At 40.8% G+C, this 144179-nt stretch overlaps 1 protein-coding gene and 1 pseudogene across 13 annotated transcripts; both read left to right on the top strand.

The window, feature by feature from the left end:
- Nucleotides 1–34273: 34273 nt before the first annotated feature.
- LOC126065979 (zinc finger protein 596-like) lies at nt 34274–97638 on the top strand. Of its 13 annotated transcripts, XR_007514973.1 has the most exons (8): nt 34317–34342; nt 75830–75915; nt 76720–76846; nt 77553–77648; nt 81396–81466; nt 81929–85682; nt 92032–92240; nt 95459–97638. XR_007514973.1 is itself a non-coding variant. In XM_049866703.1 (6 exons), exons 2-6 carry the CDS (start codon nt 75904–75906, stop codon nt 83072–83074), a joined length of 1446 nt encoding a protein of 481 aa, XP_049722660.1. In that variant the 5' UTR covers nt 34317–34342; nt 75830–75903; the 3' UTR covers nt 83075–89807. The 13 variants fall into 13 exon arrangements, 12 of the variants coding, with proteins under 12 accessions (XP_049722663.1, XP_049722660.1, XP_049722659.1 ...); XM_049866703.1 differs by lacking the exons at nt 92032–92240; nt 95459–97638 and having other exon boundaries at nt 81396–81460; nt 81929–89807; XM_049866702.1 differs by lacking the exons at nt 92032–92240; nt 95459–97638 and having other exon boundaries at nt 81932–89807.
- Nucleotides 97639–121574: 23936 nt separating this feature from the next.
- On the top strand, nt 121575–122401 carry LOC126065456 (protein BTG1-like; annotated as a pseudogene).
- Nucleotides 122402–144179: the final 21778 nt, after the last annotated feature.

Here is a 144179-nt window from a genome sequence, read left to right as displayed (position 1 = left end):
TATGAGAGGGGGGAGGGAGGCAGGGTGGGAGAGGGTTATTTACTGATTAATTAGTAGATAAGAACTACTTTAGGTGAAGGGAAGGACAATACTCAATACATAGAAGGTCATCTCAACTGGACTGGACCAAAAACAAAGAAGTTTCTGGGATAAACTGAATGCTTCAAAGGTCAGCGGAGCAAGGGCGGGGGTTTGGGGACGATGGCTTAAGGGGACTTCTAAGTCAATTGGCAAAATAATTCTATTATGAAAACATTCTGCATCCCACTTTGAAATGTGGCATCTGGGGTCTTAAGTGCTAACGAGCGGCCATCTAAGATGCATCAATTGGTCTCAACCCACCTGGATCAAAGGAGAATGAAGAACACCAAGGTCACACAATAACTAAGAGCCCAAGAGACAGAAAGGGCCACATGAACCAGAGACTTACATCATCCTGAGACCAGAAGAACTATATGGTGCCTGGCCACAACCGATGACTGCCCTGACAGGGAGCACAACAGAGAACCTCTAAGGGAGCAGGAGACCAAATTCTCATAAAAAGACCAGACTTAATGGTCTGACTGAGACTAGAAGAATCCTGGCGGTCGTGGTCCCCAAACCTTCTGTTGACCCAGGACAGGAACCATTCCCGAAGACAACTCATCAGACATGGAAGGGACTGGACAATGGGTTGGAGAGAGATGCTAATGAAGAGTGAGCTACTCGTATCAGGTGGACACTTGAGACTGTGTTGGCATCTCCTGTCTGGAGGGGAGATAGGACGGTAGAGAGGGTTAGAAACTGGCAAAATTGTCATGAAAGGAGAGACTGGAAGGAGGGAGCGGGCTAACTCATTAGGGGGAGAGTAAGTGGGAGTATGGAGTAAGGTGTATATAAGCTTGTATGTGACAGACTGACTTGATTTGTAAACCTTCACTTAAAGCTCAATAAAAATTACTAAAAAAAAAAGCTCTACATTCTTGTCTCTTCCCAAATGGATATTCATGTGCAAAGCCTCCAGTACAGGGGCTTGCAGGGATTTAGGGAGAACAAAGTTCCTGTTTGGTCCCATCCATATTCCAGAGGTGGGACATTGGGATCCACCACTTTTCTTCCATTTTTCACCCTCATTATGTGAAGCTTATTTTTTATATTCAAATAAATCCTTTAAGGCAATTCCTCTGGGCCTGGAAAGATTCTCTACAACCATGTTAAAAGGTTATTCATCATCTAAAACTGTTCCCCAATGTATGGGGCTATATGTAACTGTTAAAAGGTTGTAAGGAGCATTGACAGGATTGAAACAAGGGTGGGTTTGATCTTTAAAACTATGAAAAAAAACGTAGTCTACAGAGACAGAAAAATCTCCCTACCAATGGAATTCTAAAGCCCTGATTAGTTCATCTGTCATTATTCCTATATTATCATGCCAGTAATTTCTAACCATTTTAGCAAGTAATTTCTAACCATTCTAGCAAGATGAGTTTTTTTTTATTAGGCCCAATCCATTATCCAGTGGTTGGATCTTGATGACAGCCAGTCTATTCCCATTCTATAATCTCCTCTGTGGGGGCTAATTGTTAGTGTTTAAAAAGTGATTCTGAAATTTCTCTCAGGTCAAATTTTGATGGGCAGCATTTTATAGGTGCCATATTTACAGAAGTCCTAATTATTTTTGTTTTTATCATCCCCTCCTTTTCATCATGATCATGAGTGGAATCATCGTGGTCCTCGATGAAGGTGGTGTCTTTAAAAGGTGATAGGAAAGTGGCATATTTAGCTCCTCTGTCAACTAAGTCATTTCCTTTAATTTCCTATTTTGTGAAGCTCCTTTGGGTTGGTGGCCCTGGATTTTAATTACAGCAATCTCAGAGGGGAGCAAAAGGGCTTCTAAGAGGGTTGTTACTAAGGACCCATTTTTAATTTAGGTCCTAGAAGAAGTTAGGAACCCCCTTTGTTTCCATAACATGCCAAAACCATTAATAACTCCAAAAACATACGAAGATTCTGTAAATATATTCACTGACCACCCAGTAGTCAGTTTGCAAGCCTTGATGAGTGCAATTAGTTCAGCTTGCTGAGGTGAAGTGGCTTCAGGAAGGGTGCTACTTTTGAGGACCTCATTTTAGGTAGTCATAGCATATACTCTCCAGTAATGAGAGCTACTAGGTTCAAGCTTTAAATATGACCCATCAATAAATAGAACTAAATCAGGATTTGGTAACAGGGTTTCTTACAAATCTGGTCCAGGAGACAAAAGCTGTTCAGTAAGATTTAAGCAATCATGGGGTAGATGGTCATCATTATTAGGTAAAGGTAACAATGTAACTGGATTCAGAGAAGTTATAGTATGCAGCCAAATATTAGAAGCCGGCAAAAGGAGAACCTCATAAGAAGTCGGCCTGTAGGCCGACAAGTTTTAATTATTTAATTTAAAATGGCTGACACTGCATTAGGGACATAAACATCAAGAACATTTCCTAGAACAATATTTACTGTAGTCTTGGCTAGTCTAGCAATTGCAGCAACTGCTCTAAGGCAAGGGGGGTAAGCCCTTGTGACAGGGTCCAGCTGGATGCTATAGTAACCAATGGATCTCAGTTGTCCTCCATGTTTTGGGGTGAGTACTCCTAAAGCATTCCCAGAAACCTCATGGACAGAGTGAAAATTCTAAATTATAATTAGGAAACCCTAGAGCAAGAGAGTTCATTAATTCTTTTAATTGAGTGATGGCCCATTGGCCACACTTGGATACCTAGAAGGAGTCAGGTTTTGAACTCTTTAGGTAATGGTAAAGAGGTTGAGCTAGCAAAGAAAAAATATGTATCCTAGGTCTGTAAAAGCCACAGAGTCCCAGGAATCCTCTTATCTCTTTCTTGGTAGTAGGGACAGGATCATCTAAGTTGGTCTCTTTTCCTTTGGGCTCTATAGTGACCCCTTTTCCTGAAATAATATGTCCCAAGTACTTAACAAAGTGTTGGGCTAAGTTTAATTTTTCTCTGGAGGCTTTGTAACAACAGGATACTATCAGTAAGCCATGTCTTTTGAGAGTTAGAGAAGACCAGTAAATCATCCACATATTATAATAATATAGACCCCCTGAGCGAACTGTAAAGTCTGTAAATCTGCATGTAAAATCAGGAAAATAGGTGGGGGACTCAATAAAACCTTGGGGCATGACAGTCCTGGTAAAATGGTTTGGAATGCTAAAATGCTGCAAAGATCAACTAATATAACGTTAGTCCTTTCAAGGGGGGCATTAGAGAGGAGCAGATGAGGGTTAGGAACTAAAGAGAATCTTGGAATTACTATATGATTAATAGCACACAAGTCTTGTACAAATCTCCAGCCCTGATTGTTGGATTTCATAACAGGGGAAACTGGAGTGTTGCAAGGACTGGTGTAAGGAATAATTAAGCCTTTAGCCAAAAAGCCTTGAATTATAGAAACAAATGCTTCCTTAGCTTCTCATTTTAAAGGGAATTGAGAAATTTTAAATAAGGGTTTGGTTTTAGTTTATTTTAATTTTAATTGGTTCAGCTGGTAGGACCCAACCAACATTGGTAGAAGTAGGGGCCCATAAACTTTCAGGTACAGAAGAAAGAAATTCCATAGAATTAGATACAGTAAGAGAATGTTTAGTGGTAAGCTAAGTGCTTGTAAATAGCAATAGGCTTCTTCACCTAAAGTGTTTTCTATTGCAGAGTCTATCTGTTGATTGGCTTCAGGTAAATCTAATAGCATTTGTCTTGTTTCTGAAAATTTTACTTGGCTATTCCATTTGGATAACCGATCTCTTCCTAATAAACTTATTGGAGCATCTAAGTGGAGTAAAAATGGGTGCATGTTCTCTATAGGACCTAAAGAGATGGAAACAGGCTGGGAATGGGTTAAAATCCGTTCTTGATTAGTAACTCCCGTGACTCTTAATTTTTATTACTTTAGGGCAAAGACTTTTGTAAATTTGTGGCCCAGTTTATTTTTTAGTTTTGAACACTTCGCTTTTAAAATGTCTAGGTTTCCTATGTAGTAACAAACAAGGGGCAAGTTACTGGGCCCAGTCTTAGCCATATTTTTGGTAGACTTGTTTTGTGTGTGGAAATTATTCTCAGGCTGGGTATAAAAATGGTGTGGTGGCACTGCCTGACCTCCTGTAACTTCACAAGGGGAAGGAGAACCAAGACTAATGGCCTAAGGCTGAGTCCCATGAAGCAGGGGTCAGGCTGCCTCTTCTCTCTGCCATCTTTACCAATTTTGACACCAACCATCCCTCCTACAGCACTCTACTTTTTTGCTGGGTTTGATATTTCATTGCAATGGCCACACAGAACTCGTGAAGAACATTAATGATTATGGGATTTATTAGAAAAGTAATAGATTACATTCAGGCTCAGAAACTCTCAAGGATACAGTTCTTCCATCAGAACAGCCTCTTCCCACCCATGCTTGCAGGCATGCCTGTCTCTGGCCTTATGCCTCTGCCCAAAGACACTCAGCTTTCTGTCTTCGTGGACCAGGAAGACTAGCTGCTGGGTCTCTGCTGTCGGGTCTCTCCTGCTACTGCTTCTTACCATCTTCAAGGTTACAGCTCACTCCCTCTCTCAGTTTCCCGCTTCCCAGAAGTAAACTCCTCAGTTTAATTTCTGAATGGAGTACTTAATTTTAGTTCTCAAATCTCCCCAATTAGACCTACCAGCACCTCAATATGAGTTCCTCACACAGACAAATGGAGAAGAAGGGAGTTGAGATGGGGGGCAGAAAAAGGGAGATGGACTGAATAAATTAGTTAAAGTGAAACCCCAGGAGAACATAAGATAAAATGGAGTGGCAATCAACAATTACCATGTGTGAGGACTGGAGAGGGTCAAGGGACAAAGGTGGGGCGGTGAACCTGCCATAACCTCATTTTACATCAAATGTAAATGATGTTCAATATCTAGAGGATCACACAGCAAATAATGAGACGAAATGAGGTGAAGTTCTAGGTCTGTTGTTCTAGGTTTCTTGGCTTAAGAAGCTCAAGTTTCTTATGAGATTACTGCTGGTTCTTGTGGGGATCAAATGAATGGAAGCATGTAGAGCACCTCTCTTATGACAGTAGTTGTTCAGTTCCTCTCATTACACTCTCATCTCTCCCAATGCTTTCTGTTAACCCCCTACCAAGTCTTTCATGTAAATTTGAAATTCAGACTCCCTGAGTTGGAAGAGAACAGAAAAGACATTAATTGTAGCAGCAAAAATCTAAGATGGCCTCCATGATTTCTGCCCTCTGGGGTTGCTGCCAGTCCGTTCTGACTCAGAGTAGTACTTCTCCATAGGGTTTCCAAGGCTGTAATCTTTACAGAAGTAGACTGCCACATCTTTCTCCTGCTGAGCAGCTAGTGGGCCCAAACTGCTGACCTTTTTGGTTAGCAGCCAAACATTTAACCCCTGTGCCACCAGGTCTCCACTCTGTGGGTACAGCCCTATATTATCCCCTCCTCTTGTGTGTGGCCTGGACCTCTAAACATGTTGGTTCATTATTTCTGTATTTAGGTAATTTTATATGGCAAACATAGAGTTTGCAGGTGCAAATAAGGTCCCTAATCAGTTCACTGTAAAAAAAGAAAAAAATAAATCAAAAGGAACAGTTCCCTGAATGGGTTTAACTGAATCAAGCTGATCCTTTTAAGAAGAAACAGTCTTCTGCTGATCTTGACAAAGGGAATTCCCATGTTCTGGAGAGGGCCACCTGCATGGAGTGGCAGGCCAACTACAGAAGCTGCAGACCTTAATCCTACAACCTCAAGGAACTGAGTTCTCCTGACCTTCGAAGAGGAGAGGGAGTCACAGATTAGACTGCACCCCTGGCTGAGACATTAATTTCAGCCTGGTGATACCCAGAGGAGAGGATCAGTTATTCCATTCCTGTACTCCTTACCCATGTATACTGTTTATGTTTATGTCATTTTAAGCCACTAAGTTTGTGGAAATGTGTTTCATAGCAACAGAAAACTGTTATACCATACCATAGACCTGAGTCCAACCAATTCCTAAATCATTATCAAAAGAACATCTAGCAAATGAAAAACCCCAGTGAGGGGAACTTGCTGAACCTCAAGGTAGATAAACACAGTTTTGGATAGCTCAGGATAATAATAGTGTTTTCCTGATAGGTGTAGAGCACTAAATAGATGCCAGTTCAGTGTGTTTTACATTCGTGACCTCACCAAAATTTTACAACGGCACCAGGAGAAGTAAAGAGGAGTGCAGTTAGGACAGAATCTACCAATTTAAGCCTTAGAAATTCCAGGTCAAGACAGGTTAAGGTTAAGATTACGGAGTCCCAACATTTTGCTGTTTCCAAGTGTTAACACAATCCAGAAAACCTTGGTAGTGCTCCTATTTTCTTTTCTTGTTCTTTTTTTAGTAACATTTTATTGTGTTTTCAGTGAAGGCTTACCTAACAGTTTCGGCTCCCATTCAATGATTTCTACACAAAGCATTCAATGACATTGGTTATGTTCTTCACAATTCACAAACATTCTCAATATTTCTGTCCTGGTTGTTCAGTTTCCATTAATCTAGTTTCTCTGCCCCTTTACATTCTTATCTTCATTTTAGAGTAATTATTGACCATTTGGTCTCATACGAGGGATTTTTTAAAGGAGCACAGTACTCAAGAGTGATATTTTGTGAGCCAATCTGTTATTTAGCTAAGAGGTGACCTCAGGGACTAGTTTCAGTTCAAGTTTTAAAGAATATTTCAGAGCAATAGTCTTGGGGAGTCTTCCAGTCTCAACTGATCCAGTAAGTCTTTTCTTTTTTTTTTAAAGGAATCTAAGGTTCTGTTGCACATTTTTCTCTCATTCTATCAAGGTCCATCTATTATGGCCATGGTCAGAACAGTCAGTAGTGGTGGCCAGTCACCATCTTGTCTCAGGGTAGATGAGGCTGTGGTTTGTGTAGACTATTAGTCCTGTAGACTAGTTTCTTCTTTGAGTCTTTGGTGTTCCTTTTCTTTTGCTACAGATGAGTAGAGACCAATACTTGTATCTTAGATGGCTACTCACAAGCTTTTAAGACTCCAAACACTACTCACCAAGCTAGAATGTAGAACATAAACTTCATGAACTATGTCATGCCAATTGACCAAAATGTCCCATAAGACTATGGTCCTAATTCTTCAAACCCAGGAAACCAATCCCACTAGGTGTTTGGTTATGTCTAAGAAGTATCTGTAACTGTACCACATATATGCTTTATTATATATATGAATATATGTGTATATAGTCACATAAAAAAATGTACATATGCATACTTGTATATATAACACTATGTACTCACATATACTTACATATATACATACATGTCTACATACATACATATATACCCACGCATTTATTTTTTTGGTTGTTGCTGTTGTTTCAAAATTATATATAACATAGCAATCAGATTCTTTTTTCTTGCGTACATTATAGTGACATCCTTTACCTTTGTGAAGCTGTGCACATGTCATTCTCATTCTGTGTCGCCTTTCCCATCAACAAAAACAATAATTGCCTACTATCTGGAGAGTGAATCCCCTTCCCCATACATCCCCCATGTATGAGGAACTTTTACATTTTGAGGTTCCACCAGGCGCTCCTTGGAAACTCTATGGGGCAGTTCTACTCTGTCCTACAGGGTCGCTGGATGGTAGGTCTATTGGGGGAATTTCAGAACTAAAATTAAGCACTCCATTCTGAAATTAAATAGAGGGTTTTACTTCTACGCTCCTAATAACCATTTGGCTTCTGCTGAAGTTTGCCCTCTGAAAAAAAAAGCGTAGCTGTGCTTTGTTATGTTGAGTGTTCCTGCCTCAGAAAAAGCTTCTTTGAGTTGTTAAATTAGAGCCTATAGATAAATGTGTTGTTCTAACTACCTTAAAAGAAGTTTCTCAGCAAGCTCCTAGGCATTGTCTACTTTTCTCTCAGCTAAATAAGCACAGTTTATTTACACTTTCCTAACTTTGGGTAACTAATGGTCAGTTCTGTATCCAAAGATTAAAAGTTGGCCCAGCTACAAATATGCCACCAACTTTTCTGTCACTAAACTTTCATGTCAAAATTGTTTATACTTTTCATTTTAGAAATATTGCCTTAGTTAAATTGTATCAAGCGTGAAAGATTTGTGTTAGACTGGAAACTGATGTAAAGAAAGTTTCACAGTTAATTACCATCCTTGCAAATCTCACCTCTTTTCCTGCCATTGCTTTGATGTGAAACGGTTATCTATACTCACTCTAACCCACTGACCCACTGCCGTCCAGTTGATTCCGACTCATAGTGACCCTATAGGACAGAGTAGAACTGCCCCACAAAGCTTCCAAGGAGTGCCTGGTGGATTCGAACTGCTGACCTTTTGGGTAGCAGCCGCGGTACTTAACCACTATGCTACCAGGTTTTCCGTACTCACTCTACTTGTTCATTATCTCTGTTTTGCCTGAAAGGTAGAGCATACCTGATAGAGCCAATCTGAATACATGCTGTCCCGAGGTTCATTCCTCCAAAACATTTTATTTGTTTTTAATATCAGATTGGAGTGTTGGTCCGGTGACTTCACTTAGATATTTATTAGAGATGCCATGGAGGGACACAAAGGATTTTAGCTCTGCAGCATCTGGGGCAGCCGGGACAGCGAGAAGATCAGAGCTTCTGGTGCCAGCAAGGCCTCTTGGGCCTATCCACTTTTCACTGGATCCTGGGAGTTGCAGCAGGTAAACACCTCTTGGGTCCGAGCCCCACTTACTTTGTGTAAAGACTCCCCACTTTTATTGAAAGGTTTGTCTTTCTCTTCTGTCTTGTTTCAGGTACCTCAGGGTCATTGCTTAAGGCCCTTAGAACCCTGAGAAGCTGCAAACCTGTGGCACTCTTTTATTAAAGAAATTAGCCGGTTCTGAGAAGCTGAGAGCTCTTACATTTAGTTTGAAAAACTTTTGAAGCTAATTTACACTGCCTCTGAAAATATGGAGAATGCCAATTTGAAGAGCAAAACCGAGTTTACTTTGAAAACTCCTGCTAATTATATGAATAAACATGGTTCTTTCTCTTGCTTATTTTTTGTCTACTTGGCATGGTTTTACTAAAGGCAGTTTGGTTGAATGGCCAAATTATGGAACTTTTGAATTTGCTAGATTGAATCATCTGTGCAATGAATTAGAACAGAGTAAGTCCTGGATAAAAAAAATTGCAATGGGACATTTTTTTCCAACTGGCAATCTAAAGCCATGAAAAATCACCAACATAGTGTCTTCTTTGCAGAATTCTATATCTAAATTGACTGAACAGAAAAAAGAATTGCAGAATTCAGTTTCTGAATTAACTAAAAAATAAATAAAGAATTAGACAGGCAGAGCTCTTACTCTACTTACTACCCCTTGCTGCAGGTCTCTCTGCCCCCGCCCCCGGCCATCAACCTCTTCTCCATAAACTCCTCTGCCTCCACGTCCTTTTAAAAGTTCTCTACCTGAACTTCCTTTCTTTCTGGAGGATCTACTAAGAATTCAAAGACAGAGGACCCTATTCTTGACGTGAGGGTCCTCATAGATTTACTAAAGAATTCAGAGTCCTTATTAATGCTCACCTGCCTGGATTGGCTGATTTACATCAATTAATCCATATGTTAGTTGGCCCTAAACCTGAAACCAAACCAAACCCGTTGCCATCAAGTTGATTCCAACTCATAGCGACCCTATAGGACAGAGTAGAGCTGCCCCACAGAATTTCTAAGAAGTGCCTGGTGGATTCAAACTGCAGAGCTTTCGGTTAGCAGATGTAGCTCTTAACCGCTATGCCACCAGGGTTTCCTAGTTGGCCCTAAGGAAGCAAAATTGTGGTTAGAATGTGCTGAATGCAAAGATCCCCAAAATCATTTAGCTTTAGATACTGGCAAAATGGCCACTGCCCTTCTCAAAGAAGCTAAAGAGAAAGCCAACAAGCTGCATGCCACAGTCCTTAAGGCCTTTCCAAAAGTAGACTGGACAAAAGTCCACTCTTGTATGCAATTCAGAGATGAGAGTTTTGTGATTATCAATCCAGATTATTTCAGAAATTCTAAGAACATTCTGAGTTGAACCCATCAGATGAGGGAATAAAAGGTGCTTTTAATGCCGTATTTATTTCTGGCCTCAAGCCTGAAATTTCAGCATTAGTCAAGAATCATCTGTTATGGGTTGAAATTGTATCCCCCCAAAATGTGTGTCAACTTGGCTAGGTTATGATTCCCGGTATTGCATGATTGTCCACCATTTTGTCATCTGATGTGATTTTCCTACGTATTGTAAATCCTGCCTCTACGATGTTAATGAGGCAGGATTAGAGGCAGTTATGTTAATGAGGCAGGACTCATTCTACAAGATTAGATTGTATCTTGAGTCAATCTCTTTTAAGATATAAAAGAGAGAAGCAAGTGGAGAGACAGGAGGACTTTCTACTACCAAAAATGAAGAACCAGGAAGGGAGTGTGTCCTTTGGATCTGGGGTCCCTGCATTGAGAATCTCCTAGACCAGGGGAAGATTGATGACAAGGACCTTTCTGCCCAGAGTTAACAGAAAAGTTTCCCCTGGAGCTGGCACCCCAAATTCAGATTTCTAATTTTTTTTTTTTTAAACTGTGAGAGAATAAATTTCTGTTTGTTAAAGCCATCTATTTCTGTTGTATCAGCACTAGATAGCTAAGACAGCATCATTTAGATTGGAAAGCTGATTCCAAGAGCTTATGTAGACTTAGAAACAAAGCTAACTGCTCATACTAACAAATGAGCTAATGGCCCTCTAGTTACAACAGCAACATGAGCCTACTCAGAAAAATGGGTTTAAACACTCCAATAGACCTAAAAATACTAACTTCTGCAACTGTTGTAAAAACCCTGGCCATTGGAAAAGCAAATGCTTTAAGTTAAAGAAAAAACAGAAGGTTTCCACCTGAGTCGCTCATCCTTCCCTGACTCAGAATGAAGGGGCTCTGGGGACAAAACAGACTTTCCTAGAGTAGCTCTGAACTAAAACATAAACAACTATGTATATTAATAGAAAACTTTGTAAATTTTTAATTGATTCAGAGACTACCTTCTCTGAGATAAATCCCACTTGCTTAAAAAAGCCTCTGTCCCGGATTAAAAAGACTTCACTTACAGTGGAATTTACAAATAAAGAATAAACACTATTTCATTCTCAACCTGTAATCAGTCTCCGTTGGCTCTATGGAAGATTTCAATCCCTTCCTGCTGAGCCCTCAAACACCCCTTAATTTATTAAGAAGAGATATTTTATCTAAATGGAATTGCCATCTACAATTTAATGAAAAAGGGGAAATATTATTAATCTTGCCTGATAATCAAAACTCAGGAATTAATAACACTCAAAAAGAAGAGGTTATTTGCTATGCAAGCCCTTATAATGCGTCTTCAAGATTCTGTTTTAATAGATTCTCTTCCCCCTAAAGTCCCAGAAACTTTGTGGGCCATAAATCATACACCCGTTGTCGATGAATCGATTCCAACACATAGCAACCCATAGGATAGAGTAGAACTGCCCATACGGTTTCCAAGGAGCGGCTGGTGGATTTGAACTGCAGACCTTTTAATTAGCAGTCAAGTTCTTAACCACTGTGCCACCAAAAAAAAAAAAAATCATATAAATGTTATTAAAGTTTTGTCTGCTGAACCTATTAAATTCCAAGTGGACCCATGCAAGACTTTGCCTAAGATCCCACAGTACCCGATTAAATGGAAAACAAAAGAAGGGATAACTCCTATTATTCAAGAATTTCTTGCTAAAGGATTATTTGTCCCCTTGCACTAGCCCTTAGAAACCTCAAACTGCAGTTGAACCTTATCCAGCGTCCACACCTTTGAGTGGTTACAAATACGTCTTAGTTATGATTTGTAGATTTTCACAATGGATAAAAGCTTTTATTTGCCAACGGGCTGCTGCCTCTTTTGTGGCAAAGAAGCTTCTTGAAAACATAATACCCACTTGGGGAGCACCCAAGATTCTTTGCAGTGATCACCGAACACATTTTTTTTTAATTTTTATTGTGCTTTAATGAAAGTTTACAAATCAAGTCAGACTCTAATATAAAAATTTAGAAACACCTAGCTATATACTCCTAATTGCTCTCCCCCTAATGAGACAGCACACGACTTCCCTCCACTCTCTTTTTGTGTCCATTTGTCCATCTTCTGACCCTGTCTACCCTCTCATCTCCCCTTCATAAAGGAGATACCAACATAGTCTCATGTGTCTACTTGATCCAAGAGGCTCATTCTTCACCAGTATCATTCTCTATCCCATAGACCAGTCCAATCCCTGTCTGAGGGGTTAGTTTTAGGAATGGTTCCTGTCTTGGACTAACAGAAGGCCTGGGGACCATGACCACCTGGGTCATTCTAGTCTCAGCCAGACCAGTAAGTCTGGTCTTTTTACAAGAATTTGGCGTCTGCATTTAAAAAAAAAAAATTTTTTTTTTTTTATCCCACTGCTCTTTTGCTCCCTCAGGGGTTCTTTGTTGTGTTCCCTGTCAGGGCAGTCATTGGTTGTAGCCGGGCACCATCTAGTTCTTCTGGTCTGAGGCTGATGTACAGTCTGGTTTACGTGGCCCTTTCTGTCTCTTGGGCCCATAATTGCCTTGTGTCCTTGGTGTTCTTCATTTTCCTTTGGTCCAGGTGGGTTGAGACCAATTGATGCATCTTAGATGACTGCTTGCTAGAATTTAAGACCCCAGACGCCACTATCTAAAGTGGGATGCAGAATGTTTTCTTAATAGATTTTATTATTCCAATTAACCTAGACGTCCCCTGAAACTATGTTCCCAAACCCCCACCCGTTTTATGCTAGCCTTTGAAGAGTTCGGTTTATTCAGGAAACTTCTCTGCTTTTGGTTTAGTCCAGTTGTGCTGACCTCTCCTGTATTGTGTGTTGTCTTTTCCTTCACCTAAAATAGTTCTTGTATACTCACTCCCTCCCCCCTCTCATAACCATCAAAGAATATTTTCTTCTCTGTTCCAAGTTTAAACTATTTCTCCAGTTCTTACAATAGTGGTCTCATACATTTGTCCTTCTGCAGCTGACTAATTTCACTCAGCATAATGACTTCCAGATTCCCCCATGTTATGAAATGTTTCACAGATTCATCATTGTTCTTTATCGATGCGTAATATTCCATTGTGTGAATATACCACAATTTATTTATCCATACATCTTTTGATGTGCACCTTGGTTGATTCCATCTTTTTGCTATTGTAAACTGCTGCGATGAACATGGGTGTGCATATTTCTGTTCTTGTAAAGGCTCTTATTCCTCTAGGTTATATTCCAAGGAGTGGGATTGCTGGATCATATGGTATTTCTATTTCTAACTTTTTAAGGAAGTGCCATATCAATATCCAAAGCAGTTGTACCATTTTACATTCCCACTGGCAGTGTATGAGTGTTCCAGTCTCTCCACAATCTCTCCAACATTTATTATTTTATGACCTAATATGTGGTCTATTCTAGAGAATGTTCCATGTGCTCTGGAAAAGAAAGTATACTTGGCTGCTGTTGGGTGGACTGTTCTGTATCTGTCTATAATGTCGAATTGGTTGATTGTGGCATTTAGATCTTCTGTGTCTTTATTGAGCTTCTTTCTGGATGTCCTGTCCTTCACAGAAAGTGGTTGTGGAGCTGTCTATCTCACTTTTCAATGCTGTTAGAGTTTTTTTTCATCTACCTTGCAGCCCTGTCATGTTGTTCTTGTTGTTAGGTGCCGTTGAGTTGGTTCCAACTCATAGCGACCCTATGCACAACAGAGAGAAACACTGCCCGGTCCTGCGCCATCCTTAAATTGTTGTTATGCTTGAGCTCATTGTTGCAGCCACTGTGTCAATCCACCTCGTTGAGGGTCTTCCTCTTTTCCGCTGGCCCTGTACTCTGCCAAGCATGATGTCTTTCTCTAGGAACTGATCCCGCCTGACAGCATGTCCAAAGTATGTAAGACACTGTCTCGCCATCCTTGCTTCTAAGGAGCATTCTGGCTGCACTTCTTCCAAGACAGATTTGTTCGTTCTTTTGGCAGTCCATGGAATATTCAATATTCTTCGCCAACACCACAATTCAAAGGCGTCAACTCTTCTTCGGTCTTCCTTATTCATTGTCCAGCTTTCACATGCATATGATGCGATTGAAAATACCATGGCTTGGGTCAGGTGAACCTTAGTCTTCAGGGTGACATCTTTGCTCTTCAACACTTTGAAGAGGTCCTTTGGAGCAGATTTGCTCAATGCAATGCGTCTTTTGATTTCTTGACTGCTGCTTCCGTGGCTGTTGATTGTGGATCCAGGTAAAATGAAATCCTTGACAATTTCAATCTTTTCTCCATTTATCACGATGTTGCTTATTGGATCTCTTCCAGTCAGTTGGCCAGGAAGCTGTCTTCCATATTTCTTGGCATAGACAAGTGAGCACCTCCAGCGCTGCATCTGTTTGTTGAAACATCTCAATTGATATTCCATCAATTCCTAGAGCCTTGTTTTTCACCAGTGCCTTCAGAGCAGCTTGGACTTCTTCCTTCAGTACCATTGGTTCCTGATCGTACGCCACCTCTTCAAATGGTTGAATAGCGACTAATTCTTTTCGGTATAATGTCTCTGTGTATTCCTTCTATCTTCTTTTGATGCTTCTTGCGTCAGTTAATATTTTCCCCATGGAATCCTTCACTATTGCAACCCGAGGCTTGAATTTTTTCTTCAGTTCTTTCAGCTTGAGAAACGCCGAGTGTGTTCTTCCCTTTTGGTTTACCATCTCCAGCTCTTTGCACATGTCGCCCTGTCATTGGGTGCATAAATATTTAATATGGTTATATCCTCCTGGTATATTGTCCCTTTAATCAATATGTAGTGTCTTTCCTTATCCTTTGTGGTGGATTTAACTTTGAAGTCTATTTTGTCAGAAATTAATATGGCCACTCCTGCTCTTCTTTGACTGTTGTTTGCTTGATATATTTTTTTCCATTCTTTGAGTTTTAGTTCGTTTCTTTCTCTGAGTCTAAGGTGTGTCTCTTGCAGGCAGCATACAGACGGATCATGTCTTTTTATCCATTCTGCCACTCTCTCTCTTTATTTTGCATTTAGTCCATTAACATTCCGCTTAATTATGGATAGGTGTGAGCTTAGTGCTGTCATCGTGATGTCTTTTTTTTATGCGTTGTTGACAGTTTCTTTTTCCCACTTAATTTTTTGTGCTGACTAGTTTATCTTTACATATTGTCTTTTCTTCTTATTCATTATTGTTGATTTTGTTTCTGCTGAGTCTCTATTTTTTTTTTTTCTGGTATTTTATTTTGAAGAGTAGGATAGTCAGTCTCCTTTGTGGTTACCTTAATATTTACCCTTATTTTTTTAAGTTTAAACCTAGCTTTTATTTCTTTATATCACCTTGTCTTCCTCTGCGTATGAAAGATCTATGACTACATTTTTCAGTCCTTCTTTATTATTTTAACATGGTCTTCTTTTACAAAATGACATCTCTGTTTCCCTGTTTTCAGCATTTTTTTTTTTTTTTTCGTCTAGATTTATGTTTGTGACTTCCTTGTCTGGGTTAACATCTGATTGTTTTGTCCAGTGTTCTAGTCTTGGGTTGATACCAGATATTATTGATTTTCTATCCAAAGAACTCCATTTAGTATTTTTCATAGTTTTGGTTTGGTTTTTACAAAATCCCTAAACTTCTGTTTATCTGGAAATGTCCTAATTTCACCTTCATATCTGAGAGACAGTTTTGCTGGATATGTGATTTTTGCTGGGATTTTTTTCTTCCTTCAGTGCTTTATATAAGTCATCCCATTGCCTTCTTGCCTACATGGTTTCTTCCGAGTAGTCCAAGCTTATTCTTATTGACTCTCCTTTGTCGGTGACTTTTCGCTTATCCCTAGCTGCTCTTAAAATTTTCTCTTTATCTTTGGTTTTGGCAAGTTTGATTATAATATGTCTTGGTCACTTTCTTTTTTTTTTTTTAAATAATTTTTATATTGCTTTAAGTGAAAGTTTACAAATCAAGTTAGTCTCTCACACAAAAACCCTTATATACCTTGCTCTACCACCACCACCAACAAAAAACCACTGCTACACACTCCCAATTACTCTCCCCCTAATGAGACAACTTGCTCTCTCCCTCCACTCTCTCTTTTCGTGTCCTTTTCACCAGCTTCTAACCCCCTACACCCTCTCATCTCCCCTCCAGACAGGAGATGAAAACATAGTCTCAAGTGTCCACCTGATCCAAGAAGCTCACTCCTCACCAGCATCCCTCTCCAACCCATTGTCCAGTCCAATCCACGTCTGATGAGGTGGCTTTGGGAATGGTTCCTGTCCTGGGCCAACAGAAGGTCTGGGGACCATGACCACCAGGGGCCTTCTAGTCTCAGTCAGACCATTAAGTCTGGTCTTTTTATGAGAATTTGGGATCTGGATCCCACTGCTCTCCTGCTCCCTCAGGGGTTCTCTGTTGTGTTCCCTGTCAGGGCAGTCATCGGTTGTAGCTAGGCATCATCTAGTTCTTCTGGTCTCAGGATGATGTAGTCGCTGGTTCATGCGGCCCTTTCTGTCTCTTGGGCTCGTAATCACCTTGTGTCCTTGGTGTTGTCCATTCTCCTTTGATCCAGGTGGGTTGAGGCCAATTGATGCATCTTAGATGGCTGCTTGCTGACGTTTAAGACCCCAGACACCACTCTTCAAAGTGGGATGCAGAATGTTTTCTTAATAGATTTTATTATGCCAATTGACTTAGATGTCCCCTGAAACCATGGTCCCCAGACCCCTGCTCCTGCTACGCTGGCCTTTGAAGCATTCAGTTTATTCACGAAACTTCTTTGCTTTTAGTTTAGTCCAATTGTGCTGACCTCCCCTGTATTGTGTGCTGTCTTTCCCTTCACCTAAAGTAGTTCTTATCTACTATATAATTAGTGAATACCCCTCTCCCACCCTCCCTCCCTCCCCCCTCTCGTAACCACAAAAGAATGTTTTCTTCTCAGTTTAAACTATTTCTCAAGTTCTTATAATAGTGGTCTTATACAATATTTGTCCTTTTGCAACTGACTAATTTCACTCAGCATAATGCCTTCCAGGTTCCTCCATGTTATGAAATGTTTCACCGATTCATCACTGTTCTTTATCGATGCGTAGCATTCCATTGTGTGAATATACCATAATTTATTTATCCATACATCCGTCGTTGGGCACCTTGGTTGCTTCCATGTTTTTGCTATTGTAAACAGTGCTGCAATAAACATGAGTGTGCATATATCTGCTTGTGTAAAGGCTCTTATTTCTCTAGGATATGTTCCAAGGAGTGGGGTTGCTGGATCGTATGGTAGTTCTATTTCTAACTTTTTAAGGAAGCGCCAAATCAATTTCTAAAGTGGTTGTACCATTTGACATTCCCACCAGCAGTGTAGAAGTGTTCCAATCTCTCCAACATTTATTATTTTGTGTTTTTTGGATTAATGCCAGCCTTGTTGGAGTGAGATGGAATCTCATTGTAGTTTTGATCTGCATTTCTCTAGTGGCTAATGATCGTGAACATTTCCTCATATATCTGTTAGCTACCTGAATGTCTTCCTTAGTGAAGTGTCTAGTCATATCTTTTGCCCATTTTTTAATTGGGTTCTTTGTCTTTTTGCAGTTGAGTTTTTGCAGTATCATGTAGATTTTAGAGATCAGGCGCTGATCAGAAATGTCATAGCTAAAAACTTTTTCCCGGTCTGTAGGTAGTCTTTTTACCCCTTTGGTGAAGTGTTTGGATGAGCACAGGTGTTTGATTTTTAGGAGCTCCCAGTTTTCTGGTTTTTCTTCTACGTTCTTTATAATGTTTTCTATACTGTTTATGCCTTTTATGCCATGTATTAGGGCTCCTAACGTTGTCCATATTTTTTCTTCCATGATCTTTATCGTTTTAGATTTTATATTTAGGTCTTTGATCCATTTTGAGTTCATTTTTGTGCATGGATTGAAGTATGGGTCTTGTTTCATTTTTTTGCAGCTGGATATCCAGTTATGCCAGCACCATTTGTTAAAAAGACTGTCTTTTCCTCATTTAACTGTTTTGGGGCCTTTGTCAAATATCAACTGCTCATATGTGGATGGATTTATGTCTGGATTCTCAATTCTGTTCCATTGGTCCATGTATCTGTTGTTGTACCAGTACTAGGCTGTTTTGACTACTGTGGCAGTATAATAGGTTCTAAAATCAGGTAAAGTAAGTCCTCCCACTTTGTTCTTCTTTTTCAGTAATGCCTTATTTATCTGGGGCCTCCTTCCCTTCCATATGAAATTCTTATTAAAGAATGTCCTTGAGATTTGGATCGGAATTGGCATTAAATGCATAGATCACTTTTAGTAGAATAGACATTTTTATAATGTTAAGTCTTCCTATCCATGAGCAAGGTATGTTCTTCCACTTATGTAAGCCTCTTTTGCTTTCTTGCAGAAGTGTACTGTAGTTTTCTTTGTATAAGTCTTTTACGTCTCTGGTAAGATTTATTCCTAAGTATTTTATCTTCTTGGGGGCTACTGTAAATGGCATTGATTTGGTGATTTCCTCTTCGATGTTCTTTTTGTTGGTGTAGAGGAATCCAACTGATTTTTGTATGTTTATCTTGTATCCCAATACTCTGCTGAACTGTTAGTTTCAGTAGTTTTCTTGAGGATTCCTTAGGGTTTTCTGTGTGTAAGATCATGTCATCTGCAAATAGAGATACTTTTACTTCTTCCTTGCCAATCTGGATGTCCTTTATTTCTTTATGTAGCCTAATTGTTCTGGCTAGGGCTTCCAGCACAATGTTGAATAAGAGTGGTGATAAAGGGCATCTTTCTCTGATTCCTGATCTCATTGGGAATGTTTTCAGGCTCTCTCCACTTAGGGTGATGTTGGCCGTTGGCTTTGTATAAATGCCTGTTATTATGTTGAGAAATTTTCCTTCTACTCCTATTTTGCTGAGAGTTTTTATCATGAATGGGTGTTGAACTTTGTCAAATGCCTTTTCTGCATCAATTGATAAAATCAAGCAATTCTTGTCTTTTGTTTTATTTATGTGGTGGATTACATTAATGGTTTTTCTAATGTTGAACCATCCCTGCATACCTGGTATGAATCCCACTTGGTCATGGTGAATTATTTTTTTGATATGTTGTTGAATTCTATTGGCTAGAATTTTGTTGAGGATTTTTGCATCTATGTTCATGAGGGATATAGGTCTATAATTTTCTTTTCTTGTGGTGTCTTTACCTGGTTTTGGTATCAGGGATATGGTGGCTTCATAGAATGAGTTTGGTAGTATTCCGTCATTTTCTATGCTTTGAAATACCTTTAGTAGTAGTGGTGTTAACTCTTCTCTGAAAGTTTGGTAGAACTCTGCAGTGTAGCCGTCCAGACCAGGGCTTTTTTTTGTTGCGAGTTTTTTGATTACCTTTTCAATCTCTTCTTTTGTTATGAGTCTATTTAGCTGTTGTACCTCTGTTTGTGTTAGTTTAGGTAGATAGTGTGTTTCTAGGAATTCATCCATTTCTTTTAGGTTTTCAAATTGTTTGAGTATAGTTTTTCATAGTAATCTGATATGATTCATTTAATTTCAGTTGGGTCTGTTGTAATATCACCCATCTCATTTCTTATTTGGGTTATTTGCTTCCTCTCCTGTTTTTCTTTTGTTGGTTTGGCCAATGGTTTATCAAGTTTGTTGAGTTTTTCAAAAAACTTGCCTTTGGTTGTGTTAATTCTTTCAATTGTTTTTCTGTTTCATTTAGTTCAGCTCTAATTTTTATTATTTGTTTTCTTCTGGTGCCTGTGGGTTTCTTTTGTTGCTATCTTTCTATTCAAGTTGTTGGGAAAGTTCTTTGTTTTGGCCCTTTCTTCTTTTTGGACGTGTGCATTTATTGATATAAATTGGCCTCTGAGCACTGCTATTGCTGTGTCCCAAAGGTTCTGATAGGAAGTGTTTTCATTCTCATTGGATTCTATGAATTTCTTTATTCCATCCTTAATGTCTTCTATAATCCAGTCTTTTTTGAGCAAGGTATTGTTCAGTTTCCAAGGGTTTGATTTCTTTCCCGTTATTGATTTCCACTTCTATGGCTTTATGGTCAGAGAAGACGCTTTGTAATATTTCAATGTTTTGGATTCTGCTAAGGCTTGCTTTATGACCTAATATGTAGCCTATTCTAGAGAATGTTCCATGTGCACTAGAAAAGAAAGTGTAATTGGTTGCTGTTGGGTGGAGTGTTCTGTATATGTCTACAAGGTCACGTTGGTTGACTGTGGCATTTAGATCTTCCGTGTCTTTATTGAGCTTCTTTCTGGATGTCCTGTCCTTCACCGAAAGTGGTGTGTTGAAGTCTCCTACTATTATCGTGGAGCTATCTTACTTTTCAATGCTGGTAGAGTTTGTTTTATGTATCTTGCAGCCCTGTCATTGGGTGCATAAATATTTAATATGGTTATACCTTCTTGCTGTATTGTCCCTTTAATCATTATATAGTGTCCTTCCTTATCCTTTCTGATGGATTTATCTTTAACGTCTGTTTTGTCAGAAATTAATATTGCCACTCCCGTTCTTTTTTGATTGTTGTTTGCTTAATATATTTTTTCCCATCCTTTGAGTTTTAGTTTGTTTGTGTCTCTAAGTCTAAGGTGTGTCTCTTGAAGGCAGCATATAGACGGATCTTGTTTTTTAATCCATTCTGCCACTCTCTGTCTCTTTATTGGTGCATTTAGTCCATTTACATTCAGGGTAATTATGGATAGGTATGAGTTTACTGCTGTCATTTTGATGTCTTTTTTGTGTGTTGACAGCTTCTTTTTCCCACTTGATTTTATGTGCTGAGTAGATTTTCTTTATATATCGTCCTTTCCTCATATTTGTTGTTGTTGATTTTGTTTCTGCTGAGTCTCTATTTTTCCCTTGTATTTTATTTTGATGAGTAGGATAGCTTGTCTCCTTTGTGGTTACCTTATTATTTACCCCTATTTTTCTTAATTTAAAACTAACTTTTATTTCTTTGTATCACCGTATCTTCCTCTCCATATGGAAGGTGTGTGATTACATTTCTTAGTCCCTCTTTATTATTTTAATGTTGTCTTCTTTTATATAGTAACATCGCTGTTACCCTTTGTTGGGCTTTTTTTTTTTTTTAATCTTGCTTTTTTTTTGTTTGTTTGTTTTGGATTTCCCTGTCTGGGTTGACTTCTGGTTGCTCTGCCCAGTGTTCTAGTCTTGAATCGATACCTGATATTATTGATTTTCTAACCAAAGAATTCCATTTAGTATTTCTTATAGTTTTGGTTTGGTTTTTATGAATTCCCTCAACTTGTGTTTATCTGGAAATTTCTTAATTTCACCTTCATATTTAAGAGACAGTTTTGATGGATATATGATTCTTGGCAGGCAATTTTTTTCCTTTAATTTTTTAAATATGTCATCCCATTGCCTTCTTGCCCGCATGGTTTCTGCTGAGTAGTCCCAGCTTATTCTTATTGGCTCTCCCTTGTAGGTGACTTTTCTTTTATCCCTCACTGCTCTTATAATTGTCTCTTTATTTTTGGTTTTGGCAAGCTGGATTATAATATGTCTTGGTGACTTTCTTTTAAGATCTACCTTATATGGATTTCGATGAGCATCTTGGATAGATATCTTCTCATCTTTCACGATATCAGGGAAGTTTTCCGCCAACAAATCCTCAACAATTTTCTCTGTATTTTCTGTTATCCCTCCCTGTTCTGGTACTCTAGTCACTCGTAGGTTATTTCTCTTCATAGAGTCCCACATGATTCTTAATATTTCTTCATTTTTTTAAAGTCTTTTATCTGATTTTTCTTCAAATATATTAGTGCCAAGCGATTTATCTTCACGTTCAGAAATTCTAGCTTCTACTTGCTCAATTCTGCTCCTCTGACTTTCTATTGAGTTATCTAATTCTGTAATTTTATTGTTAATCTTCTGAATTTCTGATTGTTGTCTGTCTATGGATTTTTTCAGCTTATTAAACTTTTAATTATGTTCCTGAATAATCTTTCTGATTTCTTCAGTTGCTTTATCTGTGTGTTCCTTGGCTTGTTCTGCATATTGCCTCATTGCCTTCCTGATGTCTTGAAGGGTTCTGTATATTAAACTTTTGTGTTCTGCATCTGGTAATTCCAGGAATGCACTTTCATCTAAAAGATCCCTGGATTCTTTGTTTTGAGAGCCTGTTGAGGTGATCATGGTCTGTTTTTTTATGTGACTTGATATTGACTGTTGTCTCCGAGCCATCTATAAGTTATTGTATTAATTTATGCTTGTTTACTGTGTCGTAGCTGCTTGCTTTGTTTTGTTTTGTTATACCCCTATGGGTTGCTTCAGTGAGCTAGCTTGATTATTTTCACCTTTGGAGCTCTGGTGTCCTGTCCCCAACTGGCTAGAGCTGTTATCAGGTATATCTGTCTAGGAGTCCATTCAGTTTTCTTGTATGAATTCAGTTCAGGTCTCCTGGTAGCTGATATCAAGTGTATGGTACAGGCTCTGTCCTACAGTCTTAGAGGGGCAGGGGTGATTGGTGTATATACCAGTATCTGATTGCAGCAGGGGGTCATGCTCTGAACAAGGCAGGGGGCTGAGAACCGGGCCCCAAATGTCTCTGAGGAAAATGCGTCTCTCTTCCCTAGAGTGTGCTGGTGGGTGGGCTCTGCAGAGGGACCATGGGCACCCAAAGTTTTTGTTGTAAGGACTGGGAGGTACCAGTTATCCCTGGACCCCTGTCACAGATGGCTGGGTCACCCAAGTGGAGCCACCAGTCCTTAGGTCCCTGTTGTGGGTAGGTGAGGACCTTGTTTAATAGGCAAAGCAATGTCAAACGTCAAACACTCACCTCTCTGCCGCACCACTGAAATGGTTGGAGTTTGCCAACAAGGTCCTATTCTCCCAAAACAGGCCCACACAGGTCCATGTAGAAGGGAAAGGTGCTCAGGGTCCATGGATGGTTTATGCCTGGACAGGAGCCACTTCTGTCCTGAGCTCCCCCAGTTAATGGAGCTAGCAAATTATCTTTTCCTCCCAGTTGCAAATTTTTTCCTTCCCTAAGGCTGGGAGGAAGGCTCCAGGTACTCACCAGGGTCTATCTCAGGCCTAGGGATTCAGCCGCTGAAGCTGGCTTGGGGGTGGGGGGGTGGGCGTTAAAATATACACAAGTACTTAGCTTTTGCCGAGAGCACCCTTCTCCTCAGGTTCCGGAGGTGTGACTGGGCTGTGTGGCTGGCTGCTTCTCCCTGAGGAAACTGCAGCGGAAAGCTAGAACTAGCCCACCGCCTCTGCCACCACCGCTCCAGGATGGTGCCTGAGGGCTCCCAGCGATTCAGGTCCGGTAACTCCTCTCTGCTTTTGAACAGTCTCTTCCTTCCCCTGCACCTCAGTTCATTGTCTAAGCTTGCCTTTGATGCTCAGGGCTCCCAGCTTGTCACAAATATACTCGTTTCACTTGTTTTTTCGGGTCTTTATTGTAAAGAGGGCTTGCCGGAAGCGTCTGTCTATTCCGCCATCTTGGCTCCGCCTTCGGTGACTTTCTTTTAAAACCTACCTTATGTGGAATTCGATGAGCATCTTGGATTGATATATTCTCATCTTTCATGATATCAGGGAAGCTTTCTGCCAACAAATCTTCAACAATTCTTTATGTATTTCCTGTTATCCCTCCCTGTTTTGGTATTTCAATCACTCATAGGTTATCTCTCTTGATAGAGTCCCACATGATTCTTAAGGTTTCTTCATTTTTTAAAAATTCTTTTATCTGATTTTTCTCCAAATATATTGGTGCCAAGTGCTTTATCTTCAAGGTCACCAATTCTGCCTTCCGATTATTTGTTTCTGCTCCTCTGACTTTCTATTGAGTTGTCTAATTCTGTGATTTTATTGTTAATCTTCTGAATTTCTGAGTGCTGTCTCTCTATTGATTCTTGCAGCTTATCAAATTTTTCATTATGTTCTTGAAGAACCTTTTTAATTTCAACTGTTTTACCTGTGTGTTCCTTGACTTGTTCTGCGTATTACCTGACATCCTTCCTTATGTCTTGAAGAGTTCTATATATTAATCTTTTGAATTCTGCTTCTGGTAATTCCAGGAAGGCACCTTCATCCAGAAGATCCTTTGATTCTTTGTTTTGAGAGCTTCTTAAAGTGATCATGGCCCATTTCTTTATGTGGTTTGATACTGACTGTTTTCTCTGAGTCATCTATAAGTTATTGTATGAGTTTATTTTATGTTTGCTTACTGTGTCCTAGTTTCTTGCTTTGTTTTGTTTTGATATGCCCACATGGGTTGCTTGAGTGAGATAGTTTGATTATCATCACCTTTGGAGCTCTGACGTCCTGTTACCAGATGGCTAAAGCTGTTATCAGGTATTTGAGCTTATAAGTCCATTCACTTTTCTTGTGTGGATTCAGCTCAGGTGTCCAGGTAGCTGGTCATCAAGTGTGTGCTACGGGCTCTGTCCTACAGTCTTTGAGTGGCAGGGATGTTTGGAATAGGTACCAATATCTGGTTGCAGCAGGGTGTCACGCTCTGAACACAGCAGGGGGCTCAGAACCATCCCCCGAGTGTCTCTGAGGAAAGCGTAACCCTGTTCCCTTGAGCATACAGGTGGGTGGGTTCTGTAGGTGGACCATGGGCAGCCAATGCTTTTGGTTGTAAGGCCTGGGAGGTATCAGTTATCCTTGGACCCCTGTCGCAGGTGGCTGGGTGACCTGCAAGGAGCCACCAGTCCTTAGGCCCCTGATGTGGGTAGGTGAGGACCCTGTTTAATAGGCAAAGCCATATCACATATCAAACACCCGCCTGTCCACCACACAGCTTAAACAGTCTCAGTCTGTCAGCAGCAAGGGCCTATTCTCCTGGAATAGGCCTGCATAGGTCCATGCAGAAGGGATAGGTTTTCAAAGTCCACAGACTATGCATGGACAGGAGCTGCTTCTGTCCTGAGCTCCCCAGGTTACTGGAGGTGGCAAATTATCTTTTCCTGCTGTTGTGAATTTATTCCTTCTCCAAGTCCTGGAGCATGGCTCAGGGCTCTCAAACCAGCCTATCTCAGGCCCAGAGAAATCAATAGCCACTGAAGTCAGCTTGAGGGTGGGGGGTGTGGTAAAATATACGCAAGTACTCATCTTTTGCCGAGAGCACCATTCTTCTCTGCTTCCAGAGTTGTGAATAGGCTGTGCAGCTGGCCCCTTCTCCCTGAGGAAACTCAGCCAAATTCTACCACCAGCCTGCTGCAGCCGCTTCTGGGAATGGTGCCTGAGGGATTCCAGTGATTCAGGTCCGGCAACTCCCCTCCGCTTCTGAACAGTCTCTCTCCCCCTGCCACTCAGTTCATTTTCTAACTTTGCCTTTGATGATCAGGGCTCCTAGCTTGTCATAAATATAATTGCTTCACTTGATTTTTGGGGTCTTTGTTGTAAGAGGTATCACCTTAAGCATCCGACTATTCCACCTTCTTGGCCCTGCCTACAGTGAACTCATTTTATGGACAAATTATTCAAGAATTGTGCCAAGTTTTCCCCATATATCAGAGATAACATTGCCTTTACCATCCTTATAATAATATGATAAAAACTCAACCTGCTAAACTTTCTGATCCTTAGGCTTGCTCTAGACTAAAATTCTCCCTTTAGTCCTTCTAAGTTTAAGGAGCATTCCTTTTGAATCTCATAAACTTAAACCAAAAACCAAACCCTGTGCCATTGAGTCGATTCTGACTCATAGCAACCCTGTAGGACAGAGTAGAACTGCCCCATAGAGTTTCCAAGGAGCACCTGATGGATTCAAACGGCAGACCCTTTGGTTAGCAGCCCTAGCTCTTAACCACTATGCCACCAGGTTTTCCCTCATAAACTTACTCCTTACAAAATAATTAGTAGAAGGCCTATGATCTTTCCCTACATTGCCTCTGTTGTGGTTGCTATTAGGTACCATCAGTTGTGTCCAACTCATAGTGACCCTTGTACAACAGAACAAAACATTGGCCAGTCCTGTGCCATCCTCACTCTTATTTCTATGCTTGAAGCCATTGTTGCAGCCACTGTGTCATTCCACCTCATTGAGGGCCTTCCTCTTTCTCGCTGACCCTGTACTTTACCAAGCACGATGTCCTTCTCCAGGGACTGATCCCTCCTTATAACATTTCCAAAGTATGTGAGACGTAGTCTTGCCACCCTTACTCCTAAGGAGCACTCTGATTGCACTTCTTCTAACACATATTTGTTCATTCTTTTAGCAGTCCATGGTATATTCAGTATTCTTTGCCAATGGCACACTTCAAAGGTGTCAATTCTTCTTCGGTCTTCCTTATTCATTGTCTAGTTTTCACATGCATAGGAAGCAATTGAAAACACTGTGGCTTGGGTCAGGCACACATTAGTCCTCAAAGGTGATATCCTTTCCTTTTAATACTTTAAAGAGATCTCTTGCAGCTGATTTGCCCAATGCAATGCATCGTTTGATTTCTTGACTGATGCTTCCTTGGGTGTTGATTGTGGATCCAAGTAAAATGAAATACTTGACAACCTCAATCTTTTCTCCATTTATCATGGTGTTACTTATTGATCCAGTTGTGAGGATTTTTGTTTTCTTTATGTTTAGGTGTAATCTATACAGATGGCTGTGGTCTGAGATCTTCATCAGTAAGTGCTTCGAATCCTCTTCATTTTCAGCAAGCAAGGTTGTGCCATCTACATAAGGCAGGCTGTTAATTAGTCTTCCTCCAGCTCTGATGCCCTGTTCTTCTTCATATAGTCCAGTTTCTCAGACCGTTTGCTCAGCATAGAGATTGAATAGGATGGTGAAAGGATACAACCCTGACGCACACCTTTTCTGACTTTAAACCATGCAGTATTACCTTATTCTGTTTGAACAACTGTCTCTTGATCCATGTACAGATTCCTCATGAGCACAATTAAGTGTTCTGGAATTCTCATTCTCTGCAATGCTATCCATAATTTGTTATGATCTACACAGTTGAATGCCTTAGCATAGTCAATAAAACTCATGTAAATATGTTTCTGGTGTTCTCTGCTTTCAGCCAGGATCCATCTGACATCAGCAATGATATCCCTGGTTCCATGCCCTCTTCTAAATCTGGCTTGAATTTCTGTCAGTTCTGTCAATATACTGCGGCAACCTCTTTTGAATGGTCTTCTGCAAAATTTTGCTTGCATATGATTTTAATGATATTAACTGATAATTTCCGCATTCAGTCGGGTCACCTTTCTTGGGACTAGGCATAAATATGGATCTTTTCCAGTTGGTTGACCAGATAGCTGTCTTCCAGATTTCTTGGCATAGACTAGTGAGCCCTTCCAGCACTGCGTCCATTTGTTGAAACGTCTCAATTGGTATTCTGTCAATTCCCTGAGTCTTGTTTTTCGCCAATGCCTTCAGTGCAGCTTGGACTTCTTCTTTCAGTACCGTAAGTTCCTGATCACATGTTACTTCCTGAAATGATTGAACTAGACCAATTCTTTTTGGTATAGTGACTCTGTGCATTCCTTCCATCTTCTTTTGATGCTTCCCGTGTCATTTAATATTTTCCCCATAGAAACCTTCGGTATTGCAACTCGAGGCTTAAATTTTTTTTTTTTTTTTCAGTTCTTTCAGCTTGACAAATGCTTAGTGTGTTCTTCCCTTTTGGTTTTCTATCTCCACATGTCATCATAATACTTTACTTTGTCTTTTTGAGCTGCCCTTTGAAATATTCTGTTCAGCTCTTTTACTTCATCATTTTTTTCTTTTGCTTTAGCTACTTGACATTCAAGAGCAACTTTCAGAGTCTCTTCTGACATCCATTTAGGTCTTTTCTTTCTCTCCTGCCTTTTTAATGACTTCTTGCTTTCTTCATGTATGATGTCCTTGGTGTCATTCCACAACTTGTCTGATCTTTGGTCATTAGTGTTCAACACATCAAATCCACTCTTGAGATGGTCTCTAAATTCAGGTTGGATATACTCAAGGTCATACTTTGGCTCTCGCAGACTTATTCTGATTTTCTCCTGTTTCAAGTTGAATTGGCATATGAGTAATTGATGGTTCGATCCACAGTCAGCCCCTGGCCTTGTTCTGACTGATGATTTTGAGCTTTCCCATTGTCTCTTTCCACAGATGTAGTCGATTTGATTCCTGTGTATTCCATCTGGTGAGGTCCACGTGTATAGTCACCATTTATGTTGGTGAAAAAATGCATTTGCAATGAAGAAGTCATTGGTCTTGCAAAATTCTATCATGCAATCTCTGACATCGTTTCTATCACCAAGGCCATCTTTTCCAACTACCTAACCTTCTTTGTTTCCAACTTTCGCATTCCAATCACCAGTAATTATCAGTGCATCCTGATTGCATGTTTGATCAATTCCAGACTGCAGAAGTTGGTAAAAATATTCAATTTCTTCATCTTTGGTATTAGTGGTTGGTGTATAAATTTGAGTAATAGTTGTATAAACTGGTCTTCCTTGTAGACGTATGCATATTACCCTATCACTGAAAGCATTGTACTTCAGAATAGATGTTGAAATGTTCTTTTTGACAATGAATGCAGTGTCATTCCTCTTCAAGTTGTCATTACCTGCATAGTAGACCATACGACTGTCTGGTTCAAAATGACCAATACCAGTCCATTTTAGCCACTAATGCTTAGGATATTGACCTTTATGCTTTCCATTTCATTTTTGACAATCTCCAATTTTCCTAGATTCATACATCATACATTCCAGGTTCCAATTATGGATGTTTTCAGCTGTTTCTTTTCATTTTGAGTCATGCCACATCAGTAAATGAAGGTCCCGAAAGCTTGACTCCATCTGTGTCATTAAGGTCAACTCTACTTTGAGGAAGCAGCTATTCCCCAGTCATATTTTGAATGCCTTCCAACCTGAAGGGCTCATCTTCTGGCACTATGTCAGACAACGTTCCTCTGCTATTCATGAGGTTGTCACTGAGTACTTCTTTTCAGAAGTAGACTGCCAAGTGCTTCTTCCTAGCTTTCTTAGTCTGGACGCTCAGCTGAAATCTGTCCACCTAGGTGACCCTGCTGATATTTGAATACTGGTGGCATAGCTTTCAGCATCACAGCAACACACAAGCCCCCACAGTATGACAAACTGACAGACACATTGCCTCTACTGATTCTAACTTAGTACCACAAGTATTATTAAAATATTGTCAATCTTTAATGTGGTACTCTAAGAAATAATCTCTCACAGGTTAAAGAGGCATAGAGGCAGATATCTGACCCTTCTCTGTTAATTAATATTAACTCAGGAGATTATGTTTATTGGAAAAGACATCAGCTAAAAGACTCATTAGAACTTTGTTGGAGGAAACCCTATCTTGTCCTTTTAACTAATCCTCGTGGAGCTAAACAAGAAGGAATTATCCTTTGGATTTATTTATCACAGTTAAAGAAATAGAACCCATGTGGACTTGCCAGGCAGCTGGAGTTTTGAAACTTAGACTGAAACGGCATTTCAGGGATTCAAAACAATCTGCTTCAAAGCCAGCCACTGACACCAAATCCACAAGATCACATGTGAACTGCTTAAAATCTATGAACTCTGGTTCTTAACTGTCTTAGTTACCTAGTGCTGCTATAACAGAAATACCACAAGTGGATGAATTTGGCAAAGAGAAATTTATTTTCTCATAGTCTAGTAGGCTAGAAGCCCAAATTCAGGGCATTAGCAACAGGTGAAGGCTTTCTTTCTCTGTTGGACTTCTCATCAATCTTCCCCAGGACTAGGAGCTTCTCCACACAGGGTTCCCGGGTCCAAGGCATGGGCTCTGCTCCTGGCATTGCTTTCTTGCTCATATGAGGTCCCCAACTCTCTGCTTGCTTCCCTTCCCTTTTATCTCTTCTAAGATAAAAGGTGGTGTGGGCCACACCCTAGGAAGACTCCTTTTACATTGGATCAGGGATGAGAACTTAGTGAGGGTGTTACAATCCCACCCTAACCCTTTTTAACATAAATTACAATCACAAAATGTAGGACAACCACACAATACTGAGAATCATGGCCCAGCCAAATTGATACACACATTTTTTGGGGGGACATAATTCAGTCCATGACATTAACTGTTGGCATTGTAATAGGCTTGACTATTTTTGTTCACTTGTAGAATTTATTTACTTTTTGCTTTATTAATCACTGAATATCTTTAAGTCTAGATGTTTAACCTTTTTATTTCTTATACTAGTTATTGAAATAGTTAAATACTTATAACCTTTTTGAAATAGTTTTTTTTACCCACTTTTATTCATTTCTTAGTGAATTATTTGATAAGAAAAAGTGTTTTATACTCATTAAGTTTCTTCTTGTTTACTACATTTTTTAATTAAACTTTTTTATTATGGAGTTTATAGTAAGCTTCTCTTTTCATTTGTTATAACCACCACAGATGTTTGGAAAGAAAATGCTTTTATCAGGTTAGCTCAGTCAGTCAACAGCGGCAGCACTTTAACAGAATGTTGGGTATGTTACTCTGCCCTGCGATCCACACAGGACCACACTGATCCTCTCTGTATGCCAGTTTTAGATTATAAACTCATACTTAATTTTTTTTATTGATTATAAGAAACCATTTAAATGAGCCAACCTTGTCAAACTATGGTACCCCCAGAATTACCTACTTATACATCAACTCTCTGTTTCAATCTTTCTCATGTGTGGATAGAGTGTTCTTCTCTGGTCCCAAGACGGTTTTGGTTAATAGTACTCGATATTATCCCTTAATAATATATGACTGTATTGAATTTAATCCAAATCTCCCTATTTGTGCTCACCTCTGGAAACCCCTAAATTTTGGAGACTTGCCCATCTGTGATGACTCATTAACTACAACCTGGCTTAAGGAGCCAATCAGTCCATTCCATTTTCTGATAACCAAATCAGAAAAGGCATGGTATGTGCCCCATCTGGATATGTCTTTTTATGTAGATCAACTTATGCAGCAAAAATGTCCAATAATCCATCTTATACTTGGGCTTTGCCACGTTTGGATGGCTGAAGTATGACAGGCCAATGTACTTTAGGAATATTAGGAGTTCCCATGAATATCCATTCACACAGTGACAGCTTAATATGAAACAGTGATTCAGAATTAATATCCAGACAGAAGACAGACCTTGTCCTTATAAGCAATCCCATAGCTGTTTACTCAGAATAAGGACAGTCTTTCTTACATGCTACTATACAGTGATGTAGAGTTGTGTAATTAAAAATGTCCATTTGTAATCTGTCTGCCACCAATGGCCCAAATTGCTGATAGTGTTGCTAATAGAATGACTGCACAACAAGAATCATTACAGTCCTTAGCAACATTGGCATCGCATAACTGAATTGTATTGGACTTTATTTTAGCTCAGCAAGGAGGAATTTGTGTTGTCTCCAACACCTCTCAGTATTTGTGTATAAATACATCTGGAAAAGTAGAACAAGACATCTCTAAAATATAACAAAAGTAGATATCCATTTGCTTGTACTGGGAAAATCAACAATATTCCTGAAAGGTCACAGCCTTGAAAACCCTATGGAGCAGTTCTACTCTGCATACATATGGTCACCATGATTTAGAATTGATTCAATGGCAACTAACAACAACATATATATATATATAACCCGCTCCACTGCTGTTGAGTCGATTCCAACTCATAGCGACCCTAAAGGACAGAGTAGAATTGCCCCATAGGGTTTCCAAGGAGTGCCTGATGGATTCGAACTGCCGACCTTTTGGTTAGCAGCCATAGCTCTCAACCACTACGCCACCAGGGCTTCCCTATACACACACACACACACATATTTATCTAATATATATACACATATATTTATCTAATATATATTTTACATATAAAACCCATTGCCATTGAGTTGATTCTGACTCACAGCAACCCCATGTGCTTCAGAATAGAACTGCCTTCTGTATTGTTTTCTTGGCTGTAATCTTATGGAAGCAGATTGTTAGGCCTTTCTTCTGCAGTGCCACTGGGTGGATTCAAATCGTCAACCTTTTAGTTAGTAGTTGAGTGCTTAACTGTTTGGGTTACCCAAAAACACCCAAACCTGTTGCCTTTAGGTAGACTCCGAATAATGGTGGCCCCATGTGTTACAGGGTACAACTGCTCCATGTGGTTTTCTTGGCTGTAATCTTTATAGAAGCAGATCACCAGACCTTTCTTCTGCAGCACTGCTGGGTGGGTGGAATCACTATCTTTTAGGTTACCAGCCTATCACAAACTTCTTGTGCCACCCAGGGAACTATTTAATATATTTTAATGTAATTGTGTGGAGCCGTGGTGGTGCAGTGGTTAAGAGCTCAGCTGCTAACCAAAAGGTCAGCAGTTTGAGTCCACCAGCCACTCCTTGGAAACCCTATGGGGAAGTTCTATTCTGTCCTATAGGGTTGCTATGAGTTGGAGTTGACCACACGGCAATGGGTTTTGTTTGGGTTTAATGTAATAGTGTAATATATAATTAATACATATCAATATAACCCTTTGTTATCAAGTCGATGCTGACTCATAGTGACCCTATAGGACACAGTAGAACTCCCTATACAGTTTCCAAGGCTGTAATCTTTACAGAAGAAAACTGCTATATTTCTTCTCTCACTGAGCGGCTGGTGGGTTCCAACTGCAGACCTTTTGGTTAGCAGCCAAGTGCTTAACCACTGCACCACCAGGGCTCCTTTTATATATATATCAATATAACCCAGTGCCGTCGAGTCGATTCTGTATATGTATATTTAATACATATGTCCTTCACAAGCCTCATTATGCATATTTGACACAAAACTTTCAAAAAGAGAAAACAAAAAACAGATTAAAATATCTCAATTTTCAAATTAAAAATACTCTTCTAAATGACTCTTAAAATAAAGGCAAAGAAAAATCTGGAATTATGAAATATTTACTAATTAACGACATAAGCAAATAACAAGATGCAATACAAGTTTATCTCAAAGGTATTTGAATTTATCATTTATCTCAACAACGTTGAATAGAATGACAAATTAAATATAAAGGAGAAAGAAATTTATATCTATAGAAACAGAAATCTTTGTTCTTTTACTTCTGGTGACCAAAATTATCAGCTGCCTAAGACCTACACCTCCATAAACCAGGTCCTGGCATTAGGGAAGTTTCAGAACTGAGCTAAAATTTGTGTCTGTACCTCTGGGTGAACGGGTGTCATGGATTGAATTGTGTCCCACAAAAATATCTGTCAACTTGGCTGGGTCATGATTCCCTTGTATGATGGTATGATTGTCCACTATTTTATCATCTGATGTGATTTCAGTATGTGTTGTAAATCCTATCATGTAAATAAGATGGGTTATCAGCAGTTATATCGACAAGACCTACAAGGTTAGATAGTGTCTTAAGCCAGTCCCTTTTGAGCTATAAAAGAGAGAAGTGAGCAGAGAGACATGGGAACCTCATACCACCAAGAAAGCAGTGCCGGAGGCAGAGCGTGTCCTTTGGACCTGAGGTTACTGCGTGAGATGCTCCCAGATCAAGGGAAGTTTGATGACAAGGATCTTCCTACAGAGTAAAAAAGTAGAAAGGGAGAAAAAGCCTTCCCCTGGAGCTGATGCCCTCCTACTAAAAAAACTGGACAGAGAATAAATTTGTCTTTGTTAAAGCCATCCACTTGCGGTATTTCTGTTATAGCAGACAACAGGGACAGAAATGGAAATTAAGTTCTGTGGAAGTCAGCATGAAATTGAGTGTTCTGCACAGGGCAGAGTTTTGCATTTTGCATTCTAGCTTCCACCAATACAGACAACTCCAGCCCTTGCTCAATGAAATAACTCATCTAATTACAGGAGTTTCAGATGTTCCTGGACCCAATCACAGCACCACATCGTCCCCCCCACTGAAGTTCCAGCTCAAAGGCCTGAGTCAGGAACCGTTCACTAACTGCGCGTTTGATTTTTACCAGTTTTCCACGTAGAAGAAGGAAAACATCTCAGTTTCCAATACATGTGACCTACACAGCTCTCCTCTTTTACTTAAATCGTTTGAAACGTGAATTTAAAATAGGTAGGAAGCAGCTGTGGTCCTCAGGACCCCAAAGACAGTGAATCACATCAAAAGCGGAGAATCAAGTTCAGTTGGGAAGACTTACGGACAGATATGCGAATCCTAAATCCTGAAGTAGGGGAGCTCAGGCCCCGCCCCCTCAACGCCCAGCTCGCCTATGTCCACGCCCCGCCTCTGGTCGGTGATGCCCCGCCCCATCCCGACACAGTCCTGCCGACCCGGAAGAGGATTTCTCGGAGCGACGGTCCCGTGAGGGATGTTAGGTGAGTGTAGTGTTTTAAGCTCGAGCCCGCATCTTCCGTCCCCTCCAGCCCCGTGTCCTCCTTGCTTGGGGTCCGGGCATTTATGCGATAGTTAAACTCCCGGTACCTGCCCAGCTGTCGTCCCGGATACCCGTCTGTTTCCGGTTAAAACCACGCTGAGGCCGGTCCGCGTGGCCTTCCTGCTTTCGGGACTGTGGAATCCCGCTTGTCGTTTTGCTACCTGACCCTGAGCCGCCCTCACTCCACCTCGCGCCGGTAAAGGCCCCGCGGGAGAACCTCGCCCGCACCCCCAGCCTTGTCCCTTCGGCCTTCAGGGCGGCCCCCGCCGCGCGCCAAGGGCCCAGGACCGAGTTGGAAAGTTTATTTATTTCGTCACTTTCAGATAGTCCGTCTCTTTCTTTCGTCCTTGAAGCTTATCATTTCTCTCAAGTTTTATTGATATTTACTTAATTTTTAATATGTAATTCCTTTTTCCCTCTCTTGGTTTACAAATTTGAACAGTCGTTTTATTAATTTTCAAACCCTTTTTTTTTTAGTAATTATGTTGTTAAATATAAATTTCTTTAAGATCACTGCTTTGACCACATTCCCTTTTATTCTTCACAATGACTCTAAATTGGTCATTTAAAAATTATGACATAGGTTGTAGAAAGTTTTTCCTTTAATCAAATTCTAAGTACATATACTATCCTTTGCTTTTTGATTTGTTTAGCTTGTTTTCACTATCTGATTTTCGTTTGTTTTTATTTCGCTGTGGAAAAACCTGTGGTCTGTTTGGTATCTCCTTAATATTTTTTAGATTTTATGACAACTTTATTTCTAACTGAAGACAACACAATATCCAGTAATAGGAGAGTTGTTAAATATGGTAAGATAGCTCCTTGTTTGAAATTAGCTGACATTTTCTTTATGACTCACTACATGGTCATATTTGATGAATGTTCAGTTGGTGTATCCAAGTGTCTTGGATAAAAGTTCAGTTTGTATTCACTAATTTAGATAAACTGAATCTTCAATATGCTTACATTTTATTGCATTATAGACATGATTTCGAAGGAAATTGTTTTTAATTTTTCTGTTCACATTTAATAATTTATCAATTTCTCTTTGAGTTTTTATGTTTCTATTTAGTTATGTTTCCAACATATATTTTAGGTTCATACATACTCATGAATATCCTATTTTCAAATTTAATCTTCCCTTAGGAATATAAAGAAAAAGTCACTTGCCTTTTTAGTTGACTCTGACTCATGGTGACCCAGTGTGTGTCACAGTAGTTTTCAGTGGCTGATTTTGTGAAAGTAGGTTGCCAGGCCCTTTCTTCCAAGTAGTCTCTGGTTTGACTCAAACTTCCAACCTTTTGATTAGCAGCTGAGCATGTTAATAGTTTATGCCACCCAGGGACTCAGGAGTTAAAAAAAAAAAATCTTTAAAAATATAAAAAAGGATCATATGGTATATACTTTAACCTTACTAGAGTTGTTATAATATCTATAGAATGAAACTAATAACGTGGACTTAATAGGAGTCTTATTTAAAAACAAAGCCAAACCCTTTGTTCGAGTTAATTCTAACTCATAGCGACCCTAGAGAACAGAGTAAAACTGCACCATAGGGTTTCCAAGGAGCAGCTGGTGGATTCAAATTGCCCACCTTTTGGTTAGAAGCTGAATGCTTAACCGCTGTGCCACCAGGGCTCTGTTTAAAAGAGATGCTATACAAAAGATCCAACAGTCATCCTACTCAGATCTTTAAATTTATTTTTAATGAGATACAGAGAATTTATTAAACAATATTAAAATTTTCTTTAGAAGCATTTATTAGAAACAGATGCATTTAGAGCATGAGGAATTTACTTTCAGTGAGCCCCTTGTTTCTGTCACACTGGTTGCATAATGTGTGGAAACTCTCAAATTTAATGAAGAAATCTGTGAGGATTTTTATTTGTGATATGGTTCAAATATGAAGGCACTATTTGTTTACTATGCATTTAAAAAAAAAAAATACTTACTGCAAAAGGGATTTTGATTTCCTTTGTAATCCACACTCATGTTCCAGGAACAATCTTCATTATTGTTCTTTTAAGAAAATTGTAATTAAGTACTACCAAAGTTAGCCCAACTTGAGGTTAAGGGTACTGTCTTCCAGATTGCGAAATTTGTTCCAGACTTCTAACACCAACTGAAAGTTAGGGGGTTTACCAGAACCACCCTAAGGTCCATAATAGAAAGTCTCACAGAACTCACTGGAAGCTATTATACAAACGATCACATTTATTACAGTGAAAGGGTACAAACTAGAAGCAGCCGGATAAGAGACACATAGGGAAGAGTCTGTGAGGGTTCCACATGCAAAGCTTACACATCCTTAGGAGACGATCAACAGCTTTGATGTGAGACAGTAACCATGGTGTATTTCTGATTCTAAATGCTCACATTTTCACGTCCAGAGTTTTTATTGAGGCTTCACTACAGTAACATGATCGATTGAATTATTGCTCAAGTGGTTGAACTCAGGTCTCTAGCCCTGTCTTCCCTCTCCCTCCACGAAGTCAGATTGATATCAAGGAGCCCAAAGCCACAACTCTCTAATGACATGGTTGGTCTTTCTGGCATGACCAGCTTCCACCTCTTTATATAAACTATTAGGTGTGGACCGAAGGGCCTACCATGAATAGCAAAGGTACTCATATCACTCTGGAGATTCCAAGGGTTTAGAGGTTACCTACCTCCCAGGAGTCAGGACATAGGCCAGACCTCTCTTTAGGTGAAATCAAATTCTTTACTGCAGAAGCAGGATTTAAATATCCCCATTGTACCAAAATGCTGAAAAACATGAGCAGGAAATGTAATGAAAATCCAGCTAGCGACAGCTGCTCTCATTTAGGTTAATTTTACTGTGGGGTGCATGCACTGTACCAAAAACCAAACCCATTGCCGGCGAGTTGATTCCAACTCTTAGCAACGCAAGAGGACAGAACAGAATTTCCAAGGAGTGGCTGGTGGATTTGAACTGCTGGCCTGGTTAGCAGCTGAGCTCTTAACCACTGTGCCACCAGGGCTCTTGCAGGCACCATAAGTTTCTATAAAAGACACTATCATATTCTAAGTAAATTTTACATTTTTTTAGTTATGAAAAGTACGTCTTAAAGTTTTCCCGTGGCCTTACCTTTTTTGACACTTGTCATGTTAATGGTAAAAGTAGTAACTTATTATGTATATGCACGTGTGTGTATATATGAAGACCTTTAACCATTTCATTGTCGTTGGCTTTTAACTAGTTTTTAAGTTTTCATAGTTAGGAAACCCTCTGCCAATGTCCTTTTAATGGTTTATATTTTACTTGACTGTGTAATCTTTTGGGTGTAATTCTAAAACCCTACCACCTGGGTTCTGCCATTTATTAAGTTGTTTGACGAAGACAAGTTACTTAGAGTCAGTGACACATTTTTGTCCTCTCTAAAGTAAGAACCCAGACCCAACCCAGTGCTCTTGAGTTGATTCCTACTCATAGTGACCCTATAGGACCCATAGAGTTTCCAAGGAGCACCTGGCGGATTCGAAAGTAAGAACAGATCATCTAATTGGGTATTATGTAATTAAAGAAGTTAACACATAATACACGTTAGGGTAATGTTTAGCATATGAGGAATGCTTAAAAATTCTAGCCTTTTCTGTTATGATCACAAGGTTAGATCCTAAACTCTCTTTGAAGCCTCTTACTGCCTCTTTGTTATCCCTAATGGGCTGACTTGTGACTATCTCATCTGAGAAATTATACCTCATCTGGTGGCTAGAACCAAATATTTACACTTGGTTAAAGACAGCTGCTTGTTTGAATTATTTTTTAATTTGTGTTTTTCATTTATCACCCACAAAAATATAAACTGTACGTTGAATCTCGTATCCTGTGATGGAAAAGTGTCATAGATTAAAATTAGGGCTATAAAAAATGAGTTCTCAAAATTTCCTTAAATGGACCCATCCAAACACTCATGTCAATCAAAACTGATTCTTAACACCTCTTTTCTTCTTGTCACAGCATGTGAAAACTGGGAATTGCCTCCCACAATCAGCACCGTGTAGACCACAGGTGAAATGAGTTTTTAATGGTCAGGTACCATTGATTACACTGACTTGTCCATAGAGTTCTTCCAGGTGTGGGAATGCTTAGATCCTGATCAGAGGGCTTTGTGAAGGAGCATAATGTTGGAGAACTACAGGAACCTCATCTAAGTAGGGTGAAGTAGAGGTCAGGATCAGCCCTTGGATGTGTTTGCATTTTCTGTTGTGAGCCTTTTGAGAGCCCGTCCCTTGCTTGACTGAGTTTCAGTTCCTCTGTAAGGGAATAATTGAAGCTTTGTTGATTCAAAACTGATTCAAAACCACTGCACCACCAGGTTAGCAGTGGAGCTCTTAACCACTGCCCTGGTGGCACAGTGGTTAAAAGCTCAGCTGCTAACCAAAATGAAGGCAGTTCAGATCTACCAGCTGCTCTTTGGAAACCCTGTGGGGCAGCTCTGCTCTGTCCTGTATAGTTGCTATGATTCAGAATTAGCTCGGTGGCAAGGGGTTTATATTTAATATTAGTGAGATTATATTTGTCCTATTGTGTCTATGTGATTTCACTTAGGATGTTTTCAAGGAACAGAACTTTTGTCTTTATAAATGGATAATATTCCATTGTTTGCCACTATGAGTCGGAATTGACTTGATGGCAGTGGGTTTGGTTTTTTTTTTTTAATCTACATACAGGAGCCCTGGTGGCACTGTGGTTAGGCACTTGGCTGCTAACCAAAAAGTTGCCAGTTCAAACCCACTAGCTGCTCTATGTCAGCCTGCTTCCATGAAATGTACAAAGTGGTAAATGAGCATTGGCTTCAACTTAAAATCACCAGCTGCATTAGCCCCTAACAAGAGAGTCAGCCTGTCCTTTGAAGCTTTGAGGTCAGGCCTTGATTTCTCTCTAGCTACGAAAATCCTAGATGGTGTCTTCTTCCAATATAAGGCAGTTGCATCTACAATGAAAATTTGCTGTTTAGTGTAGCCACCTTCATTAGTTATCTCAGCTAGATCTTCTGGATAACTTGCTGCTTCACCTTGCCATTTTATGTTATGGAGATGGCTTCTTTTCTTAAACCTCATGAACCATCCTCTTCTAGCTTCAAACTTTGCTTCTGCGGCTTCTTCACCTCTCTTAGCCTTCATAGAATTAGATTTAGGGCCTTGGTCTGGATTAGGCTTTGGCGTAAGGAAATATTGTGGCTGGTTTGATCTTCTTTCCAGACGACTAAAACTTTCTCCATGATGGCAATAAAGCTGTTTTGCTTTCTTATCATTTGTGTGTTCACTGGAGTAGCACTTTTAATTTTCTTCAAGAACTGTTCCTTTGCATTCACAATTTGACTGTTTGGCACAAGAGACTTGAAAAAATTGATCAATGAGTCAATTATAGTTAGTCGAAGTTAGAAACTGTTCATGAACAGGGAAAATATCCAGTAGAAAGTGGCAGGGTGCTAACATAAGCAGAGGAAATATAGGTGCTCACATAATGAGCATCAGGAATACAGGGATTCTAAAGGTAAGTAGGGAACTTCCAGTAGGGTAGTTATAATGATTGTATCTTAGCATGTGTTTAATCAAAGGGAGTGTCTCACAGAGCAAAGGTCTTTCTGTCATTGGTTTTGTAAGTACACTCCTCTTTTGGGAATTGGTGGAGTCTGGTATGGTGAGTCTGAAACATTTTTAACTGTCAAGTTCTTTTCAGAAAGTTTTTACAGTTAGAACACTAAAAATTCTGTCAAGGTTTATACCTGGCACAAATGGCCATCTTGATTTATTTGTCCTCAGAAAGGCTTTTGCACCTGGAACAAATGGCCATTGATTTTTAGTTTACTTTTAACAGTTTCCCCTTTTGTTTATTCTTCCAACTCAGCTGGAAGTTTGAATAACTAGGAACCGCTGTCACCATTTTAGGTAGTCATTGTCCTTGATCAGTTGTTGAATTGTTGTTGAATTGATGTGAAGTCCACTGGTTCAGCGAAATCTTATCTGGAAGTCTTTTGGTGGCTGTGCAGTTACAATTAATACTTGGGTCCTGTTCTTCAAATTACGAGGACTGTATCCTTTCTCAAAAGGAGGTCTGTGGGACTGATTGTCAGAATGGGAGTCATTTTTTCTTCGCTGAGAACAAGGAGTCAAATGGGTACCTGTAGTTCGGGCTCACCATACCAGAGACAAGTCATCTGCAGTTTCTCATTGTTTCTGTTCTTAAAATCGAAGATTAAGCATTTGTTGAGCTATTAGGGAAGGGAATAAACACCATCTGCATAGTATTTTTTTTGCATAGTATAGAAATAAGATAAGTAGAAGTGTAGATAAAACATATATCATGACAATAATCAAACAAAACATAATTGTTCTAATAATTTTTCCTTGAAGTCTGTAAACCATGATTTCAAGTCTAGAATGAGATCTTTCTTTTGAAAAGTTTGGACTTGTCCAATGTGATGAAATACTTGCTGTTGTTCTTTAAGTGTATTTAAATTGTTGGTTACTTGTCTAGATTGGTTTACATAAAAACAACATTGTTCATAAATTATAGCACATGCTCTGCCTTGTTGAGCTGTGAAGGCATCTATGATTCTACAAGACCATCTATGTCATTTTGAAGAATTTTAATACTTTTAGAGTTAAAACTTTGTGTCATAACTTTAGATGTGTTTATAACAGCTCTTTGTAAAAAATAGATTTATAATTGGAGGAAAATAATTCTCATGACTGAATGAAATTTGGCAGTACAGTAGAGCAAAGGGTTTTCTACTACGTCACTTTTTTCTTGGGATAATGTGATGTACAAAAGAATTAAGGGTAGTTGCTTGGCTAGCATTGAGTGCAGAACATATGGTCAAGGAAGGCATCAAGTAGCCAAGACCATATCATCTTGATCACTTGAGAGGCAACTCTTTATAAATTTTATCATCACATTGGAAAAATAATCCAGTTTTGGCTTAGAAAATAGTTAGGTTTTTGTCAGGTCCACTGTCAGCAGATGAATAAACAGAATGACTAAAATTAGGGCAAAAGGGGACAATGGGAAGTGTGAAAAGGCTAATAAAGGTGATTTTTAGAGGTAATAAATCATCAAAATTGTTCATGAAGAAGCAAGGAACGAGGTAAGGAAATCTAGGAGAGCCTTGTTCTGGAGTCTTGAGCAGAAGCTGTCTACTTTTGTGATGTCAGCTACCTCTGGGATACAGTGATCTCAAGTAAATTTGAGCTTTAAGCCAGGTAGTTCATGGGACTGTCCTTGGCAGGGGGCCCTCTTTAATTGGGAGATGTGTACCCAGGGGTCTGTCTCTTTTAATTTGGCTGTAGTGTGTATGATAAGTTGAACCTGGAATGATCCTGTCCAGCTTGTTTCGAGGGCTGATTTCCTTTGATGTCTTCTAGAGCACCACGTCTCCTGGTTCTAAATTATGTGTCCTTTCTCAAAAGGTGGCCCTTGAAAGGCTGCTTTTACTTGTCAAGAATAAGCTTGGGAATAATCCACTAGACTTGTGCAGTATTGGGTCTATATAAGGTATAGATCTTAAATGCCCAGAGCATCCCGTTATCAATTTTATAAGGTGATAGCTGATGATTGCTTAATGGTGTTGATCAAATAACCATGAGTGCTAAAGGGAGAACTTTGACCATGGCAAGTTTAGTGACTCTGAAAGTTTTGCTAGTTTTTTTTATTTTTAAAATTTTTTATTGTGCGTTAAGTGAAAGTTTGCAGATCAACTCAGTCTCTCACACAAAAACTTACATACACCTTGCTACATACTCCCAATTGCACTCCCCCTAATGAGACAGCCCGCTCCCTCCCTCCACTCTTTCTTTTCATGTCCATTTCGCCAGCTTCTAACCCCCTCCACCCTCTCATCTCCCCTCCAGACAGGAGATGCCAACATAGTTTCAAGTTTCCACCTGATCCAAGAAGCTCACTCCTCACCAGCATCCCTCTCCAACCCATTGTCCAGTCCAATCCATGTCTGAAGAGTTGGCTTCGGGAATGACTCCTGTTCTGGGCCAACAGAAGGTCTGGGAGCCGTGACCACCGGGGTCCTTCTAGTCTCAGTCAGACCATTAAGTCTGGTCTTTTTATGAGAATTTGGGTCTGCATCCCACTGCTCTCCTGCTCCCTCAGGGGTTCTCTGTTGTGTTCCCTGTCAGGGCAGTCATCTGTTGTAGCCGGGCACCATCTAGTTCTTCTGGTCTCAGGTTGATGTAGTCTCTGGTTTATGTGGCCCTTTCTGTCTTTTGGGCTTGTAATTACCTTGTGTCCTTGATGTTCTTCCTTCTCCTTTGGTCCGGGTGGGTTGAGACCAATTGATGTATCTTAGATGGCTGCTTGCTAGTGTTTAAGACCCCAGATGGCACTGTCCAAAGTGGAATGCAAAATGTTTTCTTAATAGATTTTATTATGCCAGTTGACTTAGACATCCCCTGAAAGCATGGTCTCCAAACCCCTGCCCCTGCTACACTGGCCTTCGAAGCATTCAGTTTATTCAGGAAACTTCTTTGCTTTTGGTTTAGTCCAGTTGTGTTGACCTCATCTGTATTGCGTGTTGTCTTTCTTACCACCTAAAGTAGTTCTTATGTACTATCTAATTAGTAAATACCCCTCTCCCCCCTCTCGTAACCATCAAAGAATATTTTCTTCTCTATTTAAACTATTTCTCGAGTTCTTATAATAGTGGTCTTATACAATATTTGTCCTTTTGCAACTGACTGATTTCAGTCAGCATAATGCCTTCCAGATTCTCCCACGTTATGAAATGTTTCACACATTCATCACTGTTCTTTACTGATGGGTAGTATTCCATTGTGTGAATATACCGTAATTTATCCATTCATCCATTGATGGGCACCTTGGTTGCTTCTATCTTTTTGCTATTGTAAACAGTGCTGCAGTGAACATGGGTGTGTATATATCTGTTCATGTAAAGGCTCTTAGTTCTCTAGGATATATTCCAAGGAGTGGGATTGCTGGATTGTATGGTAGTTCTATTTCTAGCTTTTTAAGGAAGTGCCAAATTGATTTCCAAAGTGGTTGTACCATTTTACATTCCCACCAGCAGTGTATAAGTGTTCCAACCACTCCACAGCCTTTCCAACATTTATTATTTTGTGTTTTTTGGATTAATGCCAGCCTTGTTGGAGTGAGGTGGAATCTCATTGTAGTTTTGATTTGCATTTCTCTAATGGCTAATGATCATGAGCAGTTCCTCATGTATCTCTTAGCCAACTGAATGTCTTCTTTAGTGGAGTGTCTGTTCATATCTTTTGCCCATTTTTTAAATGGGTTGTCTTTTTGTAGTTGAGTATTTGCAGTATCATGTAGATTTTAGAGATCAGGCGCTGGTCAGAAATGTCATAGCTAAAAACTTTTTCCCAGTCTGTAGATAATTTTTTACTCTTTTGGTGAAGTGTTTGGATGAGCATAGGTGTTTGATTTTTAGGAGCTCCTAGTTACCTAGTTTCTCTTCTGCATTGTTGGTAACATTTTATATACTGTTTATGCCATGCATTAGGGCTCCTAACATTGCCCCTGTTTTTTCTTCCGTGATCTTTATTGTTTTAGATTTTGTATGTAGGTCTTCGATCCATTTTGAGTTAGTTTTTGTGCATGGTGTGAGGTATGGGTCTTGTTTCATTTTTTTGCAGTTGGCAATCCAGTTATGCCAGCACCATTTTTTAAATAGGCTGTCTTTTCCCCATTTTAACTGACTTTGGGCCTTTGTCAAAAATCAGCAGCTCAAATGTGGATGGATTTATATCTGGATTCTCAACTCTGTTCCATTAGTCTATGTATATGTTCTGCTGGTACCAGCCTGTTTTGACTACTGTGCTGGTATAATAGGTTCTAAAATCAGGTAGAGTAAGGCCTCCCACTTTGTTTTTCTTTTTCAGTAATGCTTTACTTATCTGGGGCCTTTTTCTCTTCCATATGAAGTTGGTGATTTGTTTCTGTATCTCATTAAAAAATGTTGTTGGAATTTGGATCGGAATTGTATTAATTCTATAGATTGCTTCTGGTAGAATAGGTATTTTTATAATGTTAATCTTCCTATTCATGAGCAACGTATGTTTTTCCACTTTATATAGGTCTCTTTTGGTTTCTTGCAGAAGTGTTTTCTAGTTTTCTTTGTATAAGTCTTTTACATCTCTGGTAAGATTTATTCCTAAGTATTTTGTCTTCTTGTGGGCTACTGTGAATGGTATTGATTTGGTGGTTTCCTCTTAGATGTTCTTTTTGTTAGTATAGAGGAATCCAACTGATTTTTGTATGTTTATCTTGTATCCTGATACTCTGCTGAACTCTTCTATTACTTTCATTAGTTTTCTTCAGAATTCTTTAGGGTTTTCTGTATATAACATCATGTCATCATGTCATCTGCAAATAGAGGTACTTTTATTTCTCCCTTACCAATGTGGATGCCCTTTATTTCTTTATGTAGCCTGATTGCTCTGGCTGGGACAACCAGCAGAGTGTTAAATAAGAGTGGTGATAAAGGGCATCTTTGTCTGGTTCCCAGTCTCAAGGGGAATGCTTTCAGACTCTCCATTAGGATGATGTTGGCTGTTGGCTTTGTATAAATGCCCTTTATAATGTTGAGTAATTTTCCTTCTGTTCCTATTTTGCCGAGAGCTTTTATCGTGAATGGGTGTCGAACTTTGTCAAATGCTTTTTCTGCATCAATTGATAAGATCATATGGTTCTTGTCTTTTGTTTTATTTACATGATGGATTACATTAATTGTTTTTCTATTGTTGAACCATCCCTGCATACCTGATATGAATCCCACTTGGTCATGGTGAACTGTTTTTTTGTTATGTTCTTGAATTCTAGTGGCTAGAATTTTGTTGAGGATTTTTGCATCTAAGTTCATGAGGGATATAGGTCTGTAATTTTCTTTTTTTGTGGTGTCTTTATCTGGTTTTGGTATCAGGGATATGCTGGCTTCATAGAACAAGTTTGGAAGTATTCCATCCTTTCCTCTGCTCTGAAATACCTTAGCAGTAGTGGTAACTCCTCTCTGAAAGTTTGGTAGAACTCTGTAGTGAAGCCATCCAGGCCAGGGCTTTTTTTTGTTGGGAGCTTTTTGATTACCTTTTCAATCTGTTCTTTTGTTATGGGTCTATTTAGTTGTACCTCTGTTTGTGTTAGTTTAGGTAGGTAGTGTGCTTCTAGAAATTCATCCATTTCTTTTAGGTTTTCAAAATTTTTAGACTACAGTTTTTCATTGTAATCTGATGTGATTCTTTTAATTTCAGTTTGGTCTGTTGTAATATCGTCCATCTCATTTCTCATTGGGTTATGTGCTCCCTCTCCTGTTTCTCTTTTGTCAATTTGGCCAATGGTTTATCAATTTTGTTAATTTTTTCTAAGAACCAACTTTTGGTCATTAACTTTTTCAATTGTTTTTCTGTTTTCTATTTCATTTAATTCTGCTCTAGTTTTTATTATTTGCTTTCTTCTCGTACCCGAGGGTTTCTTTTGTTGATCTCTCTATTTGTTCAAGTTGTAGGGATAATTCTTTGATTTTGGCCCTTTCTTCTTTTTGTATGTATGCATTTATTGATATAAATTGGCCTCTGAACACTGCTTTCTCTGGGTCCCAGAGTTTCTGAGAGGAAGTGTTTTCATTCTCATTGGATTCTGTGAATTTCTTGATTCCATCTTTAACGTCTTCTATAACCCAGTATTTTTTGAGCAGAGTATTGTTCAGCTTCCAAGAGTTCGATTTCTTTTCCCTACTTTTTCTGTTATTGATTTTTACTTTTATGACCTTTTGGTCAGAGAAGATGCTTTCTGATATTTCAATATTTTGGATTCTGCTTAGGCTTGCTTTATGTCCTAATATGTGGTCTATTCAGAGAATGTTCCATGTGCACTAGAAAAGAAAGTATACTTGGCTGCTGTTGGGTGCAGGTCTCTGTATATGTCTATAAGGTCGAATTGGTTGATTGTGGCATTTAGATCTTCCGTGTCTTTATTGAGCTTCTTTCTGGATGTCCTGTCCTTCACTGAAAGTGGTGTGTTGAAGTCTTCTACTGTAATTGTGGAGCTGTCTGTCTAACTTTTCAGTGCTGTTAGAGTTCATTTTGCGTATCTTGCAGCCCTGTCATTGGGTGCATAAATATTTAATATGGGTATATCCTCCTGGTATATTGTACCTTTAATCATTCTATAATGTCCTTCCTTATCCTTTGTGGTGGATTTAACTTTAAAGTCTGTTTTGTCCAAAATTAATATTGTTTTTGATTGTTGTTTGCTTGATATATGTTTTTTCCATCCTTTGTGTTTTAGTTTGTCTGTGTCTCTAAGTCTAAGGTGTGTTTCTTGTAGGCAGCATATAGATGGATCATGTTTTTTTTTTTTATCCATTCTGCCCCTCTCTGTCTTTTTCTTGGTGCACTTAATCCATTTACATTCAGCATAATTATGGATAAGTATGAATTTAGTGCTGTCATTTTGATGTCTTTTTTTGTGTGTGTTGTTGACAGTTTCTTTTTCCCACTTAATCTTTTGTGCTGAGTAGTTTATATATTGTCTTTTCCCCGTACTCGTTGTTGTTGATTTTTTTTCTCCTGAGTCTCTGTTTTGTTCTTGTACTTTATTTTGATGAGTAGAATAGTTAGTCTCCTTTATGGTTACCTTAATATTTACCCCTATTTTCCTAAGTTTAAACCTAACTTTTATTTCTGTATAACGTCTTATCTTTTTCTCCATATGGGAGATCTATCGTTACATTTCTTAGTCCCCGTTTATTGTTTTAATATTGTCTCCTTTTACGTAATAACATCATTGTTTCCTCGTTTTGAGCGTTTTTTTATCTTGATATTGTTTTGTGATTTTCCTGCCTGGGTTTACCTCTGGTTGCTCTTATCTGGAAATGTCCTAATTTCACCTTCATATTTGAGAGACAGTTTTGCTGGCTATATGACTCTTGGCTGGGATTTTTTTTCCTTCAGTGCATTATAAAAGTCATCCCATTGCCTTCTTGCCTGTATAGTTTTTGCTGAGTAGTCCAAGCTTATTGACTCTTCTTTGTAGGTGACTTTTCGTTTATCTCTAAAAAAAAAAAAAAAAATTTTTTTTTTTTTTTTTCTCTAGCTTCCCTTAAAATTCTCTCTTCATCTTTGGTTTTGGTAAGTTTGATTATAATATGTCTTGGTGACTTTCTTTTAAAATCTACCTTATGTGGAGTTCGATGAGCATCTTGGGTTGGTATCTTCTCATCTTTCACAATATCAACGACGTTACCTGCCAAGAAATCTTCAACAATTCTCTCTGTATTTCCTGTTACCTCTCCCTGTTCTGGTACTCCAATCACTCATAGGTTATTTCTCTTTATAGAGTCCCACATGATTCTTAAGGTTTCTTCATTTTTAAAAAATTCTTTTATCTAATTTTTCTCCAAATATATTGGTACCAAGTGCTTTATCTTCAAGGTCACCGATTCTGCCTTCCACTTTCTCGATTTGCTCCTCTGACTTTCCATTGAGTTGTCTAATTCTGTAATTTTATTGTTAATCTTCTGAATTTCTGGTTGCTGTCTCTCTGTGGATTCTTGCAGCTTATTAAATTTTTCGTTATGTTCTCGAAGAACCTTTTTAATTTCTTTAGCTGTTTTACCTGTGTGTTCCTTGACTCGTTCTGCGTATTACCTGACCTCCTTCCTTATGTCTTGAAGAGTTCTGTATATTAATCTTTTGAATTCTGTATCCGGTAATTCCAGAAAGGCACCTTCATCCAGAAGATCTTTGATTCGCTGTTTTGAGAGCTTATAGCAATCATGGTCCGTTTCTTTATGTGGTTTGATACTGACTGCTGTCTCCAAGTCATCTATAAGTTATTGTATTTTATTTTATCTTTGCTAACTCTATCCTAGTTTCTTGCTTTGTTTTGTTTTGATATGCCCACATGGGTTGCTTGAGTGAGATAGCTTGATTATTTTCACCTTTGGAGCTCTGGCGTCCTGTCACCAGATGGCTAAAACTATTATCAGGTATGTGAGCTTTTGAGTCCATTCACTTCTCCTGTGTGGATTCAGCTTAGGTGTCCAGGTACCTGCTCATCAAGTGTGTGCTACAGGCTCTGTCCTACAGTCTTAGAGGGGCAGGGATGTTTGGTGTAGGTACTAGTATCTGGTTGCAGCAGGGGGTCATGCTCTGAACAAGGTGGGAGCTGAGAACCATCCCCCGCGTGTCTCTGAGGAAAATGGGTCCCTCTTCCCTGGAGCGTAGAAGTGGGTGGGTTCTGCAGATGGACCATGGGCACCCAGTGCTTTTGGTTGTAAGGACTGGGAGGTACCAGTTATCCTTGGACCCCTGTCGCGGAGGTTGGGTGACCTGAGAGGAGCCACCAGTCCTTAGGCCCCTGATGTGGGTGGGTAAGGACCCAGTTTAATACGCAAAGCCATGTCAAATTTTAAACACCCACCTCTCCACCGCACAGCTTAAATAGTCAGTTTGCCAGCAAGGGCCTATTCTCGTGGAATAGGCCCACACAGGTCCATGCAAGGGGGAAAGGTATTCAAAGTCTACGGATCGTTTATGCCTGGACAGGAGCCAGTTGTGTCCTGAGCTCCCCCAGTTAGTGGAGCTGGCTAATTATCTTTTACCCCGTTGTGAATTTATTCCTTCTCAGTATGGCTCAGGGTGCTCAAATGGGCCTATCTCAGGCCCAGGGAGTCAACAGCCGCAGACATCAACTTGGGGGTGGGGGGCGCGGTAAAATATACACAAGTACTTAGCTTTTGCTGAGAGTACCATTCTCTGGTTCCAGAGGTGTGAGTAAGCTGTGCAGCTGGCTGCTTCTCCCTGAGAAAACTGCAGCCAAACGCTACCACCAGCCCACCACAGCCGCTTCTGGTAATGGTGCCTGAGGGATCCTAGTGATTCACGTCCGGCAACTCCTCTCTGCTTCTGAACCATGTGCCCCTCCCACTGCCACTCAGTACGTTTTCTGACTTTGCCTTTGATGTTCAGGGCTCCTAGCTTGTCATAAATATAATCGTTTGACTTGTATTTTTGGGCCTTTGCTATAAGAGGGATGGCAGGAAGCATCTGGCTATTCTGCCATCTTGGCCCTGTCTCCTATTATTTTCCTTTTGTCTTTGGTTTTCTTCATTCTTCTTTGCTCCATGAGGGATGGAACCAATAGATAAAGATGTACCTTAGATGGCCCCTCATAAGCTTTTAAGACCCCAGACAACTACTCACCAAAGTGGGATATAGAACATTTTCTTAGTAAACTTTGTTATGCCGGTTGACCTAGATGTCCCCTGAAACTGTGGTCCCCGGGCCTCAGCCCCAGCTATTCTGTCCTTCAGTGTGTTTGGATGCATCCAGGAAGCGCCTGTGCTTTTGTGCTGGTCAGTTGTGCTCAGTTCCCTTGTATTGTGTGTTGTCCTTCTCTTCTCCGAAGTTGACCCTGGTCTGCTGTCTAGTTAATGATTCCCTCTTCCCATTGCTTCCCACCCTTGAAACCATCGAAGAATGCTTTTTTCTGTGTTTAAACCTTTTTTTCAGTTCTTATAACAGTGATCTCATACAATATTTGTCCTTTTGTGACTGACTGACTTCACTTAGTATAATGCCGTCCACATGAGAGAAATTTTGGGAATGATAGATTGCAATGTAAGTTTGACTAGGCGGACTAGAACAATGGAAATAACTATAGGATTATTTTAGAAAATTGAGATCATAAATAAAAGAATCAAAAAATGAAACAAATGATGAAATAATGGAATTTTTTATTCTAGAAGATGCTTGTATAAGCAAGCACAACCAAACTTATCAGTAATATCTAATGTTCGTATATTTTAAACATTTACATTATGATGTAAGCATTGTTTTTTTTTTTTTTAATTGTGGTTTAGGTGAAAGTTTACAGCTCAAGTTAATTTCTCATACAAAAATTTATACACATAGTGTTTTGTGTCATTAGTTGAAATCCCCACAGCGTAACAGCGCATTCCCTCTTTCCACCCTGGGTTCCCTGTGTCTGTTCAGCCAGTTCCTGTCCCTTTCTGCCTTCTCATCCTGCCTCTGGACAGGAGCCACCCATTAGGTCTCGTGTATCTGATTGAACTAAGAAGCATAGTCCTCGTGGGTATTATTTTTTGTTTTATAGGCCCGCCTAATTTTTGTCTGAAGAGTGGGCTTTGGGAATGGTTTTAGTTCTGGATTAACAGAGCTTCCAGGGGCCATAATTTCTGAGGTTCCTCCAGTCTCTGTCAGACCATTAAGCCTGGTCTTTTTAGTGAATTTGAGTTCTGTTCCCCACTTTTCCTGTTCAGTCCAGAACTCTCTGCTGTGTTCCTTGTCAGGGAGGTCACTGGTAGTAGCCGGGCACCATCTAGTTCTTCTGGTCTCAGGCTGGTGGAGTCTCTGTTTTATGTGGTCCTTTAGTCTCTTGGACTAATAGTTTTCTTGTGTCTTTGGTTTTCTTCATTGCTCCAAGTAGGATGGGACCAACTGATGGATCTTAGATGGCCACTTGCGAGCTTTTTTTAAGACCCCAGACGCCACTAACCAAAGTGGGATACAGAACATTTTCTTAATAAGCTTTGTTATGCCAGTTAACCTAGATGTCCCCCAAAACTATGGTCCCCAGGCCTCAGCCCTTGGATATGTTCAGTACTTCACCTGTGTTGTGTATTGTCCCTTCATTGAAGTTGATCCTTGTCTACTATCTAGTTAGTGAATTCCGTTCCCTTCCCCTCCCCACCCTCATAACCATCAAAGAATGCTTTTTTCTCTGTTTAAACTTTTTCTTCAGCTCTCATAATGATCTCATACAATATTTGTCCTTTTGTGACTGACTGATTTCACTCAGCATAATGCCCTCTGGATTCATCCATGTTGTGAGATGTTTTGCAGAGTCATCATTGTTTTTTATTGCTGCATAGTATTCCATTGTTTGTGTGTACCATAATTTATCTATTTTTCTGTCGATAGACTCCTAGGTTTTTTCTTTTTGCTATTGTGAACAGTGTTGCAGTGAACATGGGTGTGCATATGTATATTCATTTGACGGCTCTTATTTGTCTAGGATATATTCCTAGTAGTGGGATTGCTGGATCATGTGGTATTTCTATTTCTAGCTTTTTAAGAAAGCACGAAATTGTTTTCCAAAGTGGTTGTATCATTTTACATTGCCACCATCAGTGCATTGGTGTTCCAGTCTCTCCACAACCTCTCCAACATTTGTTTATTTTGTGGTTTTTGGCTTGTTGGGGTGAGATGGTATCTCATTGTAGTTTTGATTTGCATTTCTCTAATGGCTAATGATTGTGAGCATTTCCTCATGTAGTCTATTAGCTGCTTGAATGTCTTCTTTGGTGAAGTGTCTGTTAGTATCCTTTGCCCATTTTTTAATTGGGTTGTCTTTTTTTGAGGTGTTGCCTTATCTTGTAGATTTTAGAGATTAGACCCTTATCGGATGTATCGTAACCAAAATTTTTTCCCAGTCTGTAGGTTCTCTTTTTACTCTTTTGGTGAAGTCTTTTGATGAGCATAAGTGTTTGATTTTTAGGAGATCCCAGTTATCTAGTTTCTCATCTGGTGTTTGTGCATTGTTAGTTATGGTTAGTGCTCTGTTTATGGCATTATTGGGGCTCCTAGCATTGTCCCTATTTTTTTCTCATGATCGTTATCATTTTAGATTTTATATTTAGGTCTTTGATAATTTTGAGTTAGTTTTTGTACATGGTGTGAAGTATGGATTCTGTTTCACTTTTTTGCAGATGTGTACCCAGTTATGCCAGAATCATTTGTTAAAGAGAGTGTCTTTTCCCTATTTAATGGACTTAAGGCCTTTGTCAAACATCAGCTGCTCGTAGCTGGGTGGATTTACGTCTGGATTCTCAATTCTGTTCCATTGGTCTATGTATCTGTTATACTAATACAAGGCTGTTTGGACTACCATGGTTGTATAATAGGTTCTAAAATCAGGCAGTGGTGAGGCCTCCCACCTTGTTCTTCTTCAGTAATGTTTCATTTATCTGGGGCCCTTACCCTTTCCATACAAAGTTCGTGATTTGTTTCTCCATCTTGTTAAAATATGCCATTGGAATTTGGATCAGGATTATCTTGTATCTGTAGATCACTGTGGGTAGAAATGACATTTTCATAATATGGAATCTTCCTGTCCATGAGCATGGTATGGATTTCCACTTAAATAGGTCTCTTTTGGTTGCTTTCAGTAGTGTCTTATAGTTTTTTTGTATAGGTCCTTTACATTTCTGGTTAGATTTATTCCTAAGTACTTTATCTTCTTGGGGACTATTGTAAGTGGTATTTATTTTGTGATTTCCTTTTTGAAGTTCTCTTTGTTGGTGTAGATGAATTCCACTGATTTTTGTGTGTTTATCTTGTATCCTGATGCTTTTCTGAAATCTTCTATTAGTTCCAGTAGTTTTCTTTTGAATTCTTCAGGGTTTTCTGTGTATAAAATCATATCATCTACAAATAGGGGTAGTTTTATTTCTTCCTTACCAATTTAGATGCCCTTTTTTTCTTTTTCTTGCCTTATTGCTCTGTCTAAGACCTCCAGCACAGTGTTGAATAAGAGTGATACAGGGCATCCTTGTTTGGTTCCTGTTTTCAGAGGGAATGCTTTAGGGCTCTCTCCACTTGGAATGATGTTGGCTGTTGGCTTTGTGTAAATGCCCTTTATTATGTCAAGGAAATTCCCTTCTATTCCTTTTTTACTGTTTTGTATTGATAATGTGTGTTGGACTTTGTCTAATGCCTTTTCTGCATCAATTGATAAGATCAAGTGGTTCTTATCTTTTCTAATGTTGAGTCATCCCTGCATACCTGATATGAATCCCAGTTGGTCATTATGAATTCTTTTTTTTGATATGCTATCGAATTCTGTGGGCTAGAATTTTAGTGAGGATTTTTGCGGCTGTGTTCATGAAGGATATTGGTGTGTAATTTTCTTTTTTTGTGGCGTCTTTACCTGGCTATGGCATCAGGTTTTGCTGGCATCATAGAATGAGTTCTTGAGTATTCCTTCCTTTTCTGCGCTCTGAAATACATTTAGTAGGACTGGTGTTAACTCTGCTCTGAAAGTTTGGTAGAATTCTCCAGTGAAGCTGTCTGGGACAGGGCTTTTTTATCATTGGGAGTTTTTCTTATTATCTCGTCAATCTCTTCTTTTGTTATGGGTTTCTTTAGTTTTTCTGTCTCTGTTTGTATTATTTTAGGTAGGTAGTATGTTTCTAGAAATGCATCCTTTTCCTCTAGGTTTTCAAATTTGTTGGAATGCAGTTTTTCGATAGTGTTCTGTTATGATCCTTTTTATTTCAGTTGGGTCTGTTGTAATATCACCCATCTCATTTCTTGTTTTGGTTACTTGCTTCGTTTCCTGTTTTTCTTTTGTCAGTTTGGCAAATGGTTTGCTGAGTTCTTGATCTTTTGAAAGAACCAGAAACCCTGGTGACATAGTGGTTAAGTGCTACGGCTGCTAACCAAAGGATTGGCAGTTCAAATCCACCAGGCACTCCTTGGCAACTCTGTGGGGCAGTTCTACTCGGTCCTGTAGGGTCACTATGAGTCGGAATCGACTCAGCGGCACTGGGTTTGGTTTTTTTGGTTTTGTCTTCATTGAGTTTCTTCTAGATGTTTTGCCCTTCACTGAAAGTGATGTGTCAAAGTCTCCTATTATTATTGTGGAGCTATTTCTCTTTTCATTGCTGTTAGAGTTTGTTTTATGTATTTTGGAGCTCTGTCATTGGGTGCATATATATTTATTATGGTATTGTCCTCCTGGTATATTGACCCTTTAATCATTATATAGTGTCATTCCTTACCCTTTGTGGTGGATTTTGCTTTAAAGTCTATTTTGCCAGAGATTAATATTGCCACTCCTGCTCTGTTTTGGTTGTTGTTTGCTTGATATATATTTTTTCCATCCTTTGAGTTTTAGTTTGTTTGTGTCTCTAAGGTGTGTCTCTTGTAGGCAGCATGTAAACGGATCGTGTTTTTTAATCCATTCAGCCACTCTCTGTCTCTTTATTGATTCGTTTAGTCCATTTACATTCATTGTAATTATCGACAAATACGAGTTTACTGCTGTCATTTTGATTTTTTTGTGGTGTTGACAGTTTCTATGTTCTACTTAATTATCTGTGCTGAATCATTTTTCTTTATGTATTTTCTTTTCATCTGTTTCATTGTTGATTTTGTGTTTGCTGAGTATTTTTTTCTTTTTATGGGTAGATTTGTTAGCTTCCTTTGTGGGTACCTTAATACACCTTTAGTTTTCTAAGGTTGAACTGATCTTCTGTGTCCTGATAATGCCTTATATTCTTCTCTGTATGGAAGTTCTGTTACTACACTATTTATTCCCTCTTTTTTGTTTTAAGGGTTCATCGTTTACATATTGACTTGTCTGTTCCCCTATTTTCAGTCTATTAGATTTGACTTGTTTTTGTGACTTCACTATTTGGGTTGATATCTGGTTGTTCTGTCCTGTGTTCTAGTCTTGGGTTGTTGTCTGATATTATTGGTTCTCCCTTTAATATTTCTTGTAATTTTGTTTGGTTTTTACAGATTTCCCAAACTCTGTCTATCTAAAAATGACTTGATTTCGCCGCCATATTAAGAGGCAGTTTCACTGGATATATAGTTCTTGGCTGGCAGTTTTTTTCATTCAAGGCTTTATATATGTCATCCCATTGCCTTCTTGACTGCACAGTTTCTGCTGAATAATCAGAGTTTAGTTTTATTGATTCTTCTTTAGGTGACTTTTCCTTTACTCCTAGCCGTTCTAAAGATTCTATCTTCGTTTTTGGCGAGCTTGCTTGTAATATATCTTGGTGACTTTCTTTTGGAATCTACCCTGTGTGGGCTTTGTTGAGCTTCATGGATAGATATCTTCTCATCTTTCATGATATCAGGGAGGTTTTCTGCCAACAAATCTTCAATAATTCTCTCCGTATTTTCTGTGTGTACCCCGCCCCCCCACCCCGTTCTGGTACTCCTATCTCTTGTAGATTTTTCCTCTTGATAGTGTCCCGCATAATTGTTAGGGTTTCTTCATTTTTTTTTAATTATTTTTTCTGATTTTTCCTCAAATAAATTGGTTTCAAGTGATTTATCTTCATTGTCACCAATTCTGAACTCCGTTGCCTCAATTCTCCTAGGACCTTGTATTGAGTTGCTTAATTCTGAAATTTTGTTGTTAATCTTTTGGATTTCTAGTTGCTGTCTCTCTGTTTTCTAGCAGCCTGTTAAATTTGTTATCCTTTTCTTGTATTGTTTTCCTGAATTTCTCTATTAGTCTGTCTGTGTGTTCCTTGGCTTGGCCTGAATTTTGCACGATCTCCTTCCTGATGTCTTGAAGAGCTCTGTATATTAATTTTTAAAATTCTATCTCTGGTGATTCCAAGACCTTGTTTCCTGCAGATTTCCTGGTTCTTTATTTTGGTCACTTGCTGGAGCCATCTTGACCTGCTTCTTTATGTGATTTGATACTGATTGTTGGCCTCGAGCCATCAATAAGTTATTATATATTTATTGTATGTTTGTTTACTAAGTCCTAGCTTTTCGTTTTGTTTTGATATGTCCTTGTAGGCTGGGTGTGTGAGCTTCTTTGGTTACCGGTGCCTTTGAAGCTGTCATGTCCTTTTTCCTGGTGGTTAGAGCAGCTACTAGGTATGTGAGCCCAGGGGTCTGTTCACTTTTCTTGTGCCAATGTGGCACAGGTGTCCAGGTTGTCGGTCACTGAGTGTGGAGCAGACTCTCACCTATAGTCCTAGATGGGCACGGCTGTGTAGGGGTGTTTGGAGCAGGCACAGGTATCTGGCTACATAGGGGGCTATGTGCAGAGCAAGGTAGGGGGCTGATGGCTGCCCTCAGGTGCCTGGGTGGGGGGGCGTGTCCCTGTCCTCTATATCGCCTGTGGGGGTGGGTTTTGCAGCGGGTCCTTGGGCACCCAATACTGTTGGCTGGAGGTACTGGAAAGCACCACTTATTCTCAGACACCTGTCATAGGTGGCTAGATGGAGTGGGTGATACTGCCAGCCCTGAGGCCCCTGATATAGGTGGAGAATGCCCCTCCTTAATGGGCAGAGTGGTGTCAAATGTCACCAGTCTGAAATGCCCCCTCAGCTGCTGCTGTGGAAAATAGGCTTCAGGTGTGTGCCCTGTTTTATGCTGATAAGAGCTTGTGGTGTTGAATGGGCCCGCACAAGTCTAGACAGGAGTGAATGGCACTGCAGGTTTGTGGACCCCTAATACCAGTGCCTAGGCAAAGGGGCAGGGGATTCCCTGAGTTCCCAGCTTAGGGGACACAGCTTTTTTTTAAAGCTGTGAAACTGGTTTGGAAGCGGATAGCCCTGAGTTCCGATGTAGGGGGCGTGGCAGTTGTTGAACATGACCAGACTGGTGTTGGAGTGGATCAGGGTGGGGAGACACTTCTCCGCTGTGATAGTTTAGAGAGCGAGGTGTTATTTTGACCCCGTGCTGTAGGTTAGACTCTTGGACTTAACTTTTGCAGGTCTAGCACCACCTTACCCAGCTGTCAAGGCTTGTATAGACTCTCCTGTGCCCAGCCTCTCCCTACGTGGTGAGACATGTCCCCAATGCTACTGCGCACCTCATCAGCCCGTGTGTGTAGGCTGACCCAGAGGGCAAGGTGTGAGCAGCCTCATGACTGGCACATCTTCGCTGCTTTTGAATTGTTTCTCCTTCCCCCTGCCACTCAGTCTGACTCTTCAGCTTTATCTTTGATGATCAGGGCTCCTAGATTGTCATATATAATGGATTCACTTGGATTTTTTTGGTCTTTGTTGTAGGAGGGATGACAGAAAGCATCTATCTCTGCCATCTGGTCGACACCTTCTAAACACTGAATTAATTTAACTAAAATTGTTATATGATTTAGAAGCATCGGGGTTGAGAAATCGGCAGATATGCTGTGGCAGTGCCATAAAGAAGTCAATAAGTTGAGTATAAATTGAGAAAGATAAAATTTTAAAATCAACATATATGACAGAAATTGGAGATATACCCAAAACCAAACCTGTGGACGTCGAGTCAGTTCTGACTCATAGCAACTCTATAGAACAGAGTAGAACTGCCTTCATAGGGTTTCCAAGGCTGGTGGATTTGGATTGCCAACCTTTTGGTTAGCAGCCGAGCTCTTAACCATCGTGCCACCAGGGCTCCAAGATACACACAAGGAGAGTTAAAATAATTTGAAACAGTTTCCTCTGGGATGTGGGGCTGGCCATATGAAGAAATAGGACAGGCTTGTCACTCCTCCTACCCATCATAAGCTTGGTTGTAGTTTTCAACAGTTTAAACTAAGAATATCTTGAGCTAATAACCAACACAGAGAAAGACTTTGAGAAACTGGGAGGCTTAGCATCAAGGTGAGGGTAGCTCAGTTACTATAATTTAGGCAAAATCTCTGAGCTAGCTTTTCTTGGCAATGTGTATGTTTTCTCTTTTCAACAGACATCCATTTATCAACTGAATGAAGTAGTGGCAGTATCCTTACTTTCTGTCCAGGTTTTATGCACCATAGTGCAGAATCTAAAAAGCTGTTCAGAACCAGTGCTTCTCATACATCCTATGAATCCCCTGAGATTTTGTTAAAATGCAGATCCTGATTCAGTAGGTTGCAGTGGGGCCTTTGATTCTGATTTTCTACAAAGCTCCCAGGAAATGCTGATGCTGCTTGTCCATGTACCATACACTGTCAGTGATATTGGTAGTTGCTATTGATTTGTCTCCATGTCATGGCAAACTTTATAACACCAGGAAACCTTGCCATGTCTTGTACCATTTTCTTGATCAGTATGTTTGAGTCTATTGTTGTGGGTATTGATTATGTCAGTTAATCTCATTGAGGGTTTCCCTCATTTTTGCTGACCTTACACTTTTCCAAACAAGATGTCCTTCTGTAACAAGCCCCTATTTTGGATCTCAGCTTCTTAGAGAACTGGGTCTCAAACGTTGATGCCTTCTGGAATCACCTGGAAACTTTTTAAAACTCTAAATGTCGAGGCCACACCTAAGAACAATTAAATCAGAATCTCTGGTGATGGGAAACAAGCATCAGAGCCTTTTTAGACTCTCAGATGATTTCAATGTGCAAAGGAGTTTGAGAGCCACTGCCCTACATAGGAGCCCTGGTGGCATAGTGGTTAAGACCTTGGCTGCTAACCAAAAAGGTCACCGTTCAAATCCACCAGCCACTCCTTGGAAACCCTACAGGGCAGTTCTACTCTGTCCTAAAGGGTCGCTATGAGTTGGAATCAGGACAGCAACTTATTTGGTTTTTTTTTTTTTTTTTCTTGCCGTAGGTTGGAAGCTCTGATGACAACAGTGGTTAAGAGCTACTGCTGCTAACCAAAAAAGGTCAGCAGTTCAAAAACACCAGCTGCTCCTTAGAGACCCTGTGGGGCAGCTCTCTGTCTCTGGTAGGGTTGCTCTGAGTCAAAATTGACTCACAGCAACAGGTTTGGTTTTTTGGTTGGCCCTGGATTGTGTATTGTATATATGAAAAGCTTTCAAAAATATGTACAGATAATCACAAGCACAAAATTTTTATGTATTTTGATTAAAGAAAACTTGTATATTTATAAATTTTAATAAAGGCTCATGTTTCTCATTGTTTTTTCTATTAAATATTGTGATATTCAGGAAAAAACTAAAAATAGGGAGTTATTAAATGAAAACCTTGGAATCCACTCTAGTGTAAGTTTCAGTTTTGGGTGAGAAGGCAATACAATTACATAGTATGTTTTGATAGGCACTTGATTTTTCCCCGTTAAAAAAAAAAAAAATTGTCAATTTCAGACCCTAAAAACTATCTTTAGCAGTCATTGTAAGATTTATAGTAGTGTCCAGGAGTAGACTATAGTTTGTTACAGGTAAGGATCTCTATCATATACGGACCTAGGTTTTTGGTGACAAATCCAACAATCTGACAGATTTCTATTAGTGGCTTTGGCCTGTAAAATTCTAATAACTGCATTATTTTTACAAACATGAAAGCATGGGGAAAGCAGTAAGGATAAAAGGAGGCAAAACAATGGGAAAATGTCATTCTTGATCTGTGGTCTTGGGAAAGCTGTCTACCTCATGATTTTATCTGCTTATAGGGAGATGCTTCACAAGTTATCCTAAGTATGAGCTTTTACCTGATGTGCAGCTTCAAAAGTTTGTTGGAGCATGCTTGAGGTGGGAAATGTGTATCCACAGTTCTAGTCCTTGAAGTTTGGCTGCAGTGTGGATCTTGAAACCCAAAAACCCAGTGCCGTCGAGTCGATTCCGACTCAAAGCAAAGTACCTGGTAATAAATATCCTTTCCAGTGAGACTCCAAAGCCATGTTTCTTTTTTTGCTGCTTCCAGAACACCCAGTCTCTAGGCTGCAGGTTTGGGTATAGATGTTCATCCATGTGCAAATTGGGTGAAGATGTCTTTTACCTGAGTTTCACATTAGAAAGCAACAAGACATATAATTGAATGCTACAGAATAAGTTCTGTTATGTTGTCTTCTAGTTCATTTATTCTATCTTCTGTCTGTTTGATTCTGTTGAATGTTTCTCTTTTTCTAATTCAGTTGCTTTATTCTTCAGTTCCGTTAGTTCTCTTTGATTTTTTTTTGAAATTTCCTTGTTGAGTCTCTCATTTTGTTTCTCCATTTGTTTTCATCTCCACTAGTTTGTTTTCTGTATGTGTGTTTTTGTTTTTTAATATTTAGCACCATAGTCAGAAAATTATTAGTTTTTTTCATTAGCCTAGCCACCATAGGAGAAATTCCCTCTTCATGCTTTGCTTTTGATTGGTCCTTCTCGTGATTTTGTGTGGTTTTTTCTACTTTTTTTTAACCTGGGCCTTTTTGTTTGTTTGTTTTTAACTTTAAATTTTGTACTCCGGCTTTTGTGGGAAATTTTTCTGATGGGACACCCTGGTGGTACAGCGACCAAATGCCTGGCTGCCACCTGGAAGGCCAGGGCCTGCACCCACCAACCACTCCACAAGAGAAAGATGCAGCAGCCTGCCTTTGCAAAGACTCACAGGCCTGGGAACCCCACGGGGCTGCTCTACTCCACATCGACCCAGTGGTAGTGGACTTGTTATCTTTTCCTGAGTACCACTAGAGGGCACTCTTATCCTTAGGTTTTTTTTTGTTTGTTTGTTTTGTTTTTTCCCCTCAGTGTTGATTCAGGAGTTCTAGATGCCTGATCTCTGGAATTCAGTATGCGTGCACAGGAGGAAGGAGTTTTGCCGGTCAAAAATGCTGACTTAAGCAGTGAGGCTTGACTTTACTATGCCAAGGGTGGGGGCTTTTTCTGTCTTTCCCTCATGGGCTCCCTTGCACAGACTCTCCGAGGTGACCCACTATAGGCAGGGAGCTAGTTGTTTCCCTCTTATGTCACCCATCTGCCTGAAGTATTCCCTTCTCCCTGCTGCACTTGCAGTTCCTGGTCCTAGTGCCCATCTGTCATGGGCCTCAGCAAGATTCAGCAGCACTCTCTTGAAGCACCACAGTCTCCCTTTGGTCCCTCCCAATTTACCTGTGAACTTCCACGGCCAGTTTGTGTTGCTTTAAAAAAAAATAATCGGGCTACAGCTTCCTCAGATTAGCTCCCTTTTTCTGTTACGTGTTTGGGGTATTGCCCAGTCCCATCCCAAAATGGTTGTGATGAGCGAGTGCGCCCAGTGTTAGCGGGTAGGTTCTCCCAGATTCTGTGCCGTCCCTGCTTTTCCTCTCTCCCACCTCTGGACTCACCTGGACCCTCTTAACACCTCAGCTGCCATCTGGAGTTCTGAGATCTCAGTCTGTGCTTGTTTTTATTTGTTGTTCAGTGAGTTACTTGGTGGGGGAGTAAATGGGAGCATCCATTCACTTCATCATCTTGCTCCATCTCCATGCTTTCCTCTTTCATTCTGGAACAACCAGTCTTTATTTAAGGACAGATATTATTGTTTTTCTTGAACAAAACATATACCATGTGCTCTATCTAGTGTAAGTACAAAATCTTGGAAACACTTTAAGCTTGCATAGAACAAGACATACAAACTTTCGTTAGAATAAATTCACTGTTACTAATTTCTGGGAATATTAGGACTAATCAGTTTGTGTAAGTGCTTATTTATCTCTCTGCGAATCAGAATAAAGCTCTTTGAAGGGATGGTATAATCTGATTTGGTCACATCATCCAGAGATAAGAAATTATTACATATGCATACATAGCATAAACATGTTGTTTTTAGGTACAGTTGAGTCCCTTCCAACTCACAGTGACCTTATGCACAACAGAATGAAACACTGCCTGGTCCTGTGCTGTCCTCACCTAAACATACATACAGACATATGCATACTACAGGTAGGAGAACTGAAGGACAAAGAGTTCCTCCTTCTAAAATCAGGGATTTTAACCGTGTCTTCTATGTGCTTTAAAAAATCTTTTATAGAATCACTTTTGGAATCATTCTGTCTTTTAAAATCTTTATTGCTTATATTGAATAAAATAAGGACCCTATCCTTTTTGTGAAGTGCATGTTCCCCTTTTTTTGTAATGCGTCTCTTTAAATGAAAAAAAAAAAAAAAAAGGGTCTCCAAAGTAACCACAGAAGGCCCAGATTATCCATTTGTAAAGACAGAAAGCAGGAGTTTTTTCTTAAAGAGGAGAGGTTTGAGACTTAAAGGACCCTGTGAAAAAGCTGGCAGTGGTCAGTAGGAATGTGCTCCTAACCTGATGGTTGGCTGTGTCTGAACACAGACGTAATAATCGCCATTTCTGGGCAGAGAGAAGGCTCTCTGGAACAAAGTGAAGCTCTCAGAATGAAAACAAGACAGACTGAGAACCTCATTCTTGTTTTCTTTGAATACATGTATATATATAAAACCAAAACCCATTGCTGTCTAGTTGATTCCAACTCATAGCCACCCTATATAGCGACCCTGTAGGACAGAGTAGAGCTGCCCCATAGAGTTTCCAAGGAGCGCCTGGTGGATTCCAACTGCTGACCTTTTGGTAAGCAGCTGTAGCACTTAACCACTATGCCACTAGGGTTTCCTGTATATGCATAGTTTTAGCAAAAATATTTCTATATAGAAATAGAAGCTCATAGCCTGAAAGAATGTTGGTAGATTACACTCAACATTCTTAGAAATAAAGAGCAATATGATTCTTTATTACAACAGATTCTTTACAGTATAGTCTACAATAACCAGAGCCCACAAAACAGGCTTCTGAGAGAAGATACGAGGGTTGGTTTTGCAACCTTTAGGATGATAGAATTAATGGCTAATTTCCCTTAATTGCATCTACATGGTTTACCTCATTAAAGGGAGAAGGCATTGTTAAAAAAAGGCATACCTTGGTTAGATTTTTTTTTTTTTGTAGAGTATTAAGAAAATTTTATAAATATATATTTTTCTTTTTTTTACTGAACTTTAGGTGAAGGTTTACAGAATAAACTAGTTTCTCATCAAACAGTACACACATTGTTGTATGACACTGGTTAACAACCCCAGGACTTGTCAACACTCTCCCTTCTCAACGCTGGGTTCCCTATTACCAGCTTTCCTGTTCCCTCCTGCCTTCCAGTCCCTGCCCCAGGGCTGGTGCGCCCCTTTAGTCTTGTTTTGTTCCACAGGCCTGTTCAATCTTTGCCTGAAGGGTAAACCTCAGGAGTGGCCTCATTACTGAGGTGAAAGGGTGTCAGGGGGTATGAATATATTTATACTTCACTTCATTCCATAAAGGATTTGAGGTGTTTAGAAAACTGCACACAATAATGAGGTAAAATAGTTAAAGCCATTGGTGCAAAGGGAAAGTAAGGGGTAGGAGCGTTCTGGTTAGTTCCTGGGCGAGGCATATCTGCATCATCAGAAAACATGCTCATCTCTTCCCTCCCCTTGAGTAGCGCTGCTAGCACATTCAGAAGGCTGCTTCCTGTGCAGATGATTCCGTTTCCGCAGGTTTGCCGATTTGGCTCTCCAAACAGAATAATCATGTGGGCTTAACTGTATACATGAGCCGTGTGGTAGCTGGTGTAATAACCTTAGGTGTACCCTGCTTCTCACAGACTCACAGACCTCCAGCTGGGCAGGTTCTACAGCATTATCTAGGGCAACCCTCTCAACTTCCAGAGGAGGAAAGTAAGACTCAGAGAGGTTAAGTGCCCTATGGAAAGACAGAGCGTGTAAGTAACAGAACTGAAATTGACACGCCTGTGTCCCAGAGCCAGCCTAGTTCCTTCCCGGTACTCACCGCCTCTCATTTCAATAACTCAGCTTTCTCTTGCTTCAGCTCTTTTTTCTCTTTTTTTAATTTATTTGGGAAACTTGTGGCTTTGTGAAATCACTGTCTTCTCACTCTTTTAAAACAATTCTCACAGTTATGTGGCTCCAAATTTCTGAAGACCTAAAATAGTATTATGTGGGACTTAATGATGTGCTAGAAGGCAAGATGTCACAAATCCCATTGCTGAACCTTAAGCTCTGTTACTTATTTTATAAATCTTCTTGCCGGTTGGTGCCCGAAAAAGGAGTGTCCCTTCCTGGTTTCCCATGTGATTTTCAAAATTTTTCTCAAGCAATAGTATCCAGATGAGACAGCAAACAAATCCAACGTAACGGGGCTTGGTGATGACCAAAACTATGACAACCTGTGATGGACCCTGTGTGAGCCCAATATGTAACCTTGGTTAGATTTTACCTTTTGATTAGCATCCAGGTTAATAAGGTGTGTCCTTTGGATTAATAGTATTGATGAGGTTATCAACATCATAAAAAGAGAGTTCGTGACAGCGGTGCTTTTCCTAAGGAGAGGAAGAAGCTCTGTACCCTCAGTGTAGTGGCAGCATCCTCAATAAAGACTTGGCTTTCTTGGCTTTCCATCTGTTTGGGTTTTGGTGATTACTGCAGAGAATTAGATCTCCAGGACAGATAGACATCCCTTGTTTTATAAATGAATTTTTTTTTTTTTAATTTATTTATTGTACTTTAGGTGAAAGTTTCCAAATCCAGTCAGTTTCTCATACAAAAAGCCATACACACCCCGCCGTGCACTCCCAGCTGCTCTCCCCTTAATGAGACAGCACATTCCTCCTCTCTACCCTGTATTTGCCGTTTCCATTCAACCAGCTTCTGTACCCCCTCTTCCTTCTCATCTCGCCACCAGAAAGGTGTCACCCGCATAGGCTCATGGGTCTACTTGAGCCACAAAGTTCACTCCTCAGCAGCATCATTGCCTGTCTTATAGTCCAGGCCAATCCCTGTCTGTAGAGTTGGTTTCGGGAACGGTTCAAACCTTGGGCTATCAAAGGGTCTGGGGACCATGACCATCAGGGTCCCTCCAGCCTCAGTCAGACCATTAAGCCTGGTCTTTCTATGAAAATTTAGGATCAGCATCCCACTGTTCTCCTGCTCCATAAGGGATTCTCTGTTGTGTTCCCTGTCAGGGCAGTTGTAGCCTGGCACCATCTAGTTCTTTGGGTCTCAGGCTGATGTAGTCTCTGGTTTACGTCGACCTTTCTGTCTCTTGGGCTCATATTTACCTTGCGTCTTTGATGTTCTTCATTTTCCTTTCCTCCAGGCGGGTTGAGACCAATTTATACATCTTAGATGGCCACTTGCTAGCGTTTAAGGCCCCAGACGCCACTCACCAAAGTGGGATGCAGAATGTTTTCTTAATAGATTTTATTATGCTACTTGACCTAGATGTCCCCTGAAACCATAGTCCCCAAACCACTGCCCCTGCTACTCTGGCCCTCAAAGCTTTTGGTTGTATTCAGGAAACTTCTTTGCTTTTGGTTTAGTCCAGTTCTACTGACTATCCCTGTGTTATGTGTTGCCCTTCCTTTCACCTAAAGTTTTTGTCTACTGTCTAATTAGTAAATATCCCTCTCCCTCCCTCCCCACCCTCGTAACCATCAAAGAATGTTTTCTCCTGTGTTTAAACTTTATCTAGAGTTCTTATAATAGTGGTCTCATACAATATTTGTCCTTTTGCAGTTGACTAACTTCACTCAGCATAATGCCTTCCAGATTCCCCCATGTTATAAAATGTTTCACAGGTTCATTGTTCTTAATAATTGCGTAGTATTCCATTGTGTGGATATACCATAATTTATCCATTCATCCGTTGATGGGCACCTTGGTTACTTCCAACTTTTTGCTGTCGTAAACAGTGCTTTAGTAAACATGGATGTATATGTATCTGTTCCTCTGAGGGCTCTTATTTCTCTAGGATGTATTCCAAGGAGTGGGATTGCTGGATCGTATGGTAGTTCTATTTCTAGCCTTTTAAGGAAGCGCCAGATCTATTTCCAAAGTGGTTGTACCATTTTACATTCTCACCAGCAGTGTATAAGTGTTCCAAATCTCTCCACAGCCTCTCCAACATTTATTATTTTGTGTTTTTTGGAGTGAGATGAAATCTTATTGTAGTTTTGATCTGCATTTCTCTAATGGCTAATGATCGTGAACATTTCCTCATGTGTCTTTTTTGAATGTCTTCTTTAGTGAAGTGTCTGTTCATATCTTTTACTCATTTCTTAGTTGGGTTATTTGTCTTTTTGTAGTTGAGCTTTTACAGCATCATGTCGATTTTAGAGATCAGGTGCTGATCAGAAATGTCATAGCTAAAAACTTTTTCCCAATCTGTAGGTGGTCTTTTACTCTTTTGGTGAAGTCTTTGGATGAGCATAGGTGTTTGATTTTTAGGAGCTTCCAGTTATCTAGTTTTTCTTCTCCATTGTTAGTAATGTTTTGTATACTGTTTATGCCATGTATTAGGGCTCCTAACATTGTCCCTATGTTTTCTTCCATGATCTTTATCGTTTTAGATTTTATATTTAGGTCTTCGATCCATTTTGAGTTAGTTTTTGTGCATGGTGTGCGGTATGGGTCTTGTTTCATTTTTTTGCAGATGGCAATCCAGTTATGCCAGCACCATTTGTTGAACAGACTGTCTTTTCTCCATTTAAGAGACTTTAGGCCTTTGTCAAATATCAGCTGCTCATATATGGATGGATTTATGTCTGGATTCTCAATTCTGTTCCATTGGACTATGTATCTGTTGTTGTACCAGCTGTTTTGCCTACTTGGCAGTATAAAATCAGGTAGAGCAAGACCTCCCACTTTGTTCTTCTTTTTCAGTAATGCTTTACTTACCTGGGGCCTCTTTCCCCTTCATATGAAGTTGGTAATTTGTTTCTCCATCTCATTAAAAAAGTCACTGGTATTTGGATTGGGATTGCATTGTATCGGTAGATCATTTTGGGTAGAACAGACATTTTTACAAGGTTGAGTTTTCCTATCCACGAGCAAGGTATGTTTTTCTACTTACGTAGGTCTCTCTTGGTTTTTTGCAGTAGCGTCTTACAGTTTTCTTTGTATAGATCATTACATCTCTGGTTAGATTTATTCCTAAGTATTTTATCTTCTTAGGGGCTATTGTAAATGGTATTGATTTGGTGATTTCCTATTTGACGTTCTCTTTGTTGGCATATAGGAATCCAACTGATTTAAGTATGTTTATCTTATATCCTGATAACTCTGCGAAACTCTTCTATTAGTTTTAGTAGTTTTCTTGAGGATTCTTTAGGGTTCTTGTACACATGATCTGTGTATAAGATCATGTCATCTGCAAACATAGATACCTTTACTTCTTTGCCAATTTGGATGCCTTTTATTTCATTATCTAGCCTAATAGCTCTGGCTAGGACCTCCAGCACAATGTTGAATAAGAGCAGTAATAAACGGCATCCTTGTCTGGTTCCCGATCTCAAGGGGAATACTTCCAGTCTCTCTCCATTCAGGATGATGTTGGCTTTTGGCTTTGTATAAATGCCCTTTATTATGTTGAGCAATTTTCCTTCTGTTCCTATTTTGCTGAGAGTGTTTATCATGAGTGGGTGTTGGACTTTGTCAAATGCCTTTTCTGCCTCAATTGATAAGATCATGTGTTTGTCTTTTATTTATATGATGGATTACTTTGATTGTTTTTCTAAAGTTGAACCATCCCTGCATACCTGGTATGAATCCCACTTGGTCACGGTGAATTATTTTTTTGATATGTTGTTGAATTCTATTGGCTAGAATTTTTTGAGGATTTTTGTGTCTAAGTTCACGAGGGATATTGGTCTGTAATTTTCTTTCTTTCTTTTTTGTCGTATCTTTACCTGGTTTTGGTAGCAGGGTTATGCTGGCTTCATAGAATGAGTTTGGGAGTATTCCATCCTTTTCTATGCTCCGAAATACTGTTGGTAATAGTGGTGTTAACTCTTCTTTGAAAGTTTGGTAGAATTCTCCAGTGAAGCCATCAGGGCCAGGGCTTTTCTTTGTTGGGAATTTTTTAATTACGTTTTCAATCTCTTCTTTTGTTACGGGTTTATTTAGCTGTCCTGTCTCTGTTTGTTTTAGTTTAGGTAGGTAACGTGTTTCTAGAAATTTGTCCATTTTCTCTAGGTTTTCAAATTTGTTAAGAGTACAGTTTTTCATTGTATTCTGTTATGATTCTTTTATTATGGTTTGGATCTGTTGTAATATCATCCATCTCATTTCTTATTCAGGTTATTTGCTTTGTCTCCTTTTTTTCTTTTGTCAGTGTGGCCAGTGGTTTATCAATTTTGTTAATCTTTTCAAAGAGCCAGCTTTTGGTCTTGTTAACTCTTTCAATTGTTTTTCTGGTCTCCATTTCATTTAATTCTGCTCTAATTTTTATTAGTTGCTTTCTTCTGGTGCCCGAGGGTTTCTTTTGTCGCTCTCTTTCTCTTTGTTCAAGTTGTAGTGATAATTCTTGGATTTTGACTGTTCTTTTCATATGTGTGCATTTATTGATGTAAATTGAGCTCTGAGCACTACTTTCTCTGTGTCCCAAAAGTTCTGAGAGGAAGTGTTTTCAATGTCATTGGATACAATGAATTTCTTTATTTCATCCTTACTTTGATCTATAATCCAGTAGTTTTTGAGCAAAGTGTTGTTCAGTTTCCATGTGTTTGATTTCTTTTCCCTGATTTTTCTGTTATTGACTTCTGGTTTTATGGTTTTATGGTCAGAGAAGATGTTTTGTAATATTTCGATGTTTTGGATTCTGTTAAGGCTTGCTTTATTGCCTAATATGTGGTCTATTCTAGAGAATGTTCCATGTGTGTTGGAAAAGAAAGTATACTTGGCTGCTCTTGGGTGGAGTGTTCTGTATATGTCTGTGAGGTCAAGTTGGTTGATTGTGATATTTAGCTCTTCCGTGTCTTCATTGAGCCTCTTTCTGTATGTTCTGTCCTTCACTGAAAGTGGTGTGTTGAAGTTTCCTACCATTATTGTGGAGCTGTCTACCTTGCTTTTCAGTGCTGTTAGAGTCTCTTTTATATATCTTGAAGCCCCCTCATTGGGTGCATAAATATTTAATATGGTAATATCCTCATGGTATATTGTCCTTTTTGGAAACCCTGACGGCATAGTGGTTAAGTGCTACAGGTGCTAACCAAAGGGTCGGCAGTTCGAATCCGCCAGGCGCTCCTTGGAAACTCTATGGGGAAGTTCTGCTGTGTCCTATAGGGTCACTATGAGTTGGAATCGACTCGACGGCACTGGGTTTGGTTTGGTGGTTTGGTATATTGTCCTTTTAATCATTATATAGTGTCCTTCCTTATCCTTTGTGGTAGATTTAAGTTTAAAGTATTGTCAGAAATCAGTATAACCATTCCTGCTCTTTTTTGATTATTATTTGCTTGGTAAATTTTTTTCCATCCTTTGAGTTTTAGTTTGTGTCTTTAAGTCTAAGATGTGTCTCTTGTAGGCAGCATACAGACAGATCGTGGTTTTTTTAATCCATTTTGCAACTCTGTGTCTTTGTCAGTGCATTTTGTCCATTCATATTCAGCGTGATTATAGATAGGCATGAGTTTAGTGCTGTCATTTTGATGTCTTTTTTTGTGTGTTGTTGGCAGTTTTGTTTTTCCACTTATTTTTTGTGCAGAGCAATTTTTCTTTTTAAATTGTGTGTTCCTCTTTTCCATTTTTGTTGATTTTGTTTTTGCTGAGTCTATGTTTTTCTTGTTTTTTATTTCAATGTGTAGCATTGTTAGTCTCATTTGTGGTTACCTTAATATTTACCCCTATATTTCTAAGTTTAAACCTAACTTGTATCTCCTGTTGCCTTCATTTCCCCTTCATATGGAAGATCTGAGTACTGTATTTAAGAAAATATTTAAACCCTCTTTATTGATTTAATGTTGTCATCTTTTACATAATAACACCACTGGTTTCCTGTTTTGAGCGTTTTTCTGTCTTGATTATTTTTTTAATTTCCCTATCTGGGTTGATATCTGGTTGCTCCATCCTGAGTTCTCGTGTTGATGTCTGATAGTATTGATTTTCTAACCAGAGAATTCCCTCTAGTATTTCCTGTAGTTTTGGTTTGGTTTTTGCAAATTCCCTCAGTTTGTGTTTATCTGGAAATGTCCTAAATTTGCCTTCATATTTGAGAGACAGTTTTGCTGGATATATGATTCTTGACTGGCAGTTTTTCTCCTTCAGTGCTTTGTATATGTCATCCCATTGCCTTCTTACCTGCATGGTTTCTGCTGAGTACTCCAAGCACATACTTACTGATTCTCCTTTGTAGATAACTTTTTGCATTTCCCTGGCAGCTTTTAAAATTTTCTCTTTATCTTTGGTTTTGGCGAGTTTGATTATGTCTTGGTGACTTTCTTTTGGGATCTACATTCTGTGGGGTTCGATGAGCGTCTTGGATAGACACCCTTTCATCTTTAACGATGTCAGGGATGTTTTCTGCCATCAAATCTTCAACAATTCTCTCTGTGTTTTCTGTTATCCCTCCCCGTTCTGGTACTCCAGTCACTCATAGGTTATTCTTCTTGATAGAGTCCCACATGATTCTTAGGGTTTCTTCACTTTTTTAAGTCTTTCATCTGATTTTTCTTTGACTATATTGTTGCCAAGTGTTTTTATCTTCTGTCTCGCTAATTCTGACTTCCATCTCCTCAGTTTTGTTACACTGACTTTCTACTGAATTGTCTAACTCTGAAATTTTATTGTTAATCTTCTGAACTTCTGATTGCTGTCTCTCTATAGATTCTTGCAGCCTATTAAATTTTTCATTATGTTCTTGAATAATCTTCTTAATATCCTCGACTGCTTTATTTGTATGCTCCTTGGCTTGTTCTGCGCTTTGCCTGATCACCTTCCTTATGTCTTAAAGAGTTCTGTATTTTAATCTTTTGTATTCTACATCTGGTAATTCCAGGAATACATCTTCATCTGGAAGAGTCTTTGTTTTGGGAGTTTGTTGAAGCAATTGTGGTCTGCTTGTTTATGTGATTTGATATTGACTTTTGTCTCTGAGCCATCTATACATTATTGTATTTGTTTGCTGTATCCCAGGTTCTTCCTTTTTGTTTTGACGTACCCAAATAGGCTACTAGAGTGAGCTAACTTGATTATTGGAGCCTTTGAAGCACTAGTGTCCTGTTACCAGATGGCTAGAGCTGTTACCAGGTATATGAGTCTAGGAGTCCATTCACTATTTTTGTATAGATTTAGTGCAGGTGTCCCGGTATTTGGTCACCTAGTGTGTGGTGCAGCCTCTCACCTACGATCCTAGAGGAGCAATGGTGATGTAAGCACAGGTTTCTGCTTGCAGCAGGGGGTCACACTCTGCGGAAGGCGGGGGGCTGACAACCATCCTCCGAATATCTGTAAAGAAGGCACGTCCCTGTTCTCTAGAGCACGCTCTGGTGGCTGGACTCTGCAGCTGTACCATAGGCACCCAGTGCTTTTAACTGTAAGAACTGGTAGGCACCACTTATCCTTGGAGCCCATCGCAGGTGGCTAGGTGGCCTAGGTGGAGCCTCTAGTCCTCAGGCCCCTGCTGTGGGTAGGTGAGGGCCCTGTTTAATAGGAAGACTGGTATCAAATGTCAAAAACCTGCCTCTGCACCACACAGCCGAAACAGTTACAGTAAGACCTCAAACAGATTTGCCATTGCACTGTAACAGCCAGATCCTGTCTGCTGTTACAGGACCACCTAGATCTATGCAGGAGTGAAGACAAAGTCTGTGGACCACTTGTGCCTGGATTGGAGCTGCTTCTGCTCTGAGTTTCCAGATTAAGGGAGTCGGCAGAGTATTTTTCCCCTATTAATTTGTTCCTTCTTCAAGGCCAGGGAAATGGCTCAGGGAGCACAGCAGGACCTATCTCAGGCCCAGGGAAATCCACTGTTAATGAAGCTGGCTAGGGCAGATGGAGGAAGGATCAAGTAGATAGGAGAGAATTCTTTCAAAAGGAGAAGCTATTAGATCTGTGCAGTAAATTAGACAAAATCACTTATCTCAGATTCCAGAGGCTTGTGTAGATTGTGAGCACTGGCTCCGCGGTCTTGCCAGCAGGTGGGGCTGCAGTACCTCACTTGCCTTCTTTCACTGAAGCGTCCACGCCATAAAGGCCACTGCCAGCCCCATTGCAGTCACACCAGGGAGTCAGGGGTTGCGCCACTTTGCTTGCCTTCTTTCACTGAAGCAGCTGCATCCTAAACCCACCGTTAGGCACGCCGCAGTCACACGAGCTGGCCAAGGGTGTGCCACTTTGCTTGACTTCTTTCACTGAAGAAGCTGTGTCCTGGAACACTACTGCCAGCCTCACTGCAGGGGAATACGGGCTGAGACCCTGCCACCAACCCTGCAGCTGTTCACTCCTTCTGCACTGTCTCTCCCTCCCCATGTCACTCAGTCGGATTTCTTAACTTTCCCTTTGATGCTCAGGGTTCATAGCTTGTTATATATATAATCGATTCACTTGGTTTTTTGGGCCTTTGTTGTAAGAGGGACCACCAGAAGCATCTGACTACTCCACCATCTTCTCTTAGTTATTGTAAATGAATTTTTAATTGGGAAATAGTTGTTTAATCTGACTGTAGACATCTGGGGACAGGCTCTCTGAGGACACATTAGGTAATTCTGAACGTGGAATTTCTCTGAAACTAAAATGCTTAAGTTGTGGTCAAAAGGAAACTTGTCTCAGCACTCAGAGGTTGATTTTTCTGTGAAAATGACCAGTGTTGGAGACAGAGTATAAATAAATAAGCAAATCAACGTTTGGTTTCTTGTTGGATGCGTTAACCAAGATTGGAGAGTAGAATAGTGATTTTTGATGTTTTTTGGATGGGAGAGAGAATGTCCTGCAATGTATTTCATTGTAGGTGCTTTGACGGATTAAACTGTGTCACCCAAAAGTATATGTTGGAATCATAACCCCTATACCTGTGGGTGTAATCCCATTTAGGAATAGTGTTTTCTTTTTTATGTTACTGAGGCAACATCAGTGTAGGGTGTGCCTTAAATTTTAGTGAGTTTTGAGACATAAGAAAAGTATATTAGGGTCAGCAAGCAAGTATAAACGGGGGAAAAATAGATGCCACATAGAGATCTCCAAGGAACTGAGGAACAGAAACTTAGAGACAAAGATTTCCCCCCAGAGCAGACAGACAGAGCCTTCCCACAGAGCTAGTGCTCTAATTCAGACTTCTAGCTTCCTAATTGGTGACAAAATAAGTTTCTGTTCTTTAATACCATCCACTTGTGGTATTTTAGTTGCAGCGGCTCTACCTAAGACAGCTACATGTAGGTTTGAAAGTAGAGATTATAGCTCAGAAATGCAATCCTGACACAAGTTTTACCACTTTCAATTTAGAGATAGCAGTGGAAGAATTTGAAGCCATCAAATAAATGTGTGAGAGTACCAAGGGAGTTATAGAAAGAGAGAAGAGGGGCTAGGAGTGAATTTTGAGGCATTTCAGCCATTTTGTTTGAAGAATTCTTTGCAGAGGATGTGGGGAAAGAATGACTAGAGTAGTTTGGAGACAGGAGAATGAGCTATCAGAAGAAGCTAGGGAAAAATATTTCCCAAAAGAAGGTCATGGTTCAATTCTGTTTCCAAGTGAAAGCCTGACACACAGCGATTTACTTATGAAGACATCATTGGCAATGTTAAAAAGATGTATTTATGAGGAAATCATTGGTGATCTTTGTAAATCAGAGTGAGAGAGGGATATGAAGGAATGGTAACTGCACTTTCAGTTTGATTGTGAAGGAAGGACAGGAGAGCAGGAGGTGTTTGTTTCAAGATGGAAGAGACAAAATGAGTTTCAGTATTAAAGAGGCAGGCTCTTGAAAGGGAGGTGCTGATAAAGGAGGTTTAATGTCTAATCACTAATTTCCCGACGAAATAGAAGAGAAAGGGGCTCAGTTGTATACATTGGACTGAAATAGGTGTAGAAATGACTTCAGTTTAATAATAGAAATGGAGTAACCTATGGGTGTAAATGCAGGAATATTTGTAGGTGCTATGTGATTCATTAAAGTAATTTGTGAAATTATGTCATTCATCTGCTTAGTTGGGAGGTAACCCCATCTATTGAAGGCAATGAAAAAGGTGGACTGAGTGAGATTCAAAAGGCATGGAGAAGATTTGAAATATTTATGGAGCATGGAAAGTGTTTTAATTAACAAGACGTGGTAGAATCATTAGTTATGTTTGAAGGACACTAGGAGTGATGATTCTGTGTTTAGATCAGGAACAGTTCCTGCTCATGATCTGTACCAGATGTAGTCATGGAAGATGAAGGTACTCGATATCACTTTCCATTGGCTTCTTGATCAACAGATGTCATAAATAGAAGCAGGAACATAAGATACGTTGATCTTGGTAAGTATGCTTACATGAGTAATGTGAATTAAATTGGGCAATAAAAATGAAGATGGAGACAGATATTTGGAAAGTGTAGTCAGTGCACTGGAGTTTGCCATGGGGCTGGAGAAACTAGGCACTGGGTGTAATTTTATGAAAAACAAGGAGAGTTGGTTTTCTTAACAGGCTGTGGCCTTGGACTATTAATGCGAGATGTGACTTTCTGGGGAAGACCTATGTGTGGTGTGTAAACGTCAAAGAGTTTGAGCTTGGGAGGCCGGCAGACCAAATTCAAATTCTAGCAGTATCATTTTCTAGCAATGTAATTTTGTCATATTACTAGTTTTCTGGATCTCTGTTAAATTAAAAACTTACTAAATTGTTAAATAAATCATAACCAACAGGTTATTGTGCGAATTAAATAAGCAAATCTGTGTAACTCTCCAGGCCTAGAGTCACAGTTAAAAATACAAAACTTTTTTTTTTCTGGGCCTGAGGTAAAAATGAGTGAGCTAATTCTACTCCTTTTTATGACACACTTTTATCATTTGTCTGTGAAATACATTTAATTATTATTGATGCTTTTAAGGGACAATTTATATTTTTTAAATACTTTCACATACATCTTGTATATTTGTACATATATAATGAAGTGCAGTGATTAATATAGTAGAGAACTTCTGCTACAACTTATTAAAATATCAGATGGAGAAACTTGATTTTACCTAAACTTCATTTCATATTTTCTGAGCCTTATTAACCCTATTGGAGCCCTGGTGGTACAGTGGTTAAGAACTATTGCCCTATAGGAATTGTGGAACATGACAGTAATATTATGGCCCATGTACTCATGCTATTCATGATGCAGATTTTAAGAGCTAGATAAGCAATGGCATTCCTCCCTCCAAACGGAATGTCATTGAGTTGATCAACCTTATCATAAAATAGATTCTTAAGTTGTTTGGTTTATATCCAGATTCACTGGGGACAGATCTAAAAAGTCAGGGTTAAGGAAGTGTTCTAGAAACCCCATGTGGTGGAGCCAAAATGATTTGGGGCAAGTATATACAAAGAGGTAGGGACAGAGAAGAGGAAGTTGATGTGAAGCTAGGTAGGGCTGAGCTGGATGTTGAAGAACTGCTAGTGCGTACACAGAGAAGTATTAAATCTGAGAAATACCACAGTGTTTATCTGGAGGTGAAGACCAAAATCCACACGTGACATAAGTCATGGATTTCTATATTTTGGAATAAGGGAGTAAATTGAAAACCTCTGAACACCATGAGACAATTAACTTAAAAAACTGAGTGAGTTTCATGTTTTTATATATGAGATCTGTATTAGCATCTTCTTTGTTAGCCATGGAAACCTGGCTGGCGTAGTGGTTAAGTGCTACAGTTGCTAACCAAAAGGTCGGCAGTTCAAATCCACTAGGTGCTCTTGGAAACTCTATGGGGCGGTTCTACCCCATCCTGTAGGATCGCTATGAGTCGGAGTTGACTCAATGGCAACGGGTTTGGTTTGTGTGTGTGTGTGTGTGTGTTATTAGCCATGATGACCATAGCCTTCTTCCTTTCGACCCTGGGAGAGGAGTGTCCTCCCCTTATTTCTTTAGAGCGTGCTACAAGTTTCTGTTTTTTGGACTGGGGTTACTACCAGGTGAAGGACTGTGGCTTCATAAAAGGTGAGTCTGGGAGTTGTGGGCAAGACTGGAGTCTCAAGGCTTCATTCTCCATCCTCAGCTTTGCCTGCTTTAGTGCTTGGACTGTCTGAGTGAAAACCCAGAGGAACACAGGTGGTGGCTGAGCTATTGACAATGCAGCCACTGGTGAGTAGGGAATCCCTCTTTTTACTGAAATTCCACTTTTTTTGCCAGCAGATGGGCCAATTTCTCCTCTTGGCTTGACTCTTCTAAATGTACTCATGGGTCTTCACTCTTAAGTCTCAGTGGCCCCTGGCTTCTGGTTCTGAACTATCTGTTCTTATAATGAACACCTGAGTTATATAGAGTTGAGAGACGGAGCACTTACTTATCCCAAGTTCTGTGTGGAACTTGTGCCATTCTGCAGAATGCTGAGCATTGCTTCAAGATTGTCTGTCATTTAACGAGTAATAGGCCTAGGACATGTATTTCACAAGTGTGTGGGTGGGTTATGCTACATAGGAAGCACTTTACACACTAACACATAGAATCTTTAACAACTTCTACTAGGCAGTTAAACCGTTTCATAAATGAGGAAACTGAAGTCCTTTAAGGGAATAATTAACCATAGACATGTTATGAATTTTCAAGTACAGATTCTGTAATCTCCACTTTCAAGTACAGATTCTGTAATCTCCAGTCTGGATGTCATAATTATTCATTTATTGGGAAATTTCCAGGCTTTCGCTCACTGTACATCATATAATATTCTTAATAATGAAGTTTTATGGATTCAGAGTATTTATGTCTCTGTTAGTGTATCTGAAAGGCAGATGGTAGACCAGCAGTGAGAATAATCTGACTAGAACTCCAAGTTTTTTGAGCTTTCTACACACACAGCTCCTGCTTCAGTGCTGTCATCTTGACTGCCCTACTTGTGGTCATTGGAAGAGAGGGCCCTGTCTGATCCTGAATGTCTATGATTTTCAGGAGTCAGTGACCTTCAAAGATATAGCTTTGGAATTCACCCAGGAAGAGTGGTCCCTTCTGGACACAACCCAGAGAAAGCTGTTCAAAGATGTGATGTTGGAGAACATCAATCACCTGGTCTTCGTAGGTAAGTGTCTCAAAAACGATTTATCTGTCTATGTATATATTCGACAAGTATCTAGAACAGCCTTCCCATATCCCTCTCAATTTCTGCCCTGATTCATTCTTAGCACTTGTAACTACCTGAAAAACGTTTCTTTTTTTTTAACTTATATCTGATTTGCCACCCCATAAAATGTAATCTTACCACAATTTCACGTGATTCTTGCTAATCAAATTCCAACACTCAGGAAAGTTCTAACAACTCAATGATTATGTTTTGAATAGGTAAATAAATGGATTAAGTATTTTTTAAATAATTATTCTGCCCTAGGGACTATGCTCACACTGCAGACCACAGTAGTAAAAATAACATACTTGATTCCACATAGAACCTAGATTGTTCTGGTAAAATTTATGTTATTGGATTTGTTTTTAAAATTATAACTAGCCAGTCTGAAAACATTATTTCTCCTTGTTTGAAAAGACTAAAAATTTTAAGCCTGTCTTGGGCGTGGGTATCAAAAAACCAGAAGTCCTTAATTTGGACACAAAGTCTAGAATTATGCCTTTTCTGGGGAAAGATATCAGTGTTTCGTGTTCTAGGTACTATTCTCTGAGTTGAGCTTCAATGGTTACCTTATTTTTCCTAGATATAAACTTCCTGGACTTGTTGATCATATACTTTTATCAATATAGGCCTCAGAATCCATGTGTCCTTTCACCACAAACAGGGAATCATCTTTGCGAATCAAACGTGATTTCCCAACTGGAGCAAGGAGAGGAACTGTGGAGGGAAGGAGTAGGGTTTCTCCAAGATGAGCGTCTAGGTAAGCTCCAGGCACCTGTGTTTCATTATGAGGAGTAATGTGTTCAGTGGGTAAGTAAAAAAACTCATTGCCATCAAGTCAATTCTAACTCATAGCAACCCTCTAGGACAGAATACAGCTGCCCCGTAGGGTTTCCAAGGCTGTAATTTTTATGGACGCAGACTGCAACTTCTGTCTCCTGCAGAGCAACTGGTGGGTTTGAACCACCAACATTTCAGCTAGCAGCTGAACACTTAACCACTGCACTACCAGGGCTCCTTCAGTGAGTGAGGAGGTGCTTGGAAATGTCAACTACAGGTTTATTTAAGTGCGTGATATTTTATACAATGTAGGTGGGAACTTTGAGGCAACGTTTCTGATGGTGTCATTATTTCTTGCACTAATAATTATTCGTGTCCTTCTGTTACTGTTTTTGGCTGTGTAGGAAGAAATATTCTGTAGTTATTGGAATTAAATTTTCACATAATGACTCTTTCTGATCCTACTCTTTGGAGATTACCCTTGGTATGCCTCCCATGTTCATTTTATTTTTGTCATATTGCAATCCCAAAATCTTTATTCATTGTCCATGTCCTGTAACATATTTCTGCTGCTAGAATATTCCTTAATTTGACATTCTTTTCCCATCTAGATATCAGTATTTCAAATATACTCACACAGGCATTGATGCTTTTCTTTTTTTAATTATTTTTTATTTTGGGGGGATGTAGGTGAAAGTTTACAGTACAAGTTAATCTCTCATACAAAAATTTATACACGTATCGTTATGTGACACTAGTTGCAATTCCTATAATGTGGCAGCACACTCACCCTTTCCACCTTGAGTTTCTTGTGTCCGTCCAACGAGCTCCTGTCCCTGCCTTCTCATCCTGCCTCTGGACAGGAGCTGCCCGTTTAGTCTCATGTATCTGCTTGAACTAAGAAACACACTCTTCGTGAGTATTATTTTATGTTTTATAGTCCAGTCTAATCTTTGTCTGAAGAGTGGGCTTCAGGAATGGTTTTAGTTCTGGGTTAACAGAGCATCCGGGGCCATACCTTTGAGGGTTCTTCCAGTCTCAGTCAGACCATTAAATCTGGTCTTTTTACATGAATTTGAGTTTTGCTCCTCACTTTTCTCCTGCTCTGTCAGGGACTCTCTGTTGTGTTTCCTGTCAGGGTGCTCATTGGTGGTAGCTGATGGAGTTCTCTGGTTTATTTGGCCCTTTGGTCTCTTGGGCCAGTACTTTCCTATTGTCTTTAGTGTTCTTCATTCTCCTTTGCTCCAGGTGGGTTGCGACCAATTGATGCATCTTAGATGGCTGCTTGCAAGCTTTTAAGACCCCAGGACAGAATAGAGAATGTGCAAAGTGGGATGCAGAACATTTTCTTAGTAAACTTTGTTAATGCCAGTTGACCTAGATGTTTCCTGAAACCATGGTCCCCAGACCCCAGCCCCAACTAGTCTTTCCCTCAAAGTGTTTGGTTGTGTTTGGGAAACTTCTTAGCTTTTGATTCAGTCCAGTTGTGCTGACTTCCCCTATATTGTGTGTTGTCTTTCCCTTCACGTAAGATGATTCTTGTCAACAGTTAGTGAATTCCTGTCGCCCTCCTTCTCCACCCTCCTGTCAAAGAATGTTTCCTTCTGTGTTTAAATCTTTTCTTGAGTTCTTTATAATAGTGGTCTCATACAATATTTGTCCTATTGTAACTGACTGATTTCACTCAGCATAGTGCCGTGCAGATTCATCTATGTTGTGAGATGTTTCGTGGATTCATGATTGTTCTTTGTCATTTCATAGTATTCCATTGTGTGTGTGTACCATAGTTTGTTTATCCATCCGTCCGTTGATGGGCACATAGGTTATTTCCATCTTTTTGGTATTGTGAACAATGCTGCGGTGAACATGGGTGTGCATGTATCTATTCATGTGATGGCTCTTATTTCTCTATGATATATTCCAAGGAGTGGGATTGCTGAATTGTATGGTATTTGTATTTCTAGCTTTTTAAGGAAGGGCCAAATCGATTTCCAAAGTGGCTGTACCATTTTACATTCCCACCAGCAGTGTATAAGTATACCATTCTCTTCACAACCTCTCCAACATTTATTATTTTGTGTTTTTTGGATTAGTATCAGCCTTGTTGGGATGAGATTGTATCTTATTGTAGTTTTGATTTGCATTTCTCTAATGGCTAATGATCATGAGCATTTCCTCATGTGTCTGTTAGCCACCTGAATGTCTTCTTTGATGAGGTGCCTGTTCATATTCTTTGTCTGTGTTTTAGTTGGGTTATTTGTCTTTTGTCGTTGAAGTGTCGCAGCATCTTGTATATTTTTGAGCTTAGACCCTTATCAGATATGTCATAGCCAGAATTTTTTCCCAGTCTGTAGGTTCTCTTTTTACTCTTTTGGTGAAGTCTTTGAATGAGCATAAGTGTTTGATTTTTAGGAGCTCCCAGTTATCTAATTTCTCTTCTGGTGTTTGTGCATTGTTAGTTACGGTTTGTGTTCTGTTTATGGCATGTGTTAGGACTCCTAGCATTGTCCCTATTTTTTCTTCCATGATCTTTATCATTTTAGATTTTATATTTAGGTCTTTGTGTATGGTGTGACGTATGGGTCTTGTTTCATATTTTTGCAGATGATTATCCAGTTATGCCAACACCATTTGTTAAACATACTGCCTTTTCCCCATTTAAAGGACCTTGGGCCTTTGTCAAATATCAGCTCCTCATAGGTGGATGAACTTTACATCTGAATTCTCTATTCTGTTCTATTTGTCTAAGTATCTGTTGTTCAGTCAGTACCAGGCTGTTTTGACTCCTGTGGCAGTATAATAGTTTCTAAAATCAGAAGAAAGTTGCGGCCTCCAACTTTCTTCTTCAGTAATGCTTTACTTATCTGGGGCCTCTTCCCTCTGCATATGAAGTTGGTGATTTGTTTCTCCATCTAGTTAAAAAATGCTTTTGGAGTTTGGATCAGGATTGCATTGTATCTGTAGATTGCTTTGGGTAGAATTAACATTTTCACAATGTTGAGTCTCCCTATCCATGAGCATGGTATGTTTTTCCACTTACCTAGGTCTCTTGGTTTTTTGCAGCAGTGTTTTGTAGTTTTCTTTGTATAAGTCTTTTACGTCTCTGGATAAATTTATTCTTAAGTACTTTATCTTCTTGGGGGCTATTGTAAATGTTATTGATTTGGCGATTTCCCTTTCCAACTTCTCTTTTTTGGTGTAGAGGAAACCCACTGATTTTTGTATGTTTATCTTGTATCTTGATACTTTGCTGAAGTCTTCTGTTAGTTTCAGTAATTGTCTTGTAGATTCTTTGGGGTTTTCTGTGTAGAAGATATGTCATCTGCAGAGAAACTTTTACTTCTTCCTTAGCAATTTGGATGCCATTTAGTTCTTTTTCTTGCGTTATTGCTCTAGCTAGAACTTCCAGCATATAATTTTGAATAAAAGTGGTGAAAAAGGGCGTCCTTGTCTAGTTCCTATTCTTGGGGAATGGTTTCAGACGTATTGATGCTTTTCAGTATTTTTATTCCTGTAATGGAAACCCTGGTGGCATAGTGGTTAAGTGCTGTGGCCGCTAACCAAAAGGTCAGCAGTTCAGATCCACCAGGCGCTCCTTGGAAACTCTATGGGTCAGTTCTACTCTGTCCTGTAGGGTTGCTATGAGTCGGAATCGACAGCAACAGTTTGGTATTTTGGTTTTTGGAATGCCATTCTAACAAATTATTCTTTTTTTCAATTATTTCAGTCAGGGAAAGTGGACATAAAAAACAAGAAATGATATCCCGCAGGAAGAACACATCCACCATCATGGTAATGGTGAGCTTCTCATATGTGAATGCTGGCCATCCAAATAGAGACCTGGGGATGGAATAAGTTAGGAATTCAGCACAATTGCCTTATTGTAATTAAAGTTTGGGTAAAGTTCTGTCCTTGCAGTAAGGTTTGGTTTATTTGAATTTAGGGAAGAGACGAGCCTGTGCTCAAAACTATAACCTAAGGTCTTATAAAAGGACAATTGCATAGCGTGTCTCATATATATAGTCTTTGAAACAATGAATTCTTCAAAATTAATCAGGCAGTCCTGCGGTTAGGATGCTATAAAAAGAGTCAATCTCTGTGCACTCAGAAGAGTAACACACCACACATATGTAATAAACGTTGGGAAGATTGTAACTTGAGTCCTTTAATGAATAATTATTCTAGAATTTATACATAGAGAAATGTATGAATAAATATATGTGAATAAATGTTTAACAATCCTTCATGTTCTTCCCAAAGCAGAGATCTCTCACTGAAGAGAATCCCTTTGAATGTAATTTTTTGGGAGAAGATTTTACCAACAATGTCACCTTGACTCAACATTTGTTAACTTACACGGGAAAGAAACATGATGTCACCAAAGAATTCGGAAAATCCCTTAGTAACAAGTCATTCTTTAATCAACATAAGCAAATTCATACTAGAAGTAAACCATATGACTGTCATCTATGTGGCAAAGCCTTCATTCAAAGCTCTGACCTTATACAACACATTAGAACTCACACAGGAGAGAAACCATATGATTGCCATATGTGTGGGAAAACCTTCAGTACAAGATCTAACCTTAAAAAACATGAGAGAATTCACACTGGAGAGAAACCGTATGTTTGTCAACTCTGTGGGAAAGCCTTTAGTCAATGTTATGAACTTAGAAGTCATGAGAAAACACACACTGGAGAGAAACCATATGAATGCAGTGTATGTGGGAAAGCCTTTATTCAAAAGTCTTGCCTTACCCAACACAATAGAACTCACACTGGGGAGAAACCATATGATTGTCATATATGTGGAAAAACCTTCAGTACAAAATCTAATCTTAGAAAACATGAGAGAATTCACACTGGAGAGAAACCATATGTTTGTCAACTGTGTGGGAAAGCCTTTAGTCAGAGCTATGAACTTAAAAGTCATGAGAAAACACATACTGGGGAGAAACCATATGAATGCCATATATGTGGGAAAGTCTTTATTCAAAAGTCTTGCCTTACACAACACAATAGAACTCACACTGGGGAGAAACCATATGAATGTCATCTCTGTGGGAAAGCCTTCATGAACTGTTCTAACTTGAGACGACATGAGAGAAGCCACACTGGAGAGAAACCATATGGATGTCAACTATGTGGGAAAGCCTTTAGTCAGTGTTCTGAACTTAGAGATCATGAGAAAACTCATACTGGAGAGAAACCATTTCAGTGTAATGTCTGTGGGAAAACCTTCAGTAGAAGTTCTAACCTGAGACTTCATGAGAGAATTCATACTGGAGAGAAACCATATGAATGCCATGTATGTGGGAAAGCCTTCACTAGGAGCTCTAACATGAGACTACATGAGAATTCACATTTGAGAGAAACCATGTTTGTCAACTATGTAGAAAGTCTTTAGTCAATGTTCTGACCTTAGAAATCATGACAAAACACACAGGAGAAAAACATATGAATGCCATATATGTGGGAAAGTCTTTGTTCAAAAGTCTTGTCTTACACAACACAACAGAACTCACACTGGGGAGAAACCTTATGAATGTCATCCCTGTGGGAAAGCCTTTATGAATTGCTCTAACTGGAGACAACATGAGAGAAGTCACATGGAAGAGAAACCATATGGATATCAACTATTTGGAAAAGCCTTTAATCAGTGTTCTGAACTTAAAGATCCAGAGAAAACTTGGACTGAAGAGAAACCATTTCAATGTAATATATGTGAGAGAACCTTCAGTAGAAGTTCTAACCGGAGACTTCATGAGAGAATTCATACTGGAAAGAAACTATATGAATGCCATGTATGTGGGAATGCCTTCTCTGGGAGTTCTAATGTGAGGCTACATGAGAATTCACACTTGAGAGAAACCATGTTTGTCAGCTGTGTGGAAAGTCTTTAGTCAATGTTCTGACCTTAGAAATCATGAGCAAACACACAGGAGAGAAACCATATGAGTGCCATGTATGTGGGAAAACTTTCATTTATTGTTTTGATTTTAGACGTGCAAGCACTCATATATGTAATGATTGTGAAAGAGACTTCCTCCTTAGTTGTAACATTTAAACACTCCATAGGAATCACACATTGAAGAAGCACTATGTATGTAATTGACATAGAGTCTTAGTCATCCTTACTACTTCAATCTAAGCAGATCCATACTGGACAGAATCCATATGAATATCATATATGTGGCAAATGCTTTAGTGAGCGGTCTGACCTTATTTGACATAAGAAGACTCACAAGAGAAATTTAATAAATGTGATAGTCTTAAGTCACAGTTCTTACTATTAAACCAGAACTCACAAGTGAGAAAAATTCTGTTGTATTCAACGTGGAAATATCTTCTTATATATATTGATCCTTTAAACAAAGTGAATAAACTCCACAGGAGATAAACTCGTCTGTAAATCACTGTATACTATTACTCAGCCATCCACCAGCCTTGGTGTGCATAGGAAAACTCAGTGTAGGAGTAATGGCTTTTTATGGATTGAGTTGTGTCCCTAAAAAAGATATGTTGAAGTCCTAATTTCTGTACCAGTGAATGTGATTTTGTTTGAAAATAGTTTTTCTTTTGTTATCAATTAATGAGATCATACCAGAGTAGGATGTCTCATGATTGCTTTTAAGTGGTGCCTTATAAAAGGGAAGAACAGACATGGAGAGCCTCAGCAGGGGAAGACAGGTGCCATGTGAAGATACATCTACAAGCCAAAGGACACCACTACAAAACACCAGAAGGTGGAGGAAACAAGGAAAGATCTTACAGCAGACAGAGAGAACATGGTTTTCTTAGTCATCTAGTGTTGCTATAACAGAATTACAACAAGTGGATGGTTACAAGTCCAAATTCAGGGCGTTGGCTCCAGGGGAAGGCTTTCTCGGTTGGCTCTGAAGGAACATCCTTGTCCTCAATCTTCTCAGGTGCAGGAACCCCATGTCCAAAGGACATGCCCTGCTCCTGGTGCTGCTTTCTTGGTGGAATGAGGTCCCCAACTCCTTGCTTGCTTCTCTTTCCTTTTGTCTCTTGAGAGATAAAAGGTGGTGCAGGCCACACCCCAGGGAAACTCCCTTTACCTTGGATCAGGGAGTTGACCTGAGTAAGGGCGGTGGTACAATCCAACCCTAATCCTGTCAACATAAAATTACAATCACAAAATGGAAGACAAACAGATAACACTGAGAATCATGGCCTAACCAAGTTGGTACATTTGGCGGGGGGGGAGCATAATTCAATCTATGACATTCTGCCCTTTGCCCCCCCATCACATTCTTGTAACATACAAAACATATTCATCCCATCATAGCATAGCAAAAGTCTTAAGTCCAAGTCCAAAATTCAAAAAATCCTCTTCATCCGTGAAATCTAGAACACAAGTTATCTGCTTACAAAGGTACATGGCAGAAAAGGCACAAGCTAGAGATTTCCATTACAAATGGGAGAAACTGGAGTGGAAGAAGGCATAACAGGCACCAAGCAAGTTAGCAGAACACATTACATTAGCCCTCAAAGCTTTGAAAATAATCCTTAGTTCTCTGAGACAATTTACACAATAGCCCTTCCCTCCAGCCTGTAAGTATTGGCCACACTCCCCGGATTCTAAGTGGAGGCCCCTTGGCTCTGGGCCTCAGCTCCATCTTCCAGGCCCACTGGGACAGCAACTCTGCTCCCTCAGCTTTAGGTGCACCATTCTAGTCCATCCGAGTGGCAGCTCCACCCTTAGAAACACCAGAGGCCATGGCTCCACCTTTTGAAACCCCTGAAGTCATGGCCATACCTTTGGAGACTGAGGCAGCTCGGTTTCTTGTGTTCCTTGTCTCTTCAGCTTCTGTTTCCTGGTTTCTTGGCCTCTCAGCTCCTTGGGCCTCAAACCCGCATCTGCCCTGCTGGAGCAAGTGTTCCAAAGCTCTGCTGATAAGTGCCCAGAGGCACCCCACTCCGCCAGGAAGCCTCCTGCACACAGGCACTCAGCTTTCTGACTCCATGGGTTAGCAAGCCTAGCTCCACCAGTAAGTACCTGGAGGCACCCCACTCTACCAGGAAGCCCCCTGCACACAGGCAGTCAGCGCCCTCCCTCTGTGGGTTGGCTCCAGCACTGTCTCCTGCTGGTCTACTGGTTCTGCTGCTGCTGGTTCTCTGCTGTTGCTGGTTCACTGCTGCTGCAGGTTCTCTGCTGCGCTGGTCCTCTGCCACTGTCTCAACTCTATCCATTCACAGTTTCAAAACTGCTTCCACATTTTAGATATCTGTTAAAGCAGCACCCCACTCCTGGTACCAAATTCTCTTTGTCATCTAGTGCTGCTGTAACAGAATTACCACAAGTGGATGGCTTTAACAAAGAGAAACTTATTTTTTCACTGTCTAGTAGGTTACAAGTCCAAATTCAGGGTGTTGGCTCCAGGGGAAGGCATTCTCGGTCAGCTCTGGAGAAAGGTCCTTGTCCTCAATCTTCCCATGGTCAAGGAGCTTCTCAGGCACAGGGACTTTATGTACAAAGGATATACTCTGCTCCTGGTGCTGCTTTCTTGGTGGTATGAGGTCCCCACCTCTCTGCTTCCCATTTTATCTCTTGAGAGATAAAAGGTGGTACAGGCCACACCCCAGGGAAACTCCCTTTACCTTGGATCAGGGAGGTGACCTGAGTAAAGGTGGTGTTACAATCCCACCCTAATCCTCTTAATGTAAAATTACAATCACAAAATGGAGGACAACCACACAACACTGGGAATCATGGCCTAACCAAGTTGATACACTTCTATTCTTTAAAAGTCACCCACTTTGTGGTATTTTGTTACAGCTGCTCTAGGAAAGTAAGACACCACAAAAACGGGAAGATAGAAAAGTGTTTACTAGGAGGACAAAGTCTTTTAAGGAATACCAGATAATTCACGGTGGAGAAGTTTTTAATGAAAAAGCATGAGAAGTCATTTTATTGGTAGAGCAACTTTTTAGTTGAGTCAATTCTGAGTCACAGTGACCCCACAGGACACAGTAGAACTTCCATTCTCACATCAAGTAGAAATTCCAAAAATCAAAGTGGAAGAAAAAAAAAAATAAGTGAATTTCATATCAGAAGACTCAGACTGGAAAGAAAAATCTAAACCCTTGAGAACAAAATTTAGCAAAGGATTCAATTTTTGCAAAAGACCTTTTGAAAATATGTGGAACAACAATGTGAAGGATTGTGAAGTGATCTGGGCATATCAAATGTAGAATTTTGTAAGAAGTGCTGTGAAACGATATTATACTCAATAGATTAGTACTTGCACATGTGTAAACAGTAGAAATTGGTGAAAAATCTATCGGTCAGGTTCCAGGTTTTTATCCCATTAAAAGACATAGATTTGGGCTAATCAAAATTTTGTTGTAAACTGAAGCATATAGAACACAAAATTGTGTTTCTTAACATTTTAGAGCTATATATGTACATGGTAAAGGAAAGCAAATGTTGATAAATAAAAACATACTTTATCAGGAAATTCTGATTGTACATAAATTCTACTTTTAAAAATCCATTTAATATTGCCTTCAAAGTTTAAAAAGGAGTTACAAAAATGTCTTTAACTTCTTAAAAACTCTGGATGATTATGGGTACATTGGTGAGAAAATTCCCCAGGATGAGGACATGGAAGAACAAGATGTGGGCAATGTCCCATTTTCAGAATGCCTTTTGCAGTAAAGCCTGCGAAAGCTGGAACCTGTGTAAGGCAGAAACCTTTCAGAGAAGGAAAACTCACTGGATGTTTATGAGGTATGGTTCTTAATAGCAATAGAAAAGTGGTAAGATTGCACCGTGTCAAAGATGGAAAACTGTCGAGACCTGGAAAAACAGGGCAGTCCTGTCGAGTTCCAGCTTTCACGGGTTTCACTTTATATTTATATTAATGTATCTAGCCACAAAGCACTGCCCCTCCTAGCAACACTGCTAGTCAAAACAGCAATTGCTTGCCAAAACAGAGAGGAGAAAGAACCCATGAGAACTGGACCTTGTTTATATTTCCCAGAAAATGGTGAGTTTCCAAACTACCAATCAGGAGTGACTGAGTCCTTTCCATACACATGCAGAAGTCTAGGAGGGAAAATTGTGGAGCTCATACCTTTGGCAAGATGACAAGAGAAGTCCTGTTACTTGTTACTCATTTGGAAGTGATTAATATCCCTGTTTCACACATGGGAAAACAGAATCTAGATGGTTATAACTAATTTAACATCTTTTTTCTGAGGGATTATGCAGTGCCCGCCTCCATTTCTAACTTTATTCTTGAGCTTTTGTTTGCAATATTTTATAATGATATATCTTCATGTTCATTAATTTTGCCTTCTGTTTGTAAAGTCTGTTAAACTTATCTATTAAGTTCACCCATGGACTATAGTTTGCCATAGTGCAATAGTACTTCTCCATCTATTAATACATTTCTTATAATTTCCTCTATTTTATGTAAAATACTTATAATTCTAAATTCCTTGTAAGTTCAACCTCAAGATATATGTGGCTCTGTTTGTTGTATCTCTTTTTTTCACTTTATTATTTGTAACATTTCTTGTTGTCTTACATCCCCATACATACCCATTGCTCTTGAGTCGATTACAACTCATAGCAACTCTATGGGACAGGGTAGAGCAGCTCCATAGGGTTTCCAGGGAGTGGCTGGTGAATTTGAAGTGCCAACCTTTTGGTTAGCAGCTGAGCTCTTAACCACTGTGCCACCAGGGCTATTTTGTATATATTCTACTTTTTATCGTATGATAAGTAGCCATTTAACACATAGGAAGAGACTGAAACTGATCTTTTCCCCAGAGAGTTTGGATATTCTCTCTCTGGAAGATAGAGGGAAGGAATCATCATTTATTTTCAATCAAGAATTGAACTGTACTCTGGGTGGGTTGCAGTTTTGATTACAATGAGTCTAACCCTCATACCTTTAAGATCAATCTTCTGGATTTATTTCAGGCATCTTTCTACAGTTGGACATTTTCTCCAAAAAACCATGGGATTGCCAGAGATACTACACTGCCTTCCTTTTCTAGCTTTCAGGTGGCGGAAAGCAGCCATGTATTTAGGGATTCTGTAGATTTCAGTCTTTACACATTCAGTCCACATGCTTGTTTTTATTCCCTGGTAGTGTCTGTCTGTTTCCCCAGACGAATGTCTGATGATCTGTCTTCTCCTAATAATGGTTATTTACTTTCTGGAATCTTAGTGCATGTATTTTCTCAGATATTTAAAACTACACTGTTTTTCTCTGATATGAAATGATTTTTCCTTTTAATTGCATATATTAAAGAAAATAACCCACAAAGGATGTTTTGACGATATTCTTTATTTTTCACGTAATAAACTTTTTCAGACTTAAGGGAGAATTTAAGGGACTTAATTTAATGGGAAAGATCTTTCTGCATTTACATTTGAATTATTTTCTTTCAGATAAACTTCAAAATTCTGGGAAAAATACATAACAAAACATTTGCCATTTTAACAACTCTGTGTACAATTTCATGACATTAATTCCCCATGCTGTGTACCCATCACCACTATCCATTTCCAAAGTGTTTTTTTTTTTTTAACACCTTTGTTTCAAATGGTTAATGCACTCGGTTGTTAACTGAAAGTTTGGAGATTCACATGCACCCAGAGGCTCCTTAGGAGAAAGGACTGGTGCTCTACTTCTGAAAAATCAGCCATTGAAAACCCTGTGGAATACAGGACTACTCTGACACAAATGAAATCACCATAAATCAGACCAACTTAAGAGCAACTGACAACTCGTAACAAACTCAGTGCTACTTAAGCAGTAACTCCCATGTTTGCCTTTATTCCCCTGGTTGCATTAACAAACTTTGTTCTCTATGTATTTGTCTTTTCTAGATAATTCATATAAAGGGGATCATACAATATGTCTTGTTTTGTATCAGATTTAACTCAGCATGATGTTTTCAGGGCTCATTGATGTGGTAGCGTTTATCAGAACACCCTTTCTCTTTATGGCTGAATAGTACTTCATTGTTTGAATGTACCACATTTTATCCATTTATCTGTTGATGGGCCTTTGGATTGTTTCCACCTTTTGGCTATTGTTAATATTGCTGCTGAGAACATTGGTGTATCAGTATTAAAACATACACTTTTAAATGAATATTTTCTAGTTGTCTTGCCTCTACTTCCTGACAATCCTATTTGAAATCAGAAGATCCAATATTCTGCTTGCACAAAATGTTAGCCTATTTCTCCTCAGTCCAGAAAGGCTACTTCTGTTTTTTGGGGGACTTTATATTCACATCTTACAAATTTTCAAATGCCACAGGAGAGAAATCACTATAAATGTGGCACTCATCATTGTACTTTCCTTAGATATTGTACTCAAATCAAGTCCTGTCTATACTGGTTGCATTTCAATGCCTTAAAATAGTTGGTGATGGTTAAGGTTTTGTGTCAACTGGCTAGGCTATGATTCTCAGTGGTTTGGCAGACGTTGAACTGATTGCTCTCCCATAATGTAATAAATGTAATCACCTCCGTGATGAGATATGCAATGAGCAGCCAGTAGAAAAGGGAGTTTCATTGGGGGTGTGATCTGCCCCCAGTATATAAACGGATGTTCCAGCAAGGCTCCCTCTTGCTCTGGATCCTGCATTGATTCATCATCTGACCTCCAGTTCTTGGGATGTGAGTTGGAATCCTGCCGCCTGACTTGCCCGTAAGGGTTCATCACCCTTGCAGCCATGTGAGTCGAGAAGCCTCCAGCCTGACAGCTGACATTGATTTTTGGGACTTGCCAGCCTCCACAACTTGAATTAAATCTCTGTATGTCATTGGTTTTGCTCCTCTAGAGAATCCAGCCTAAGACAGTTCTGACAATTTTATTCAGATTTTATTGTCACTTGGTGGACCTGTCCAATAAAAAACTACTCAGTCATGGTCTTAGTTGTCTAGTACTGCTATAACAGAAATACCACAAGTAGGTGGCTACAATAAGTTTGTTCTCTAATAGCTGAGTAGGCTAGAAGTGTGAACTCAGGGTGCCAGCTCCAGGGGAGGGTGTCTTAGTTAGTTACTGCTTCTATAACAAATACCACAAGTGGAAAGCTTTAACAAAGAGAAGTGTATTTTTTCACAGTAAAGTAGGCTAAAAGTCCAAATTCACAGCAACACCTCCAGGGGAAGGCTTTCTCTCTAGATCTCATCAATCTTCCCCTGGACTAGGAGCTTCTCCACACAGAGACCCCGGGTCCAAAGGACGTGCTCTGCTCCCAGCACTGCTTTTATGGTGGTATGAGGTCCCCAACTCTCTGCTTCCCTTTTATCTCTTGTAAGATAAAAGGTAGTGCAGGCCACACCCCAGGGAAACTACATTGAATCGGGGTTGTGATCTTAGTAAGGGTGTTAAAAACCCACCCTAATCCTTTTTAACATAAAATTACAATCACAAAATGGAGGACAACCACACAATACTGGGAATCATGGCCTAACCAAGCTGACACATTTTGGGGGGACACAATCCATGACAGAAGGCTTTCTCTGTCACTTCTGGAGGAAGGTCTTTGTCAATCTTGCCCTGGTATAGGAGTTTCTTAGCACAGGGATCTTGGGTCCAAAAGATGCACTGCTGGCACTACTTTCTTGGTGGTATGAGGTTACCATGTCTCTGCTCACTTCTGCATCTCCAGAGTTCGACATAAGACACAACCTGCTGCCTCTAATCCTGCCTCATCAACGTCATAGAGGTATTGTTTACAACTCAGGAAAATCACATCAGGTGATAAAATGGTGGACAATCACAATTTACTGGGAATCATGGCTTAGCCAAGTTGACACATAATTTGAGGGGACACAATTCAATCCATGACATGGTCATTGTAGAAACTTCAGTCAGTGCGGGTGGCGCAAATGGATGTGTAATTGATAGCCAACGCAGCCGGGACCTGCTTGGCCATTGGCATGCAAGACCTACTCCAGTCCATTAGCAAAGGAATGGCAATTGGTGTGTCTCAACTGGGAACTGTTCAGACCAAGCAGAACCTACCCCCCTCCTGTCCATTGTGCTCCAAGTGCTGGATATGGCTCAAGCCAGTCAAATCTGGCTTACTATCTTACATGCCAAGGAAAAAATGAAATTTGTCCTACTGAGCCTGTATGTCATGATAACCTAAGTAGCCCATAATGTTTGTATGTACTTCTTTGTGAGAGACGGTATAAAATGTTATGCCTCCCTTTGGGGAACTTGATTTGAGGTACACCTCCTTGCTCTTTGCCTGTGTGCTTGTATAAATGCTCTTCCTCCTCACTTCGGTGTGTCATTATTGATGAGAAGCCACACTGCCCAGGACCTGCCTTTGGGTAACGAATTCTGTTGACCCTAGATGGGACCAGCATGGCCTGACTCCTGAGATTGCCTCTGGCAGGAAAGGACAGACCACTTCTCCCACGTGCATGCCGGTAATCTTTCTCCGGGGAAGATACATGTTGGCCATTGAGGTCAGAGCTGACCTCAGACCCCTTGGTGGTGGACTACATGAGGAGAAGAGGGAATGGTGTCAGGTGCCCCAGGAAGAGGAAAAAAACTCCTTTGGTGAGTACAGAAATAAGTCCTATTGTGCAAGAAGTGGATAGACTGTAGATCTGGTAATGCTTAGCCAGTGAAAGGTCAAATATTTTCACTTTAAATAAGCGTTCTGTAGTTTCAGATTTTGGCATCAAAGACCTGAAATCTGGGATGTAATTCAAGTATTCTGGAATGTAGTCTTCTAGGGTGTATTTTAAAGAATTGGTTTTATTTTGCATATGACCCAATGAAAAACTCTAAAATGAGGTGTTTTTTTTTGTAACACCGACTGACTTGAGAATGCATCCTTAAATCATAACACCATACTGCAGTTAGATTTTTTCTGTACTGAAGGAAGAAAGTGGAATGAGAAAATGTATGTTGAACCTTTTATGTCATTGTGGTAAAATAAGAATCAGAATCTGCAGAAAAAATGTAAAATCATGGTTCCAACCAAGATTAAAACCCCTGTTTTGTCTAGTCCTCCAGAAGAGGACCCAGTTTTAACTGGAGGTCATAAACCTCCCCTTTATCCTGTAAAGCCTTCGTCAGCCCCTGAGGCCTCCGGTGCTGAGATGCTTACCCCAATGCATACTCAAAGCAGTGCCTGATTTGGTCTGGGGCCCAGAACCCTCAACAGGGATATACGCATTAAGGCAACCCCCTGCACTAGGTGGAGGAAATCAGACACTGCTCCCAAGCCATTTTTACAGTTGACATGAGGAGAAGGATTTTTTTGCCCTGGCTCCGTACTCATGAGAGCATGGGACTTTGTAAGAGAAAGAATGAAGGGGCTTTCAATGTAAAACGTTTGATTCTTAGTTACTTTACTTGTTACCAGTAATGGCTGAAGAGAAGGTTGTGCTGCAGCTGAGGGGAGGAAAGGCCCACCTGGAGTGGCCTAGGGCAAAAGCCAGGCTAGATAAGCAGGATGATTGGTAAAGGGTGTCTTAGCTACCTAGTGCAGCTATAACAAAAATACCACAAGTGGATGACTTTAACAAAGAGAATTTTTTTTTTTTTCTCACAATCTAGAAGTCCAAATTCAGGGCATCAGCTCCAGGGGAAGGGTTTCTGTCTTTGTCGGTTCTAGAGAAAGGTCCTTCTCAACAACCTTCCCCTGGACAGCTTCTCTGCACAGGAACACTTGGTCCAAAGGACACGCTCTCCTCCCAGTGCTTCTTTGTTAGTGGTATGAGGTCTCCACTCTCTGCTCACTCCTTTCTTTTATATCTCAAAAGAAATTGGCTTAAGACACTATCTAATCTTGTAGATCTCACCAGTATAACTGCCACTAATCCATTTCATTACATCATAGTGATACCCAAAACCAATACCAAACCCACTGCCATTGAGTCGATTCCGACTCAAAGCGACCCTATAGGACAGAGTAGAACTGCCCCATAGAGTTTCCAAGGAGCACCTGGTGGATTTGAACTGCCAACCTTTTGGTTAGCAGCCATAGCACTTACCCACTATGCCACCAGGGTTTCCATCATAGTGGTAGGACTTAAAACGTAGGGAAATCACATCAGATGACAAAGTGATAGACCATCATACAATACTGGGAGTCATGACCTAACCAAGTGGACAGATATTTTGGGGGGACACAATTCAATCTATGACAGAGGGCCAGGGTCTTCTGGTTCAACTGGGCCAGAGACTTAACACCATATGCATATAAAAGGGGAGATAGTCAAGTGGAGAAGACTAAATAGGAATGTTGTAAAACAATTATGTGTTTAGGATTATGTGTTTATCTGAATGTATTAGGGGTGGTGAATGTTTCTCCTACCTGTGTTGTAAGGCAGACCTAAATGTAAGGTAGTAATGACTTGGGTTTGGCATATAACTCTGCCTTCAGCTAATGCTTAAAATTGGATATGCTAAAAGGTGAACTAGGATTTGCCCAAGAGAAACGCAGGCTTTTTGTTTCAAGCAAGTAGCCTTGTGTATAGAGCGGGGCTTAGGTAAAAAACCTGAACCCCACCCAGATTTGCATTTGAAAAGATGTTCATAACCACCCAGAACTGCTAAGAGAATGGAAGATTTGCATTTGAAGGAAGAATTTACAGGAAAAAAAAAATGGCTGTTGCGCTTTTTTTGAATTTTGAGCAAGAGATTTACTGTTAGATGCATTGAGGCAGGAAAAGTCAGTGTCCCTCAGAAAGAGTACCCTTCCAGAACTGGAAGATAAGGGAGCTGGTGAGTAGACAGCTTGGTCTACTCACTTGTGGTGACCATCTGGGTCTACTAATGAGTGAAAGAGGGGGAAGTGCAGCAATGAAGAGATGGGCTGAGTTTGGACTTGTTCCATCAGCACCCGTTAATTCAGCCCTTCGGAACTAGGGAAAAACCAGTGCACATGGTGTGAAACGAGAAGGGCATTGGAGAAGAGTATGTCCTAAGAGATGAAGGGCCCTGAAGGAACCCGAAAAGGTTATGATATGACAAGTGGGAGAGTTGGACTGAGGGGGACCAGGGGCCAATCTTATTCCAGTTTTCCCTGAGGAGTCCCCGGTTATAGTAAAAGTTGGGGGAGAAATGATTGACTTTTTTTGAACACGGAGGCCATCTGGTCAGTTATTAACAATCTGAAGGGATCCTTATCAAAGAAATCAATATCAGTGGTGGGAGTTATGGAAAGAAAGGTTACTGAGAATTTTATCCTACCCACAGAGTGTTTGGATTACTTGCTTCCATGGGAAGTGATAATGGACCTCACTCTGTAGCTGATGTAACCCAAATAGATGCACGTTTGCTGGATGTCAAATGACAACTACATGCAGCCTGGAGACCACAATCCAGTAGAAAGGTCGAAAGAGTAAATCATACATTTAAAAGACACGTAGCAAAGGTGTGTCAAGAAGCAAAATGAAAGTGAATATAGGCTCTCCCTATAGCCTTGCCTAGGGTTAGGGCAGCTCCCAGAAGCAAGCTCAAATTAAGCCCTATTGAGCTTGTCTATGGAAGCCTCTCCTGAAAAATCACAGGCTGATGAATAAACCAAACCCACCGCCATCAAGTCGATTCCGACTCATTTTGACCCTATAGGACAGAGTAGAACTGGCCCATAGCGTTTCCAAGGAGTGCCTGGCGGATTCGAACTGCTGACCTCTTGGTTAGCAGCCGTAGTACTTAACCACTACGGCACCAGGGTTTAGTGACCTTTTAATTGTATTAGGTGAAAAAAAAAACTATACAAGTGTATTTGCGTTCTTTGCTGTCCTTTATTTTCTCCACAGACACCCTTTCCAGACAAGAACACCCTTCTGAGGTTCACCCATTTCAACCTGGACATTGGGGTCCTGTTGCATGCCTGGAAAGACGAGCCTCTCCAGCCCAAGCAGAAAGGACCCTTCAAGGTGCTTGTCATCACCCAGAGGGCGGTCAAACTGAAAGGAGTCAAACCTTGGATTCATCACAGCTGGCTGAAAGCTGCATCTGCCCCAGACTCCGACTCTACAATGACCGCTCTTCAGGAAAACTGGAACTGTGAGCCATTACAAGACCTGAAGTATCTGTTTAAGGGATTCTGAGTTTTTAGCTTCTAGAGTTTGTTGACTGTGGTTTTTTCCTTCCTGTTCATATTTCACCTGTTTAAGATAGAAGATCTCTTAAACTAGACCCTGTTTTGTGCAAATATGAAGCTGTGGTACCTCACCTCCATTCTTCTCCTGACTTTGCCTCTCACATAGTCTTGGCATAGTAACACTTTAGTCAAATTAGCACAATCAGTAGCAAGTGCGACCAAATGACCAAATGTTGGACTTGTCAATATATCAGAAAGTTACTTGGTTTCATATTCCTAACCAACATAGGTCAAATATGTTTGACTGGCTGACTTCTGGGTTACCTAACTATAATTCGCTAAAGCGTTTGTTTACTATTTTTATTTTCTTTAATTGTAACAAGAATTTTTGTCTGCTGTTCAATATAATTCCCTACTTTGAGGAGCTGTTGACCAATTTAGAAGATGCTCTCCACAACCCAGGGAATGTGGCCGTTGTCAAGCAAGACCTGCTCCTCCTTTCCATTAGCAAACAAAGTGATTGTGTGGTTCAACTGGGAGCTGCTCAGATCAAGCAGAGCCAGCCTCCTCCTGTCCATTGCCCTCAAAGGACTGAGTGTGGCTCAAGCTGGTCAAACTGAGTTTACTAGCCTACATGCCAAGGGAAAAAAAAAGCAATTTGTCTTACTGCGCCTGCGCACCATGATAACCTACGTACTCCATGTTTATATGTACTTCCTTGTGCGAGACGGTATAAAAGGTTCTGCCTCCCTCTGTTTAGAGAGCTTGATTTGGGGTATACACCTCCTTACTCGTTGCCTCCCTCCTCACCTCGGTGTGTCGTTATTGACAAGAAGCTACAGAGAGCAGGACCTGCTTTGGGTAACATAATGATCAGCATATATTTGTGTATTACTGGTTTTACATATGATCATATATTTTGTATGTAGGCCTTTGGAAACTGTGTGTGATCACTCTTTTTATGTGTTCAGGGAGTGTGTAGTTACTGTGGGGGTCAGTGTTTATGATTAGTGAATTTTGAGTGTGGCTATGGAGAAAATGGAAACCCTGGTGGTGTAGTCGTTAAGTGCTATGGCTGCTTACCAAGAAGTTGGCAGTCCAAATCCGCCAGATGTTCCTTGGCAACTCTATGGGGCAGTTCTACTCTGTCCTATGGTGTTGCTATGAGTCGGAATCTACCCGACAGCAGTGGGTTTGGTTTGGTTTATAGACAGAAGCATTGTTTACCAGATATCAGTTCAACATTCAACATCCCTGGAGCTCCAGTGATTCCATCAAATGTCCAATGGTGACCCCAAGGTGCCTGGAAATGTTTGAAGGAGTAGTGGAGTCAATCCTGTGGAATCTGTTAATACTATATATGGGAAGGGACTGGATCTTGACCAGTTGGTGACAAATTCAGGGTCTGAAGGATTAGATTTGGGGCAATGTGTGGTGATTACTGTGGTTCTGTGTGGAAAGGTGATTGAGGGGGTTGGGCAAAGGATTGTTTGGCAGTGTGGGAGCTGAGTTAGGGTTATCTGTAATGGAAATATAGGTTTGCAAATTGAGGGTCCATGGACTCAGATTTGGGTTCTTCTAAAAGTAACTGATTGTGGCTGTGGGGAGCATCACTTGGGGTGCCTCTAAGGAGTTGCTGATGATTGTCTTGTGTCAGTGATTAAAAATCTGAAAGTTTCCATACATCTGTGGTCAACTGATTTTTGACAAAGGTACTAAGTTCAGTCATTGAGGAAAGAAGAGTCCCTTCAATAAATGGTGGTGTGGAAATTGGATTTCCATATGCAGAGGAATGGATCAGGATCCATGCCTCATATCATACACAAAAGAATTCAAAATGGGTCAAGGACCTAAATGTGGAAACTAAAACCATAAATTTCTTAGGAGAAAATATACGGATGTGGCTCTGTGTTTAATGATGGATTATCAGATATAACAATAAAAACATGAACATCAAAAAGGAAAATAAATAAATGGGACATCATAAAAATTAAAGTTAAAAACTTCTGTTCAGGAAAGAAATTCATCAACAGAGTAAAGAGACAACCTACAGATTAGGAAAAAATTTGGGGGAACAGTATGTCCAATAAGGGCCTAATATCCAAAATATATATATTTTAAAAACCTACAACAAAAACTAATTTGTGCTGTAAACTTTCACCTAAAACACAATAAAAAAAAAAAAGTCTACAACTTAACAACCAAAAAACAACTGTCGTGGATTGAATTGTGTCCCCTCAAAATATGTGTCAATTTGGTTAGGCCATGATTTGCAGTATTGTGTGGTTGTCCTCCATTTTGTGATTGTAATTTTATATTAAAGAGGATTAGGGTGGTGCAGGCTACACCCCAGGGAAACTCACTTTACATTGGATCAGTTATGACCTTACTATAACTGATCCAATGTAAAGTGAGTTTCCCTGGGGTGTAGCCTGCACCACCTTTATTATTATTATTATTTTTTATCTTACATGAGATAAAAGGAAAGGGAAGCAAGCAGAGAGTTGAGGACCTCATACCACCAAGAAAGCAGTGCCAGGAGCAGAGCCTGTCCTTTGGAACCGGGGTTCCTGCACCAAGAAGCTCCTAGTCCAGGAGAAGATTGATGACAAAGACCCTCCTCCAGAGACAACAGAGAAAGCTTTCCCGTGGAGCTGATGCCCTGAATTTGGACTTTTAGCCTACTTTACTGTAAAGAAATATATTTCTGTTTGTTAAAGCCGTCCACTTGTGGTATTTCTGTTATAGCAGCACTAGATGACTAAGACAACAACCCTATCAAAAAATGGGCAAAGGACTTGGATGAACATTCAGCAAATAGGATATTCAGGTGGCCAGCAGGCACATGAAAAGATGCTCAATGTCATTGCCATTGTTGTTTAGTACCTTTGAGTCCATTCTGACTCATAGTGACTTTATATAACAGAGTAGGACTTTTCCATAGGGTTTCCTAGGCTGTAGTCTTTATGGGAACAGACCACCAAGTCTTTTCTCCTGCAGAGCCACTGGTGAGTTTGAATCGCTGACCTTTCAGTTAGCATACAAGCACATCACTAGCCATTCCCATTGCCGTCAAATAAATTCTGACTTACTGCGACACTGTAGGACAGAGAACTGTCTCATAAGGTTTCCAAGGTTGTAAATCTGCCATATCTTCCTACTGCAAAGCAGCTGGTGGGTTCGAACTGCTGAACTTTCCATTAGCAACTGAGCACTTAACCACTGCACCACCATGGTTCCTAAACCTATTGCCATCAAGTCGATTTGGTCTCATTAGCCATTACCAGAAAAAAGCCAAATTTGTTAGCCATTAGGGAGATGCAAATCAAAATCTCATGCCCCATTCCAACAGCAAAGATAAACAGAAAACAGGTATTGGCCAGGTTGTAGAGAAACTGGAACCCTCATCCATTCCTCGTGGGAACATAAAATCGTGTAGCCACTGTGGAACAGAGTTTGGCAGTTACTGAAAAAGTTGTACGTAGAACTTCCCAATTATGTTAGTCATCTAATGCTGCCATAACAGAAATACCACAAATGGATAGCTTTAACAAAGAGACGTTTATTCTCTCACAGTCCAGTAGGCTAGAGGTCTGAATTCAGGGTGCTGGCTCAAGGGGAAGGCTTTCTGTGTCTGTCAGCTCTGGAGAAAGGTCCTTATCATTAGTTTCCACTTGGTCTGGGAGCATCTCAGCACAGGAACCTCAGGTCCAAAGGACGTGCTCTGCTCCTGGCTCTGCTTTCTTGGTAGTTTGAGGTCCCCACTCTCTGCTAGCTTCCCTTTCCTTTTATCTCTTGGAAGATAAAAGGTGGTGCAGGCCACATGCCAGGGAACCTCCCTTTAGATTGCATAAGGATGTGACCTGGTAAGGGTGTTACAGTCCCACCCTAATCCTCTTTAACATAAAACTATAATCACAAAATGGAGGACAACCACAGACTACTAACCAAGTTAATACACACATTTTTGGGGGGACATAATTCAATCCATGACACAATCCTAGGCATATATCCAAAAAAGTGAAAGCAGGAATGCATACAGACACATGTACACTAATGTTCATTGCAGCACTTTTCACAATAGCCAAAAGGTGGTAACAACCAAAATGTCCATCAATAGATGAACGGATAAATAAAATATATATACCTACGTGGAATATTACTGAGCCATAACATGAAGTTCTGATGCATGCCAAAACATGCATGAACCTTGAAGAATTCATGCTGAGTAAAATAAGTCAGTAACAAAAGGACAAATGTTGTGTGATCTCATTTATGTGAAATAAACAGATATATATAAACCAAAGCCTATTGGTGGTCACCAAGGGTGGAAGGGAAAAGAAATGGGAGTTTTTCCTTAGGGGGCATTGAGTTTATGTTAATGGAGGTGGAATAATTTGGAAAAGGATATCAAGAATGGATGACAACATGAAGAATATAATCAGTGTCACAAACTACTTGTAGAAATTGAGTTGGTGAATATATTTTCACTTAATTAAATATTTTAAAAATCCAAAGGGTAAGAACAGACATCTTTGCCTGGTTTATGGTCTCAGAGGGAACCATACTTCATCTCAGTGACCAGAATCTCCTTCAGTGGGTGAGAGGGTTCTGTACTCAGTCATTTACTGAGATGTGCTGAGGCTCATGTTTCCCACTTGTCTTTACTTTGGCACATGATAGAGTATCAGTCAGAACCCACTGAAAGAATCAAGTCTTGTTAAAAATCAAACAAATAATAAGATCCCCAAATGGGCAAGAAACATAGGCAGTCTCAGCCTGAGGGGGCAGATGTAGAAAAACAGCCACTGAAGACATTAAATTTGGGAAACGTGATTCAGGATGTATATAAAAAAAGTTTTTCAGCCCACATGATATATATTTTTGAAAGGCTGAATGCTTTCCTACTAATATTGATTCCAGTGCAAGTATGTCTGTTCTCACCACTACATCTCTCATCATATGTAATGTTGAAAGACTGTTTTCCTACTAAACTTGGTCCCACAAGTATATCTGTTCTCACCACAGCTCAATCATGTATGATGTTGAAAGATTGAGTACCCTAAATAGGGACAAAGGAAAGGAAGTCTTTTCTCATCACTTGTATTTAATATATAATGGCAGATCTACACAGCACAATACGTCACAGAGGAGAAAAAGCATAAGGCTTGGAAAGAAAAAATGAAAACTGCATTTATTTGCAGATGACTTGGTTTCGTATGTAGAAATTCCTATGAATTCACAAAAACATATTTAGAACTGTTTAGTAAATTTAGCAAGGTCACAGGATCTAAACTAAACCTGTTGCCGTCGTGGTGAGTCTGACACAGGTAAAACTGCCCCATAGGGTTTCCAAGGCTGTAATCTTCATGGAAGCAGATTACGACATTTTTCTCCTACAGAGCAGCTGGTGGGTTTGAACCACTAATTTTTCAGTTAGCGGCTGAGTGCTTAACCACTGCACCACCAGGACTCCTTAGGTCACAGGACGCAAGGCAAAAATAAAAATCAATAGTATGTCTATATACTAGCAATAAAAATTTAAATGAAATACAGGAAGTGTTTATAACAGCACCGAAATATTAAAGGATGATTTTAATGGAAGGTGTGTAAATCCCTATACCAAAATTATAAAGCTTTACATAGAGGAATTAAAGAATATCTAAATAAATGAAGAAATATACCACATTCATGGATTCAAAAACATTGTTTATGTATCACTTCTATCACAATTTATCTATGGATTCAATGCAATTCCCACTTATATCTTTTTTCAAGAGCTATGCAGTGTTTGAGATGTTTTCCCACTTTACAGTTATGCACTATAAATAGATATAGAGAGATGGATAGAGAGAGGTAGATACTGAAGAAACTCAAAGGTGAGAGAAATTAGTTCTTTAGTGATACAACCAGATAAGCAGCCAGTCTTCTGTAGATGATGCCATGACATCCCATGGAAAAATTCTCTAAGCTAGTGGTGGGTTTCACTCTACAGATAAGAAAGAGAGAACAATAGATTTTTCTCAATTTTTAAACAGGAGAGAGGAAGCCCTCTTCCTCCATGCCCCCAAAGAGAGGGATAAAAATATCTTTGCTCCTTGGAGACAGGTGGAAAAGACTCAGTGTTCTCACCTAATCTTCAGAAATGTAAACACATGTCTTCAAGATGTCTTCAAATGATAAGCCTCAGTGTCTTTTTTTTTTTTTAATTTTTATTGTGCTTTAAGTGAAAGCTTACAAATCAAGTCAGTCTCTTGTACAATATACTCCTAGTTTCTCTCCCCCCCAATGAGACAGCACACTGCTTCTCTCCACCCTGTATTTCAGTGTCCATTCAGCCAGCTTCTGTCCCTGTCTGCCTTCTCATCTCCCCTTCAGACAGGAGCTGCCCACATAGTCTCATGTGTCTACTTGATCCAAGAAGCTCAGTCCTCACTAGTATCATTTTATATCTTATACTCCAGTCCCATCATGTCTGAAGAGAGTTGGCTTTGGGAATGGTTCCTGTCTTGGGGTAACAGAAGGTCTGGGGACCATGCCCTCCAGGGTCCTTCTAGTCTCAGTCAGACTATGAAGTCTGGTCTTTTTACAAAAATTTGAGGTCTGCATCCCACTGCTCTCCTGCTCCTTCAGGGATTCTCTGTTGTGTTCTCTGTCAGGGGAGTCATTGGTTGTGGCAGGGCACCATCTAGTTCTTCTGGCCTCAGGCTGAGGTAGTTTCTGATTTATGTGGCCATTTCTGTCTCTTGGGCTCATAATTACCTTGTGTCTTTGGTGTTCTTCATTCTCCTTTGGTCCAGGTGTGTTGAGACCATTGTTGTATCTTAAATGGCCACTTGCTAGCATTTAAGACCCCAGCAGTGTCTGGTTTTTAAGACCTAGAGCTGTCTCCAAGATCTGAGAAATTCATCCCTTTTGAAATGCCTTATAGCACTCCTGTCTTACAGGCACTTTTTTTTTTTTTTCTTGGCTGTAATCTTTTTATTTTAATTTACTTTGTTGAGAATATACACAGCAAAACATACACCAATTCAACAGTTTCTGCATGTACAATTCACTGATATTGATTACATTCTTTGACTTGTACAACCATTCTCACCTTCCTTCTCTGAGTTGTTCCTCCCCCATTAACATAAACTCACTGCTCCTTAAGGTTCCTATCTTATCTTTTGAGTTGTGGTTGTCATCTTGATCATATATAGATTGTTCTTAAAAGAGAATAGTGTTCAAGGCAGACCTTGTTTTTTTTTCATTAGTTTTACAAAACTGTTGTTTGATTTTAAGAAGACTTCGGGGGATGTTTTTGGTTTGAGGTTTAAAGATTATCTCAGGGAAATAGTTTTGGGGGTTCATCCAGCCCCCGTGGCTCCAGAAATTATGGAGCCTTTGAGAATTTTAAATTCTGTTCTGCATATTCCCTCTTTTGGTCAGGATTCTTGTATGCATTCTTTGATCAAAATGTTCAGTAATAGTAGCCAGGCACCATCCAGTTCTGGTCTCATGGCAAAGGAGACAGTTGTTCATGGAAGCAATTAGCCACACATTCCATATCCTCCTCCTATTCCTGACTCTCTTTCTTCCTCTTTTACTCCAGGTGACTAGAGACCAATTGTCATGCCTTGGATAGCCACTTACAAACTTTTAAAATCCCAGTCACTACACAACAAGCTAGGAGGTAGAACAGAAGCACTAGACACGTTATTAGGCCAATTAACTGAATGAAACCATGACCCTAAGCCTCCAAATCAAGGAACAAAATCCCATGAGGTTTTTGGTTGTACACAAGCAGTCTCAGCAGCTGTTCTTTTTTTACATCATTATAAATATATCTTAGTTATCTAGTACTGCTATAACAGAAATACAAGTAGATGGCTTTAACAAACAGATTTATTCTCTCACAGTCTAGGAGGCAAGAAGTCTGAATTCAGGATGCCAGCTCCAGAGGAAGACTTTCTCTTTTGGCTCTAGGGGAAGGTCCTTGTCATCAATCTTCCCCTGGGTCCAGGAGCTTCTCATTGCAAGGACCCTCAGTCCAAAGATGTGCTCTGCTCCCAGCTTTACTTTCATGGTAGTAAGAAGTCCCTCTTCTCTCGGCTTGCTGCTGTCTTTTATATCTCAAAAGAGATTGATTGACTCAAGTTACAACATAATCCTGTAGATTGAATCCTGCCTCATTAACATAACTGCCTCTAATCCTGCCTCATTAACATCATAGAAGTTAGGATTTACAACACATGTGAGTCCTATCACATCAGATCACAAAATGGTGGACAACCACACAATACTGGGAATCATGGCTTAGCCAGGCTGACACACGTTCTAGGGCAACACAATTCAATCCATAACAATATCCAATATCTATCACACAACTTTTTCTAATTCAGCCTTTACAGGTGTACAACTTATTGACATCAGTTGCAATAATTGTGGAACCCTACCCTTAATCAATGTGATTACACCGCCCACCTCCTTCGCTCCTGCCCCTGGTAACCACTTGTAAACTTTGGTCTCTAAACATTTCCCTTTTTTGTCTTTTTATATAAATAAGGCCATACAATATTTGTTGAGAGCTGAATGTAGAAGCCTACTCTGGATTGTAGCCATTTGACCCCCTCAGGGGATGAGTTTTGTTATCCATTTGCTTCGGAGCAATTTTCTAGACAAAAGGCAACAGATATTTCTCTCCTCTTTCTCTTACCCCGTACCTTCCATTCACCAGCAGTTCTTAGTTCAGGTTCCATTTTCCCACCTGCACTGCCATAATCATTTCTCCTCTTGCCGGTGCTGGAGGAGGAGAGGAGAAGAGGCCAAGAAAATGGGGGTGAGTTGGAGAAGGAGAGAAACAGGTAGAGGGAGACTTGAGCATAAGCAGGGTGAGGATGATGATGTCTAGTTGGGTAGGCTAAGCCAGTGGAGATGTCCTGAGCAGGGAAGGAGCCAAGCCCTGGGCAGGAACTCATGATCCTAGAATCACACACACAGGCCTCATAAGCAGAATACAGGTCAAGAAGGTTAATGAAATGTGAGGGCAAGATGCAGAAATGTGGGTGGCCCAAGTGAACCTTGGAAGCCATATCTATGATGAGGGTTTGGGGTTGAGAATAACAAGGAAGGCCAGAGGGTCCAGGATGAATCTGACTGAGGAGGAATGGGGAATAAAGAACCTGGCTGGGGAAATGACCTATCCTCCAGGGAATAACTGAATAAAACATTGGGAGGTTTGAGAGAATGGAGGGGGCAGGATAATCAATGTAAAGGCAGGGAAGTGTGTCATAGGAGGCCACTGTTGGTGGGGACAAACCCAGCAGTGAGCAATTAAGGCCAGACACTTGGGGATATGAGACAAAGGGAGGACAGAGAAGTTGAAATGGGGGCCAGAAAAAGACTGAACAACTGAGGTAAGGTGAGACCAGAAAAGGCAAGAAATGGGGGAGAACATAAGATAAAAAGGAGTGGCAATCAACAAATGCGTGAGTACTGGTGAGGGTCGAGGGACAAAGGTGAAAGGTGAACCTGCAGTAACCTCATTTTCCATCAAATTAGATGAAGTACTGTGTCTGGAGGATCACATAGCAAATATGAGGGAATGAGATGAAGTTCTAGGTTTGTTGGCCTGAGAAGCTCAAGCTTCCTAATGAGGTTGCTGCAAGGTCTTGTGAGAATCAAATGAACCAAAGTATGTAGAGCACCTAGACCTAGCACCCTCCCTGATGAACAGTAGTTGTTCAGTTCTTGTCATTACACTCTCTCATCTCTCCCAATGCTTTCTGTTAAATGCTTACTTTCTTCCACAAAAATTTGATTATTGTGGTCCCTGATTTGGAAGGGGTCTGCTGGTTGGCAGAATTTTAAGATGGCGTCCAAGGTTTTTGCTCTCTGGAGCACAACCCTGTATAATCACCTCCTCTAGTGTGTGGCCTGGACCTAATTATTTTCCTCATTAGGTAATTTTATATGGAAAAGTGAAGGAGTTTGAAGATACATGTTGCTAAGAAAACCTGGTTGCCCAATGGTTAAGCACTCAGCTGCTAACTGAAAGGTTGGTGATTTGAATCCACCAGCACCTCTGAGGGAGAGAAGACCTGGTGATCTGCTCCTATAAAGATTTACAGCCTAGAAAATTCTATGCGAGCAGTTCTATTCCGTCTTATAGGGTCACTGTGTTTAGGAATTGACTCAAGGGCATGCAACAACAATAAGTTAGCTGTAATGTAATCAAAAGTAAGATTTTCCTGCATGGGTCTATAGGGTCTATAGATGGAGGAGCTCAGAAACGACAAATGGAAAAAATATTACAGTTGTCAAGGATTTCACTTTACTTGGATCTACAATCAGCACCAATGGAAACAGCAGTCAAATCAAATGACATGTTGCATTGGGCAAATCTGCTGCAAAAGACCTTATTAAAGTGTTAAAAAAAAAGCAGTGATGTCACTTTGAGGACTAAGGTGCACCTGACCCAAGTCATGGTGTTTTCAATCGCCTCGTATGCATGTGAAAGCTGGACAATGAATAAGGAAAACCAGAGAAGAATTGATGCCTTTGAATTATGGTATTGGTGAAGAATACTGAATATACCATGGACCACCAGAAGAATGAACATATCTGTCTTAGAACAAGTACAGCCAGAATGCTCCTTAGAAGCGAGGATGGCGAGACTTCATCTCACATACTTTGGACAGGTTAGCAGGAGGGATCAGCCCCTGGAGAAGGACATTGCGCTTGGTAAAGCAGAGAATCAGTGAAACAGAGGAAGACCCTCAATGAAATGGACTGACACAGTGGCAGCAATGATGGGCTCAAACACAGCAAGGATTGTGAGGATGGCACAGGACCGGGCCACCATTTTGTTTTGTGCATAGGGTTGCTATGAGTCGGAACCGACTTGACGGCACCTAACAACAACAATAACAACAACAACAGATCAGAAATAGAAGAGCTTGGAATGGTGTGGAGGCAGAAACAGTCTTCTGCTGATCTTGAAACATTAAACTCCCATGTTCTGGAAAAAGCCACCTCCAGGGAATGGCAGTTGAACTCTAGAAGTTGAGGACCTTAAGTCAACAACCTCAAGGAACTAAATTCTGCTGACCTTTGAAGAGGAGAGGGTGCCTCGGCTGAGAGTGTGGCTCTGGCTGACACATTAATTTCAGTCTGGTGATAACCTGAGCAGAGGACCAGTTAATCCATACCTGTACTCCTGACATGTGTATACTGTTTATGTTTATATTGTTTTAAGACACTAAGTTTGTGGAAATTTGTTACATAGCAATAGAAAACTAATACAAATATCTAACTCCCATCCCCCTCTCCTCCTCTACCATAGTCTTACCTGACTCTTTAATCATTATCGAAAGAACATCTAACAAATGAAAAACCCCAGTAAGGGGACCTTACCAACACTCAAGGTAGGTGAGTATGGTTTTGGATAGCTCAGGGTAATAGTAATAGTGATTCCTGATACCTGTGGAGCACTAACTAGATGCCAGTTTAATGAGTTTTACATCCATGACCTCACCAAAATTTTACAACAGTCCCATGAGGAGGAGGGAAAAGAGGAGTGTAGCTAGGAAAGAATCTACCAGTTACCTCTTGCAACCCTTATTTGAACCTTAGGAGTCCTAGCCTTAGAGAGGTTAAGGTTACAGAGTCTCTATGTATTGCTGTTTTCAATTATTAACACAATCCAGAACACCTGAATGGTGCTTCTATTTTCTATGGACACAGCAAAAATATTCTTCCTTCACGTAATCTCCTAAGACTGTGCCTGCATACTGAATTTGTGTGAAATGGCTAGAATTCAGTCAGAGTGTTGACTATTTCTGTCTATGTGTAATTTAAGCATACACACATTAAAACATCTCTTATACTAAGAGTTCACAACTTATTAACAGCTTTATAAAATTCTTTAGAAACTCAAAGAAAGGCGTGAGCATGCATTTAGGAAATCTCTTATTATGTTTGTGTTTTAATTTTTGATGGAGAACAGTATTTATTATAATAAACAAAATGAAATATCACTCAGATTATGATGCAAAGGATGAAATAGAGTAAGGGCAAGTGGTGGACAAAACTCACTGCGGTACTCTCCAGGTGAGCATTGAGGGCACCTGGACTCAGGCAGCTGAAGCAGGAATGTGGAGGCACACAGACTGTGGGGATGCTGTGGACAGAGAATCAGAAGGCTCCCTGTGCACATCCTGGGGGAAGCCAGGGGCACTCAGCAGTCAGGAATAGATAACTGGTTGGGCAATATTGCCGGCCATGTTCCTTGTGGTTAGTGATCTTGTTCACTGTGTGTTTCCCCTACTGGGAACTAAGCTCCAGGAGAACATGGATTTATTTTCTGTTTTGTCACTTTTGTATCTATCTACAGAGCCTAGAACATTGGCTGGGACTTAGGACAAGCTCAGCACGTGTTTGGTGAACGAATATGAGAGTTCATCTAAGCTGGAAACCCAGGAATAGGAACAGATCTGAGGCAAAAAAAAAAAAAAGGATTTTTGCTTTCTGAACATTTTGAGTTTGAGGATCTAAGTTCTTTTTTTTTTTTTTTTAACTTTTATTGTGCTTTAAGAGAAAGTTTACAAATCAAGTCGGACTCTCATACAAAAATTTATAAACACCTTGCTATATACTCCTAATTGCTCTCCCCCTAATGAGACAGCACACTCCTTCCCTCTACTTTCCCTTTTAGTGTCCTTTTGGCCAGCTTCTGACCCCCTCTGCCCTCTCATCTCCCCTTCAGACAGGAGATGCCAACATAGTCTCATGTGTCTACTTGATCCAAGAAGCTCATTCTTCACCAGTATAGTTTTCTATCCCATAGTCCAGTCTAATCCCTGTCTGAAGAGTTGGCTTTGGGAATGGTTCCTGTCTTGGACTAACAGAAGCTCTGGGGACCATGACTTCCAGCTTCCTTCTAGTCTCAGTCAGACCATTAAGTCTGGTCTTTTTATGAGAATTTGGGGTCTGCATCCCACTGCTCTCCTGCTCCTTCAGGGATTCTCTGTTGTGTTTCCTGTCAGGGCAGTCATTGGTTGTGGCTGGGCACCATCTAGTTCTTCTGGTCTCAGGCTAATGTAGTCTCTGATTTATGTGGCCCTTTCTGCCTCCTGGGCTCATAATTACCTTGTGTCTTTGGTGTTCTTCATCATCCTTTAGTCCAGGTGTGTTGAGACCAATTGATGCATCTTAGATGGCCACTTTCTAGTGTTTAAGACCCCAGCTAAGTTCATTCTTGAGATATTAAGTAAGACCTATGCCTTCAGGGTTTGGAGAGCAGGACGGGGACATGACACCTGGTGTTGTTATTTATGCATGTGTTTGCACTAGCCTAGACCAGGAATCCTTCTTGGAGTGAGAAACTCTGTAGTAATCAAGCACAGGGTATCAGAATCACAAGTAGTACTCATGCCATCGATATGTGGAGAGAGTGATCTGGTAAGCGGCAGAAATTAGCTGGGCTCTCAGATCTCAGGAATGGTGAGGGCGTATCCTGTGACCAGCAGGGAGTGCTGTGTCACCACCTGTGGTTCTTGCCCTGGTGCTCTTAAGGACCATTCACTTGAAGAATCCTGGGCCTGTGTGGCTGGACCCTGTGCTCACTGATGCAGACTCAGCTCACAGCTGTGTCCTCTCTGGGCTGCTGAGTCCCCTGAGCAAGGACATTTGTACTGGCTCAGCAAGTGCTTCCTCCCAGGGTTTTCCCAAGGGAAAACCAAAACTGCACCCTCCTGGGTCTTGTGTGAGGAGCTCCAGCAACAGGGCTCAGGGAGGGGCTGGAATGAAAACACATTTGCATGAACAGCCCTTTCTCTGACAGAGGGTGGAAATAGAAGGAGGCCTGGGGCAGGCTAGCTCTACCCTGTGGGTCAGGGTGCTGTGTTCACCATGGCCTGGACACTCCTTCTCATGCTTCTGTCTTACTGAACAGGTAGGGACAGGACTCGGAGACCCATGAAAGCTCCTCAGCCTTTGTCAGTACCCTGTGACTCACTGCACATGTCACAGGGAGACCTTCTGGGCTTAGGGTGGGAAAGGCAACACTGAACCTTCATTCATACCTGGTCTCCTCTCCTGATAATTTGGTCTCTAACCTGTTTTCAGAAGCCACTTCCAAGGCTGTAGTAACTCAGGAAACTTCACTGTCCAGGAGGGATGGTCAGGCTCACCTGTGGCTCCAGTGCTGGGGCAGTCACCACCAGTAACTATCCTGCCTGTGTCCAATAGAAGCCCTACCAGGCTCCAAGGAGTCTAATAGATAGCACCAGCAATTGCGTCCTAGGAGTTCCTGCTTGGTTCCTTGCTTGGAGACAAGCTGCTCTCGCCATCACTGGGGCCCAGGCTGAGGATGAAGCTGAGTATTATTGGGCTCTCTGACACAGAAACTATTTCCACGGTGATGGATGTAGGTGGGGACGTGAGACAATAATACTCTTTGTCAGCCTCAGCCACCATTATGGATTAAATTGTGTTTCCCCAAAATATGTGTGTCAATTTGGCTAGGCCATGAATCTCAGTATTGCGTGATTGTCCACCATTTTGTCAGCTGATGTGATTTCCCTGTGTTGTAAATCCTACCTCTATGATGTTAATGAAGTGGGATAGGTGGCAGTTATGTTAATGAGGCAGGACTCAATCTACAAGATTAGATTGTGTTTTAAGTTAATCTCTTTTGAGATATAAAGAGAGACATGAGCAGAGAGACATGGGGACCTCATAGCTCCAAGGAGCAGAGTGCATCCTTTGGATCCAGGGTCCCTGCATGGAGAAGCTCCTAGTCCAGGGGAAGATTGATGAGAAGGACCTTCCTCCATAGCAGACATATAGAGAAAGCCTTCCCCTGGAGCTGACACCCTGAATTTGAACTTCTAGTCTACTAGACAGTGAGAGAATAAATTTCTCTTTGTCAAACCCATCCACTTGTGGTATTTCTGTTATAGCAGCACTAGATTAAGACAGCCCCTTACTCCTGATTTTTCTATCTTATTTTCACAGAGGCTAGATCTACATTAGTGTGAACTCAGGGAACTTGTTCTCCATAGACCCAGAGTAGGCAGTTCAACCCATTTATTCTAAGCTTAGGAATATTTTATTTTTTCCCACTATTTATGATATCAGATAAACAGTATCCTGGTTTTTTATTGAGGAGCCTCGGTGTGCAAACGGTTTGTGATCGGTGGCTAGCCTAAAAGTTGGTGATTCAAGCCCATCCTGTGACTCAATAATAGAAAGTTTTAGTAAACTGCTTCTGTAAAGATCTTTGTTTTTGTTAAGTCTATTCTAACTCATGGTGACCCCATGTGTTCAGAGTAGAACTGCTCCACAAGGTTTTCAAGGCTGTAAACTTTTGGAAGCTGACACTGGGCCTGTCTTCCAAGGAACCTCTGGGTGAGTTCGAACCACCAACTTTTTGGCTAGCAGTTGAGTGTTTAACAATTTGCATCACCCAGGGACTCCCCATAAAAACTACAGCTAAGAAAACTTTATGGAGCAAGGGGTTGTCATGAATCAGGATTGACTCAATGGCAATGAACTTGGTTTGGTTGTGAGTTTCTTATTGTCTTAGAAAGAAAATTCAGACATCTACATGACTGCCAGTGGGAGTTGTAGCCAGAGTTTTCCTATAACACCCCAGAATATCTCAGTGTCGGAGTGTCAAGCGACAGTGTGAAATTCATAACAGAAAATAAGGCCCTTGTCAAAAGTCTTAATAAGGAGAAGTTGAACACTTCGGTCACCAGCCTCAGTCAGGTAATTGCCACTTATGCAGCCCATGCAGTGAGCATGAAACTGTGCCACCCATATTCCCCTTCAAGGAAAGAATGTAGCCCTTGCTCATGGGAGGGCTCAGGGGACCACTCATATTGTCAGCTCCTTCAGGGTTCACCTCATCACAGAGAGTGCCCTCACTCAAGGCATGCTCTTCCAAGAGCAGTCCACATTCAGTGGCTGATAGATATGAGGGTATAAAGCCAGGCTAATTGAAAGTGCAATAGAAGTATCAGACCCAAGATTACATCCTAACAAGATGACAACTATCAGTTTTCATACTCCAGCAAGATCATTGTATGGGACTGTATCTTGAATCAGAAGATTTTGTGGACCAAGGAACTAAGGGGTGCAAGTAGGAGTGGCCCCTCTTTCCATCCCTCCCAGTGATCTTGTATGTCTAGTCCTTTAGAATTTGGGCTTTGTGATTTTAAAGATCCTGGTTCCCAGAATAAAAAGCTTCAACCAGGGGATACTCTAAGTACAATTAAACTTGAAATTCAGCTCCACTGGGTTACTTCACAACCCTCATGCTTGAGACCATTAGGCAAAGTGAGGAGTCACCAAACTGGCAAGAACAACTGACCTTGATCATTAGGATTAGGTAGGCTGCTCTTACACAATGTAGAAAGAAAATTCTTAAGTTGACATCCACATGATCTATTGATGTGTCTTCATTTTCCAAAATTTTGAAAATTAGATAACTTGATAAAACACAGCTCTGAGAAAGACATGGTGAATTGCGTAGACATTTGAGAGATGAGGGTGCATGTAACCTCATCAGACAAGTCACCTGGACCTGTCCAGCTGTGCACAAAGAGTAAGGGCAAAAATAGAATAGGTGGTGGAGAAGAATAATTAGTATTGGTTATAGGCTCAAGTCTAGCTGAAGCAGTAAATTTTGTGGTTAATCCCACAGAAAACTTATTGTAATTTTTCCCAGGAAAAAAACCCTACAGAATTATGTAGAAAATGTTCCCAGGACTTTTTCTATGGAGCCAGCAGATAGGAGCACTGCACGGGGTGGGCTGTAGTGGACGGAGTAGTTCCCTGCCATGATTCCCCGTCCAGGACTAAACCATGCCTTCCCTAGAAGCTGTGTGTTATCCACCAACAGGTCTCAGTTTAGTCCTTTTACAGGACTAGCCTTTGGGTAAGGGGTCCCCCAAGTTCTGTATCTCTACTAGAGACAGTCTGCATTCAATGACTGACTGATGCACAGCTATGAAGTTTTAGCTCTCTTACCCCAGGAAAGGTGTGCGTCAGGGTTGTATTCTTTCACCATACCTATTCAATCTGTATGCTGAGCAAATAGTACGAGAAGCTGGACTATACGAAGAAGAACGGGGCATCAGGATTGGAGGAAGACTCATTAACAACCTGCGTTATGCAGATGACGCAACCTTGCTTGCTGAAAGTGAAGAGGACTTGAAGCACTTACTAATGAAGATGAAAGACCACAGCCTTCAGTATGGATTGCACCTCAACATAAAGCAAACAAAAATCCTCACAACTGGACCAGTGAGCAACATCACGATAAACAGAGAAAAGATTGAAGTTGTCAAGGATTTCATTTTACTTGGATCCACAATCAACAGCCATGGAAGCAGCAGTCAAGAAATCAAAAGACCCACCGCATTGGGCAAATCTTCTGCAAAGGACCTCTTCAAAGTGTTGAAGAGCAAAGATGTCACCCTGAAAAATAAAGTGTGCCTGACCCGAGCCATGGTATTTTCAATCACATCATATGCATGTGAAAGCTGGACAATAAATAAGGAAGACCGAAGAAGAGTTGACACCTTTGAATTGTGGTGTTGGCGAAGAATATTGAATATACCATGGACTGCCAAAAGAACGAACAAATCTGTCTTGGAAGAAGTGCGGCCAGAATGCTCCTCAGAAGCAAGGATGGCGAGACTGCGTCTTACATACTTTGGACATGTTGTCAGGAGGGATCAGTCCCTGGAGAAGGACATCATGCTTGGCAGAGTACAGGGTCAGTGGAAAAGAGGAAGACCCTCAACGAGGTGGATTGACACAGTGGCTGCAACAATGAGCTCAAGCATAACAAGGATTGTTAAGGATGGCTCAGGACCGGGCAGAGTTTCGTTCTATTGTATCTAGGGTCGCATGAGTCGGAACCGACTCTACGGTACCTAACAACAACAACCACCCCACTTCGGTTCTCTGAAGCACCATCCCATTTATAAGTTCACCATAGAAGTTGCTAAGTTTGTTGCAATTGCATAACAGCACAGTGCATCCTTGTAACTCAATCATGTTTCCTTCACTCCTGTCAACTGATGACTCTGTGGACAAAATCTCCATGTTAAAGACTGTTTAAATTTAGGTCAGGGGATGTCTCCTCTACTGCCCCTCAAACTGAAGGCTTGATAGTGCCCATGAAAGTCTTGTGGAAAGGGAGAGTGTGCCATTCATGCATATATGGGTAGTAAATACTCAGAATGAATGCATCTCTCTTTATTTAAGGGAAAGTTACAGGAAAACAAAATACTTATGAAAAATGTCTGCACCAAATAAAGGAAGGCAATATGGAGGATATTTGAGGATTCTTTTTCATGAATTGTTGCTACTGGACAACAAAGGAAATTTTATAAAATACTTAGTTTGTCTTTTTGAATGATGTTGTGAGAAGACAATTTTCTCAATGAAGAGAAAATTATTTAAAATATTAAAATATTTCAACTTAACCATTATCATGCTGTTATTAATCTGAGATTAAATATCTATTTCAATCCTGAGAGTATGGCCCTTGGACACCCTTTTAACTCAGTACTGAAGTCACTTCTGAGGTTCACCATTCAGGCAAAGATTAGACAGGCCCATAAAACAAAATGAGACTAAATGGGAACACTAGCCCAGGGGCAAGGACAAGAAGGCAGGAGGGAAGAGGAAAGCTGGTAATGGGGAACCCAAAGTCGAGAAGGGGAGAGTGTTGACACATTGTGGGGTTGGCAACCAATGTCACAAAATGATATATGTATTAATTGTTTAATGAGAAATTAATCTGCTGTGTCCCCCACACATCTGTCAGTTTGTCGTACTGTGGGAGCTTGAGTGTTGCTGCGATGCTGGAAGCTATGCCACCGTTATTCAATACCAGCAGGGTCATCTGTGACAGACAGGTTTCAGCTGAGCTTCCAGACTAAGACAGACTAGGAGGAAGGACCGGGCGGCCCACTTCTGAAAAGAATTAGACAGTGAAGATTTTATGAATAGCAGCAGAATGGTGTTTGATATAGTGCCATAAGATGAGTCCCTCAGGTTGGAAGTCACTCAAAAGATGACTGGGGAAGAGCTGCCTCTTCAAAGTAGAGTCGACCTTAATGATGTGGGTGGAGTCAAGCTTTCGGGACCTTCATTTGCTGATGTAGCATGACTCAAAATGAGAAGGAACAGCTGCAAGCATCCATTAATAATTGATATGTGGAATATACAAAATATGAATCCAAGAAAGTTAGAAATTGTCAAAAATGAAATGGAACCCATAAACATTGATATCCTAGGCATTAGTGAGCTGAAATGGACTGAAACTGGCCATTTTGAATCAGACAATCACATGGTCTACTATGCAGGGAATGACGACTTGCAGAGGAATGGTGTTGCATTCATCATCAAAAAGAACATTTCAAGATCTATCCTGAAGTACAATGCTGTCCGTGATAGAATAATATTCATATGCCTACAAAGAAGACCAGTTAATGCCACTATTATGCAAATTTACACACCAACCACTAAGGCCAAAGATGAAGACATTGAAGATTTTAACCGACTCTGCAGTCTGAAATTGATCAAACATGCAATCAGGATGCATTGATAATTAGTGATGATTGGAATGTGAAAGTTGGAAACAAAGAAGGATTGGTAGTTGGAAAATATGGCCTTGGGGATAGAAAGGATACTGGAGATTTCATGATAGAATTTTGCAAGACCAACAACTTCTTAATCGCAAATACCTTTTTTCCACCAACATAAATGGCGACTATACATGTGGGCCTCACCAGATGGAATACACAGGAACAAAATCAACTACATCTGTGGAAACAGTCTATGAAAAAGCTCAATATCATCAGTCAGAACAAGGCCAGGGGACAACTGCAGAAGAGACTATCAATTGCTCATATGCAAGTTCAAGCTCAAACTGAAGAAAATTAGAACAAGTCCACAAGAGCAAAAGTACTACCTGGAGAATATCCTACCTGAATTTAGAAAACCATCTCAAGAATAGATTTGACATGTTGAACACTAAAGACCAAAGACCAGACAAGCAGTAGAATGGCATCAAGGACATCATACACGAAGAAAGCAAGAGATCATTGAAAAAACAGGAAAGAAAAGATCAAAATGGATATCAGAAGATACTAACAAAGGGCTAACAAAGGGTTGGGAGGCCATGATCTCCAGGATCCCTCTAGACTCAGTCAGACCATTAAGCCTTGTCTTCCTACAAGAATTTGAGATCTGCCTCCCACTGTACTCCTACTCCATCAGGGATTCTCTTTTGTGTTCCCTGTCAGGGCAGTGATGGTTGGTAGCCGGGCACCATCTATTTCTTCTGGTCTGAGGCTGCTGTAGTCTCTGGTTTATGTGGCCCTTTCTGTCTCTTGGGCTCATCTTTACCATATTTCTTTGCTGTTCTTCATTCTCCTTTGCTCCAGGTGGGTTGAGACCAATTGTTGCATCTTATATGGCCACTTGTTAGTGTTTAAGACCCCAGACACCTCTCACCAAACTGGGATGCAGAATGTTTTGTTAATACATTTTGTTATGCCAGTTGACCTAGGTGTCCCCTTAAACCATGGTCCCCAAACCGCTGTCCCTCCTAGCAAGGATTTTTGATTGACCAAGTTGGGTCACAGGCTCTTTTAAATCTACAGATTCAAATCATTTTCAACTCACTTCAAGTTATTGCACTTTTCATTTAGTTTCCCTAAAATACGTATTTTACTTTTTTGTTTCTTCTGTAGCTCTCATTATTCCTGTATAAGGAGACATGTATATATTTGCCAAATCATTTTTTTCTTCTTTTTTAAATTCTTCCAAAGACCACCTTTAACTTTGTTTTTAATAAAATACTTTATTTTTGGTGAAAGTTTACACATTGAATTAGGTTCCCACCTGACAATTTCTACACAAATTGTTCGGTGACATTAGTTAACATTTTTGACGATATGTCAACATTCTCTTTAATTGTGGTCAGGTCCATTTCTACTCATCTTTGTTTTAGAGTTGACATTTTGTCCTTATGTAGATGGTTTTTTAATAGGTCACCAGACTCATGGTTAATATCTTTTGCTTTGTGTGCCAATCTATTATTTTGCTAAAATGTGGCCTCAGCAGATGATTTCGGTTCAAGATTTAAAGAGTATCTTCAGGTAATAGTCTCAGGGACTCCTCTAGTCTGAATTGGCCCAGCAAGTCTGGACTTTTTAAGAATTTGAGTTCTGTTTCATGTTTTTCTCCTATTTTATTATGGTCCATCTATTGTGGCCCTGATCAAAATTGTTGACAGTGGTAGCTGGGCATCATGTAGTTCTTCTGGTATCAGGGTAGATGAGGACATGGCTCATGTAGGCTATTAGCCCTGTAGACTAGTTTATTCTCTGATCCCTTGGTTTCCTTATTACTCTTTGACTCCTGATGAGTAGAGACCAATAGTTATATCAACTCATAGCAACCCCATATGACAGAGTAGAATTACTTTGTAGGGTTTTCTTGGCTGTAATCTTTATAGGAGCAGATTGCCAAGTCTTTCTCTTGTAGAGTCTCTGGGTGGGTTCGAACTGCCAACCTTTGGGTTAGCTGCCAAGTGCTCAACCATTTGTGCCACAATGGCATATTCGACTATAAAAATTAATGATACATTTTACAATATGAATGAACCTTGGAAACATTATGGTAAAAAAAAGAAGTTGCACACAAAAGACCACATATTCTATGATTCCATTTATTATAGGCAAATCTAGAGAACCAGAGAGTAGATTAGCAGTTGCCAGTGACTGGGAGGAAGCGGAAAGGGGGAATAACTGCTAACGGATACAAGGTTCTCTTTTGTGATGATAATTAGATAGGGGTGATTGTTGTACAACTTGTGTATTTACTAAAACATAGCTAATGGTACCTTTGAAAGAGTGTCTGGCACGTGGTGGGGCAGCGGTTAAAGAGCTATGGCTGCTAACCAAAAGGTCAGCAGTTCGAATGCTGCAGACTCTCTTGGGAAACCCTATGGGGCAGTTCTACTCTGTTTTTATAGGGTCACCGTGAGTCAAAACTGACTCGATGAAAATGGGTTTGGTTTTGGTTTTGGTTGATTGAGTGTATTTTACAGTATGTAAATTTTATATATATAAAATTCTGGCATGGTACTTAGCTCTGGTAGTTATTAAAAAAAAATACAAACGGCCATCTTACTTTATTTCAAGGGGTTTCTCTTACCCATAAGCCCAACAGTAATAGTTAAAAACATGACCCAAAATTGTAAAACTATTGACTGTTTTTTTTTTAACCTGGAACTGTTGACTGCTGTGTAGCACTGGCAATTTGCTTTTTCTGGCTCAGAAATTGAAGTCAATAACAAACCCATTATATCGTGATTTAATGGAAAAAATTACTTCCTTGATTTTAATTTCAAGAGGTGTCATAGCTGCAAAAATGTAAGGTCAAATTTTCAGGAGTTGCTTTTTTAATCCTGAATCAATAATCATTAAGTACTTTTTCATCGTGGAAACTTTTGTTCACAAAGCAAAAAAAAAAAAAAAAGTAGAAGAAAATAATATCTATTTAAGGTTCTGTAAAATCTTTTGTCCCTGGAGAATTTTTCTTAAGCTTCTGTAAAATCTTCTGTCCCAGGGAATTTTTTTTTTTCCTTACAGGTAAATGTATTCCCCCAATTTACAAATTGTTTATTAAATAATAGAACAATCAAAATTGAGCTGTTGTCTTGAGCTAATTCAAGGGTTAATTTTATATATATATATAAAAAATAATGTAACCAGGCTACTCTGAGACACTTGTTTTTAAAAACAAAATGATTTCTCTGCATGCATACAGAATGGCTGCTTGAAATCAATCCTATGTTTTAGTATCTTTGTGTTTTGATTATTTTTAACAAAACCAAGCATCTGACCATGGGACAGTCATCTGCTCATGTACCCAGATACTTACACTATTAAATAAGTCCATGAGGAATCTGTGGCTAATGCTGGCTAAAGTTTGGTGAGATTATTTATGAGATTTTTTAGAGCTTTAATACAAAATAGTATATAAAGCTAAAACTTGATTTTCTCTGAGTTAAAGTGACAAATGTTCTTTAAGGTTTGAAGGTTGTAAAACAGTAAATTTTCCTCTGTGTAATCTACCTAGAAGGCAAAGATTCTGTGTCTCATTAGAATAAGATCCAGAGTTTATGCTGACTTTATCATGTCCTTGATTGTTTAAGAGTATGAAGCCACCTGGTTTTTGAAAAAGGTAAAGTTTTTCCAATCATGTTAACGCCTATATGTACTTTTGAAATGTTTTATTGTCACTTTGGTCAAATAGCTATCCAAATATTGTTTCTCACTAACCTCTGATGCTAGTTAACCAAATGTTAAAACCCCTCACAACTTTTATTTTTGCCTTCTCAAAATCTAATCCTAAGTGATGTTTTTTATACCTAAAACTTTTTTTAAAGACGAGAATCTAGCTCTTAGATTGTCTAAGCTTCTTGGTTTTTTTTTAGTTACCACTTATCTACAGTTATTTACAGTGTTTTTCATCCCCACCCCTCTCCCCTTTGTAACCATCAAAGATCATTTCTTTTTGTATGTAAACATTTCCATGAGTTTTTATAGTAGTGGTCTCATACAATATTTGCCCTTTTGTGATCGAATTATTTCACTCAGCAGAATGCCCTCCAGATTCCTCCATGTTATCAGATGCTTCACAGATTAATCGTTGTTCTTTATCATTGCATAACACTCCATCTTGTGTATGTACCACAGTTTGTTTATCCATTCATCTGTTGGTGGGCATCTAGGTTGTTTCTATCTTTTTGCTATCATGCTGCAATGAACATGGGTGTACATATGTCTATTTGTGTGATGACTCACTTCTCTAGGATATATTCCTGGGAGTGGGATTGCTGGATCATATGGTATTTCTATTTCTAGCTTTCTAAGGAAGCGCCATATTGTTTTCCAAAATGGTGGTATCATTTTGCATTCCCACCAGCAGTGCATAAGAGCTCCAATCTCCCACAGGCTCTCCAACATTTATTATTTCCCGTTTTATTGATTCATCCCAGTAATGCTGGGGTGAGATGTATTCCTAAAACTTTGTCTTTTGGAACTTCATAGAGGGTCTGTTGGAGAGCCACAAAAAAATTTGTTGTCTCTTTGTAAGAGGAAAATACTAGACATAATCAGGTTTTTTTGATGTGTTGTGAGTTGCTTGAAAAGGAGGATCTGCCTAATTTTATTTAGGTTAAAATTTGCATGAGTGTCAGTGTCTTTACTGTGATATTTTGCCTGATATTAGACAACAAAAGTATATTATCAGTGAGAATTTTGGTTTTTTTTTTAATTTGTTAATTTGGTCACTTCTTTATTTCTTTAGTTTAAATCTAGCATCATTGAGGCCAATGATTTTAACTGGGCATTCACATCACTCACCCATGGAGTTTTATAAATATTTAGATGTTTAAAAACTTTATAATCTTGATATATTATTGGTATATCGTAACTATATGCTTAGTATATTCATACTGTACTCTGTCTCATGATTATTGCATGTTATATCTGAAGTTCTTTTCACTCTAAAGATTATGGTCATATACTTTCATCTTTCATAAATTAGATGTAATGTCCACTCTTCTTTGAAAAGGGAGTTAACCATTATGATTAGTGATACTCTGAAGTTTTTTTTTTTAATTGACTTTGCTTTGTATTAATTTGTAATGAATTCTCATCAGATATTTTACTTCTAAAAATTAGTAGTTAACCATGGATATTTTAAGTTTAGTAATTAACCAATAGGTTTTTTTTTTTTTACTTTGCTGATGTCTTGAAAATTCTTGCAGTCAATCACACATCACAGTATTTTGACAAAAAGAGACTGTCTCAGAGACTCGTGGAAAGCACAGTGATAAACACTTTGAACATGGACTTCTAGTAACACTGCTTGAATTGCTTTGAGATCATACCATTGGATTGAATCACTATTTCCAGAACTCTTGTGCAGAAGCTGATGGATTCATGAGACTGCAAAATGCAAGATCAGATAAAACAAGATTTACATAGTACTGAATAGACTGAAGGATTATTCTATAGGATTTGTTTAAAGTACAATTGATGCTCCATGTTCTCTTTTCTAGATACAAGGAATCTCTTTTTCTTAAACTCAGAAATTAAACATTTATCTTTTCTTCCTGCCCTATATCTCCCAAATTAGGAAATTTTTTAAAAAATCAAGAGGAGGGTTACTGTAGAGAGAAATTTTATGTTTCAACAGAAAATAATGGAAGCACTTCTGGGCTATCAGATTCAGATCTGATTCATTGTACTTGAGCTATTTTATTTTGTAAACTACAGACAACTAAAGATTATATTCTCTATCTAGTGACTGGACTGGTTCTAGTTATGCTAGTCCTATATGTGTACAATCAATTAAACAAAGGGGAAAATTAGAAATATGAGAGGAGCATAATTTTTTTTTTTTAATGTAAAAGAAATTCTAAAAAGATTAAATGAGAAGTTATCAAAAGAAGGTCCTCTTACTAAAAGAATATACATTGGTTGCTTTACTGCCACTGGTATTCCAAGTATCACCAGAATTGGACTTCTTTGTACAGGAAGAAAGATTATTATATTACAAATGGTGCTGGGTAAAGTAACAATAGAATTTGAAAGCTGTATAGCTCAGTTTAGCAAAGCAATTTTAGCCTCTTCTGAATAAAAAAATAAGTACCTGTAATTTGACCTATGGCTTTACAACTAGACTGACACTAGACTTCCTGTTAGCCTTCCAAGGAGTAGTCTGTGCCTTAAAAGGTCAACATGGGCCCCTCGGCGCTGGAAATGCAGCTGTTGGGAAGTTCAGAGGCTGCGGAGGTGGAGGCGGAGGCGGCGGGGGCGGGGGTGGGGGGGGAGTCCGAGCCATGTGACCAGGGCGCCGTCGCTCGTCTCCTTTTCCTGCCACCTCGTGTCTCGAAAATAACTTTCTTACTAAAAAGAAACGAGAAAAAAGTGCCGCCCGCCCCTTACACCCTTTTTTTTCCTGCTCAGTCTTCTGCCCCGTGAGGGAGCCCAGGGTGGCCGCTCCGCCGTCGGGGCCGCGCCGCAGAGCCCCGGCAGCCCCGGGCGCCCCCCTCCATCCCTCCTACAGCCGGGCCGCCACGACGATAGGCGAGATCTCTGCCGCCGTATCTTTCATCTCCAAGTTTCTCCGCACCTAGGGACTCACGAGCGAGCGACAGCTGCAGACCTTCAGCCAGAGCCTGCAGGAGCTGATGGCAGAACATTATAAACATCACTGGTTCCTAGAGAAGCCGTGCAGAGGATCAGGTTACCGTTGTATTCGCATCAACCATAAAACGGGTCCTCTGATTGGACAGGCAGCGCAGCGGACTGGACTGAGCGGTCAGGAGCTGTGCAGGCTTCTCCCCAGCGAACTCACACTCCAGGTTGACCCCTACGACGTGTTCTACGGAATCGGAGAGGATGACTTCATCTGGGTGCTGTACGAAGCCTCACCAGCAGGAGATAGCACTCAGAACAGCACCAACGTGCAAATGGTAGACAGCAGAATCAGCTGTAAGGAGGAACTTCTCTTGGGCAGAACAAGCCCTTCCAAAAACTGCAATATGATCACTGTATCAGGTTAAGGTATGGATGGACCATCTTATAATGGATGGGCAAGTTTGATTTTTGCTTTGGGTGGGCTCCTCTTGGGGATAAAAAAAAAAAAAATTTTTTTTTTTTTTAAATGTCACAGCTGTGAAGATCTGGCACAAGATAGAGTGGTAAAAAAAAATTTTTTAAGTGACAGTGCCATAGTTTGGACAGTACCTTTCAATGATTTAATAGCCTGTGCGTCCAAGTAAATGATCACTTGATTTGCTAGGGAGTGTAGTTCTGGTTTACTTTCTCCCGGACGTTATACCTAATTTTTACATCAGTCCCTCTAACACAGATCTGTGTCTCAAAGAACCTTTCTCTGCAACAGGTCTTGCAGAGGAAATTTGCACTATTACACTTGAAAATTGTTAACCTTTTTGGCAGCTCAGTAGGAAAGCTCAATGTTTTAAACACGGTAGTACTGGAAATTTTATGACAAGACTTTTACCTAGCACTTAAATATGTATAAATGTACATAAGACAAACTAGTAAGCATGACCTGGGGAAATGGTCAGACCTTGTATTGTGTTTTTGGCCTTGAAAGTAGCAAGTGACCACAATCTGCCATGGCAACAGGCTTTAAAAAAAAAGACCCCTAAAGACACTCTCAACTGTGATGTTAGCACCAGCCGGCTCTCTGTACATTTGCTAGCTGGTAGTTTTCTAAGACTGAGCAAACTTCTTATTTTTAGAAAGTGAAGGTCTGGTTTGTAACTTTCCTTGTACTTAATTGGGTAAAAGTCTTTTCCACAAACTACCATCTATTTTGTGAACTTTGTTAGTCATCTTTTATTTGGTAAATCATGAACGGTGTAAATTTGTACAGTTCATGTATATTGATTGTAGCAAAGTTGTACAGATTTCTATATTTTGGATGAGAAATTTTTCTTCTCTCTAATAAATTGTTTCTTGGCATTTAAAAAAAAAAGGTCAACGTGTCTGTGACTTTATTAATAATACACAATCTGAGGTTTCTCAGGGTGTAGTTGCTGCTGAGGTACATGATGCTGCTTATTTACAACCAAACAGCTCATGGGATTTGTTTTCTTGGATGAAAATTTTAGGGCCATGGTTTCATGGGACATTTCAATCAATGGGCCTAATATTGTTCTTAGTGTCTCTGTTATACCTTATAGTTTGTTTGTAATGCCTGAGGTCTTAAAAGTTTGGAGTGGCCCATCAAGGTGCAACAATTGGTCTCTATTCATCTGGAGAAGTAGAGCAAAAAGGAGAGTCAGGAATCAGAGGAGGAACTAGACTACATGTCTGATTGCCTCCATTAATAATTGCCTCTACACCAGAAGAAACCAGATAGTGCCCGACTACCATTATTGAACATTTTTGATCAAAGATTTTATAAGAGTATCCGGAACAAAAGGGAGCAGATTGTGAACAGAGTTTTTCTTTTATGGAATCCATACTTTCTGGAGCCATCAAAATTGAAATAACTCGCCCAAAACTATTTCCCTGAGGTAATCTTTGAACCTTAAACTTTGAGCAAAAATTGATCTCCTTAAAGCCATCTTTAAGTCAAACAATAGGTTAGCTTAATTAATGAAGAACGTTTGTCTTGGGCATTGTGCTCTTTTAAATTATCTATGTGTTTATGTGTAGTCAGTTTTAACAACAGCAATTCCAAAGATCAGAATAGAAGCTATGTTTTAAGTCAGTCAATAATTATTTGACTTGTTCTTTAAAAAAAATAATGTGGAAACCTACATATCTACAAGCTATTTCGTAAACTCTATTCTGGCCCTTTTTCCACAGCGATGTATAATTACTAGTGATAAGCTGGGTTATAAAAATCTGTGAAGGATCTTTCTTCTCTGAAATATTTTTGTACTCTCTAATCAAAAATGTTGCCCCAATTTGCAAATTGTGTATTAAGTAAACTTCAGTCAAGTTCTGTTATTGGTTTAATATTATTTTTGTTTTAACAAACCTAAGTGAAGACACCAGGAGAGCTCAAAATTGTAGACTCTCAGGAGAGATGACAGTGTATGAATTGAAGCTAAAAAGAAGGGGAGGAAGTGATGCATTCAAGTCTTCCCTTCCCAAAATTTCTCCCCTAGGTTTCCTGCCTGAGGGATCCCAGGCACTACATTTGACCTACTGAGGAATTAAAAACTGAACATCTGGGAAGTGAGGGAAAGGGAAGGAAGAAAGACCTACAGGAGTGGTTTCCATCAGTGGTAATCTCCCTATGGGCATTAGAGGGGGCTGTGGCACAGGGAAAACAAGCTTAGCTGTCAAATGTAGATCCATTAACTCTTGGTCACTGATGTGAACCAACTGAATTACTGTGACCTGACCAAATTGTCTATTACTATCAGATGGGAGGTTATTTGCATGAAGGCTCCCACCCCCAACAAGGTGTTAAGGGTTATAATGAGAGCTGGGGAAGCAGACTGTGGTGAGTAGTCCTGAAAAGCACAGCCCTGGGAGTGTCTACACCATGGTCTGGATTCCTCTCCTCCTAATCCTTCTGACTTACTGCACAGGTTGAGGGAGAGGAGCTTTTGGGCTGGGGTTGGGGAAATGTAACACTGAACCTTCATGTCCCTGTCTCCTGTCCTGACTATTGAGTCTCTCACCTGTTTTCAGGAGCCACTTCCCAGGCTGTGGTGACTCAGGAAACTTCATTTTTCACAACTTCTGGAGGGACAGTCACAATCACCTGCGGCTCAAGTGCTGGGGCCGTCACCACCAGTAACTATCCTGCCTAGGTCCAACAGAAGCCTTACCAAGTTCCAAGGAGTCTAACAGGTGGTACCAGCCGTTGGGTCCCAGGAGCCCTGACCCGGTTCTCTGGTTCCCTTCTTGGAGACAAAGCTGCCCTCACCATCACTGGGGCCCAGGTTGAGGATGAAGCCTAGTATTACTGTGCTTTATGGCACAGCAACCATTTCCACAGTGACAGATGTAGGTGAGAAAGTGAGACAAAAGCAGTCGTGGTCAGCCTCAGCCCCTCACTCTGACCATTTCTATCTTATTTTCACAGAGGTTAGATCTATGCTAGTGTTGATTCAGGGAGCTTGTTTTCCGTAGACCCAGAGTAGTGTGGTTCAGCCCATTTATTTTAAGCCTAGAAATATTTTATTTTTATCCCACCATTTATGATATCAGATAAACAGTACCCTAGTTTTTTACTGAGGAGGCTGGATGGTGCAAACAGTTTGTGATTGGCTGCTAACCTAAAAGTAGGTGGTTCAAACCCACCCAGTAATTCTGTGGAAGAAAGACTTGGTAAACTGTTTTGTGTAAAGATAGTTGTTGTTAGTTGCTTTCAAGTCTATTCCTACTCATGGCAACACTCTGTGTACAGAGTAGAAGTGATTCATAGAGTTTTCAAGGTTGTGACCTTTTGGAAACAGATCACTAGGTCTGTCTTCCAAGGTGCCTCTCTGTGGCTTCAATCCACCAATCTTTTGGCTAGTATTCAAGCACTTAACCATTTGTGCTACCCAGGGACTACCCATAAAGATTACAACCAAGAAAACTCTGTGGAGCAGTTCTACATATGGGGTCACCATGAATCAACTCTATGGCAGTACGATTGGTTTGGTTGTTTAGTTTCTTATTGACTTAGAAAGGAAATTCAGACACCTACATAACTTCCGGAGGGATGTCATGAGTTGTGAGTCAGAGTTTCCCTATAATACTCCAGAATATCTCAGAGTTGGAGTTTCATGAGACAGTGTGAAATTCATAACAGGAAACAAGGCCCTGGTCAAGTGTCTTAACAAAGAGCAGCCGAACACTTGGGTCTCCAATATCAGCCAATATATCCAGATGATTGCTGCTCATGTATCACATGTGGTGGACATGGAAATGTGCCACCTAGCTCCCTGTTCAAAGAAGGACAGTAGCCCTTACTCTTGGGAGGGTTCAGTGGACCACTCATACTATCAACTCCTTCAGAGTTCACTCTTCCCAGCATGCTGTTCCCAGGGCAGCCTAAATCCAGTGACTGATAGATTAAAAAAACAAAACAAAACAAGTTGCTGTAGAGTCGATTTTGACTCATGGCAACACTACATGGGGGTATAAAGGGCAGGCCAATTGAAAGTGTAGCAGAAGTACCAGATCCCAGATTACTCCCTGCAAAGATCAGTTGTCATACTCCAGGATGCAGTACGCACCCTAAATCAAGATCATTGTATGGGACTATAACTCGAGTCAGAAGATTTTGTGGATCAAGGAATTAAGGGGTCCAAGTAGGAGTGGTCACTCTTCCCATCTCTTCCAGTGATCTTGTGTGTCCAGTCCTTTCAAATTTGGTTCCCAGAATAAAACGCTTCAACCAGGGGACACTAGCAAAGTCCAATTATACTGCAAGCTCAGCTCCACTGGTTTACTTCACACCCTTCATGCCAAGAGATCATCACACAAAGTGAGAAGTCAACAAACTGGCAATGACAATTGACCCTGATTATCAGGATTACATAGGTTGCTTTTACACAATGGAGACAGAAAATTTTGTAGTTGGTATCCGTGTGATCTATTGACATCTCCACTGTCCAATTCTGATAATTAACAAAGTTGATAAAACACAGCTCTGAGAAAGACATCATGACTTGCTCAGACATTTCAGAGATGAGGGTGCAGGTAATCTCTTCAGATAAGTCACAGGAACTGGTCCAGCTGCGCACAATAAAAAAAAAAAAAAAATAGGTGGGGGCAAATTTAGAATGGCTGGTGGAGGAGGAGGATAATTAGCATTGGTCACAGCCTCAAGACTAGCTGAAGCAGCAGGTGTTGTGGTTAATCCCACTGAAGAGCTATTGAAAATTTTCCCCAGGAAAAGAAATTTAACAGAATAATGTAGGAACTGCTCCCAGGACTTATTCTATGGATACAGCAGATATGAGCAGTTCAAGGCATGGACTACAGTGGATGTAGTAGTTCCCTGCAATGATTCCCCATCGACGACTAAACCACGCCTTCCCCAGCAACTGAGTGGTTATCAGCAAACAGGTCTCTGTTGAGTCATTTTATGGGACTAGCCTTTGGATAAGGGATTGCCCAAGGTCACTAACTTCTAGGGGCAGTCTGTATTCACTGACTAACTGACACACAGTTGTGGAGTTCTATCCACTCAACCCACTTCAGGATGCTGAAGGGCCATCCCACAACCAAGTTCACTACAGAAGCTACTAAGTTTTTGCAACTGCATCACAATGTAACTTATCCTAACAGTCATGTTTCCTTCACCCCTGCACAGCTCGTGACTCTGGACAAAACCTCCATGTCAAAGTCTGCTTAAATGTAGGCCAGGGGATGTATCCTTTACTGCCCCTCAAGGCCAGGGCTTGATCCCGCGCCTGAAAGTCCTGTCAATAGGGAAAGGGGTATGCGTCCTCCATGCATCTACAGGCAGTAAATACTCAGATTGACTACATCTCTCTTTATTTAAGGGAATGCCTCAGGAAAGCAAACCACTTATAAAAAATATCTGCATTCAATAAAAGAAAGAAAAAGTGGGGAAACTTGAGACAAGCCTTCACTATACAGATTGCTGCACTGGATAATGATGGGAATTCCATAAAATATTTTTGTTTGTGTTTTTAAATAATATTTTAAGAAGACAATTATCTAAATGGAAGAGAAAACTATTAAAAATAATCAAGTATTTCAACTTAACCATTATCGTGCTCATTTATCTGAAATTAAATATGTATTTCAGTTATGATTGTTGATAATCTGAGGAGCCATTATTGTAACTGCCCATGCTAAACAATATTTAGTATTTTTTTAAACTACAAAGTCATAAACACTGATTTTTTAAAAGAACCTAAATTATATCTGTAAACTCTACGGTAAAATAACAGAAGTGTACTTTTAACCCCCCTCCCCCCACCAGCTCCTCTCTTGAAGGAAGCCCAGACATCTTCGATTCAGGCATTTTCAGAAGTTTTTATACACATTCAAATGTATTTTTTATATTTTGTTCTATTTACTTTTCTTAATGAGGTCATATTTTCTGCAAATTGATTTTTTCACATAATAATAAATCTTGAAAATTTTGTGTGAAAGAACATTTTTAATTAAGAGTGATAAAATTCCCATTATGGGTGTAAACCTTAATGGAGTTAATTGGTTTACTATTGGAAGCCTACAACATAAATGCTAACACTCCCTAGGATTTATTTTGGGGTAGGTAATGATCTAAGATCTTTATGACAATTAATTCATTTAGTCCTTATACTTGGTTTGGTATGAGTTAATATCTGTATCTGTAACTATAGCTAGGTGATAGTAATTTAACAAACTTCTCTGTTTTCATTTTTTTTTCATACATAAAAATGAGAGAAAAATCCTTAGGGCTCAAGTCATTAGTCAAATGTTTTATCAACTTTTTAAATTATCATTTTAAAGACTTTGGACAAATTGACTGATAATGAACTGGTACCAATTTACAACCCACCATGCATGCAGTGTATAGGGTCAGTGAAGGGGAGGAAGAGCATCAATGAGATGGATTGGCACAGTGGCTGCAACAGTGATTATGAGGATTATGAGGATGGCATAGGGCTGGGCAGTATTTCGTCTGCTGTACATAGGGTGGCTATGAGTCGAAACTGACTGGAGGGCACCTAACAACAGCATCAGCGCATGTGAGATTCCTCCCCACCCCCCGCAACCTCTCCAACACAAAGACCCCTCTCCTCAGACGACAGGGTGGTTGTCCTGGTAAAGAAGAGCTCAGGCCTCATCAGATGAGGATCAAGCAGGAAGAGGAAGCCTGAATACCTGAGCAGTCTAGTAGTGCACCCATGGGGGCCCATCCTTGGTTTGTGCTTCCTGGTTTGCTCACCCAAAAAGAGTTTGTATTCGAGACTCTGAGTTTACCCCCAAAGCAGAGTGAGCAGTGGCGAAGATCAGACTGAGAGTCCAGAATGGAAAACTAAAGGCTGACCTGAGGAATGTGTTCCCTAAAGGAGCAGGTCCCTCGTCTTTGCCCTTGGGCTGGGCTGGGGCAGTTACTGGGCAGTCCTGGGGCAAGACCCTCTCTCTAAAGGCTCCTAACAACAAAGCACAGACAAGGATGGACCTGGGAAGCCGGGAGTGCTACGGACCTGTGGAGTCATCACAGGCATGAGCCAGCCTACCCAGCCTACTTACTCCTTACTCTACTCAGTGCTCACTCTACATCCCATTATATGACAGTTACCAGGCAATGGTGGATGCAGGGCCCTCAACGGACCGCTCTGATGCTAATTTGTTTCATAAATAGAATGACAATTTGGCTTCTTTGGTGTATGTCTCTGGCTATCTGTAAAACTTGTTGAATGAAACTACATTTTCATTTCTTGTGGGCAGAGACCTAGGACTGAAATTTCAAAGTCATATGATAACTTTTTTGCACAGTGTATTTTGTTTTTAATTTATCATCTTAAGTTGATTTTTTTTTCTTCTGGTGTATAGTCCTATGAATTTTAACACATGTATAGATTTGTGTAACCACCAGTACAACCAGGATACAGAACAGTCCCATCACCCCTGAAAAAAACTACTTGTGTCACCCCCTGCTGCTGAGGCCCAGGTCCATCCTGTCAGTGATGAGTTATCAGGAGAATATCAGATGCTAATAGAGGAGCAATTACACAGCATGTGACTTGTCACTGCCACAGTAAGACATGTGTAGAGTTAGGAATAAGGCTCCTGAACTCTCCAGAGTTTGGCTGTCAGGATGTTGACTATCAAAGGGAAGGGAAGGCTGTGCTGGTCTAGAGTCACCCTTAGCAGGCAGGAGGCTTTTATCTTCATTGCAACAACTTTATTCTAGGGCTGTTAGAACAAGGTAAGGTAACACCTGTTTTCAGTGTCACCAGCCCTGTACCACATTATGCCTTGCAGTTTCCCTACAGGCTGGCCAAACCTGTAGAAATAGTCACTTCATTCAACTCTTCACTCAAAACCCTTTTGGGGTCCATCTCCTTCCTGATGTTCCTCCTCATGGCTTAAGTGATATGTTCTTATGCATCTTTTTGAATTATCTGAAAGCATCATCTTTAAAGTAGTTCTGACAGGACCTGGCTTATGAAGATTGTTCAAAGAATAAATGTTGATATGTACAACATACATACCACACAGTTATGACTAAGGAGTGAGGGCAGCCATTTCTAATTCCTGTCCTTGAATGTTCACTTATATTAGGTGAGGTAGGGGAATATGGAGATGGAAGAGAAGAGAGACCATGTTTCCACATCCTTGGTGATTCCAGGCTTCAATTAAGAGCTCCCATCCCCGTGAGGAACCAAAGGCTGCAGTGCTGACAACCCATTAGGAAATTTTAAAAGTCTGATTTAAAATCATTCTCCAATTTCTGAGGATACAGGTAGAGGGGCAGAGCACAGAATCCAGAGGTGGCTGATCTTAACATAAAGCTAAAATGTCAGAAAAGAAGTCCCGGGGCCAAGTCATGAGGAGGAACATCTGCCAGTGTCTGGGAGCCTCTGCTACAGCTCACATGGGACACTGGAGGAAGCCGCCTGTGGGAACCAGATGACAGAGTTTGCTCTGCACAGCCTGGAAGGGGCCAGCATGCAGGGTCTGGGCCTCAGTGCATACAAGAGTAAGGGGCAGGAGTTTTTAGGCCAGAAAAGAAGAAGCTTAGCAAATTCCCAATGGGAAAAGTCTGGAAATCCAGAGGCGATAAGGACAGAGAAGGGTCCTTATGAAGGGTTTCACATTTCCAATAGAAAATATTTCATCCTAACACATAATGTGTTATCAAATAAAACCAAGTGTTTATATTATTATTTGCTGATAATTACCCCCTACTTACTAATTTTACTCACTTACATTAAAGGTAGTAAACACAAGATCAGAGTGTAAAGTGTTTAAGTTACAGAAGGGTTCTGAGTGAAAAGTAAATTTTACTCCCACGTTCCATTCCACTGTTCATTTTTTTCTATCAGCTGAGGAGAGGGGCAGGCTTGGTACCCTGGCAGGAAGGGCAGCTGTTGTGTCTTTGCCCTGGGCTTCCTGCTCTGCTGAGGACCAGGGGAGTCGCCATCAACGAGGCTGGGTTTCCAGTTCTGTCCTGTGAGCTGGCAGGTGAGTCCTGGGTAAAGAGGCCATGTGTGCAAATGAGATTAAGGTGCATTGTGACCTGGATACTGCTCAGCCTGACCCTTTGAGGGAGACCAAAGTGGACAGTGGAGAAGTTCTACCTTCTCCATGTGGTATGTCTAGGCCTCAGGCAGTAAAGGTCATTGTGGTCTGTCACTGAGAGTTTGTGTTGTGATCTCAGCTGGGAACCACCCATCTGTCTTTGGTCTGGTGCCCTGTTTGTTACTCACTGGGGGTCACAGCTGTGACCCCACAGGGCCCTGGGAACCATTGTCCAGCCTCCTTTCCCCAGCTCCATCCACTTCCAAAATAATGTTCTAGGTGATGGTAAGATTCAGGGCCCAGGGTGGGGCTTGGACATCTCAGGCCAGGGGGCTATTTTGCATGAAGGTCCCTCCCTCACTTCAGCTGCTGGAGGGTATAAGAAGGACTTGGGGAGCCCAGGCCTAGCCGAGGGTCTCAGGATACAGAGCTGTGTGGGGGTGTCCACAATGGCCTGGGCTCTTCTTTTTCTTACCCTCCTCATTCACTACACAGCTACAGGCTGGGCATCAGGGCTGGTGACAAAAGGACCGGGGATCCCTGGTTGTCCACTAACCCTTCCTCTCTCACCCCTGTATCTTTTCTGCCTTTCAGGGTCCTGGGCTCAGTCTGTGCTGACTCAGCCATCTGCAAAGTCTGAGTCTGTGGGGCAGATGGTCACTGTCTCCTGCCTTGGAAGCAGCAGCAACTTAGGGCATAGAGATCTGAGCTGGTACCAGCAGCTCCCTGGCAGTGCCCCCAAACTCCTCATCTATGATAGCAGCAGTAGACCCTCAGGGATCCCTGCCCGATTCTCAGGCTCCAGGTCATCTCTGGGCTCTGGCCTGAAAACAAAGCTGATTATTACTGCTCAGCCTGGGACAACAGCATTAATGCTCACGCAGTGCTCCAGACCAGTGGGGAAGTGAGACACAAACAAGCTGCACCCAGTGATGGGACTCCCTGTGCAGCTCACATCCTTGGCCAAGACACCTGCTCTCCATCGTTTGGCCAAAAACTAACATCTCATATCCACTCCAAGGAATGTTCTTCCGCTCTCCAGTTCTACCCCCAAATCCTATCCTTTGCAGCTATATATTGTCTGATGCTTTATAATTGAATGAGTCTTCAAAGCCAGGTGTAAGCTTTCCTGGGGACAGAGCTCATGACGGGGTCAGGGAAAATCCAGAGACACAGAGCACAGCTGTGTCTGATTCAGGAAAGTCCACTGATTCAGAGGTCCATCTACTCACACCATTTACTGAATCCCTACTATGTGCCAAACCCAGCTCTAGCATCTATATCCTCATAAAACTAATATCTGTATCTATATATCAGGAAAGGTGTGCGTCAGGGTTGTATTCTTTCACCATACCTATTCAATCTACATGCTGAGCAAATAGTACGAGAAGCTGGACTATACGAAGAAGAACAGGGTGTCAGGATTGGAGGAAGATTCATTAACAACCTGCTTCATGCAGATGACACAACCTTGCTCGCTGAAAGTGAAGAGGACTTGAAGCACTTACTAATGAAGATGAAAGACCACAGCCTTCAGTATGGATTGCACCTCAACATAAAGCAAATAAAAATCCTCACAACTGGACCAATGAGCAACATCATGATAAACGGAGAAAAGATTGAAGTTGTCAAGGATTTCATTTTACCTGGATCCACAATCAACAGCCATGGAAGCAGCAGTCAAGAAATCAAAAGACGCATTGCATTGGGCAATCTGCTGCAAAGGACCTCTTCAAAGTGTTGAAGAGCAAAGATGTCACCTTGAAGACTAAGGTGCACCTGACCGAAGCCATGGTATTTTCAATCGCATCGTATGCATGTGAAAGCTGGACGATGAATAAGGAAGACTGAAGAAGAATTGACGCCTTTGAATTGCGGTGTTGGCGAAGAATATTGAATATACCATGGACTGCCAAAAGAACAAACAAATCTGTCTTGGAAGAAGTACAGCCAGAGTGCTCCTCAGAGGCAAGGATGGCGAGACTGCATCTTACATACTTTGGACATGTTGTCAGGAGGGATGAGTCCTTGGAGAAGGACATCATGCTTGGCAGAGTACAGGGTCAGCGGAAAAGAGGAAGACCCTCAACGAGGGGGATTGACACAGTGGCTGCAGCTCAAGCATAACAACGATTGTAAGGATGAGTCAGGATCAGGCAGTGTTTCGTTCTGTTGTGCATAGGGTTGCTATGAGTCAGAACCAACTCGACAGCACCTAACAACAACATATATCTATATACCTATATATCTATGGATATATTCTTTTCATTAATACCATCCTTCGGGCTCCTGCTGCAGATGGACAATAAAGTCCACTGGTCTGCTGCCCCATGAGAGATATGCAAGAATCAACAGAACAGGTTATAAAAGTAATCCATCCATATCAGACCTAACACACATGCACACCATTCATCTTTGACAATTAAAGCTAATTAAAAAGATATATCCTATAGTATACTCTAGGAGGAATAAACAGGATTAAGGAAGGGAGAAACTACTGAAAATTAAAATTACTCTCAATGAATACGATTGCAAAAGGCCTCAAGGTTCATCACTCCCAAGGCTTCTCTTGACAAGCAACCCCACAGATGCCCTACACTATCTGCATCTTAATCTTCCCTACAGGCTGACTACACCTGGGGAAGTGGTCACTTTATTCAACTCTTCACTAAAAACCATTTTGAGGGTTCCATCTCACTGCTGCTGAGATCCTGGCAAACACATAAGCACCATGTTCTCAGGCATCTTTCTGAATTACCTGGGCATCATCCTTAAAGTACTTCTGATAGGAGCTGGCTTATGAAGATGATTTGAATAAACCCACTGCCATCGAGTCGATTCCGACTCATAGCGACCCTATAGGACAGAGTAGAACTGCCCCATAGAGTTTCCAAGGAGCACCTGGCAGATTCAAACTGCTGACCTCTTGGTTAGCAGCCGTAGCACTTAACCACTACGCCACCAGGGTTTCCGATTATTTGAATAGTCAGATGTAATATGTGCAATAAGCCCGGAACATTTGTGACCAGTGGGTGAGGGCAGCCACTTCTAATTCCTGTCCTTGAATGTACACTGATAGAATTTGGGGTGGGGAAGGGTGGGGGAAGGAACAGAAGAGACACTGTGTTCCTGAATCCTTGGTAATTTCATTTTCAAATAAGACCTTCCATTCCAGTGGGGAACCAAAGACTGCAGTGCTGGTGATCCATCAGGAAATTATAGGACAGGTCTGAGTTTTAAATCATTGTCCTATTTCTGGGGCTGAAGGTAGGAGGCAGTGCAAGGAACATAGAGGACAGCCTTCTTAACACAAAACAAAGATGTCAGAGAAGGAGACGCCTCGGGGCCAAGTCGTGCGGAAGAGCACTCACTAGGATCTGGGAGCATCACCCACAGCCCACATGGGGCACTGGAAAAGCCACCCGTGGTGACAGGATGGCTAAGAGCCTGCCCTGCCCAGCATAGGAACAGCCAACAAGAGGGTCTGAGTCTCAGTACAGACCAGAGTAAGGGACAGGAGTCTGTGAGCTAGAACAGAAGCTTAGCTCATTCCAGAGGAAAAGGCTGGAAATCAAAAGGAAACCTGAAGACAGAACATTATAAAAGGTCTCACGTTTCCTACAGAAAAAGAAATATTTCATCCTAACACATCGTATGTGTTATGAAATGAAACTATGGATTTATATTATTCTTTGCTGATAATTCCGTTACTAATTTTATTCATTACAGTTTGAGTAGTAAACGCAAGATCAGAGTGTAAAGTTTACAAGTTACAAAAGGGCTCTAAATGCAAAGTAAACTTTACGCCCACATCCCATTCCACTGCTCATTTGTTTCTGTCAACTGAGGAAAGGGCTTTCTGCTTTGCTGCCTCCCAGGGGAGTGTCCACCAGCAAGGCCGGTTTCCCAGGACTATCCTGTAAGCTATAGAGTGAGCTGACAGGTGAGTCTGGTGTAGGAGGTCATGTGGGGAAGTGAGACTGAGGGGCATTGTGACCTAAATACAGCCCAGCCTGACCCTTTGGGGGAAGGAAAAGTAGAGAGTGGAGAAGATAGTACATGTGGTGTGTCTAGACCTCAGGTACCAGGGGGGCAGTATATGGCCTGTCCCTGAGGATCTCTGCTGTGATCCCAGGTGGGAACTACCCACCTGGCACTGGTCTGGTACCTTCTGCCTGGTGCTCACTCTGGCCCACAACCGTGACCTCACAGGCCCCCTGGGAACCACAAGCCACCACCTCCAGCTCCAGCTCTACCCCTCCCAAAATAAGTTTTCTAGGTGGTTGTAAGATTCCGGGCCTGAGGTGAGGCTTGGACATCTGAGGGGAGGGGGTTGTTTTGTATGAATGTCCCTCCTTCATCTTGGCTGCTGAAGGGGCAAAGGAGGACTTGGGAAGCCCAGTTCCAACTGAAGGTCTCAAGATACAGAGTTACACGGGGGGTTCCACCATGTCCTACACTTCTCTCCTTCCCACATGCTTCATTAACTACACAGTTGGCAACAGGCTGGGCATCAGGGCTGGAGATGAAATGACCAGGGAACCTAGGGTGTGTCCCTGTCCACTGAGCCTGCCTCTCTCACCTCTGTTTCTCTCATAGCTTTCAGTGTCCTGGACGCAGTCTGTGCTGACTCACTATATCAGCAAAGTCTGAGTCTGTGGGGCAGAAGGTCACCATCTCCTGCACTGGAAAAGAAAGAAAAGAGGTAAAAATGCCAGCTTGGCATGTGACCCCAGACAGTCCCTTCCATAAAACCAAAACCAGTGCCGTTGAGTCAGTTCCAACTCATAGCGACCCTATAGGACAGAGTAGAACTGCCCCATAGAGTTTCCAAGGAGCGTCTGGCAGATTCAAACTGCCAACCGTTTGGTTAGCAGCCGTAGCACTTAAGCACTATGCCACCAGGGTTTCCCCCTTCCATAAAGCCTAAGTATAAGCTGACCCCTTGGAAGGAAATCAGGTGTCCAGCATCCTGTGGGCTGTATTCCATGGATGTCAAAATTCCTGGGTTCAAGGACTTAAAAGGCCTGGGTCTTTAGCCTCTTTCCCACCATTCAAGGACTCTGGAAGGCCTGAGAGCCTTTCTCGAGAAGTCCATTTCCTTTGACAAGTTTTGATGCAACGGATTGCTTTTTTTGTGGACTTTCTCACCATGGTCTTTTAACTCTTACTCAAATGATTGGGTGGGACTGTACAGATAGAATAATCATGGTCTAACAAAGGGATGGGTTAGTTTTGGCTGGGCTTGAAGTGAGCCATCCTAGAGGTGGGAAAGAGGATTCCACCACTACCAAGGAAGAACAGCCAAGAGCAGAAATCACCTCCTTTGGACCCAGGATCCCTGCACTGAGGAGCTACTGGAATCAGGAGACCGAGAGAGAGCTGTAACATGGAAGATGGCTAGAAGCAGTGGCAGAGAAAAGACGGCAGGAGACAGTTTGGTGGAATTCTTGGCCCACAGAGTGAGAAAGCTGAGTGCCTTTGGGAAGAGGCTTGCTGGCAGAGTGGACTGCCTCGGCACTTGTTGACAGAACTAAAACAACTTTGACACACTTGTCCGAGCAGGGCAGAGGGCAAGGGCCAGGGAGAGGCGTGCCTGTGAACACAGCTGGGAAGAGGCTGTCCTGATTGAAGAATTGTATCCTGAGTGTTCCTGAACCTGAATTGTAACCTGTTACTTCCCTAATAAACCCCATAATTGTGAGTATTTTCTGTGAGTTCTGTGTGGCCACTGCAATGAATTATCAAACCCAGCACAGGAGTAGAGAATGCTGCAGGAGGGACAGTTGGTGTCAGAATTGGTAAAGATGGCAGAAAGGAGGCATGTCTGACCTCTGCCTCATGAGAGTCAGCCTTGGGCAGTTGATCTTGATTCTTCTTCCCCTTCATGAAGTGAGAGAAGGTCAGACACCGCCACCATGTCGTTTTTACACAAGCGGTCACCTTCGCAACCTGGGCTCCTTACCAATGGGAAAGTTGCTGAAATAACACTTGGGCTCCTGACCCTCTGCTTATTCATGAGAGAATAAGTCCCTTTCTTGGAAGTTAGTGGAGAAACAACAGGCAGGGGGCTCCAGAGTGGTGCCCTACACACCCAAACATCCCAAAGAGCCCACACTTGGTGGAAGTTCTGCCCTTCCATGGAGGATGGGAAATTCCTCCTCCTGAAGAAGGAAAACTGAAACACATGCTCACTTTCATTTCCCTCTTCTCAAACATTCTTCTCTTGCTTAGAAAATCACCTCTCAGAGAAGACAGACTTCTGAGGCCAGAGTGATGTGGACGGGGCTGCTGACTATCCCCAGAGCAAGGCCCCGGGTGCCCCCAAATATCCTCAGGGACCCGAGCTTGCCACTTGCAAATACAATCAGCTCAGCTGGAAAGATCTCCCAAACTCCATTCACACCCCATCACTGTTCCACTCATGGGGTGAGTTCCTCATGTTCCCTATGGACCTCACCAGCCAACTTCCCACAATGGTCAATAGAAAGCCTGGACATTGAAAATAGAACTGCTCAAACACACTCTGAACAGGCTGGTTTTGGCAGGAATGTGAACCAGGTCCCCACCTCCACCACCCTAAGTCCCGCAGTTCCCATATACTCAACCTGATGTACTAGGCCAAGTCACTGCTCACTGCAGGTCAGTCCCAACCCCAAGAACCCAATGATGATGATCATGAGGATGGAGGCTAGGTGAACCCTTGATAATTGCTAGCCTTCAGGCAGCAATGTCAGCACCATCATCATCATCTTTATCCTCACCTCTCCCCTCCCAAATCTTCCCAGATCACATTCCTCTTTCAGGAATCCTTCTCTGTCCAAATCTGCCTCTCTCCCCAATGAAACCTGTCTCTTCCTGGCAACAATCTGGCTTTTCATTCGGGTCCTCCCTTCCTGTCCACATTACTGGGATCCAATGAGGGTATAAGTTCTGGCATGGCTTAGGGGCCGCTATGGCCTGGGGAGGGGGTGTGAACCTGCCCAGGTGGAATCACAGGGGTGGCCAGGCATGAACTGGCTTGCCATCCATGCCCTGTGTCACCTTTGGGTTTCACCTGGTGATTAGCCTGAAGTTTCAGGAATGAGGATGGACTCAATGTCAGACATATCCAGAAATATTCTCACTCCATGATTTCCTAAGACTGGTGCCTCCGAAAGTCGATAAATAGCAAGAAAACGTCTTGCTCTCTCAAGCTTCTTCACTCAAGTGAACGAGGTAGGGAGTTTTATCTAGAGTGTGAGTGTCCAGTTACGAGAGTTCCGCGTTCTATTGGGCTATATTGCCAAGGAAGTGAGGTCAGTCCCTGGGTTCCTTACCTATGATCACTGAGCCTCAGGACTCCAAACACAGGCAGGCACTGGAGGACATTGTGTGGGGTCCACAGGCCTCATGTCCACAACTACACATGCACACAGGGCCCTGCACTGGACTCCAGGCAGTGAATGGGTGTGACTCTGCCTTGATACAACGCACTCACAGAGTGCACTAAAGGCTCTGCTTGCTCAGTTGGTCTCATGCATCTCCTGACCGTTCTGCCACGGCCTGTGTTCCCCCATGCTTCCTGGGACCATAGTTCTACCCCAAAACAGACATGAAGGGGTTGCTGGGCACTGGATGTTGTGCATGGAGAAACTGGAGATGCCTGAACCGTTGAATAGCTCCCCTCCCCTCTCTGCAAACTTTTCCTATGATGGCTCCAGTAGGCCCTGCTGGGGGCATTGCAGGGGTTGGGGGACTGGAGCAGGCAGTGGATGGAGAGTCTGGTCAGAGAAGAGGGTCAGGCCATCCCTGTGCTTCCTCCTCTATCCCTTCTCCTGTCTCCATTGACAGGACCCAGGAAACTCAAAGTCCCGCCTGCGATGGATCAACCCTGGCTGGTAGATGAGGTGACAGGAGGGAGTCCAGGAAGTAGTAGGCTGGATCAGTGGGACGGGATAAGTGTTGGTGATACTTACATTGTTGGGGAGCCCCTCCTGGGTGCTCAGTAATTTCACTGCATTTTACAGATGAACAACTGGCACTGAAGCAACTCAGCTCTAAGTAGTCAATCCCATCAGAGGCCTTGTGCTTGAATGCACCTGGGCCGGCGGACCTCCTGAGGTCCAAGCACTTTAGGCACCTTCATCTCCCTTGCTTTAATCCCCAACACACCCCCATGAGGTTGGAATTACTGACTGACTCCATTTTCCAGTCAAGGACACCCTTTCTCTTTCTCTCTTTTCTTTATTGTGCTTTAAGTGATAGTTTACAATTCAAATCAGTTTCTCATACAAAAACTTATACACACATTGTTATTCAACCCTAGTTGCTCTCCTTATAATATGACAGCACACTCCTCCTCTCTACCTTGTATTTCCTGTGTCCAATCAATCAGATCCTGTCCCCCTCTGCCTTCTCATCTCACCTCCAGACAGGAGCTGCCCACATAGTCTCATGTGAAGGACATCCTTTTGAGGGTCTGCTGTGTGATAAAATCACATCGAGGACACTTTTATCCTTTCTCCACATTAATATAATTGGACCTATATGGAATGAACATTTTTTTTCTCCATTTAAAAAATTGGGACATTGAGGCCCAAGGAGTTTGAATCATTCACTAAGGTGCCCCCATGAGTCAGGGGCCAAATCAGTCTTGAACAAAGCTTTTTCTGACATCATGTTTGTCTCAACCGCATGCCAGAGGCTGCTCCCAAGGACATAGACTTACTAGCTCCACATGGAGAATCAAATAGCTTATAGAATAATCTATCTCCTTCCATCACATGTTATTTTTTTCTAACTTGCACTTTATAAGTGTACCTTTAAATTTATGAATTACAGGAACACCCCTCATTGAGTCCATGACAATTATATACAAAGAGCAGGGTTGGGGAGGTTCAACTCAGCTATACTCAGGAAAATCTCTAACACAGGATACTGTTCTAAAGTAGTACTAGGAGGAGGGCTTAGCAGACACCATGAGAAGCAAAATGAAGTCAAAGGAATTACTAGGGATATCCTGGGCTGGGCAGCGGAGTGCACTATTGACCTGTCCCCGGGTTCAATGTGGGTGAGCCCAGGTATGACAGCAGCCATCTGCCTCTTTCTGTACCCTGTCCCCAGCAGCCCTCACTTCAAGGACTCCTGATGCCTCAAGACAAGCCCATCCCTGTCCCACCCTACTTCTCCTGTAATGAACACCAAACAAAGGACTGAGAAGGAGAAGACATAATCAGAGTAGAGTGTCTTCCTTCTCCTGGGGCTGGAAGGAGACCAGAGAAAACCTGCAGCTCTGCCTCCCTGGGAAGCCTCAGAAGCCCTGGCTCAGATCCTGGGAATAGGGAGATTGTCTTAGGCTGGGCTCTCTAGAGAAGCAAATCCAGTGTATAAAGATATATGCATGCAGAGAGAGAGATTTATATCAAGGGAACAGCTCACGTGATTGTAGGGGTTGGAACGCCCCAAGTCCTTGGATCAAGATAGAGGCCTTTCCCAATTCATGGAGCTGCAGAAGCTGGTGAACCCAAGATGAGGAGGTCAGAGAGCAGGGCTACCACTCACAGGCTGTGAAGGTAGAGGAATCTCCAAGGTCAGTAGGTAAGACTCAAGGTTTCTCCTGAGTCACATAGCTGTAAAAAAAACAGGGCTGGAAAACCCAAGATAGGCAGGTAGGGGAGCAGGACTCTTGCTTACAGGCCATGATGATTGACGAAACCCAAGATGGACAGGTAAACTGCTAGCTCAAGTCCCAAGAACCAGATGTCAGACAAGAGACAGCTGCTGGATCCAGAACAAGCCAACAACATTTGCAAGGCAAGCAGGAAGGAAGTAGGTGGCAGAAGGTGTAGAAATGAAGGCTGAGGGGTTGTTGGGCCACCACAGGCCCCACCCCCACTGGTACCACTCAGCAGATTCCATCATGGGGGTGATCACATATCAAATTTCAGTGGGGCAGTGATCCCAGCATTATACAACTGCCAAAACACTGAGAATCATGGCCCAGCCAAATTAACACACAATCTTCACCATCACAGAGATGAATTCTTCCCAGATGCTCAACTATAAGTAACAAAATCATCTCATTTCCATAGTTTCTACTGAACTAAACATCAGCACCATCCGTCTGGTCATTCAAACTAGACACCTCTAGTTTATAACGTAATCTTCCTCCTTTCTCACCCTAGAGATCCCACTGGTCAGCAATCCTGAAAATTCTACCTCTGAAAATTGTTCCAATGCATTTCCTCTTCCTGTTTTCACTTCTAAATTCTCCCTTCAAGACAACATAATTTTTAAGGTTCTGCCCCGCTCTTTTTGCTGTTCTGTGTTCCCAGTCAGCAACATTAGTTCTATGGTTTGACATTTTTGTGAAAATACCACCATACTTTGAGAATTGTCATCTCCTTTTTCTATCCATCTTTTTCTTACTTCACCTGAAGAACCACAGCTTCTGCTCCCCTCAGACCCAGTTTAAAGAACCTTCCTCTGAGAAGCCTCCTTAAATACAGTAGGTAGAGGGTTAATCTCACTCTTTTAAATGTTTGTGGGGCCTCATCAGGGCTGTGTACACCATGGCCTGGATTTACGGAGATTCTCATACTCACAGGATTATCTATTTCTCAACAACTTTCTCCTCTGTATTGGAAGACTCTGTAAACTACAGACAGTGTATTAATATTCATCATATTGATGCTGAGCCCAATGCTTCACACAGGTGTTCCAGTCACCATTGGTTGAATGTTGAATTATGGTGATAAAGTTCTGGGGCAGAAAGCCTCCAAGGCACTGAGGCTGACACTGAATATGGACATGTGACAAGCACGAGTCACTGTGGAGCTGTCCCTGGGTCCTGCATGGGGTGTATCACAGCTAGCTGAGCCCCACTTGGGGCAGAGGCTGAATCCCCTATGCTCTCACTGAGGAGACTCAGCAGCTGTGTGCTCTCCAGCCTGGCAGAGGCTCCTGTGCTGTATCCCAGGTGTGTTCTCAACAGCTGCTCCCTCCATGACACACCTGGGGACCATATCCAGAGCCTTTCTCTCTTTCAGCCTCCTCTGTCCTCAGGTTCCCTCTTACGCATCAGTGACAAGGTGGTTCTGAGAGAGCCAGGAAGTTAGGGGGGAATTTGCATAACAGCCCCTCCTTTTCTCTGGGGTCAGTAGAGAGATAAGACAAGGATGGAGCAGCCCAGCTCCATTTTGGGGCCTCAGGAGGGCTATGTCCACCATGGCCTGGGCCCCTCTCCTCCTCTTGCTCCTCTTTCACTGCACAGGTAGAAACAGACCTCGGAGACTCAGGGAAGTCTCCCATTTTGTGTCACCCGCTTTTGCATAGATCCCAGCAGCTTCACCCTGGCCCCTGCCCCATCATTCATGAGTGTCTATGTTTGCAAGTTCCCTCTCCCAGCCTGTGCGGACTCAAATGCCCTTCCTCTCTACAACCCCAGAAACATTGTGTGAGATTCATCTGCATCCTGAGCAGTGACATCAGTGTAGGTGGATGCTACATGCACTGGTACCAGCAGAAGCTTGGGAACCCTCCCTAGTATCTTCTGACTTACTACTCAGACTCAGTCCAGCACCAGGGCTCTGGGGTCCCCAGCTACTTCTCTGGATCCAAAGATGCCTCAGCCAATTCAGGGCTTTTGCTCATCTTTGGGCTGCAGACTGAGGACGAGGCCAATTACTACTGTAAGATCTGTCACAGCAGTGCTTCTCACTGTGGTACAGGCAGATGTGAAAGTAGGACAAAAAGCCCAGTCTTCTGAGTCTGTGATACTGACACTTTTCTGTTATTAAAATAACTCTTATCTACACTGACAATGCCTAGGGCTAGCTTTTGGCTCACAATGGTTCTTCTCCCAATGTCCCATTCAATGTTTCTGAAGTCCCAATAAAACAAACAAGCAAAAAAATAATTAAAAAATAAAAAAAGAATACAAATAAAAAACAACAGAAAAAAAAATCTCACAACACTGAACCTACACCCTGTAACCCACATATGATAAAACCAGAGCCTATGGAGCTTGCATTGTTCGCTTGAAAGAAACCACGCCTTTGTTTTCTAGCTTCCTTCTGGGTCAAAGGCCCAGGAATAATTCCAGCAGGTGGACAGACCCTCTACAGCATGGACTCTGCTCTGTAAGGGTCAGAGCATGGGCCTTCCCACTCCCACCCTCCAGTTACCTGTGCTCTGGGCTGGCTGAGGCTCACTGTGTCTGGTGACTGCACACTAAGGTTTGAAATGATGTGTGAGGAAACAGATCCGGGAGAAATTCCCAGCACAGGGCTGGCCTGGCGCCCTCACTGGGCACCTACACCTTTAGATGTGACGCCAGAGACAGGGGAGTCAGGCAGAGGTGTATCTAAGGTATGGCAGGTGCCCTGGGCTCCACTTGAAGGAGTGTTACTGAGCAGTTTAACCTAGTACGGCCTAATGTCTTTCCTCAAGAACGGTAAACATCAAGGCATATAAAAGCCAAAACAGCAGTCTGACAACTGAATTTGGTATCTGAATTTTTGTGTGAGAATGCTCTTATTACCAATACTTTCCTATTTGGGAGCCTCCATGGGTCAAGGCAGACTGTGTGATCTTGCTCTGCTGAGTGTAGAAAGTGAATAAACTGAAGGAAAAAAAATGACTTGGAGTACATCACAGATCAAT

This window comes from Elephas maximus, chromosome 22, assembly GCF_024166365.1.
Source record: "Elephas maximus indicus isolate mEleMax1 chromosome 22, mEleMax1 primary haplotype, whole genome shotgun sequence".
Taxonomy (NCBI): domain Eukaryota; kingdom Metazoa; phylum Chordata; class Mammalia; order Proboscidea; family Elephantidae; genus Elephas; species Elephas maximus.
Note: the sequence above shows the minus strand (reverse complement) of the source record. Positions and strands in the feature narration are given on the sequence as shown.

Bases quoted from the DNA above. Each gene is read 5' to 3' on its own strand.
- LOC126065979 (XM_049866701.1), top strand. The intron at 76,847-77,552 runs GTAAGTGTCTCA...CACCACAAACAG, and splicing joins CAATCACCTGGTCTTCGTAG to GGAATCATCTTTGCGAATCA. The intron at 77,649-81,395 runs GTAAGCTCCAGG...CAATTATTTCAG, and splicing joins TCTCCAAGATGAGCGTCTAG to TCAGGGAAAGTGGACATAAA.